Source organism: Felis catus, chromosome B3, assembly GCF_018350175.1.
Source record: "Felis catus isolate Fca126 chromosome B3, F.catus_Fca126_mat1.0, whole genome shotgun sequence".
Taxonomy (NCBI): Eukaryota; Metazoa; Chordata; class Mammalia; order Carnivora; family Felidae; genus Felis; species Felis catus.
Window position 1 is genome coordinate 98,844,896 of NC_058373.1, and position 144,179 is coordinate 98,989,074.

At 41.0% G+C, this 144,179-nt stretch overlaps 1 protein-coding gene and 1 long non-coding RNA gene across 2 annotated transcripts in view; both read left to right on the forward strand.

Annotated features, from left to right (window-relative positions):
• Positions 1-238: 238 nt before the first annotated feature.
• On the forward strand, positions 239-95,304 carry LOC123386077. The gene is made up of 4 exons (XR_006599589.1): positions 239-415; positions 841-989; positions 89,792-89,871; positions 94,352-95,304. It is a non-coding gene; the product is annotated as an uncharacterized LOC123386077 (long non-coding RNA).
• Positions 95,305-130,522: 35,218 nt separating this feature from the next.
• FRMD6 (FERM domain containing 6) overlaps positions 130,523-144,179 on the forward strand; it is a 199,242-nt gene continuing 185,585 nt past the window's right edge. The window contains exon 1 of the mRNA XM_019833010.3: positions 130,523-130,579. The gene's annotated coding sequence lies outside the window, so the exon portion shown is untranslated. The remainder of the gene's footprint in view (positions 130,580-144,179) is intronic.

Genomic DNA, 144,179 nt, shown 5'->3' on the forward strand with positions numbered 1-144,179 from the left:
GGCATGCGAAGAACACCTTAGAGTCCATCCACATGCACAGAGGACTCATGGACTCTATAATTAGAAAACCATGTTCTCATTTTATAACTACTACTCTTTATCAGTTACTTCCATGCCCAATATCCACTCTGTAGGGATTTGCCTGTTAATTCCCTCATTTTGATGTGTTCTAGTCCTATTACTTCTAGGAATGGGCCCAGCGTGGGTGCCAGATTACAGCAGAGTCAGATTTCAAGTACTTGTTTTAACCAGAGATACCTGAAGGGCACACATCTTTCTGTTGATTCATAGGTCTGCTCATAGTCAGCAAGAGACCTGGATCGTTCTGACTTCCCAGTCTTGAGAAGTGTCCTGTTATTACCAATGAGTCTGGGTCCTGGAATCTGGAAAAATGCTCTATGCCTCCTGTGAACAGGTGAGAAATGACAAATGGATGGCCCTGGGAGGTGAGAAAGTTTAATTATTTTCATGATGGCTTATATCAATATTTGGCAGCATGTCATGGCTCATTTGATAGAGCATGAAAACACGAGGGATTCCGTTTTTACGATACGACCCTGTGAATTTCCTTCGATGAAGGAGCCATGTCTTATTTCTCCCTGCGTCCACTTAGCACAGTATGTTGGCAGTGAGTAGACACAGAGGAAGCACTGATTGCTTGAATAAATGCATGCCCTTGTTCAAAGCTTCGTCAGTTACCATCTAATAAATGCAATCATTTTTGTGATTAAGGCTCTTAAGTTCTGACGTTGGCAGACAATTCATTGCCAGGATAAATTTCTGGGTATCCCTTCACAGTAGCATAAGGTCTGACCCCTCCATGCTCTTCTGCTTTCCTAGGACCCAGTGAATGGAATGTCGCCCTGGGATGTGGAAATCTCAAGTTTCCTGGACGTAGGGAAGTTTAGAAGGGAGAGTCAAATGAAGATTCACAGTCTTGAGATCGCTGCTAAAGGTGACCTAGGAAAATGCTCCTCTCGCCAATCATGGTACGTACTACAGAGATGGGAATTTGGTAGAATAGAAACAAGAGTAGAAACTTATGCTTACGTCCCCTGCCTGACTCTGAAGTTGATCTATAATTGACATCTGTGGGAAGGAAGGCAAAGAACCTCTTCTTTCCTGGACCACTTTGAGAAAACATTAAGGTGGTTTTCAGTTCCCTCTTCCCTTTTGTGTATAGTCCAGCTCTCTTATTGTATAGAGGAGGAAACCAAGGATCAGAGTGGCAAAGTGGTTTTTCAAAGTTATCTAATCAGCTACAGGGCTGGAGCTAAAATCCAGGGCTCTAGAGTCTTCAGTGCACCTCTGTTCTGTCAGCTTCCCATTCCATCTTCCACCTAGTTCCATTCTCAGAGACCTCGTCTCCTGGCCCCTGTCACCATTATCATGACTGCAGCATATGGAGAGCTCACTATGTTGAAGGCACTGTGCACTTGCCATGCATTTCATTTACTCCCAACAAATTCATAAGGTTGGTCCAATTATAATCCCCACATCCCCACAGCATGGATGAGCCAGCTGAAGTTTAGAGAAGCTAAGTATCTTACCTAGGTTTCCATAGCTGGTGCTGATTCCAAAGTTCATGCCCTTAAACACTGTGCCCCACATCCCTGTAAGGGGCTTGATTGGTTCATGGTCTGTGTTCCTTACAGAGCTTGCTTTTGTTTTTTTGTTTTGTTTTGTTTTTTGTTTTTTGTGTTTTTACTATCAATTTGAGTGTAAATAGCCTGTGTATTAGTCTTCTAGAACCACCATAACAAAGTACCACAAACTGTGAGGCTCAAATAACAGAAATTTATTTTCTCAGAGTCCCGGAGGCTAGAGGTCCAAGATCAGGGTGTCAGCAGAGTTGCTTTATTCTGAGGCCTCTCATTTTGGCTGATGGATTTTCACTTTCTTCCAGTGTCTTTACCTGGTTTTCCCTCTGTACATGTCTATGTCTTAATTTACTCTTATAGCGACACCAACCATATTGGATTAGGACCCACCCTAATGGCCTCATTTTAACTGAATTACCTCTTGAAAGACCCAGTCTCCAAGGACAGTCATACTCTGAAATATTGGGTGTTATGAATTTGGGGGAGGACACAATTCAGCTCGTAACAGACAGCCTGATGTGCTGTCACTTCCCAGGGTATTTTCATTTTGAAGGAAGTCTCTTAGATCTATAAACGCTTAAGCCCAAAGTAATAACCTATGGTGTGTGTTTCAAGCACTAGACCAATGCAGTATGCACTCTGTTTTTAAGGGGAGGTGGGAAGAACACAGGTTTTAACTTCACTTCCCATAATGTTGGCCAATCCTGCCTTACAATTAGCTTGCGTGTGTGAATTCTCAGATCATTTGAAGGGACTTGGATTATGAGAAAAACAATTAAAACTTGTAGTGCTTGTTCATCAGAACCTCACTTGACACCATACATTTCTAATGATCATCCCTTCTGGAAGAATCTGTAACCCTCACAATTTAATGTCCTTAACAGCAATTTTCAAATTCCAGAGGTGTCTCGGGTGAATTCCCAGGGTCAATGAATGACACATCCCCAGAGTCATTTACTGTTAGCTTGAGAGCTATTTGCTTGGCGTGCAAATAATCCCCTGGCTCCTGACTGAAGAGAGGCCAGTTCTTCCTTCTCAGGAAGGCCCTTGAGTTCTGTTTATAAATCCTCTTTTGTCATAAAATCCAGACCCAGAGAGCTTCCACTTGCACTCTGGCTGCGTGCTGTAATGAAGGAAAATCAAGGATGGGATGTGTGGACAGTTAACATAACTGGACCCCAAGAGCTGCCCACCTGAAACCCCCAGAATCATGAGTCAATGAGGAAATGAGAAAGAAGCATTGCAGGTTTCAAAGTGTGGGGCCTCCTGGGTTTCTCCTTCCCTGGGTGATGTGGGGCTTACACAGTGGCTCTATTGTTCAAAAAAGACTGAGGTGCCAGGCTCCTGCCCTGAGAAAGACTAGCAACGTCTCCCCTTCTCTCCTCTTCCTGTGCCCTCCCCCTTCCCCAGTGCCTTGGCATCTGAACCTGTTGTTCAGGTCAAGCCAGCTGGTGCAGGTGCCATGGTATTTTATTGGACGTGTCATACCTGTGTCAGAAGGGTGTCTGTTTATGACATAAAGTGATGACTGATGCTTCCTTTCCCCATCACAACACCCGCAACCCCCTGGCTGTATTTTTCCTCGAAGAGTAGCTGGGTTAAGGTTATTACTCCTAATTTAAACCAGTCCGTGTGATGGCAAAACATTAAAAATGAACCCTCCGTCCTGGGTATCTAATCCCAGCTCTTCTGCAACTTGGTGTGTGAGTGGAGTGAATTGCCTGACCTTTCTGGGCTTCTTCCTTCTGTAAAATCACGTTTCAGTTCCCTTAGAGCTCTGTGTCGACTAAGAAACAACCAAACAGTGCGAGGCTGTTGGCCAAGCTGTAGGATCTGTGAGGCCCAGCAGTGTTCCAGCCCTGTTTGTCAGGGACTGAAGGGGCTGATTCATTCTGCCTCTCCGGCGGGGTGAGGGGGCAGAAGTGCCAGTCTCTGTGCTGTGTGCTTGGTGTCTCCCTCCTTGGGACAAGTCTGGGCTTCACCCCAAGTGCCTGTGAAAGCGGGTCAGAGCCTGTGAGAGAGGGTGGACGCAAGGCGGGGGGGTGGGGGTGGGAGTCTCTCACATTTGTTTTTGGTCCTCAGAACATACCAGATGGACTTAGGATAACTGAGGATCTGTGAGCCAACATTCTTGTCAGGAGGCCAAAGAGGACAACGCCAGAACCGTTCTGTGCCACGTTGTGCCGAAGGGTGACACTTCACCTCAGAGGCTAGGAGCCTGAGGGCCTGCTCTCTGCTCCCGAGAGAGGCAGATGTGGTGCAGAAAGTTCCAGCATTGCCTAGTTTTGTTCATAGCTCTCAGGCACCTTGGCTAGAAAGAATCATCTAATTCTTCACATCTCTTTCTCCCACCTCTCTCCCTATCTTCCTTTCTCTTTCTCTCTTTCAAAAAAGCATTCAGCTTCTCTTTTCAAAGCGATAAAAAAAATGTTTATTGTTTTTAGTTTTATTTATTTCAAGTTTATTTATTCTGAGAGGGGTGGGAAGAGGAGAGAGAGAGAATCTCAAGTAGGCTCTGCATGAGGCTCGAACCCACGAACGGTGAGATCATGACCTGAGTCAAGATCAAGGGTAGGATGCTTACCTGACTGAACCACCCAGATGCCCCCACCATGTTTATTGTTTGTAAATAGGAGGGTGAAACCACAGTGAAGAAGTTTAGTTCCTGCTTCATGGAACATCTTTTCTCTGGAACACTGATTTGTCTAGCACTTGAATACCCACAGTAATCTTTGTTGGGTCATCAATAACTGTTTAAAAAACATTATTCAGAACACCTGGGAAGATAAAGATTTGAATGTAATATATTTTTCCACATACTTGAGAAATATGTTCCATGGCCTAGAAATTTCTTACACATTTATGCATCCACCAATGTGCTACTAGTTTGTAAATAACACGAAATGTTTGCTCATGGAGGTGGAAGGGATTTTCACATGATTCACAACCATCTGGTTATATAGCAGGAAATGAGGTGTTTGTCAAATTTCTTTTTTTTTTTCCTGAAGAAGTTAAACATGTGTTCCATGGCCCACAACTGTGAGAGGTCTTGTACTATTTATCGTTATAATCCGTGGGCTTGTGGTGCGTGCATTGCCAGAGAGTTCGGTGGCTGCTGAACACAGCTGCCCGAAGTTAATGATTCAGGAGCCACCATCTGCGCTGAGCTGTCTCCGTGGACGGCACACAGACCCATCCAGAGGCAAGGCAGTGCTCAGGCTCACAAATTAACATCCTGATCCTCAGAAAACTTTCCAGGTAGAAGGGCCAGTTTTCTGAACTTTAAAAGTCCAGGTGAGTCATGAGAATCTTGCATTTGGGGAATCTGACAGCCGATTTAGTCAACCAGCCAATGTGACAAGTCGGACACTAACATGTAGCTTGGCAAGCTACAAGGGTCTTACTAATGGGTTAGGTCCAACAACCTCCTTTTTTATATGCAAATCCAATTTTCCAATTACAGTTGTGCTCAAGTGGGTGTTAGGTGTTCATGTAGTTAAGGCTAAGTGTTAAGCCGCATCATGTGTAGAGTTCAGGGGATTCATCTCTTGCTGTGACTGTTTGTAACTCACCCTCCATGGATCCCCTTCTAGAAGGGGCTGGACGGGAGAAGAGCTGGCCCTTGGTTTGGTCAGTGAGGAGAAGAGAAGAATCTGAGAGATAATATCTTATCTGCAACGGGAGGTTGGAACATAGGCGGCCTGCCTGATGAGTTGTCAACCCAAAAGATTTGGGTGATTCTCTTTGGGCATATGACCTGAAGAAAGAAACTAAGGCAAAAATAAAGAGGTTCAAGCAAAGGATGGTGTGCACACACCTTGCAGAGAGTTCCCCCATCACAAAGCACAGCCACAAGTCCCATTTTTAAAGGGGTCTGTGGCTTCTGCCATAGGTGGAGAGGTTAAGTATTAAGATTAACAGATGCCTCCCTCTGACCCCACAGTATCATAGGCAGGTTCAGACCTAGAGTTGAGACAAGAGATGTGAAGTTTTCAGCAATTTTGAAATACGTGCAAAGTATATGTTGTATGCAATGATGATTTGTGGGGGAAGGAAAATAACTTTTACGTAGTAATCTGTTTTTTGCCTTTCTTCAAAATTAAGGACATAAGTGTGTTGTTGTACTTTGTGACTTGCTTTGCTAGCAAATTGGTTATCTTTGATGTATTTAAAAGTGTGAAGTCCTGGGAGAAAGTTTAGAAGCATTTGGGCATGGAAAGTTTTTTTCTAGGATAAAAAGAAACAAATGACCTTAGGAGAAAGTCGCTGTATATGTACCACAGACACAAAAAAGAGTTCCAAAGATAAGGATTTTCTTTCAGATTTAGAACTGATTAGGTGCTTTTCTTGAAACTAGTATTTTTATTTTATTAAAAAATTTTTGATATTTATTTATTTATTTTTTGAGAGAGAGAGAGAGAGAGAGAGAGAGAGACAGAACATGAGCAGGGAAGGGGCAGAGATGGTGACACAGAATCTGAAGCAGGCTCCAGGCTCTGAGCTGTCAGCACAGAGCCCGACGCGGGGCTTGAACTCACCAACTGTGAGATCATGACCTGAGCCGAAGTCAGACGCTTAACCAACTGAGCCACCCCAGTGCCCCTGAAACTAGTAATTTTAAATCTTTGGTCTGTTTCCTTGCTCATGACATGGAGATGTTGGTACTTGTGTTTAAGTTATCGAGGCCATCCTGAGATAAGAACAATCAATCTAACTGGGCTCCTCCACCCATGATCCCTTCTCATGTCTGCTGGCAGAAGTGGGTGTTCATTTCAGTGCACATTGCCCCGAGGTAGGAGTTACGGTCCATAGGCAAAGCAGAACTAATTTTCTTTCATTCCATTCCTGGTGGAATGCTTTTAGCACCTTACTCAAGAGTGATAGATATGCATTAATAGACAATTTCTCAAAGAACATTGTCTCATCATCTCTATATCAAAGACACATAGATGTACCAAAAAGTGTCAATTAAAATGGCCAATATTTATAAATTGAGCAAATTGTATATATTTTTTGCATGTGTAACTACTCACTAGATGTTCTTAGATTATGAAAAGGGCACTTAAAAAAATCTCTGATAACCAGTCTTTTGGAACAAAGAAATAATGGTAAATCTAGCGAATTCTTTTCTAGTTTCAAAAAGTTGCATCTGGAGGCACCTGGGTGGCTCAGTTGGTTGAGTGTCCAACTTTGGCTCACGTCATGATTCATGGTTTGTGAGTTCGAGCCCCACGTCAGGTTCTTGGCTGACAGCTGGAGTCTGGAGCCTGTTTCAGATTCTGTGTCTCCCTCTCTCTCTGCCCCTAGCCTGCTCACGCTCTCTTTCTCAAAGATAAATGTTAAAAATTTTTTTGGTAAAGTGGATAATAATTCTCTCTGAAGACAGCAAGTAAACTGAAAGATTGGGAATAAAACTCCCAATCAGGGACAATGAACCTCATAACCTTCTCTCTTGTCCCTAAGTTTTCCTCACTCTAAACCATCCTACCCACTGCCGCCTAAGAGAATGCCTCAAACCTAGGTGTGCTCACTCCTTGGCTCATAAAATGTCCACGGATCCCCAGTGCTTACTGAATAAAACCCCAGCTCCCTGAAATGGTCACTAAGTACCTCTAGGGCCTGGCCATAGCCCCATTCTCAAGTTCTGTTTCCCACACATTTGCTTGTCCTCACCCCAGACAGGCACACCTTCAACTCACTGCAAACTTCTCACTGCTCCCTGGGCAAGCCCTTTCCTATGTGTCTACCATTGCTCATGTGCTCTTGTCTGCTGATGTCGTGGCCCCAGCTCTGCTCTTAGAAACCTTACCTTTCCTTCATTCCCTGAGTCAGAATTAACCACTCCCTCTTCCACCTTCCTCAGACATCACTGCATAGCTCCCTTCTGCTTTGTATTAATATCAAACTATCTCTGCACATTTCCCACACTAGTGTGTCGGGCTGTCGCTTTGAGGGATTATTTAATCTTTCATCCCTCACAGTCACCAGAAAATAGAAAGTGTTCAATACATGCTCAATCTACTACTTTCCTTTGTAGCAGACATGAGCCCCCATCTGAATGTACTACATCTTTTAGTATAGGTATCTATGTCTAGTGAAATCTCATTAATCTAGATTAAAGTTGAGGTACTAGTCTGAGTTAGAAATATATCTGATCATTAGAATATTGTTTCCAAAATATGACTTTCTTATTTTTGAGGGCCTGCAGTTATCAGAGTTAGGGTGTAACGTGTTGTTTCTCCTTGAATTGATCCTGATGAACCATTTGAAATAATGCTCTCATGATAGCCATAACAGTGCCCACCATGTTTCAAGTTCAGTGGAGTTATCGATACCTAGGTAGATGCTCCCAAAGCATTTATCTACCTAAGAGAACTGTTTTCTTAGAATCTTTATTCCAGAATTATATTGATTGATTCTCCCAAGAGAAACTTTAGCCCAGCTCTTATCATTATTAGTGAAATTGTTGAATCAATTCAGGTAGAATTGAGAAGTTTTATTGCATGAGGCAAAATACAGAGGAAGAAGAAAGTAAAAAAAAAAAAAATTAAATCTGTTTTTTCAGGGAACATTGCTTTGTTAGCAATTATTTCTTGATTATAGACCATTAGTAATTTGAACAGATTTTACGAGGGTTTGCAATTTTATGCTAGTTTCAGGTAATAGTGAGATAGCTAGTAAGTACTTTATTTAAGTAAAATAAAAATGACATAGACTTAGGATATAAATGAATAAGCTATTTTCTTATTTATCTATTTTTCCATGTTAATTAGTAACCAGAACTTAGTCATTTGCTGAAGCCAGCTTATATAAAACACATAAAACAGATGTCTGTTATTTTATCAGTGCTGGTACATATATGACTAATAACAACTATCATTTAGTGAATGCTTACTGTGTGCCAGGCACTCTTCTAACAATCTTACATTTATTAACTCACTTAATTCTATGAGATCATTTAATTCCTGTAGAATTTAGGAGATGTGATGGAATTATCATTTCGTTTTAGAGATGAAGTAACAGGCACAGAAAGGTTGAGTAACCTGCCTGAGGTCACACAGCTGGTAGGTGGTAGAATCAGGGTACTAAGACGGTGCTGTCTACAGGTAGGGACTGAATGAAGCTCCTTAGAGATAAAGCAGAAAACTCAGGGATGCCTGGGTAGCTCAGTCAGTTAAGCCTCTGACTCTTGATTTTGGCTCAGGCATTGATCTCAGGGTCATGAGATGTAGCTCCATGCTGAGCGCAGAGCCTGTTCAAGATTCTCTCTCTCCCTCTCCCTTTGTTCTTGCCCCACTTGTGCATGTGCACACACGCACTCTCACAAACAAACAAACAAACAAACAACTCCAGAAAACTTCATCTGTGCCTCATGCTGTTATGGCCTAAAGTTCCACGGGGTGAAAGACAATAGAGGGATTCAAATAAAAGCTGATGGAGGTCAGCAGAGGAAGAAATTGCTGCTGGTGGGAAGCTGAGGAAGACTGCCTGAAGAAGGTGGCCCATTAGCCATGTTGTCTAGAAGGAAAGGACTTCATGTGGAGACGTGGTGTAGGGAAGGGGACAGAGAGAAGTGGCCTGATGTCACAAGAGTCTGGTGCAGATCCTGAGACTCCAAAGTGAAATTCTGGGTACATGGGCAAGAGTACTGTGAGATTTAAGAGGTACAAACTTCTGGTTATAAAATAAATAAGCTATGGGATGAAAAGTACAGCATAGGGAATAGAGATGATAATATTGTAATAACTTTGTATGGTGGCAAATGATAAGGAGACTTCCTTTGTGAGCACAGAGTAATGCACAGAATGGTTAAATCACTACATTGTACACCTGAAACTAATATAACATGTCAACTATATTTTAATTAAAAAAAAAAAAGTAGCATGAGGGTGTTTGGGTGGCTCAGTCACTTAAGCATCCAACTCTTGATTTCGGCTCAGGTCATGATCTCACAGTTCGTGAGATCAAGCCCCATGTCAGGCTCTGGGCTAACAGTGTGCAGCCTGCTTAGGATTCTCTGTGTCCCTCTCTCTCTGACCCTCCCCTGCACACATTCTCTCAGTCTCTCTCAAAAATAAATAAACAAAAACATAAAAGAAAGAGCAATGTGAGATTATGGTTAGAAAGGCACCTGGGTCCACACTGTGGCTTTTAATGCCCACATAAGAAATTTGTACTTTCCAGGGGAGGAAATGGGGAGCTATGGAGGAGGTTGGAGCAGGAAAGCAACGTACAAAAGCAGTTTTTCAAAAAGATAACTGGCTGCTACTTGCAGGGAAGACTGAAACACAGAAGGACCAGAAGCTGGGCTAGGTGCTGGGAAGTGTCTCAGTGGCGTGGGTGAAGGTAGGGATGGATGGTGGGGACAAATGAAGGAAGAGCAGGAGGCATGGCAGCAGAGTGGGAAACTGGGCTTTTGGGACCCGCCTGAGTTTGGTACTGGCACCCTCACTCTCTAGCTGTGTGTCCTTGGGTGACTTCTTTATCTTCCCCGGGGGAAAAATGGGGATCATAATGCCTGCCTTGTGGCGCCGCTGTGAGTAACGTATGTAAGGCCACTGTCACCGTGTGTGTGCATACAGCAGACCCTGATGATAGCCACCGAGGAGGGTGGTTGTCCCTGCTGTCATCCATCACTCTTGCTGCTGCTACGGATACTTGCTTTCGGGAGAAGAGATCCTCAAAGCTGTCTCTACAGTCTTAAATGTCTCTGAAAGGAAGATGAGGTGCCTTTCATAGAAATAAGAAACACAGAAGCTGGAGCAGACTCAAGGAAGGAAAGATGAGCTCAGTTTTGAACAAGTGACTGGAAGGTTGTCCTTTTCAGGATACACGGAGCTCTGGAGGGAGATGGGGCAGGAGCCCAGGCTCAGAGAGTCAACTAATAAGGGGCAATGTTTAACTGCTCTCAGGAGGGCAAGTGGGGGGATCCCCACCTGCAGCCCCCAGTTCTGCAGGTCCGTGCACACAGTCTGTGCACCCAGGTGGGCCACCGTTGTGATTAGCCTTAATTGGTATTTTGCAGCAGGGTCAGAGTCCTACTTCCTTCTGTGTAAACCATTGTATGTGGACAGAGGTAACTGGATGGGGTTAATGTAACAAGCCTTTCCCCTGCGTAGTTGCCTCAGGGACATGGAGATTGACCTAGACTGGGAAGTGTTACAGAGTCTTCTCTACATCCACAGGAAGGAAAATGTTCACATGTCCCACTCTGCATGTTGTTTACCCCCAGGGAACAACAGGAGTTTTAAAGTGGTACCTCTCTGATGCTGGAAGGCCCTGAGTCTCTAGGAAAAGTCTGGTGGCCCTGGAACTAGGCCTTTGGAGGTGTGACAGGAAGGGCCTTGGACAAGGAGTCAGGAAGGCAGATTTCTGGTGCTGGTGCTCTGCTCCCCACTGGAGGGCTGACCTTGGATCAGTCATTTACATCTCCAGGTATCAATTTTTTTCCCTGACAATTTTGAGATTGTGCTAGAATCATAATACCTGAAGAATAAATCACACAATCCCTCCCCAGTCCTCATCCTGATCATAATGGTGGCTCGCCTTGGAAGTGGTTTTCCAAAACCGGAGTGAAAAGCCCTAATGTCATTCTTACAACTCGTATCCTTTGGTAGAAAATTTCCAAATCTTTTCTTGTCCTAATGATTTAAGGACATATGCTGAATCAGAAGGAACCTGCCATTTTAGTGCAAAGAACTGAATGAAACTCTGAAATCCTGCATATATTAGAGTTAACAAAGTTAACTCTTTGTTAGTGTCGAAGTCTGCTATGCACTGCATACGTGTATACATGGTTTTTAGTGATCTGTCCGCAATTAAAGCCCACTATGAACCTGAAATGCCTTTAGGTATGTTTCAGATTAAAAAAAAAAAGATCACTCACAACATAGATATTGAAATATTTTACACCAGAGGGATTTTAGATGGTGTATTCTCCAACCGCATCTGGGTTATAGATGAGGACCCTGAAGTCCAGGGAGGTTCAATGTTCTGCCTAAGATCATGGTGCAAATGAAAGTCAGAACCAGGAGCAGAACTGAGTTCAACGACTTAAGAGTCATACCTGAGAGGAGATGAGGGAGCATCCATTCATGGTCACACAGTGGTTCTCAGACATGAGTGTATGCCAGGCTTCCATGAGGAGCTTGCGAAACGTAGCTTCTCAAATATATTTACCAATCCAGAAAAAAAGACCTTGGAATCATTACAATTTCTCCCTTAATATTTTGCAGTTGTCCACTATCACCTAATGCAACAGTGGAGTTTGTTGTTGTTGTTGTTGTTGTCGTCGTTGTTGTTGTTTTTTGGCAACTCAACTTTATCCAGTCTCTTCAAAACATCCAGTGTTTGGAGAAATAAGAATCTCTTTGTCATTTCATCGGTGTACATATTATTTAATTAAATTACATAATTACAATAAAAACGATTAGCATAAACATGTTTGGGAACAAACACAATGGATTCCTGGTAAGCATACGACTCACCTAGTGGGACTATAAGTGTGTGGGTTAACTAAAAAGAGCCTGCCAGCTGTGAGCACTCAGCATGCTGGGGCATTAGACATTAAGTTTATGTAAAGAATAGAGAGTTATGGTTATTCCAGGGGACTATTTAGATTTTCAAGAGCACTTCTATACAGTAATTTATTTAACCAATTTCCTATGTTGGGCATCTAAAGATTTTTTGTTGTTGTTGTTTTTGTCCACCGCCCCCCCCCACCCTCCCCCCCCACCCCCCGCCCTCACTGTTAAAAGTAATGCAGCATTAACTGTCCATGCAGCTAATTCTTTGGGGCACTTTCCCAGAATTGGAACTACTGTGTAAAATTATATACATCTTAAAGACTTTAAATCCACATTTTCACATTGTTCTTTAGAAAGGTTTCCCTGGACTTGATATTTTAAAGCAGAATTTAAAATAATAAGAGACCTTTTAACAGGGAGTCTAATTAGGCAACTAACTTTATTTTTTGGCATGTGGCAGGAATTTAAGTCTTATTTTATCTTAAAATGGTGATTTCACCTCTTCCAAAACATGGCAGGAGAACACCTTCCCTTTGTTTTCTGTGACAATAGCAACAGTTCCCACGGATGGAATTTATTTTTCATCTAGTAATTCAACCCATTTGGTTTTAGGATGTGGCCAGGCAAAATGAGCCAAAAATGCAAGATTAAGGCAACTTGATTTTTAGGCTTTGTATATAGTTGAGCTTTGGGTTTGGCCACTACAAATAGTTTCCATGGTTTGGGAGTTTTTGTTGTAGCAACAAGTTCCTTGGGCAGTAGTCTGTAAAATGCAAGGTCCCTCTGTGAGGAACATCTTGAACTCTGAGAGTCAAAGGAGCAGATCAGGTGGTGTCTTGGATGGGTTCTCTGGAATGCCCATCCTATCCCAAGCTCAGGCCAACAGTAAAACAGTCATCCATTTCTCCGAAGAGTTTTTCCACTGTTCGCAACTGCCAGTGGTAGTATTCAACTTGCTAATGTCAACAGGGCTTGAGCAGGGAGGGCTAGCAGAGGTATGTGACTCAGCCTAAGATGAAGTCACTCTGCTAGAGTGAATTTGAAGCAGCTGCTCTTCTCTCACCTCCTTCCCACAGTGTTTGGGGTGGTGATGTGGGTGCCTGATTGGGCTGGACTCCTTTCTTTCAAGGGTGTTTGTCCGTGGAGATCACTGGGCTCATAAGGTTTGAGGATGGATGTTGAAAAACAGGCTTGGGGCTTGGGTAGGGGGTAGTGCCAAGGTGAGGGTGAAAACCGTGGCCCATCCAGGTCACCCATCACATGAGCTGAGCCAATGGCAAGAGCCACGGAACTGGGCCAAAATGAGGGCCTTTGAGTAACCAGAAAATTAATTGGTTGAGGTCTTGGCAAATTCTGCTGAGAGCAAATGGCACTTTCATTTGTGTTTAGCAAATCTGCATGGGTAAACTGTGTTCATTTAAAAAGGCTGGGGTAGGGGTGTCTGGGTGGTTCCATGGGTTAAGTGTCCGACGCTTGAATTCAGCTCAAGTCATGATCTCACGGTGGTGAGATCTCTCTCTCTCTCTCTCTCTCTCTCTCTCTGTCTCCTTCCCTCTCTTTCTCCCTCTTCTCCTTTCCCCAGGTTGCTCACTCACTCTCTCTCTCAAAAAAAAAAAAAAAAAAAAAAAAAAAAGGCTCGGGTAAATGAGCCGCCATAGTCTTGAAAAGAATGCCTGCAAATGGCAGTAGGAGAATTGGAGAGTATTTTGAACCCCCAGTTTTAAAAAAGGTGGGAGAACAGGAGAGTCAGAGGCACTTGTCTCAGGCAAGGCAGTTGTTCCTCATGCCCATAGGTTAGGGGGCCAAGAAGGTTCTCTGAATCCCTTTTAAATCTTTCTCCCAATTGCTTATGAATTTTTAAATAACCTAATATAAATTCACTTTTTGAAGAGTATATCATATCTGAAAGTAGTTTTGGAATGAAAGATATAAAATAGTATATTAAACGTGTATAAGATAAAATAAGGGTATCATGCATCTGGTTTATGGAAAATAAAGTCCTTTGCATGTTCTTCCCCCTTCTGAGAAATTATAATCCTGATTTTCGTGTTGATCATCACTTTGCTTTTAAGATTTACCTTTTATATTTATTTTCCTCTAATACGTGTTACTTGGTTTTACCTACATTTGAACTTCTTATAAATGGAATAATACTATATTCTGCAACTTAAAAAAAATCCATGTTGTATCTTGGAATATTCTTGTGTGTTTCTATAGTTCATCTCATTGCTATATATAATTGGATTGAATGAATATGCCACAATTTGGACTTTATTCTACAATTGATGGACATTTGTATTATTTCTAGACTTTTGCTATCACAAAACAGTCCTGCTATAAATATCCTTGCATGGTTTTTCTGGTGCATATGTGCAAGACTTTCTCTAGATCTATTCCTAGGAGAGAAGAGGTAGGATCATAGGTGTTGTAAATGTTCAAATTTATTAGAAAATGCCAAATTATTTTCCAAAGTGGTTGCAACAATTTAAACGTCCACTGGTAGTGTATAAGTATTGTCACCATTACTTGCTATTTTCAGAAGTTTTAATTTTTGGTTTTCTGGTAGGCATGAAAGACATTACTGCAGTCTTAATTTACATTTTTTTCTTACTACCAATAAGCTGATATTTCTAGGTTGATTGCTGTATTTTCTCTATAGTAATGTCTGTTCAAGCTTTGACTGTTTTTCTTTTTTTTTGTTAGTAAAATTTTGTTATCTGTTATGAATATTAAACTTTTGTCTGTTGTATTTGTCACAAGTATCTTCTTCCAGTTGATGGCTTGAATTTTCACTCCCTTTTTGGTGTCCTTCAACGTACAGAAGTACTAATTTTAACATAGTGAATATTTGCTGAGTCTTTCCTTTATGGGTTGTGCTTTTAAGTCTTATTAAAAAAAATGTTTTTCTATCGCACGATCATAAAGATATTCTATTTTTCCGTAGATGCTAAAGTATGATCTTTCTCTCTTAACTCTCTAATTCACCTGGAATTGACTTTTACATGAGCTGTGAGCAAGAGCTCCAATTTGATTGGTCTTTCTTATGGATAACCAACTGCCATTTTTTTTTTTTGAAGTCCATCCTTTCTTTATTGTTTTGTAATTCCTCTCTGCCATACACAACATGTGCACTCTGTTCTGTTTTATCCCTGACTCATATTCCAGTATATTCCAGTGTTTTAATTGATATAGTTATATAATAATTCTTGATATAAGATTAGGTAAATTCTACTCTCAGCCAATTTTTTATCCAGATGATCTCAATACTTTTAGTTCATTGTGTTTCCACATATTCTAAAACACAGCTTGTCTAGTAATATATCACGTACGTTCATACAAAAGGGAAAACTAAATCTTTGGAGATTTTGGTGTGCATTGCATCAAATTTACAGATTTTTTGGGCAATGGCATCTTTGTGGTGTCTAGTTAACCATTTCCTATTGTGACCTTAGCTTTTACATTTATTTATTTTTTATCTTTGAAATAACATTTTGTGATTTTCTGTACTAAGGCCTTGTACATTTTTATTAGATGTGTGACTCTGCATTTTTGATGCTATTGTGTAAATCAGTGTTTTTAAGATCATGTCTTAGAGTTCGTTGTTTATATATATCTAAAATTGTGAGCCTAAACATGTAGTACGGGTGGCAGATGATGATCATTTGAACTAGGGTGGAGGAGGTGAAGATAGTAGGGGTGGTGAAATTGTGTATATATGTTAAAAATCAAGCCATCAGGATTTGTTGTTCAGTGTGATATTGACATCTTCTATATGTTTGTACGTATATGAGGGGTTCTTATATGAGCTCATATTTTGAAAACTATCTTTGCTGGTTTTTTGCACCTAGGTCAAAAATGATTTCCATCACAGAGAATGTTCTCTGCTTCTGCCAGGCTCTTGGGCAACTACTAACCCCAAAACACTTTAATTCCAGTATTTACCTTGAGCAATTTTAGATGACCTCGGTAGCATAAAGCCACATAAAATCTGGATAGCCAAAGGAGACTTTTCTCCTTCCCACCATCCCCACAGTTGGAGAGAGGTACTTTTCATTACATTACTCAGGGATGAAGACAGGTATATTTCTAGTCTACTCCTTAACTGAATAGCCCTGATGAACCCCAGCTTCAGTGGGGATCTCTTATTAGCTTCCCCATGGTCTTAGGTAGAGAGATTTGTCTCTTCTGTCCTGAACCCATGAAGACAAAAACTAATGCTTAGTTTCACCTGGGGTTGGCAAATCCCTCGGGGCAAAAGCCAACCTAAGTGCTCTGTTTACCTTTCTTGCTTCGTGCTTTAAATTTAGGTTTTTTGGCCTCAGAGAATGTTTTGCTTTCTGGACAGCTTATCAACAAATTTGAAAAGATGCTAAAAGACATTTTTATCCAGGATTTCAGTTTTTCCCACAATGCTACCAGAAATGAATATCAACTGCATTCCTCTAAGCTGAGGCTTTGGTCCTTGTTACAATGTAAATGTCTTTGCTTGAGACAGCATGTTAAGGCAGTATTTCTCACAGTGGCATCTTAAAACCACTGCCATAAAATTCATGTGGCATGCTTGTTAAAATGCTGATCATGGGTCACATCTCAAACTTTCTGATACAAATCTTGGGATGGAGGGAAGAAGAATGTATATGAAGCGGTCCAGTGGAGAATCACATTGTTAAATTGTTATCTGTCTTTTATGCTTTTGTAAAAATTACTTTCAAATTCTTTTCTGAAACAAATTTTCATAACAAAAAAGGTTAGGAATACTTGATAGCTGGAGAAAAACATGTTCCTGATAGTGACATCAGAAAAGTTACTCTTCTCTGTAAAGAATCCAGCATTCACTGATTCCATTTCCCTGACCACTACAATGGGGGTATTCTCACCTATATCTTTAGGTTACTTGATCTCAAAATAACCTTGTTTTACTGAATTTTCTTGAGACCAGCCAAGGAAATGTGAAGGCTCATTTTTCAGCCACATTTATAGAGAAACTATGGAGCCTCAAAAGGTTAAATAGCTTCGCCTTTTAGAAAGAGGGGGGAAAATTCTTTAAACATTCTTATAAAAATATGTTTGAGCATAACTCCAATTATTCTCTCAGGAGAAATTCTTTGAAATGGATTCACCAGGTCAAAAGGTATGCATATTTTAAGACTCCCCATCCCATAATAAAAACAGCCTTCTTATCCTGATTGTAAAAAATATATATATACCAGTATAAACTCAATGCTAGATATGTGCATTTCAGAAAGATTTAAGAAGAAATTAAAATTACCCCAAACCTGGTACCCAGAGAAAACCATGGTTAAACATGTTCGTATATTATATACCTTATTAGATTTTCTTCTTATGCATACACATACTTTCTTTTTCAAAGAACAGAATAATCCTGTTTTGCAATCTGATTTTTAAAAATCAACATTATATCGTGGATCTCTATGTAAATGTGAATTTTGGACAACTGCGTAGTATTTTATAGGTGTCGTACACAATGTGCTTATCGATTAGCAAAATACCTGATACTAGCAGGTTCTTCATTAGTTCATTCAACAAGTATTATATTATCCAGCTTGTCATGCCTGTAACTCCTCCTGGGCAGTCTACCCCTGTCTTTTCAGACAGGACAGTAATCAGACATCTATGTTTTATACCATGTGTTCCCTCTTCTCCTCTGTCTGCTTATTGGGTGAGGGGTACTTAGAGGCTCAAAGAATCCACAGGCTGGGACCTAAGGTGTGCTAGGTCCCACACCTTAGGTCCCACACCTAAGGTGTGCTAGGTCCCACACCTGTTGCTTATGAAACATCCTTTGTTTCATAAGCAAAGGATGTGCTAGCTACTGAGATTCCATTTCTTAAGAATTTGAACTAAAAAATATTCAGAGGAAGAGACAGCAGCAGGAGCGTTACTGAGGTCATCTTATATTGCAGGAATGGAGAGTCATAAAGGACCAAGTTTAGGGCACATTCATTAAAAAAAAAAAAAAGCAGAAGCTATGAGGTAAAGGCAAGCTATGGAGATGGAGGAAGCCAGGGGTGGAGTACAGGAAGAAGCAGCCAATGGAAGGAGGCTGAGTCAATTCATGGCAGAGCACTACAGCAATATCCCCATTTTCAGTCTGCTGGTCCTTCCCTTAGGTCACTGCCTGCTTATGCTGGGGGTGCCCCAGTTCTACCAATTCAATCCTATTGTTGGATTTCTGCTAGATTCCATTTCCCTGGTGCTCCATGTGTCCTTACAAGTCCATCCACCAATTCATCCACCCATAGACTGGGGGTTGAAGTGAGTCTCTGTACCCAGAAGCCTAAGGATATAAATAACACAATGGTTTTGATAATTTAGACCCAAGAGTTACTTAAGGGAATGGATTTTTTATTTAACTTTGTTCAATATATTCTTTAAATACTCCGTATAATTTTGGTTTTCTAATCTGTCAGTAACTAAAAAGTAGTCTGTTAAAGTCTTTATTAGTGTACTATTTCTGGCCATCTTTTTTCTTATACCTCCAATTATCACTTTATAGAGTTTGATGCAGTTCATTTCCTCAAGTGCTGTTTTAATTTAATGTTCGTTGCCGTGACACCTTTTGCCTAATGTTAGTGTGGCCACCTTGCTTTCTTTTTTTGTGTGTACTCTCTGATATGTCTTTAGTTACTCTTTTCTTTTTGAACTTTTCCATATCACATTTTTAAGTGTCTCTTATTGAAAGTATAGAGATTTTATTAATATTTTTTGTTTAGACCTATCTGAAAGTCTCCAGAGTTAATAGGACAAGTTCATGCACTGTGTAACCATCTCGAAGCTCATTTAGTTTTCTTCCTGGGTCCACAGTTTCCCTTGGTGTCAGGTGTGGGCACATGACTGAGTTCTGGCTAACAGAATATGGTGACAGTGAAATGCCTGCACTTCTCAGACATGATCCCTTTGTCTTTCCGGTCTGCATGACGATGCCACAGCAGCCTTGTAAACCACAGGTGAAATGGCAGTCTCTACTGGTTTGAGTCCCTGAATAACTGCAGGGAGCAGAGACCCTTTACTGCCAATTGGACTCTGTATGAGAGAGAAATAAACTTAGGTAAAGCCACTCAGCTGCTAATGCCATGACAGCTGGTGTGAACTAATGCAAGAAATGGTAAAGAAAGCGGGTGCTACCATAACCCCAAACTAAAACGTATAGTACTGTCTTAAGAGCTGGGGAGTGGGCAGCGAGGAAACTGATCTCAAAGACTAGGGGATGGAGACCCATGATTTGCAATGGCAAAATGTCTGGAAAAATTTTTGTCAGTGATAACTTGCAAGGTAGATAAAATGCCTACTGAGCTCTTAGTTCTAAGGGAATAAATTGACTACAAGATTGTTATACTGTATGGTAGTTGATAGTGGCTACATTTTATGACATTTTAGAAGCAAAAGCTCAAGCAATAACTGCAGAGACCTGAAACTTGGGCTTTTAAATAGGAAAAGTTGATGGCCATAGGGCTCAAAGAGCAGGAAACTAAGTTGAAAGAAGATGTCGAGGAGTTAAAGCCCATCAAGACTCAGTCCAAGGCAAAGAACTCCTTAAAGGTATGGTATTCCTTACCCAGCCTCCCCAAATAGCCACCATTAAATTGAGAGAGTGGAAAGGAGTTGAGTAAGAAAAAACTGGATTAGGATTGGGAATTATGACCATGAAAGAAATTTAGGTATGGTTTTTGACACACAGAACTTCTTGGAAGCAAATGCACTAGGTACTTACTAAGGGCTTGGAAAAATTATGTAACCAAAGATTCCTTAGAGCCTGGATATCATTAGAAACCTCCTCTCTGATCATAAACTTGGGGACTGGTGGATGGAGGTGACACATCTGTGTCATAATATAGCAGCGAAAGACTGCTATACAGTGGCCAAAGATCTGGGCCATGCTCAATCCCAAGTGAGACCCTTTCAAGTAGTTTCTGCCCTGTGTTTGGTAAAGCAACTTCACAAGAGACCAAGTTCTGAACATTGTTTGTTCTTTGGGCCAGCCTTCTTCCCTGCCTCTTACCTACACATCAGGAAGAGTCCCACAGCACTGGGGAGGAGCCCAGGCCTACAAGCTTTCTCTTTGCTCTGGCTGCATTTGGCCTTGGGCCTTCTGTGTAGTTTCTGTAGAATGCTGCTGATCTGCCACAGGAAGAAGGTTTCAAAGGAGCTGGAATCATCTATCCTGCAGCTGTCTTCCACCCTCAGCTAGACTTAGAAGCATTGCTAAGTCTTCCTGAGGCTCCCTTCCCATCCCTCCCTTCGTTCCTTCCTAAAATTTTAATGACTTTATTAAGATATAACTCATATACCATGCAATTCACTCATTTTGAAATTCATTGATTTTTAGTCGATTCATAAATACGTGCAACCATCACCACTGCCAATTTTAAAACATTTTTATCACCTCTAAAAGAAACATGTACCCTTCAGTTATTTTCCCCTATTCCGCAACCGCCCCCCCCCCCCAACCCCTAAAGCAACCACTAGTTACTTTCTGTGTCTACAGATTTCCCTTCTGGACTTTTCATATGAATGGAATCATATAGGGAGTGGCTTCTTTCACTTAGCAAAATGTTTTTAAAGTTCATCCATGCTTAGCATGTATCAGTACTTCCTTTTCTTTACAGCCAATTATTTCATTGTATGAATACACCACATTTTGTTTACCCATTTGTCTGTTAATGGACATTTGAATTGTTTCTGTCTTTTGGCTAGTATAAATAATGCTGCTATGAACATTTAGGTACAGGTTCCCTTCATTTGTTCTTACAAAATCCTGTTATTTTCAGGAAGGAAGTCTCCAAGTCACCACCTAGGGCTTTCCTTTAAGTTGCTTCTATCTGTAATCCATCAGGAATTCCTTGAAGTCCTAACATACTGATGGTGCTCTTTCCTTCTTTCTAGAGCTGATGCAGGTTTTCCGTATTTGAATATTCTTTCAATACTTTTAGTCATGATCTAGAAGGGAAAGATTTTGCTGGGTTTGAAGTACCTGTATTACCAAAGTCATTCTTGTACCCTTAACAAGAGGATATTGAGTATAAGCTAAACTTTTTATTTTTATAACTCAAGTTCATCCTCATAAACTAATTTATTTATTTAGTGAATAATTCAGGTTCCAACGACATACATAATTCTGTTTGTTTTTTCGTGAAATGGCCTTAGAAAATTATTTTCCTTTTTACTTACTATCATTATCAGCCTGGAGAGTGGTATTTAGAGAGTGATATTTATATATTTTAAATCTTCTGTAATTAGGACAAGATTTGAACCAATATTATCTATTTAAATTTTTAAAATAAAAATTTACATAGAAAATTATGAATGCATAATACATGTGTATTCATATGTTTATGAAGTGTACATAGAAAAATATGAATAGTGACAAATATTGATCAATTCTATGAAGGGAACTAATAGGATAAAAGGAGAGAGGACAAGAGGGGGGGCTAGTCAGAGTGTCCTGGGAAGAATTTCCTGAGAAGAATTTACCATTTAATAATTTATTGTAGTAAAATTGATTAGTGACCTTAAAAGATGTTTTAAATCTGAATCTTCTCATTTAATATTTGGGCAGTACTTTAATGATGAAGTGAAATTGAGCAGGCAATCAGAGTTGGCCTGGTAGAGAAAGGTTTTTCACAGTGCTGAATAGGAAGATCAATGTTCTCTGGGCAAACAGGTCTTTTCTGTGATGTAGGTGGTAGTCACTAGCACGGTTTGCCAATACTCCCCTCTAGCAACATGGTGGATTGGACTCACTGCCCTTTTGAAGTTGGGTGTGGCCACACGATTTACCTTGACCAATGAGATGTGAGCAGCAGTGATGCGCATCGCTTTCGGGAGCAACCTTTCTGAGCCAGCTCCTCGTTCCCATAGTTCCCTTCCCACTACCTGGGGGAACATGGAAGTTCATGGAGAGTCGAACCCCTTTATCAGCCTCGCTCCCTGAGTGAGTATGGCCGCAGAGCCTTTTGCCAGCCTGTTGTGGACCTGCAGTATGAGTGACCTAGAAACTTTTGCTATGAGAGGCCACTGAGATTCTGGAGTTTAGCTTATTCTGACCTGGTTCATCACACGAGTTTCAGGATCGGGGCGCTTGATAAGATCAAGATAAACCAGTCCTTTCCGGGAGTTGCCTTCTCCCCCACGTCTTTATAAGTGCACAAGCTTCATATCTCATTGTGGAGTCTCAGTGGCTATTTCCTTATCTGGGCACTCCATGGCTATTGTGGTGTTAAGGAACCATACCTTGCAGCCCTCCTGGCCAGAAAAGTCCATCTGCCAGGGAGCGGGCTACTTCTTGCTTCTGCTGCAGCTCTTCTTGTATGTGGACCTCGAGACTAGGCCCCTTTAATAGTTACCAGGACCTTAAGCCTTTGTCCTGGAGCTGGAACTGAGCTCCTATGATGGCTGACCCTCCTTTCACTTCAGAGAAACTTTCCATCTTCTCTTCCTCACACCTTAGTGGACACCCCTCCCAGATTGTTAAACTCATCTGTTCCAGAATCTTCTGGACACGAACTTACTCTGCTGCCTCCCAGGCCTTTTTTTTTTTTTGAGGCTTCTATAGTTTGTCACCACCATCGCACTGAACCGGGGGATGATTCTGGACATACTCTTTTTTCTTTTATATCAGCAATGGGAGCAGGGGAGGTGGCTGCTTCACCAATTTCCCCTATTTAATTCCTTTGTCCCCTTTTTTGTTCTTATTCCCACTTCTTAAAGGTTTACTAATAAGGTGACTTATGTCTGGAGAAGTGGCCGTTTTCTCTGTGTTAAAAATGATCTAGCACTCTCCTGGGGCTCAATATAGGAAAATTTAAAAAGTAAAATGCATAACCCTTGAGTATAAAATGCTTCCAGCCTAGTTAGAGAAAGACCTTGTTTATTTGAAATAATGCGTGAGTGAAAGAGTATTACATTCAAGCATTATGTATTGTTGAATTAATTAAACATCATGTATTGTTCAATTAGATGTGGCTCTAATGCCCGGTGGCCTACATAAGCAAACCAGAACCTCAGCCTGTAAATGCCTCAAGGTTATGGAATTAAAATCTAAGGACAGTCAGTCACAACCAATTAGGCTTCAAGATATAGCCAGTCAATAATTTCCATACTTTTCTTCTGTCTTTTCTCTACAAAAGTTCCTGCTGAGCTTCTTTGATGGAGCTCTCCTAACCCCTTTTGGTTTGGTGCTGCCCCATTGGAATCAATTTTTGCTTGCATAAACTCTTAAAATGTTTTGCTATGCCTCAGGTTATCTTTTAACAGTTTTTTATGCCAGTGAATTCTATGTCATGTTGTCTGGACAGTTAAAAAATTGGGTAGTCATTGATTAGGCGTGATGAGATAGATTAGTCATAGATGAAGCTGCACAGTGCTTGATTCTATTAATAAGGTAAATAAGCCTTGACGAAGTATTGAAGAGAAAGACTGCTGCATTCCTTCTCATCCTCTGGGATGAGAAAGAGCATTAGACTTCAGAAGAAATGTGGAAATAGAACATTTTTGCTTCATAGGGTGAATGGATCTGTACTGAGAGAAGGAAGTCACCAAGATGGTGACATAGGTAGTTCCTGACTTCACTCTCCCTCACAGAAACAACAACTAATAACTATTCATGAACAAAGTACCACCACTGAGAGCATCCTAGAACATGAAGGTGAAGCTGAAGCACCCCCATGTACCACGTAGACCAAGACCTTAGAAAGGTTAAGAGGAGCAGCTGACCACATTGCCCCTCCCCCAGGCCGCTACAGATTACCATCATAAATACTCACTGGTAAGGGAAAATATGCCAAAGTTATATTGTGTAATATGGTAATATGGTGTATAATTCACTTATATTCACGAATGTAGTGAAAATAGCCATAACTATAATAATCTGTTATAAGTTACACTGTTAAAAATATGTAGGTTGTGACAGCAATAACCTAAAATATGAGGGGGAGGAGAAGTAAAATGCAAAGTTCAGGAATTTTATTGAATTCAAATCTAAGTTGTTTTCAGCTTAAAATAGGGTGTTTTAATTTTTTTTAGAGAGAGAAAGAGAGAGTGTGTGTGTGTGTGCGCGCGCGCGTGTGGGGAAGGGGGAAAGGAAGGGGGAGAGAGAGACTTCTTAAGCAGACTCCATGCCTGGTATGTAGCCACATGCAGGGCTCGATCTCACAACCATGAGATCATGACCTGAGCCAAAATCAAGTTGGATGCTCAACATACTGAGCCACCCAGGTGCCCCGGGGTGTTGTAATTTTAAGATATTTTACATACTGAGATGAACCTCCCAAGTCCACATGTGGATATAAACGAGCTAAGCACTTCGTGAAATTGTTTTGTCTACATTTTATAAGAATTTCCAAGAGCACAGTGAAAGTAGAAAACGTGGCAATCCCATTTAAGTTCAGATCCTTGATCTGCATTGTATGGAAATCACAGGCTGTGCATCAGCCAGGATGCTTCAGTTGAAAGGCAGAGGCAACCATTTTTGTTAACCTTCTGTGGCTTCCCAAATATGTTCCAGAAAATGGCCTCTCTTTTAGGGATACATGGCTTTGGGTACACCTTCGCTGCAGGCAGTCCAGCAGGTGACATGCTGTTAAACTCCTCCTCATGGCTTTGTTGTGGTCTAAAGCACTGTTCTAAAGAGGAATTTCTGTTTCTCTTTTGTACAGATTTAAAAGTTTGCATGTGTTGTGTTGCTCTTTAGCAACAATCAGCAAAGCTTATGGGAAAGGAAAGTATCTCCAAGAACGGGAAAGAAAAGTGTGAGAAAAAGCAGCTGTCATCACACTCCTAGCCTTTCTGAGCCATTAATTTAGTTGTAGATTTCTCCAGAACAACTCCCTTCTCTATCCCTGCTCTACTCACTCCTGGGAGAACAAAAGGTCAGCATATTCTGTGAACACATCATGCATTTTGAGTTGGGCAGGACTCGCTTTCATACAAAACAGCTGAAATAGGGAATTCCAGTTCATGTTCTTCACCACCAGAGCCGTCTGTGTCTGCCTTATCCTGGGCAGCATCTGGCCCCAGCCTCTTCCTCCTTTTATTTCCTGTGGCTCCATCCTTTGCTCTTGCTGGTGCCAAGCAGTGCTGCTGGTGCTCTTGTGCAATGGATGGTTTGGATTGGACTGGATACTGCTGCTTGATCTCGTTCTCTGCCCTGGCCTCGCACCCTCTCTGATTATCTTCGCCCTTGGAATCCCCACGTGAACTTCTCTGTTATCAGCTCTCTATCCTTTGTTACCTTGATTCTGCTCCTCAATTTGCAGGCTGGACTTGTGACCCCCTGCCAAGGGCTCCCAGGACTGACCCTGCACACCCCAGGGCTCTGTGTCTGGTTTCAATATCTTATGTGCTTCTGAATCTTCCATCCCTCCCTGGGGCACTCTCCACCTCATGCACTGCTTCCCCCATTGCCTCCATGCAGGTGATCCTTTCTTCTGAGCTCAAGTCCTGTCTTTCCGGCAACTGCTGGAACATGTTTTCACCTCTGTCTACCCATTAGAATCACCTGCGGAGCCAATAAAAAATACCAGTGTGCATGCTCCGCTCCAGACCCAATTAAATCAGGACCCTAATCAAGGAATTAGTGATGTGTGACCAATTGTATTTCAGACTTATTATGGACAAGTTACTTCTCTGTGAATCCTGTTGTTCCCTTCTACACTTGTGAACTTGAATGTCTCCTGTGATTTTCTGTTTCAGTGTGATCATTTTAAGGTGGGCATATGGGACAGAAAACTTGGCTTTTTGGCTGACAGGTCTTCAGATTGAGAGAATCATACTTCATAATCATACCTTATGAAGATATCATACCCTACCGTTCCTTAGACATGATTTAGAAGACGAAATTCTGGATCTCCAATCTAAACCTTTTGCTATAATGAGATGAGGCTCTTGAAGGTCAGGGATGGAAGAGAATGGATTTTGTATGTGGGAAGAATAGAAATAATTAGTGGTTAGGGGATGGACTGTGGTAGATTAAAGATGGCCACAAAGCCTTTGATACCCCTCCCACTGAGAGATGGAATCTGTTTCCCCTCCCTTTGGGTCTGGGTTGTCTATGACTACTTTGACCAATAGAAATGACAGAAACAATATTGGGCCAGTTCTGGGCTGAGTTGTTTATAAGGCAGTGGCACTTTCTGTCAGTTCTTGAACCCTGAGCTACCATGTAAGAAGTCTGCCATATAAGAAAATTAGGTAGAGATTCCCTGTGACTGCACGGGAAGAAAGATTGGCTGAGCCTGGACTCCCGTATGTTTCCATCAGTGAATGAAAGAAGTGAGTGAGGCCATTTTTCATCCTCCAAACTGTCAGTCCAGCTGCCAGCTAAATACCACCAAGTAATCCCAGTTCATGCCACATGGAGCAGAAGAATCACCTGATTGAGCCTTACTCAAATTCCTGTCCCTCAAAATTGTGAAATCTAATAAAATGACTGTTGTATTCAGCTACTAAGTTTTGTGATAGTTTGTCACAGCACACTGGATAGCCGGAACTCCCCTCCAGGTGATTCTAATGTGCAGGCTAGCCATTTAGAAATCATTCCACCTGGGTAGCTACAAATATTTTTCCCCTAGCCCCTATTCACACATTACACAACATTTGCTTCATTTTCCGCCTAAGTAAACTACTTTTATGTGGCAAAAAGACATCTCCTGCATTTGGGGGAGATAATCCATAATATTCAATAAAGTGTCATGGACTTTTAAAGAGACCAAACCCTGGAATATGAATCAGAAAACCTTGACTTTATTCCCAGCTTTGACATGACTAGCTCTTATGACCTTGGGTGAGTCATATATCTTTTCCCAGTCTTATTTTTGATGTTTGTAAAATGAGGAAGTTAGACTACGTTGTCTCTAAGCTCCCTTTCACTTGTGGGGTTTTGTGGCAGTTGGTGTAATGGTGTGTGGAATAATAACTATCAATAGGGAGATATTATTTTCACAGAAAAACACACAGCCCATCAATCTGCTCTTGATCACCACTGACTCAGTCTAGATTTATAACCACCACCCCGGGGTTTTGAAAAGCTTTGTGCTTACATCAGTAGTAACTTCTTCAGGCACTTAGCTTCCTGAGTGTGCATGCCTGTTTTGCATGCACAAAGTTCAAGAGGAAAGAACAAAAAAGAAAATAAAGCTCAGTATCCATTCTTTCATTCCATCAAACTCTGTAGATGCTTTGTGTTCACTGTGATTATGCCAGGCCAAAGACTTTCCGTGCCATAGGCTGTCCTGGTGGAATGAAGGATACGGTAATGAAATTCATGACATGTAAGTTTGGATTTACAATTTGGCAACAAATCCCTCTGTGAGTCCTCAGAGCCTCTCCACCTCGCCTTAGTGACATGTTAAAAGCTGAAAGAAAGCATTCTTTGTGTGGAAAGCTGAAATATGCTCCATTCTAGGACTGTAAATATAGTCACTCACTTCCTCCATCTCCAGTTAAGCCTTGGTGACCTTTCCCAAAGTATTCTTTTCTGGCCTCCATTAATAGAAGAGGATCTAACCCATTGCTGCTAACTGTGCACGTGATAGTTGTGTGTCAGTTTTGAAACCTGAAAAATGGTGTCTCCATGTCAATTGGAATCATTTCCCAGTTCCTTTACTTTTAAAGTTCAGACATAACCTTGTATAGAAGCTCACATGTTCCTGGTAGTTAAAATCAAAGTCAAGCTTTTTGCATGCCACAGGGAATCATCAAAAGAACAGTTCCTCCTCATAAATCAGACCAAGAGGAGTCCCCAGTAAGAACATTTCTCTCATCTTTCCCTTGGCACAAAATGTAGCAGTACAAAACATGAACTGCATGGTGTTTACTACCCTTGGGTGGCAGCTGCTAGAAGGCAACATTGCCATCTGTATTCAAGGGACCTTTTATTCCCAGCTGCATAAGCCAAGCCACAGGACTTGCAAGAATGCTTGGGATGCTTCCTGTGAACTTAGGACACAAAGAATCTGTGGTGTGGCTCTGAAATGGGAACCGCTAAAGAGAGAAGAGCTGAAAGGGACTTTTATTACTCTAGTAAGGACATTGCTATTCATGTATACAGTATGTGTGTATGCAGAAAACAGCTCGTATGTGTGTGTTGGAGGATATGTACATGCTGGTGTGTGTGTGTGTGTGTGTGGAGAGAGAGGGAGACACACACACACACACACACAATTGAGGTCATTGTTTTCCACATCTAACCCAGAATGGTGTTGGAATGGCTTAGTGGGCATTAAGCCATCATACCTGTGAGTGGCCAAGTTCAATAAGGGAACTGCAGAATTAGAGAACAAGCCTGTGTTTTTCTTATTAATGGTTAAGCCATTGACTCAGATAAAGGGAATTTCAGTGTTTACCAATAGGAAAATGGTCACTCAAACTGGAAATCCTTCCAAAACAGACTCCCTATTTCACTCAACATTGAGCAATTTTGGTATGCCAGGGGCTCTCAGAGAAGGTTTCTATGAAACATTCAAATCGATATGCTTCCAACTCATTCTTTCTTTCCTTAAAGGGCTGTGAAACAGTTACCGGTAATACCACCTGGTACAGAAAGTGAAAAACTTGAAACTTTCTTTTACATCAAAGTCAGAGAAACCATCACACGTGCCAGGGGTCTTTAGGATGATTAAAGCCTGTATTCATAGCCTCTCCTTCTTAACCAAGGTCGTAGTGAAAAGCAAACTTGAGTTTATAGTTCATGGTCCTTAACTGAAGCATCATAGATTTACATACACAGAAATGTAGCAGTAATACAAGCAAGACTTTGAATTTCACCTGATGTCAGTGATGGACGCTGTTAGTTATTTCTCCTCTTATGTACGTTTTCCAAATTGGGGATAGAATTATGAGCAGTGTAGGGTAAATGGGACCCTGAGGATGGCTTAGTTTTTCTTAATCTCATCTAACTAACAAATAGAGATCAAATTGCAAGTAGAATGGTTTTTAGGTGTCCATGTGGAGTTCTTGGTGAGATTACTTATATGCAGAGGAAGCACCCCTTTTAAATGCACCCATTTTGTAAGGGTGCCTTTGAACTATGTGATCGGAATAAGACTTATACTTCATTACTTCCCTTCCATTCCTGGAGGGAGGCTATCACCAAGTAAGATATTTCCTTGTTTAATTTGATAATGGCGCTAAATTAAAACAACACAACTCTTTTGATTTAGACAATCAAAAGAAGACAAGATGTAGCAGAAAATATTGAAATTAAGATACAGTAATGACGCTTTTATTCAAATTGATCCAGTTTTTAATGATACAGTATTGGAAAGGCAGAGAATGGCAGAAATACTGCCTTTGGTGAAGATGTGGTCCTAGGTGGATGAAACCCAGCTCCCTTTCCGGCCTGATCATACACACACACATAATACCTCAAGTGTGGATCTCCAGGGAGTTAAAGAAGACTTGTGGTTTATAAGGTTGATTTTTTCCCTCCAAAGAGCTGTTAAATATGATTAATACAGATGAAATTTGGGAAAATTCCATTTTCCTGTTACAAACAGAAAGGTAGAGGAATTCACAGTGATCTGGAACACAAAATTGTTAGTCATGAGGTGATTCCCCTGCTTTGACCTTTGTGAATGATGAGTTCAATGACTTCCCAGTACGAAACATGAGTACTAAAGCCTGGAACTCAAACTGAAAGACCCCAGGCCTCATGTTAATTGTTAACTTCATGATTTCTACACCAAATACAGGGCTTGCTCTTAAGCATTTACAAAAACAGTTTTTATTGACATGGGAAACCTAAAAATAACCATAGCCTTGAATACTCAGATCACTGAGCCTGGTTAGGACACCAGCCAAACTACAGGATGAAGGACTCAGATAGTCGCTAGGAGGAACTGGAGTCTGCCCAGTGTGCTGGGTATGAATAGTGCTGAGAAAGGAGGCAAGTCAAAGGTCTTTATGTCTGGAGCTTAACCTCAAGGGCAGGGCCCATCCCTGAAGCCAGATATAAAAGTCTCACAGCCATTTCTGCTGTTGGCTTTTGCACTGATGAACAGATAGTTCCCACACAAAAGATAGAGAAATGGCCTTTTAAACATGTTGAAAAATGTTCATACTTACTCATAATTAATACAAGGAAAACAAAACAATACAATTTCTTGCCTGTTGGATTAGCTAAAATTAATAAATCTGACAACATATTCTGTTGGTAAAGGTTTGTGTGTGTGGGGAGAATAGGCATTCACATACATTGCTGATAGGAAATCTAACTGGTACAACCTTTCTGGAGTGAAATTTGGCAATATATTTTTATTTTTTTAAGTTTATTTATTTTGAGAGAGAGAGAGTGAGAGAGAGCAAGTGAGCATGTGGTGGGGGGGGGAGGGGCAGAGAGAGAGAGAGGGAAAGAGAGAATCCCAAGCAGACTCCCTGCTGTCAGCCCAGAGCCAGACGCCGCGGGGCTTGATCTCACAAACTATGAGATCGTGACTTGAGCCAAAAGCAAGAGTTGGGTGCTTTACCAACTGAGCTACTCAGCTGCCCCTGGCAATACCTTTTAAAATAGCATATTTACCTACCATTTGACCCAGTAGTTCTGCGTTTAGAAATCTAACCTCAAACATATCTCCAATAATATGGAAAGCATGTGTACAAGGTTGTTCACTGAAGTATCATTTGTAATTGAACAATATTAGCAATAATCTCAATGCCCATACATAGAAGAATGATTGAACAAACAATGATTTGTCTACACATGGAGTACTATGTATCTCTAAAAAGGAATAAAGAAAATCTTTATGAAATGATAAGGAATGATTGCAGGATACATTGTTAAGTGAAAAAAGCAAAGTGCAAGAATACTCTTCATGTAAGGAAACATAGGATATTAAAAGCAAATATATGCATCTGTTCAGTTCAATATAAGTAATACAAAAAGAATAAATCAGAAGGGAATGAGATTGGTGATGTACAGGAGGTGGATGAAAACAGGGTCCAAAGAATAGGGAATGAGGTCAGAGTAGTAAGGACAAAGGGTGAGCAGCACTTCTATGAGTACACCTTCCTGTACAGCTCTGGCTTTTAGAACTATGGCAATGCCTCACATATCCCTCTCCTGCAATAATTAATTAAGCCCAACCAAGATAGAGCACATCAGTAAGAAAAGAACTAACCTAAGTAACTTTGGAAAACTTTGAGTATGTACTATAACACTGAAGACAAAAATAACTGTATACAAATATTGTACACAAAGTTGGTAAATGTTTTTTATGGGGAGAAAGAGGGATTAAGAATTCCATGAAGAAATAAAGATTATTGGCATAGTCTCAAAGTTTTTACTCTTAAAGATTCCCAAGGGAAAAATAGTGTCTTTATGGTAGAAAAATCTGTCAGCTACCATCATAACCAAATCACCAAAGTTGCCACCAGTAATGACATAGGGATATTGTGTACCCCTTGATGTGGTGCACTGAGAAGGGCATAACATAACCTCTAGGATTTTCTGCAAAAAAAAGTATAATTATGAGAAATCATCAGATGAACCAAAATTGAGGATATTCCACAAAATAACTGGCCAGTACACTTCAATAGTGTCCAGATGATAGAAGACAAAAAAGGCTAAGTAAATGTCATGTGTTAGAGGAGATTTAGATGTGACAACTTAAGCAACACATATGGAATCGTGGATTAGATCCTGAGGCAGATATGATTTGAATTTTTCCAGTTTTCCCACTTGTCTGAATATTATTTAGTAGTAGTATGTGAATATTAATTTTCTGTTTGATCATTGTAGTATGATTGTGTAAGATGTGAATGTCAGGGAGACTGGCTGAAGGACATCCGGGAAATCTGAACTACTTTTGCAACTTTTCTGTAAGCCTAAACTTATTTCAAAATAAATTAAAAAGAAATAGTTGGTTAAAGAGGAACAAAAGGCGACACAAATAATCATTTTTGCCTTTTATTAAAAACCTTAAGAGGCCAAGTCTTGAATTTATACTACTAAAAAGAGTACCAACCACATACAATTATGTTTACTTGAACCCAAATCATATTAAAAATTATTCATATTAAGAGAATATGTGAAAAAAATGACCCTTACAGGGATAAGCTGGTTTCTCCTCACCTGGTGAAACACAGCTAGAAATAAGACATAAACCAGAGATATTTTATGCTCGTATCTCAAATTCTCTGCACAGAAGTCCTTATACTTTACTTCAAGAAGATGCCCTTTATCTTGATTAAGAGCCTATTCATTCTTACTTCATGCATAGCTCTATTAAGTTTTCTCTCTGGTTCAAGCTCTGTCTGGTTTTCCAGCTCATAACACGTGAGGAGAGAGTAATCGTGCATCTGATCACTACAGAGGCAGAAACATAGTAAGCAGCCCAGTGATGTGTTGGCTAGATCATAACATTTTGTAAAATTTGCAAAGATGAGATATTTAAGCCATAATTGGGTGGGACTGCCTGTGGCCACTCTGGCTTGCCCTCTAACACGCTTCACCTCCTGTCACATGGCACTGGAGTAGTGGCAGGCATTTTTGAGCTCCAGGTAACTGAGGTGAATTAGGGTTTATCAGGATATATTTGTATATTTTTCAGTCACTTATGTGTATCGTTAAATCATTGGTAGCTGATCGAGGGTAGGGGTTTCTTCCAGGAATACTCCCACTCTCCCAACTTGGAATCTAATTTTGTGTTTGTCATTTTGTATTCTTAAAGAGCTCTTTCCTCCCCCTCTGCTCAATGGTATGGTCTTCAGGCCTCTAAAAGTTTGAATCTACCCTTGACAATGACTGTAATGTTTGAGGGAAGACTGAGTTAGAGATGTTATAACAAGGAATTAAGTAGGGAAAAAACTCCTATTAATTAACATAAACAAAAGATTAAAAAAAAACATAGTGCTCTGGGGCTATTTAGTATGTAGATTAAGATTCAGCATACTTCAGTAGATCCTAAGGCCATCATTGTATTGAAGCATATATGATAATTGATATTAGTTGTAATGATCCTGAGTCATGAAGTAAAGCTTAAACTGTTGAATATACTCTGTTAAAAAATACAGAGAAATGTATAATTCATTTGAGGAAGATTTCCTTTTCAAATGTTTAAAATGAAAGTTTTGATGCCTATGCATCTAAATCTTCAATGATCCAGAAGACTTACCTAAAAACAGTTGTTTATCCAAGGATTTAGATGGCCTGGATTTTGCTCTAATTTGGTTAGGTGAAGCTTGAACGGTGGATTATGATCCTTACTCAAAAATCAGAGTGGTGTGTTAGACCATTCAGTTGGATCAGATTTCCCATGATGGAGATCTGAATCTTCCCTGCATTTTTAGCACTTTTCTCATGGAAGAGTTGTGAATGAAGTAGGCCATTCTTAGAAAGTCCTGGAGAACCAAGATTTGGCTGAAGATGCTTTGTAGAGGCAGAATGGTGTCAAAGAATGTCTATAGGTTATACAGCTAAAGAGATAGATTGTATTTGTTTAAAAAAAAAAGCCAGACAAAATAGGACAAATACTGTATAATTTCACTTATATGTAGTACCTAGAGTAGTCACATTCATAGAGACAGAAAGTAGAATGGTGGTTGTCAGGGGCTGGGTGGGGGGTGGGGGAGGAGAGAATGAGGAGTTACTGTTTAATTGGTACGGTTTCACTTTGGAAAGATAAAAAGAGTTCTGGAGGTAGTGGTGGTGATGAGTTGTGCAACAGTGTGAATTTACTTAGTGCCACTGAACTGTACATTTAAAAATGGTTACTGTGGTAAATTTTATGATGTGTATATTTTACCACAATAAAAAAAGTAAAATAAAGCAACAGTGAGTTGCCAACATAAGTCAATTTTGTAATACGTCAAGCACAATAACTCAATAAGATAGGAATTAACTAGTCCTATTCTCCAAGTGTGGAAACTAAGGCCCAGAAAGGTTAAGTAACTTAGTCTAGGTCAGAGAACAAGTGATATGACCAGGACTCAACCCCAGACAGTAGAATGCCATATTTTAGAACTTCAAAATCTGACAGACATAGGTCTGATCATCAGGTTTGTGCTTGACATATAGTAGGTATCTAATAAATGTTTTCTACTACTAATGTAGACTGTGCATGAGAATTTGGGTTTTTCTTTGTTAACTCTTACCTAAAATTTGGTGATTTTTCCTGTGTGTAATTGAAGCTCGAAAGCCATGGTAAAGAACACGGAATGTGCCTGAAGTTGAGGCACTATGGGAGAGGTTTGGTTTTTGGTGGTGACTCGAATGAAAAAACAATCCCTTCTTTTCCTGCAGTGAGCTTATGACTGGAGTCACCTGAATTGGCTCTTACAGCCTTTTAAGCTGGGCATCAGGCAGACCTCCACACATATTTGGACTGCATTTTGATGACTCAAGTTTACTGGAAAGTTCTTTGGGGCCATTTAAAAGGGACACTCTTGAACCACAGAGTTGATCTCAAGCATTCCAGAACAGAAAAACACAGCAGTAAAGGCAGCTTCAGAGTTCTGCCCTGCTCTGTTGTCTTCAGAGTTGGGGAGATGGTCCCCTCAGATTCCTGGGCTGGAGGAGGAGACTCTACCTGAGAAACTGCAGATTAAGCCAGCCTCACCAGAGCCAGGACCTCTTTAAAGGGTTGTCCTTCCTAAATACTTATGTTCTGTTTGTTTGTTTGGTTGGTTGGTTGGTTGGTTTTTTGGCCAACCCATGAGGATTGCCTCTCATTAGGCTAAACCTTAGACTAAAAGCCAGTTATTTTCTCAACTGGAGGCTAGGAAGACTTTTTAAGTATTTGATCCCAGGTCTTTTAAATTCTAAACCTCATGCTCTAAACCAATAACTTTCAACTTTTCTGCATGTAGATTTCCTTTTGATTATTGCTTAATTTTGAACGGACGCTTTCCTAACCAAGCCAGTCATTTATTGAAGATCTATTATGTTATGGTGGTAGGGAGTGAGGTGGAGTAGCAACAACTTCAGTTAAATAAGTTGTTTCAAAAGACATCCCGATTAAATGCATTGAGTCCTGAGAACATGCCCATGAAGCAAGTCTCTGCTCAGGGATCCAAATTCTCCCTTTCCAGGCAAGCAGGAGGTGCAGATGGCTCCCAGAATCCTCTAATCTGATGATTTAGCACAGGGCTTCTCAGCTCTTCTCCTATTAACATTTTGGATTGGATAATCCTTTGTTGTGAGTGAGGTCCTGTACATTTTTCATGTTTAGTGGCATCTTTTACTTCTATCCATTAGATGCTGTACCACACCCCTAACTTCCAGGTGTGACAACTAAAATGTTAAGACACTGGTAAAGTGTCCCCTGGAGGCAGAATTCTCTTTGGTTCAGAACCATGTTTACCAGCAGGCTTGGAGTCACTACTGCAACTGTGGTGTCTGGTCATGCTCCTTCTGCCACCTGCCTTCTTCCCCACTATGCCTCCTGCAGATATGTTGTGTACTCAATCCCAGTCTGGCCTTGTCTTATGCTCCACAGTCTGGAATAAGACTCAGGGGGACTTCTGGTCCTGCCCAAGTGCTTAGCTCCTGACACTTCAGTGAAGAGATCACTGGGCCACTCCAGAAGTTCATCTTTCTGGAGATCTCTGTGTCCTGTCAGGGATCTGTATGTCCATCCTTCTGTCTCTCCTGAGTCCCAGTTTCACTTTCATGGCATCTATGCCTCAGAGCCTGAGGTTTGGAGTTGTGGCTGTCTTCAATCTCCTAGTTTCATCAGAGATGGCTGAGTTTATGTTTCTATGTTCCATTCTTTTAAATTTTTATTTATTTACTTAAGGAAGGGAGTTGAACTGAAATACCCCATTCTGTGATCTTCACCTGGAGACTTTGATCCAGTTTTACTCCCTGTGTCACAATACTATGAGAGATTGAGAGAGAGAGAGGTTGGGGGGAGGGGATGAGAGCAAGCATGCTAGAGAGAGCAAGCAAGAGAATATGAATGTCTAAATGTAATCCAGTACACTTAGAGCTTTGATAGAATCTGTCCTTCTCCTATATTGGTGTTGGAATTAAGTTAAAGAAGGTATATGGAGCTCCTTGTAGAACTATTGTATTTTGGAAAAACATAAAAAATCTTAGTTGTGGGGGGCGCTTGGGTGGCTCAGTCGGTTAAGCATCTAACTTCAGCTCAGGTCATGATCTTGTGGTTCATGAGTTCAAGCACCTCATTGGGCTCTGTGCTGTCAGCGTGGAACCTGCTTTGGATCCTTAGTCTCCCTCTCTCTCTGCCCCTTCCCCTGTTGTGCTGTCTCTCTCTCTCTCTCTCAAAAATAAATAAACATTAAAAAAATCTTAGTTGTGGGAATAATATAATAATGTAAAATTGCTTTAGAAAATTGCCATAAATATGCAGCGTATTAAATGTGCCTGGTAATTATATACTGTTTAATGAGATAATGAATCTTTTCTATCTCTGTCCACTCTGATGAATATAGAAACATTCTCTGTTCTCCTTCTGAGCACCTGAAAAGTGAGGATTCTCAAGGCCCTACCCTGAGGCAGGCTTGCTGTCCCCTGTCTGTTTATGTGTTCAGAACTCCCTGTAGCACTCAGCCCATGAGGAGTCCCTCAGGTCCAGGTGCAAGAATCCTTTTAATTGAGCTTGTTCTGTAAAGCACATTAAATACTTTTTATACTTTTAGATGACTTAAAAGCATTCATGGATGGTAGTGACTATAATAATTCTGATATTGGTATAAAGTGCTTAGTGGTTTGGGGTGAGGGGGTTGAACTAATTGGTTATCCCTTCTTCCCTCATTGTCTTTCTCCCCTTGTTTACTGTCTCTTGTCCTTTCTTTCCCTCCCTAATCTTCCCTTTCTCTCCTTTTCCCTCCTTTCCTTTCTCTTCCCTCCCTCGTTCTGTCTTGTGCTCGCTCTCTCTGACATATATACACTCGCACGTGCTCCCATCCATATTTTTTCTAAGGCCTATCAGGGGTTTCCACACCTTGAGAAATACAATTTCAGTAATTGCCAAGTATAGTGCTAATTAATTAGACATCCAGAAAGAAGACTAATCTTGAAACTTACACATAAGACTAAACGGCCCCGTGAGTTTTTTCTGTGATTTCACTCAGGCAAACTCCTAGAGAGCGCCAGCCTGGCTTGCCTCAAGTTTTTCTGTCTTTAAGTTGTTAAATATTTATCCCTTCCTCCTCTCGCCCCCAAAATATTATAAGCTCCTGGGGGCAGGAGCTATGCCTTTTAAACTTATACTATTCTAGTGACAGCTTAAGAAATATTTGTTGACACATTTGACATATTGATTGTCCCAAGTCACCTAATTTCTGTGGTTTGTAACTTAGCATTGCTGGTCAATTCTCCCTCCTCTGGGGCAGCCTCCTTCAGGGTAACTCTATGCCAGGCTTCTCTAGTGTAATCATTTTGGTATAAAACATGGCAAAACGTTATGTTTCACCTCTGAAGAAGAGCAAGAAAGCCAACAAAGTAATGCATTATTTTGTCAGGAAGCCACAGAGTACAAAATAGAAGAATAAGCAGTATCTGGCCTTGTGCCTTGATGCTTTCTGAGGTAGGATTCCTGGTGCAGGAATCTCTGTGTGACTCTGGCTTCTGCATACTAATGAGGTCATGAAGGCACTAGAATGGGATTAGCTCCATAGGACTTGAAGCTGATGCCCATTGCCCATAAGCTTTTTTCCCTCTCCCCACCCCTGGCCTAGGAGACCCACATTCTACCTAGTTCTGAGAAAGAAACCATGCTTGTTCTCTCTCTTTCAACTGAACTCCCCAATCTAATGTGTCAAAGATACTCAAAAGTTTGAGCAAAGGCTCTTCTTCTGACTTTGTTTCATCACAGCCACGCCTGCTAGGGAAAATGGCACGTACAAGCAAGAAGAATTTGGACGAGTCCACGATATAGATTTTTTATTTCTTCTCCCCAGATCTTTCTATTTATATCCTCTGAGTGTCAAAATGGATGTGACTCAGCTGTGAAACACCAAAGGATTAGGCAGCATGTAACTCAACCCTCACTCTCTTAGCATATGGCAAGGTTTGTGGCTGCCAAAAACTATGCAGACTCTTGCCTCCAAATGCATACGAGCAAAAAAACCTGCGTTGCGTGAAACCTAAGGCTGCACCTTCACCAGCTTGTACTGCATATGTGGCCCTTCTGGACCTGATAAGACTGAAGCTTCAAAGGACTTATACCAGTAGTTGGTTTGCCTATATGGACTTCATGCCTCACTCTTCTCTCCAAAAAGACTGTCTCGATGTAATCTCTGTCCTCATCTTTCATGGGAAACCGTGCAAAAGCTCTCTCTGCCCAAGTTTCTTTGATGCAGTCCCCCCTTAGAAAATAAACAGGGAAGTATTTTTTTTTTCCAGCATTTTCCAGAATTCTAGAGACTGGCTTACCTCCCACTAGCAGAGAATAGCAAGGCTGATTGCTTTCATGAAGAAAACTTTGTGTGTGAATGTTTGAGGTAGAGGGGGGGAAATGTATTATTCCCTTCAAGCTGTGAGTTTTTATCTGGTCAGTGCTGGTCCCACCATCAAGGGACTTAATGATAATTTTGTGGCCATCAGACCCTCTTGAGGGTCCTCTTGAGGACTGTGTAAGACTGGGGTGGGAAAAGGCACACTCCCATGTTGACACAGCAAGAGTTGTTTGTTGTACAGGGTTGCCATGATATGAATTTGGGATTATGCCTCAGCTCAGTTTTTCCTCTCCCATTTTCCCTGGACAATCTATTACAATTCCATTGTTAGCAATATATGCGGTCAGTTATTTCGAAAGCTGCCAGCCCACATTTGTGGGGCTGATGGAGAATGGGGAGGGCAAGGGAATTTGGACTCATAGTCCATTGTTGTTAAGTACTTGAAGGCCCTTTCTCCTTCAGGTGGTGATGGACAGGGAGGATGAGAGCCAGCTCTTCTTTTGGCCCTGGCAAAGGTCACTGAGCCCTATTCTCCCTTAGAGTTTCGTTCTCCAGATTTCTAAAACGTTTTCTAAGTTGCTTTAGCAAGCCCCCTTAGAACTGCTGGGGTGTGGAGGCATCTCCATGTGTGAGTCCTCTCAGTTGTTAATGTCAGTTTCTAGGGAACTCACATCCTGGTCCATTCCCCTCCAGCCTGAGATGAAGCAGCTCCTCAGAGATGTCTCTGAAGCACTGTGCTTGAAAACTTCAGAGATAATATAGTGATCACTGAAATGCTTCGGGAGCCTGGAGATGGCCTAACTTTGATTGACTGTTTATTCTTCTCTTTAATGGACCCAGGAAGAAAGTGAGGGTCTGTGTCCATTCAGTTGACCATCAAGCCTCAGTGACTCTCTGCATAGGCTTGGTTCCTGCCAGGAGAAGCTGGACTATCATCTAAAACAGTGAGAGATTGGGCAGTTCCTTCTATAGCGCTCAGCCTGAAAGACTCTCTTTGCTCCTGATCTGATCTATGTGTATCCATAGCCAGCCTGCTTTGTATGAGGGTTGTAGCTGGGCCCTCCCACAGAGCCCTCGGGCCCACCTGCCTTATGGAGAGTCATGTCCCAGGTTCCTAGGCCTGCACAGAACTCTCCGCCTTTTGCCCTGTTGTCATCAAAGCCAATGATCGGGTCTGGGTTGAGGGGTTTGGGCGCTTCCTTTTTTGTGACCTCAAAAATGAGTCCTCTGTGGGCTTTCCTAGTCCATGAGAAGGAGAATGGGAGGAGAATCTGCTGAAACGGAAGTGAGAGCTTTTACAAACAGCCAAATCCCCCATGATTATAAAATCCTACACTGTTAGAGCTAAAAGGAGCCTTAAAGATCAACTAGCCCAATCATCTGGCTTTGAAGTGCAGGAAACAGACCCAAAAGGATTAAGGGACTTGCTTAAAAAAGATTTTTTGACACCTGCTAACTAACACCTCATTAGAGACTCCTTGCAGCATCCAATATAATAGGGAAAAGGCGAGAAAAGAATATCTTCCCAGGTGACATCATCTCAGGTGCTCTTCGTCTTTATACCCTCGACAGCTTGCACAGAGAAGGCTCTGTAAATGCTTTGTATGATATGAAAAAGCAAAGAATCGTCCACTGCTGTGATTCTGCATTTGTCCGTAATTAACTCAATACATACTTATTAAATAATGATTATTATGATAACAAGCAATTCTTACATTTACTACATACCAGGTATTTGTAATGTATTTTCCTCATTTAATCTTCACACTGATCCCGTGCAGTAGGTAGCATCACTACCTCCATTTTAGAGGAAAGGGGGGCAAGAGCATTGAGTGGTTTGTACTTACCCACTGCCATAGAGCCAGGGAATGGTGTGAAGATTCAGACTCATCATGACTGGTTGCAGAGCCCATTCTTCACTTCCATGGTGTCTCTCAGAAATCAGTTGTGTGCCTCATACTGTGCTGGGAGTTGTAGAAGATGGTTAGTTTTCCTGAGATATTTACATTTTCTGGGATAAAACAAGATCTGGGGATTCCTGGGTGGCTCAGTCAGTTAAGCATCCAACTCTTGATTTCGAATCAGGTGATGATCTCAGAGTTCATGGGGTCACAACCTGCAAAGCATGGAGCCTGCTTGAGATATTCTCCCTCCCTCTCTCTCTCTCTCCCTCTGCCCCTACCCTAAGTACACGCTGTATTTCTCTCTCTCTCAAAATAAATAAATAAACTTAAAAAAAAAACAGGATCTGCATAGCAGCAGAGATTCGAGTCAGAGCAGTGGTAGAGGAAGGGATCATAGGAATGACTGATATTTTCCCCAGTGCTCTTGCTTCTCATTTCCATCTTTGGGAAGATTTACCTTAAGAATGAAGAAAAAATAGAGACAATTTGAAGATCGATAAGAGGCTGCTGCTGCCCAAAGGAAGAATAAGGGGAAGTGAAGAATGGAAATGCTATGGCCACAGAGTAGGTCAGTGCATCTCTCTATGTACATACACATGTGGAAGTTGGGGCTACCTGTATTGGATTCTAGATCTCTTAGTTTTCTGAGTCTGTAGCATATACAAAGAAAGATGAGTTGAGTGGTTTGGAAGTCATGCAATATGGTTCTAACTTTACTTATTCTTTCAGAAATAATTTAGTGAGAGTCTACTATATATCCTCTAGTGCCTCAGACCCTTTGGATTTTGTCAGTAATCAACAAGCAATGGTCCTCACCCCCAAGTGAAGGCTCTAGTGAAGGTGATTACAGGACAGGGAGATAAGACCTCTGATTGACATGAGTGAAGGCACCATGCCAAATCCTGACAATATTAAGATGATTATGGAGCATTCCCTTAAGAAAAGGACTGAGGTTCTTTGCCTGGGAGAAGACAGACATAGGGAGGAAGTGATTGACATGTTGGAGAGAAGGGCCATCCTGGGGAAGTAAGCCATGAGCCCGTGGTTCCTGGGAGACCTTGGGCAGGCAGGGAAGACAGCACTCGTCATTGACATAGTACTGGAAATTCCACACTGCCTGTGAGGAAGAACTGAAAAAGGTAGTTGTCTCCTCCAATATTGTTTTAATGCTCTGTCCCCATATGACTAGGCAAATGTGGTCAGAGATCCAGGACTTACAAGGAGGGTACAAAGGAATTTTTGTAGCTTCTAACTCATTGCATTTCCCCTGGTTTGGAGTGGCAAAGTATAAATGAACAGAGCGCCCATAGGGGCTATAGGTAGCAACCCCAAGGCCACATCGGACTATGGGGAGAAGCAGCGGAACTTGTGTAACTGTAGTTGACCTCCTTAGGTTCGGAATTGTAATAGGTCCCTAATGTCCTTAGAAATCACAAAAATTGTTTTCTAGAATGGCCTCATCACCTTGAAACTCTGAATTAGCTTTCTAATTTTGCTATCTCTCCTACTCGCAGAGATGGGTGGTGTTCTACATAATCTAGTGCACCAGTGTGAACACCAGGAAGAAGTCATACTTACTGGATGCAGATACTAGAGACTTTCCATTATTTTCTATCACCTGAACATATCAGAACTTCCACATATGCCTCCAGGCCTTTACTCATACTGTTCTGTCTGGAGCACCTCTCCACAGGGCAGCAAGACACCTCTGTGCAGATTATGCCCTGTTAAGGGCAACAGGCTGAAGAATAAAGGGAGGGTTGGCCTTCTGCTTATAGCCTACACTCTAGGCACCTTGGGTGGAGCTGTATTGACTTACAGGTAGGGCCTTTTCCTCATATGAACAAAGGATCCTATAGGTAGCTCCCCTTCACCCCCATTCTCCAGCTGTCTAAATCCTACTCATCTGTCAGGATCCAAATCCAGTTATATGCCACTTATTCCATTCATCACCCCTCAGCACTACTATTTTGCAGAATTAGTTGTTCCTTCCTTAGCTTCCTCAGAGCACCTTCTTTATAACTATTACAATTCTTATCACAACTTAAATTGTTTTATTATTGCTCTGAGGGCTTAAAATGCTAGGTTGACAGCTATGTACTACTTGAAGATATTCTGTCTTTTCTGGCCTCCAGTATTGTTGTGGGGAGGCTAGCATCATTCTAATTGCTGTTCTTTCATAGGTAATATGTCTTTTCTCTCTAGATATTTAAGATGATCTCTTCATGTTGTTGTTCATAGATTCATTATAATGGGATTATTTGCAGATTTCCTTTCATTTATTCTACTTGGAAGTTTTTGGAATTCCTGATGTTTAGGAAATCCTTAGCTATTATCTCTTTAAATAAAAAAAAAATTTTTAATGTTTATTTATTTTTGAGAGAGACATAGACAGAATACAAGTGGGTTAGGGGCAGAGAGAGAGGGAGACACAGAATCTGAAGCAGGCTCCAGGTTCCGAGCTGTCAGCACAGAGCCCAATGCAGGGCTCGAACTCATGAGCTGTGAGATCATGACCTGAGCCAAAGTCGGATGCTCAACCGACTGAGCCACCTAGGCGCCCCAGCTATTATCTCTTTAAATATTGCTTTTTCATTATTCCTTCTGTTAGCTCCTTCTAGATTTCCAAATAGATGTATGGTAGACGTTCTTACTGTATTCTCCATCTGTGTTTAACCATTTAAAAAATATTTTCATCACTTTATGGGTTGCATTTGGAATATTTACCTCCATATTCTGGTTTACTAATCTATACTTAAGTGTGTGTATATCTAATTCCACACATTAAATCTGTGAACTCCTTGAGGTGAGGGACTACATATAGTTCATCTTAGTTTAGTGTCTGGGACATAGCCAGTGAATAATAAGTGTTTGCTGAAATTAATTGCTTGGCATGTTGGAGGGGTTATTGTTGGCCTGATCTTCCTGTTCAACTCAAGGTACAAATACATGCTAAAATACAAATTGGTTATCTGCTGGCAAAGAAAGAGGAACCATGAGGGCTCACTGTTTACAATAATGATATATGGGACTGGTTGGACTATACTGCTCTCTCTGTGGTGGAAGGGCAGGTTCAGCCAGGCAGGAGCACATGGCAGGCTTGCCTACCAACCACGGCCAAGTCAGGTTTTCTCTTTCAAACAAAACTCCCAGATATCATTCTGCTTATGCAATAAAACTGGGGCAGGAAATGAGACATACTGCCAAGTCCCAAACCTAGGGAAAAGCCACTTTTGAATTGGGTTACCTCACCCAGTTTGATGTAGGTATGATCTTAACATCCTCCCCCACTTAAAAATACATGAAAGAAGGTTACCATCAAGAAAAAGGAGTTCAGTAAGTCTCAGAAGGCTTGTTCAGACTAGTTGTGGTATCTCATCCCAGGCAGCAGGTAAATGGGACAAGGGTAGGCAAATAGCGTATGCAGCCTCCCCTTGGAAATACCTGCTGCTGTGGTTATCCAGAGCAGTCTACTTTTTAAGTCTAATTAAAAGGAAAAGTTGTCCCTGCCATCTTTGTGGAACACATGTCTGCCCCTCAGTTGTTGTACCCAGCTGCTGGTGACCACAGTCATGCACAGGCAAGGTCACAGTCCAGAAAAGATATGCATGACTTCAGAGGGAGTTTCCCAGAGTGTTTTTGGCCAGGGGGGGTAGGGATGGTGGGAAGGGTGAGTCTCTCCCTGTGGCATTCAGCGTCTGGCATTTGGCCATTCTTCAGTGGGAGGTTCTTGGAGAGAAACACAAAAATCAGTCTTCAGGGCAGTTCTACAAAAGGGCATGTGATGTCTGCTGCTGATTTTGAGATTCCACCCAATGAAAAAGGAATCTCAGAACACAATGAATCTTTCCCTCACAGCTTATGTGATTATCAGGCTAAGGTACATCTTCTACTATTTGTCGGTGCTGGCATAGAACAGTTCCAGAGCCACAAAGAAATAGCTGGTCCATGATTCCAGAGCAGGCCATTTGAAATTGAAGGATGCTCTGTAGTCCCTGATCTGAAATCCTGACTTGGGCATGCTCAGTGGTACCCACAGTGATCCCAAAATATGTCATCAAATTATCATAACTAGATTAAGTTGAATTAACTTTATTATTACTAATAGATATGTATTAAAAACATATAGTGGAGGTATCTAATAGAGGTGAACATTATAGGATGATTGTTAAAGCCTGGAATTCAGGGACATTAACTGAATGCAGTCCAGGTAAAGCATAAAACCACAGCTGGATGATTCGTCAGGCCCCAGGGGAGTCCCCAGCTCTTGGGTCAGCACAGAGGAACAGATGGCAGCCCCAGTAGGTCCAATTTTGATTTCCTCTGCCTGGAAATCTTTTGCTTTATCTCAGCCGGGGATTTCAGCTATTCCGGATGGCAGTGATTTCCATCTGGGCCTGTGGTGAAAAATAAACCTCTTCTGAACCATTAAAATTCATAAAGCTGTTAACAGATAAGATGTAGAAAGCTCTTGATATGTCTTTGTGCATGTGATTGTTGTCTGTTTTGGGTGAAAACACTTATACCTGTGGTGAAAATTCAGTACACTTATAACATTGAATCTTTCATGCCAAGACCCTGTGACTTATTGTCCCAGAGGTAAGGTAAGAATTAAATGAGATAGCAGTGGTAGTTTGGAGATGATAATGTTACTACCATCTTCTCTTACAGCTGTCTAGGGAAAAGATATGGAAGGAAATTTGAGAGAAAGTTTTTTGTTTCAGAATTTGAGCTAGGAATTAAAGTAGAAAGATTTCTATATTAATAGAAATCTGGAAAGACAGAAAACCAGAGCAGAAGTCACCACCCAGGATTGACTTCTTGCTCACTCTCAATGTTCTCAATGGTCTCTGACCATTTTTTCACTCTTTAACCCAAAGCAATCATCTACCTGCTTTGGACAGCATCTGTTAGCTCCCCCAAATGAAGCCCAACCAAAAAATTCCCCCAAACATCTCACTGAGCACAAAGTAGAATGCATGTGAGGAACCTGCTTCTGGGAGTAACAGCTCCTTCCAGGGTCCAGGAGTGATGTAGGCTGAGAGTGAATGTGAAGATGGTAAGTCCCCTTTCTGATGAGGTCAGTACCACAGAAAAATATGAACCTAATGTTTTCAGATATTTAGACTTCTTATGAGATCCAAAATTTAAGATTTTTATATGAGGTCTCCTGAGTTTTAAACATTGATATTTTTCAAAAATAGCCATCACATGGGCCAAATAAACCATGTGACTGTGGACTGGATCTGATCTGCTGGCTACCAGTTTTTACCCCAAATGGAAAAGCTCCATGAATTGTTATCTACCTTGGGCCAGCCATTGTTCTAGATACTATGGACATCAAGATGAGGGGAGTCCTATATATGATCCTGGGAAGTTCACAAACCAGAGGGGAAGAAAGACTGACTTGCAAATTGATCATATGAGCTCACTGTGGAGAGTGATCTGGATGTGCAGGTGAGGGGCAGCTAGCTCACCTGTGGACTCTGCATGTCACAGAAAGCCACCTGGAGGCAATGATGCTAGAGGAGTTGAGTCTTGAACCTGAGTTGACTCTTGAGAGTTAACCAGATGAAGCAGGTAGATGGGACATAGCAGGAAAAGATCACTGCAGGAAATGAAGATGAGCGTAGTCTGGCTGGTGAAGACACCTATACAGCTCAATAAGTGATAACAAGGTGAAGCTGGGGATGGAGAGACCAAGGAAGACTTTTCTGTATTAACTTATTTGGGCTTTATCCTAAAAGCAAGGGGGGGGGGCATGGAATGCTTTAAGCAGGGTAGAAGCATGGTGAGATTTCTGTTTTAAAACTATACCTTCAGCATGTATTTGGAACATAAATCTCAAAGGGAAGAAGACAGGCATCAGGGAAATATTTAAGAACCTAGAGTAGTAAAGAAAGCAAGAAATTGTAAGGGCATGAGCTAGGGGTGAGGAAGACAGCAGAAATTTGATAACTGTTTAGGAAGTTAGGTTGGAAGGACATGGAGATTGAAGAAGGGGATGAAGGAGAGACAGTCAAAGATTACTCCAGATTCCATACCCAATGATGGGTGGGTGATGGTTAGGGTGACTATCCCTGTTTTCCTAGGACTGTTCTATTAAGACTGAGAGTCCCACATACTGAGAAGCCCCTCAGTCCAGGGCAAATAGGAATGGTTGGTCACTCTAGTAATAGTTCTCCAACTAACATGAGAAACAGTAGAAGAAGCTATAAGTCTGGGAGGTTGGGGAGATAATGAGTTGATTTGGAGCATATTGAATTTAAGTGCGAGCGGACGTTGAGATGAAGATATTCAGTAGGCCTTAGATGAATCAATAGCTCAAAAAATGGCGGGTGGGGGTGGAGCTCAAAAACATGAGAATTTTGACTTGGAGAGAGTGGATTTAGAGGCCATCAACATAAATAGGGGTTGTTTAGGGCCAGCCAGGGAGAATCATCCAGGGAGAGACTATAGAGCAAAAAGGGAAGTGGATCTAGAATAAAACTGCAGAATGAAACATGGCAAGTCCAGTGTTTGGGGAGCATACAGAGAAAAGAGAGCCTCGGAAACAAACTAAGAAGGAACAGTCAGAGGGGTGTAAGAAGTACAGACTAAATGCTCAGTCTTGGAAGCAAAGTGAGTAGAGAGTGTCTCAAGGCATGAGCCATCATGGGGGTCAAGAGCAAGACATGTCCAGGACCATGATGAGAAAAAGTGGCCTCCTCATTGGTGATCTTCAGTTGAACTTTCTTAGTGGTTTGATGGGTAGAGGCCAGTATACTCCTGGGGAAGAGTGGATGTGAACTGAGAAAATGGAGATGGTAAGTACAGTCTCACCACCTGAGAAACTTGAGGGAAAGGGAAGAAGAGAGGTGAAGCAAAAGCCAGAAGACCATGTATGGTCAAGGAGGAGCTATTTTCTTTAAGATGGCTGAGAACTAAATAAACTTATGAAGCTTATAGACTTATAAACTGAGAGGGAGCAATTGGTAAAAAGAAAATTAAAGATACAGTGACTAAGAGAAGTAATGAATGGATCAGGGCCCATGGGGAGATGAAATGATAAAGCCATTGGCCATTGGCTTTAGGGGAAAGAGGGATGTGGCACACTCTGGGACTATGGGAGGGAGGGCAGGTTAGGATAGTGCTGAGGGAAAGGAGGAATGACAGGTTGGAAATGGGAAGGCATAAAACAAAGAGTTGTGGTTAATGTCAGCAAGGAGAGAGTAAAAAATGAAATATCAGAGGAAATTATAGACATGCTGAAGATCTACCTCAACCACTACTTTTAAGAGGAATGATTATAGTCTAAAGATTCAGGGCATTTTCAGATAACAGTGGACATACAGTTTTTGGAAATCTTCAGGAAATAATTCAGAAGTGACTGCATGTTATTTGAGAGGCTTCTCCAATCATTCCCTTTAGAATGAAAGGGTCTGAGTCAGAATCAAATAGCACACATGCACACTGCTATGGACTGAATGAATTCTCCCCCATATGCTGAAACGTCATCTACAATGTGATGGTATTGGAACGTGGGGCCTTGGGAGGTGTTTAGGTCATGAGAGGGAGCCCTGTTGAATGAGATTAGTGCCTTTATGAAAGAGACCTCGGAGGGCTCCCTTGCTCCCCCTTCCATCAGATGAGGTCACAGCAAAAAGACAGGCATCTAGGAAGTGGGCCTTCACTAGACACAAAATCTGCGGGAGCCATGATCTTGGACTTCTCGGTCTCCACAACTGTGAGAAATAGTTTTCTGTTGTTTATGTCTCCCAATCTGATATTTTTGTGTAGCAGCCCAAAAGGACAATACACACACACACACACACACACACACACACACACACACACCCCTACACCTATGCTTTGTGTATAAACAAACAATTTACAACTTGCTTGGTCTCCAAGCTGAGTTAAATCTCTAAAAGTATTGTGTTCAGGACCAGTCAGGCTGAAGAGAAGGTTTTGCTAGGTGGGAGGTCAGTGCAAAAGTACAGAAAAGCAAAGTAAAAATTACCTTTCTAATTAAGTTGTGTATTCAGTTAGGTTGAGCTTAGAAATCATTGAGGAGTCATTCAAACCAATCTTGAAATACATGCTTTAAGAGGAAATTACCATAAGCAACGAAGCAGGGCTCTGCTCCTCGCCAGTCCATGGGGGAAGCCACAGCAACATGAAGCCTATGAGAGAGCCGACGTCCCACAGGCAGCCAGCAGGGAGGTCCCCACACTGCCACAGTGAATCATCCTTGCTCACAGCCTGGTGCCTCCCCTGGCACAGGGAAATGCCATGGCATTTTACTAGTTGTGCTTATTTTGATCAACAACTAAGAGCCACGTAGTGATGCTGTCCAGGGTATGTACTTTACCTTCTCCATTTTTTTTTTTCATTTTTAAAGTAAGTTTTTTTTTTTTTTTTTTTCTGGCATAAAAACAGTCGGTGCCCTTTGTAGACATTTAGGTCAATGAAGAGAAATAGAATTAAGACCAAAACACATCTCTATGTCGAGCAATGTTAACCATTTTGGCATATTTCCTTCTAGTCTTTCCATTGTGGTTTTTAGGATGAAGAGAACTGATCTCTTCCTTTCTGAGAAAAGCTGATAATCCCAGGACAGGAAAAACTTCCTGGAAGAGGCACCAGAAGATCTGGGTTCTAATCCCAGCTTCGCCACTGTGTATCGGTGGTGTTGGCAGCTGCCAATCCCCTTGAGACTGCTTTCTGGTTATGAGATTACGGCATCGATTGGCTAACCTCTAGGGCCTATTCCAGCCCGGGCCTCTGATATTCTGACTCCCTGAAAGATGTGCTTTTGAACACAAACTCTTCTGGAGCAATTATAGCTCCCACTCTGAAATCCTGAGTCTTCTGAAGCTATGAAGAAGGCTTTTTGAAGTGATGTGACTGCTTTCCTATCCTTTTGTTAAATTCTGGAAATTAACAAATGCACTGAGTAAGGATGCATTTCAATGCACGACATATGGCAGAGACTCTCTAATGAGAGAAGGTATATGATTATCCAGTGAGCTGGGTAAAGCTAGTGCCCTGCTTTGTTCTAGCTAGCAATCGAGTTAAAAAATCAGGAGCTAAATAAACCTATTAACTAAATCTGGCTCAGAATTTCCCAAACTGTGTTCTCAGAGTGAATAGGTATACTCTAGAAAAAGAGAGCAATAGTCAGGTAAGTTTAGAAAAGGTTAGGTCAGGGGTGCCTGAGTGGCTCAGTCGGTTGAGCATCTGACCTTGGCTCAGGGCATGATCTCGTGGTTCACTGGTTTGAGCCCCTCATCAGGCTCTGTGCTGATAGCTCAGAGCGTGGACCCTGCTTCAGATTCTGTGTCTCCCTCTCTCTCTCTCTGCCCCTTCCCCACTCGTTCTCTCTCTCTCTCTCTCTCTCTCTCTCTCTCTCTCTCTCTCTCTTCCTCTCAAAAATAAATAAAACACTAAAAATTTTTTTTTAAAGAAAAGTTTATGTCAAGTAAAATTTAATGGGTTTCTTTAGGATGTCTTAGAACTTGAAATATGCTTAAACTCATAGGGAATACCAAGAGGGTGATAGGCAATATGCATCCTGAGCTAACAGGATCTTGGACTATTTTGTCAAGGAACACTGATTCACATCCCAAGGTGTTAGTCTTCCATAGAACACAGTTTGAAAAATATTGTTCTAGCTCCTTCTTTCAGTTCCCAAAGATGTGCTTTTTTAAGGCACCATTGTGGTTCTTTTAATAATTTTTCCTGACTATTCCAATCATCGTGGTGATGTCCTGAGCTGGATTTTTAAAAACCATAACCCTCTTGACCCTGTGTACTATATTTTATACGTTTTATAAATTCTTACATTGCATCTGCAGGACAATTTTTAATTTTCTCAAACGTATATTTACCAACTGAGTGGTAGTCTGTGCCTGACTTTTACCTTTATTCGTCTGTATGATCTTGATGAGTCATTTACTGTCTTTAAGTGAGGTAGGCTGGAGTTCATTTAGTCTCTTCAGGTGATGTAGGCTGGAGTTCAGGAGCAGAGAACACCAGGCAGAGAGCTGCCCAAGAACCAGCAAGCTCAGATTCACAGGGTTTGTGGGAGTGAGAGGAAAAGCAAAGTTCTGGGGATCCCGGTGTGAGAGGAGAATGTAAAGGGAAAGGCAGAGGAATCTGAGCTCTCCATTGTGATAGTAGGGCCTCTTTCTCAGGGCAGGTCAATGCAAAGATGGAAAAGGTGAAGGGTAAAGTTCAGGGTCTGCAGAAGCCTCGTCTTCAGGGGGGAAGATTGGGAACCAAAATTCAGGAGAGATCTTGGACCTGGGCCTCATCTACCTGTCATTGTCTAGAATAGCAGGAAACACACTGGTGCAGTGGGTAGACTGTGCCTGCAGACATGTGAGCTAAGGATCCAGGGAGGAAAACAGTTCCTTGATAAAAAGTTTTGGAAGCACTGGATTCAAGGGGACTCTGGGTGGGAGTTTATTTCTACCTACCTAATCTTCTAATGGAAATATTTCTTTATAGATTGCATAAAGCATTCCTAGATAAGGTCTGAGTCTAGCCTGAAGTGGAATAATACTATTACCATGACATGCTTGATAACAAGATAAATATATAACATAAATAACAACATAAATATATGTGTGTGTATACATGTACATATATACATATATATACACACATATATGTATATACATATTTTTTAAATCAGAAGTGTCTTTGTCAAGAGTCTTGGGATATAGGTGATAGAAAAAAGAAGCTTCCATGAATAATTAGCAAAAATCAAAACTTGTTCTTTCCTCTCCTTCCTCTGACTCCTCCCTCTCTTCCTGTCCTGTTGTCTCCTTCCTGCCGTTGGCCATGAACTCACTTCCCACTTTTCTAAACTTTTCTAACTCTGGGGAGAATGGTATGGTATTTTCTAGGGATGTTGACTCAGAATCATGTCACTGGTGCTGTTATCCAGACTTTTTGATTGATTTTAGCCCCTAAATAACCAGACTTCCTGGCTTGAGCTTTTGAACCCCCTCTACCCTTTTCAGTCTTCCACTAATATCTGAAGACTTGCTGTGAGCTGGGCACTGGGACACAAGATGAGCGGGGCAGACACCGTTCCTGACCTCAGATACAGACCGTCTGACTCTTGGTCCCCCTAGGCTCCTGGAGTCATGGGATGTGCCCCAGGAGGCCTCACCACCACCCCCCCACCAAACTCTGGCCTCCTTGGCTACCTTGATTCAGCCAATTTGTCTTGTCTTTGGCATATCTGACTATGCTTTGGATCATCTGCCCTAGGATACCTGTTATTTCTTTTCCTCCCTACTAGGTCTCCCCTCTCTCTTCTACCCCTCCTTCTCTCCCTCTGCCTCCTGCCTACTCTCACTGACCTCACCCTCTCCACAAGCTGACTGTATTCTGGAGCTCCAACCCATCCTGCTCTCCCTGGCCCAATTGGGCCTCTGCTGATCCCACTTGTCTTAATGCATGAGGACTTGTGGCTGGGTTTTGTTCCTGGCAGGGAGGGGGGCTGTCTGCTCAAGGGGAAGTCTCTCATGCTTTCTCTTTCACTCTAAAAAAATGGCACAGTGATCGACTGCCTGGCTTTGTCAAAGGACTTCAGTTTTCAGAGGGCCCATGAATTCAGATACAAATGTACACAAAGCTTTGCTAATTCCAACTTATGGGGGAAAAAAATGAAGCAAGGCATCAAAATGCCTCAATTACAAGATATTTGTAAAAAATCCTTATATTTAAACATAGTTCAAACTTAATAAATGAGACCATGCAAAATGCTAGAATGTAGAAATAGACAACAAACTGAACAAGAGGTCTGGAGAGCTAGCTTTTTTTTTTTTTTAATTTTTTTTTCAATGTTTTTATTTATTTTTGGGACAGAGAGAGACAGAGCATGAACGGGGGAGGGGCAGAGAGAGAGGGAGACACAGAATCGGAAACAGGCGCCAGGCTCTGAGCCATCAGCCTGGAGCCTGACGCAGGGCTTGAACTCATGGACCGCGAGATCGTGACCTGGCTGAAGTCGGACGCTCAACCGACTGCGCCACCCAGGCGCCCCTGGAGAGCTGGCTTTGTAGGTTCCTCATGCCTCTGACAAAGTGTGATCTGAGGCAAGTCACTTCACCTCTCTGGACTGCTCTTCTCCAGCTACCTCTCCCTACAATGAAAAGATCCATTCAGACACTGTATGATTTTCCTCCACTTTAAAATAGCAGTTGTGGGGCACCTGGGTGGCTCAGTCAGTTAAGCATCAGACTTCAGCTCAGGTCATGATGTCACAGTTCGTGAGTTCGAGCCCTGCGTGGGGCTCTGTGCTGACAGCTCAGAGCCTGGAGCCTGCTTCAGTTTCTGTGTCTCCCTCTCTCTCTGCCTCTCCCCTGCTTGTGCTCTCTCTCTCTCTCTCTCTCTCTCTCTCAAAAATAAATAAACATCAAAAAATTTTTAATAAAAAAATTTAAAAATTTAAAAATAATAAAATAGCAGCTGTCTGCAAAAACCACAAAAATGGACTACCTCAACCTCTCTGCAACCTTCACAAATAAAGAAGTGGTATTGCCATATTTAAGAGTTTTTACTATAATGATGTTTGAAAACCTTCAGAGACTATTAGAAAAAAAAAAAGAGACTATAAATCATCAAGTGTATGATGACTAGAAAAAAACCTGACAGAAAAGTGGGTGTTGTGGTTGACAAAGCATTTTTATAAAAAGCAGATTTGAGAAGATACAAGTCTCTGTGATTCCAGGCCTTCGCTTTGTACTGCATCTATTAAAGTATTTGGGGAGGGGTGCCTGGGTGGCTTAGTTGGTTAAGCGTCCGACTTCAGCTCAGGTCATGATGTCACAGTCTGTGAGTTCGAGCCCTGCATCAATCTCTGTGCTGACAGCTCAGAGCCTGGAACCTGCTTCGGATTCTGTGTCTCCCTCTCTCTCTGACCCTCCCCTGCTCATGCTCTGTCTCTCTCCGTCTCAAAAATAAAAAAAAAAAAATAAATTAAAAAAATTAAAGTATTTGAGGAAACTTATTATTTTCCCCTTGAAGCTAATGATGTGGCAAAGAGTCCAAGAGATGTTCCTCACTTTCTACCCTGCAGATAGGCTTCCTAAACATCTATCGGTTATTAAATATCACAACTGAATTGTGCCTTACAAGATGCCCTGGTCAAACAGTAGGTTCCAGGTGTTGGGAATTAGAAAGATTCTACCATAGCCCCTCACTGTAATCGGATGAAGGGTTTAATCAGTGAATACAGAAATATCCCTCATGGGAGCTTTCAGTAGGGCAAAATGGCTGATTTATAAAAAGCATGAATGCTTTAACACAGAACAAATGTTTACTAATGTGGAACAAATGGATGAAATCATGAATATTTAGTGAATCATGGACTCCTGTACAGAAGAGGAACTTGAGAACTCAGCCTGTGCTTGCTCTGAGATATGCTTGGGTTCTGACATGATTGTTTGTTTAGTAACCTTTCTAAGGTGCTTTGGAATGTGGGCCAGATAGAGTGGGTAAAATGCAGACTCGCATTCCATATGAATAACTTGATTCCTTTGTTTCCGAAATTCAGCTGTCCACTCTTTGACCTATTTTGTTTCCTGTGTCATAATTTTCAATAATCTTTGAAGAGGGAAGAGAGTTGTATTGTTATGATATGAGTGGTTGATACCAGCAATTAATTGTCCCTCTTTCTTGCCTGGCCCCTTAGCCATCTCCCCTCACCCCACTCTAATCTCTTATCTGTCTGGGGAAATGTTTGCCAAATGACTGATTAGACTTTCACAGTAAATTGCATTTTTTGTAGATGATCCTGATAGCTTTTTCACAGCTTCCCTAGAAGGTTCCGAGATTATATATCTTATCTTCAAGCTGTTTGGTGTCTTTACTCTAAACCACATGCTATCTTTAAGGTTTTTTTGGTGGGTTTTAAATGAGAAAATCCTTTGAAGTTTGGGAGACAGTCTTTCTGAACTCAGTCGATGCCACAGTACTATCCTTCCAGACCATTAATGATGCAATTCCAGAACCAATTGGATGATTGATTATTTATAATTAGGAAAACTAGAAGATAAACAAGGTGGAGAAAAAAGAACTGAAAGGGAACCTGGACTGTGTTCTAGTCTGAATCCTGACTTCTTTTGTTGGACTGGTGTTGGGGTTAGTAAGGGGTGAATCGCAGTGTCCAGTTTTTCCCTGAGCAACCATCCCCGTGGTGTGCCTTTTGATTCACAAGCCTTGATGTCCTCTTGGTCTTTTTCATGAGAAGTCTGCAGCTGTTTTAAGCTGCACAGAGGGCTGGCGGTGGAAATGAAGGACTGTATTACTGAAACACTCAAGCTCATTGGCTTTGGAGATCATGGCTTTGACTTTGTGGCTTGGGCTGCCAGAGAAAATGAGGGAGCATAAATTAGCAGGGATGGCAGAGTTCCGTTAACACCCCCTCCCAGCTCTTCTCCATCATCTCTGTGAGGTCACAGAGTGTCAGGGGTACACAAGGCAGTACAGGGAAGTATTGACTGGTGCTAGTAACTGGCTAAAGAGTTTTCTCTTGGGGTGCCTGGGTGGCTCAGTTGAAGTGTCAGGCTCCTCATTTCAGATCAGGGCACGATCTCATGGTTCGTGGGATTGAGCCCCACGTTGGACTCTGTGCTGACAGCATGCAGCCTGCTTGGAATTCTCTCTCCCTCTCCCTCTCTCTGCCCTTCCCCTGCTCTCTCTTTCTCTCTCTCTCTCGAAATAAATAAATTTTTAAAAAAAGTTTTCTCCTTATGTTGGCCCTTATATCTATTTACTTATAACTGAAATCCATTGATTTTCCTTTGGTCTCTAAAGCAACAAAGAGCAGATCTTACTTTCTCTGATAATCCATCATTCTCCACAGTATTCTGTTGGTTTTTGTGTGTGTGTGTGTGTGTGTGTGTGTGTGTGTGTGTGTGTGTGTGTGCTTCCTGTAATCTCTCAAAGATGACTGTCCTTTAGGCCCTGGAGTCCAGTTCATACGTGCTGGGATTGTTGAGGCCACTTGAAGTGACAAGGCCCCCTCTCACTAGCTTCTTGCCTATCTGGGACTGAAATTCCCTCTTTGCATTGTTCTACCCTCTTTAGGTTGAACACCGGGCTTCCTTGTTGAATAGAAAAGTCAAGGGGCGCCTGGGTGGCTCAGTCGGTTAAGCGTCCAACTTCGGCTCGGGTCATGATCTCGCAGTCCGTGAGTTCGAGCCCCACGTCGGGCTCTGTGCTGACAGCTCAGAGCCTGGAGCCTGTTTCAGATTCTGTGTCTCCCTCTCTCTCTGACCCTCCCCCATTCATGCTCTGTCTCTCTCTGTCTCAAAAATAAATAAATGTTAAAAAAATTTAAAAAAAGAAAAGTCAATTGGACACTTCTTTTTTCTCTCTTACCTCCCTTACCACTCCATCAAGCAAAGTCCTTTGCTTTTCTCCTTGTTTCAAACATACCTTTAAAAGCAATTTCTGACTCTAGTATTTTTTAAAAGTCTCAGAGAATGCTGCTCTTTAGCTTTCCTGACACTATTTTATTATTATTTTTTAATGTTTATTTATTTTGAGAGAGAGAGAGAGTGCATGCACAACTGGGGGAGGGGCAGTGAGAGAGGGAGAGAGAGAATCTCAAGCAGGCTCCCTGCTGACAGCACAGAGCCAGACACGGCACTCCATCTCACAAAACCACGAGATCGTGACCTGAGCCAATATCAAAAGTTGGGCTCTTAACTGACTGAGCCACCCAGGTGCCCCTTTCCAGACACTATTTTAACAAGTTCTCACTAAATGACATAAAACATACCCTTGTTTTTCTGTTAATGCAATTTAATATCCTAATTTTTTCACTTGGTATTACATCATGAGAATCTCCCAAGTCATCAGATTTATTCATACTGTGTTCATTCTCTCAATCATTGAGCAGGTACTATGTGCCAGAAACTATCTTAAGTTCAAGATGTGTTGGAGAAGACAATAGAAACAGGGTTTAATATTAGAAATCACTAAATAATTACACAGATCTTTATTTTATTTTATTTTTTCATTTATTTACTTTTTGAGAAACAGAGTGAGACAAAGCATGAACAGGGGAGGGGCAGAGAGAGAAGGAGACACAGAATCTGAAGCAGACTCCAGGCTCTGAGCAAGCGGTCAGCACAGAGCCTGATGAGGGGCTCAAACCCACAAACTGGGAGATCATGACCTGAGCCGAAGTCTGACGCTCAACCGACTGAGCCACTCAGGCGCCGCAATAATTACACAGATCTTTGAGTAATCATAGTACATGACACAAAGGAAGCACATGTGGACCATGATAGGGAATACATGGGGGAACTTGGCCTAGTGTGTCACGTAAGAGAAACTTCTCTGGGCAGCATGGAGCATAATTTGCTTCGTGATTCCCCTGTTTGGGGACTTTATGCTGTTTCCAATCTTGGCTATTTTTAATAAACCTGCAATTAACACCTCTGTGCATAAGCAATATTATTTCCTTAGGGTAGAGTCATAGACATGTAATTACTGGGTCAAGAATGTGAATATTTTATGGCTCTTGATACATTTTTATTAAAAAGTTTTCTAGAAGCAGCTGGTGCTTTTGTGGCTGGTGAGGGGTCTTGGGCCACCACATATCCAACTACTTTCATGGAAATAATGAGTTGATTTTAAGAAATCAGTAAAATTAGTAGTGAAAACAATTGGTATGTTTCTTGCACATGCTCTAAACTGATGCTGTTTAAAGCATAGACCTCTGACTGGCATAGGTCCTAGAGGTGTTGATTAGGAGTCTGTGATAAGGCTGGAAATGGACAATTAAACATTTAAAAACCTTTATGGCGCTATGATAGTGATTTCATGTTAAAAATTTGGCTGTGTATACTGTATGCTACTTGTTCATTTTGTCTTTTTCCTAGTAATTAATTATTATTATTTTTTACAATGAAAGTATTTGTTCATGATAAAGGAGGAGGAAACAAGTCCTTCCCCACACAGTTTGTGTGGAAGCTAGTGGAACCCCCTTAATCAAATTTCCTTTTACAGACCCAAAGTCCCCTGGTGCCATATAACAATTACCCTCCTTCTCATGGGAAACCACTGGGATTAGCAAATTTTGCCAACAAACATGTACATTTAAGTTAAGCCACACAAGATCTGTGAATACGTTTCCCAGAAAGATAAAGCCCACCCATTGCAATAATTGGGGCATGTGTTGTTTAATGAATTTCTGTGAGACATTTCTTGGTCCAGGAATTACAGTTGCTCATGATTTTATTTTTGGTCTCAGAATGTAACAAGGTACTTGACCACTGAACCTGCTTGTATGGAAACAGTGGAATTATGATTAGGTGTTGCCACTGCCTGTTGTTTCTCCCCAGAGGAAGTAATGAAAGGTGTCAAAAAGCTTCCCATCTCTGAAACCTTTTGCCAACTGTGGTCATGGAGGTTAGCTGTGGGTTAAAGGCTATGTTGTGTCCTTATCCCCAATAGCAGAGACCAGAACTGTTAAGATATTTGATATGATGAAGAAATCTCACCAGTCAAGGGCTGAAACTCGTGTGGATAATACCTGCGTATCATTTAGCACAGTATTGGATGGGAAATAAAAGGAACAACAAAATGGTTTTTTGCCAATTTGTCTGAAAAAATGAAAACCAGATCTAGCTCAGAGAAAGGGTTCACCCATAATATTGCTGAGGTCCCCAGTGTGTGAGAACTGTTTTCCTAAAAACTCTGCCTACCACCAATTTGCTGGTCAATATAAGAATCAAGCATTTTTTTGTTGTTTTTCATTTTGCATTAAGGGAAAACAGGTAAAAATGAGTTGGAGTGTTGACTCTGAAGTCAGAGTGCCTGGGTTTAATGCCTCGACTCTATGTTTTACTAGCTGGTGACCTAGTTGGAATTACTTTCCTCTCAGTGCCTCAGGTTTTCATCTACATCATGGAGATAATAACAGTAAAGAGAAGTTCCATGTAGGGTATCTCATATACCCAGTTCCTGAATATCAGACCATCAATAAATGTTAGCTGTTCTTACTCTTATGATAAAATTCATTAGAAGACATTCTGTTGAACAGGAAGGAAGGAAGGAAGGGTGGGAGGAAAGAAAAATCACAAAGCAATGGAACCCTTGTCACAGACTTCTTCCTGTGGAATGTTGGAGAAGAGCACAGGATTTGGGTCTAGGTGACTTGGGCTCTGGGCCAGGCTATGCTGTTCATTAGGTGTGTGATCCAAACAGTCATGAGATGACACTGAATGTCAGAGTCCTCTTCTCTTTTGTAGATGGAATGATGTTAATAATACCTGCCTCCTGGGTTGGTTGTGAGTGCAAATGAGCTAATGTATGGGTAGGAGCCTTGTAAGTGGTAAGAGTGATAGGGGTGTGGGCTATCTCTATCTACAACTCTTCCTTCGCTATGGCTTTCCTTGGTCATGTGCCCGCTTGAACTGGCTCTTGGAGGAGGAGGAGCCTTCCTGAGTTTGGGGCTTTGGGGCTGGTGTTTTCCCTTTTCTCTGGGCTTCCGTGCAGTAATTGTTCATTGAGACTGAATGGGTAGACCCCATCTACCTGGTTCCTGGTAATTGAGAGGTGAGTGTTACTGCTGGATATCCATGTGTGTTATCTGAATTGCTTCATCAGAACAATGTGCCCATAGATGAGGAAAAGCTTGGTTGTGGACCATTCTGAATTTGGTTTATCAGTGTAAACTTCTTCGGAAATGGAATTGTGAGGAACCATAAGTCAAGTCTTTTAAAAAAATTTTAAATGTGACTCATAGATGAAGAAACAAGTTAAGAACCCAGAGGCTAAGAGTTCCAATCCCATGTGGCCACAACTTGTTAGTGACATTGGGCAAGTAGCTTACTTGATCACTTGATGGCTTCATTTCTTTGTACATAAAATGTGGTATTATGGTACTAACCTACCTTGCTAGAGGGTTACAAAAAATAAAATTAATTTTGGCCACATATATATATTTCAGCTACCCACTGCTTCCAGAACTATCTGGTTTGGGGCAAGTTGGAAACATGAGAAGAGCAACTTTTCCTATTGTAGTTCAACCAGAATCTCTAGAAGTTTGCTCTTTCCTTCATGAATTTTCTCAATTCTATTCTGTTAGTTGTTTACTAAATAACACTACTCTATTGACTTAATCCACGGGAAAGGTCCTGGGAGGCTCCGGGGAAACACTAACACAAGATGTGGTGTTGACACTTCCAGAAACTCTTAATAATGGCCTTAAAACAGGGATCAGTGCAGCCTCGCCATAAGCCACACTGCTTACAGCCAGGCTTCAGGGCTGCCAACACCTAACACTCCACGGGGCACGTTGCAGGCCTTCGGCCTGAAAGACACATTAATTCATTGTCCACAATAGCCATTTGCACTTCACTATTAGAACGCAGTCATTGTTTTCTTCCTGAGGCTTTAGTGGGGAAAGAACAATTATACTCATATTTATTTCTCTTCCAACTAAAGCCTCAACTTTGCTGGCAGTAGAAGAATGAAATCTCTGTAAACCCAGCACAATGAGAGCAGAAGAAACAACAGCAGAGGAGAAGATAAATTTTTGGAAGACAGCAAATGGGTGAAGTGGTGTCTAACTTTAAACAGAGAAAGCAGAATGTGCTGAAAGCCAAGTAATTTGTGCTGGAGAACCTCAGAAAGACTGGAGAATTAAAGAGTCTGGGTTTTCTGTTGGCAGGGATGAGGGTAGAGCTGAAAGTAGGAGAACTGGGTTAGCAAAAGCTACCCCTGCCTTAGCCTGTGCCACTGGCCTTCCCAGTCAGAGCCAAAGGCAGGGATTCTGTATCAATAGGTACAGCCCAAGGGGCTCAGGACTTGGAGACTTCAGTTAGAACATGGGGTAGAAATGAGGTAGAGGGTCTGTAAACAGGAAGGAAGAATTGCATACTAAATGATAATATCTCCGATCCAACTTGGCCCCAGAATGCTGGCAACCAGGCTTTCATACCTGAAGCAGAAGGCTAGAGAATTGCTCTCCAGGGAAACAGACAAGCTCGGGAGAAATGGCCTGCAGAAACAGATTTAGGAGTCCTTTAACAAAAAAGCTGGATCTCTGCTAGGTCAGCCAAGGATGAAGTCAACCCGTGGTAATCGAACTCATTCCCTGCACATACGCAAAGCTTCCAATCAACCAAGAACCGCAGGAAATGAAAGAACTACTCAGTATCAAAAACAGAAAACAAAATAAAATGAAAAGCAAAAACCTGACGTGAAGGAGATAATATTAAGGAACATATGAAAAATAGGGAGAAAGATTTAATTAACAGTTTTAGAAAATTAACAAAGATTTTGAGTCATAAGGTGTAAAAGAAAAAAAAAATGCTATTTTAATTTTTTGAATAACCAGAATGGTTGTTTCTGGTTTTGTTTTTGTTGTTTTAAATTTATTGAACTATAACTTAGTAACAAAATACTGCAAAAGCTAAATGTACCATTTGATTATTTTGACATTTGTATGCATACATGAAACTGTCATGACGATCAAGAAAATGTATGTTTCTATTATTCCCCAAAGTTTCCTCACAGTCTTTTATAATTCCACCTCCCTCTGCCTCCATTTCCAGGCGACTATGATTCTTTTTTACTGAAACTATAAATTAACTTTCACTTTCTAGAATTCTAAATAAATGGAATCATACAAATACTCTTTTTTTTTTTTTTTTTTTTTGGTCTGGCTTCTTTTACCAGCATGATGAGTTTAGAATCATTGATGTTGCCCCATATATTGAAAGTTTGTTCCCTTTGGTTGGGTAGTATTACCTTACATGGCTATCCACAATTTGTTTACTCATTTGCACGTTGATGGACATTTGGACATTTCTAGTTTTAGGCAGTTACAAAAGTTGCAGTGAACATGTATGTCTTTCTGTAGACATGTTTTCATTTCTCCTTGGTAAATATCTAAGAGTGCAATAGCTGGTTGTAGGGTGCATATTTAACTTTCCAAGAAGTGATCCAACTGTTTTCCAGAGTGGTTGTACTATTTTATATTCCATCAGCAGTGTATGAGAGTTCCTGTGGTTCGACATCCTCGCTGGTGCTGCATATGGAAAGTCTTTTTCATTTTAGTCACTCTAATGGAGGTCTAAAGCTTTATTGTAGTTTTAGCTTTCATTTTCCTGGTGAAGATTGATGTTGAGCATCTTTCCATGTGCTTCCTGGGTATTTGCATATCATATTTGTGAGGTGTTTGAATCTTTTATCCATTTTTAAAAGTAGGTTGTCTCATGACTGATTTTTATAAGAATGCTCTATATTTTGGATATAATTCTTTTATATGACTCATGAATATTTCCTTCCATTTGCATATTTTAATGGTCTTCTGAAGAGCAAAAACCTTTAATTCTGGAAAAGTCCAGTCTATCATTTTCTTTCTTTTGAGATTTATATTTTCTGAGTCTTGAGAAGCCTTTGCCTTCTCTAAGATAACAAAACTTTTCTCCCATATATTTTTTAGAAGATGTATACTTTTAGGTTTTACTTTTAGGTCTCTGATCCAATCATTTGAATTAGCATTTATGTATGATGTGAAATGAGGACTGATACTCATTTTTTCCCCCATACAGATATCCAGTTGATTAGCACAATTTGTTGAAAAGACTTTTCTTTCCCTATAAATCATTTTGGTACTTTTGTCATAAATTAATTTATCATATATGTATAGGTTTGTTTCTGAGTTTTCTATTCTGTTTATTGATCTATGTGTCTATCTTTTTGCCTGTACAAAACTGTTATTGTTACTATAGCTTTAGAGTAATTCTTAAAATTAAGCAAGCTAAGTACCCCAACTTCACTCTTTTTTTCTAAAAATTGCCTTGATTATTCTAGGTTCTTTACAATTCCATGTAAATTTCATAAGTTTGTCAATTTCTGCAAAATATCTTGCGGGCATTTTGATAGGAAATTCATTTAATCTAAAATCAATTTGGGGATACTTGCTATTATAATCATGTTGAATCTTCTATAAATGTCAAATATCTCATATTTTAGTCTTCTTTAATTTTTGTCAGTAATGATTTATAGCTTTCAGTGCAGAAGTCTTAGAGATATTTTGGTAGATTTACTTCTGTTTTATGTGGTTTTTTTGGTGCTACTAAAATTTTAGTTTTTTGAAAATTTATTTTCAAATCATTAGCTACCAGTATATAAAAATACAATGGTGTTTATATCAACATTGTATCCTGTGACTTAGCTTAATTCACATATTGACTCTAAAAGGCATTTTGTAGATTTTCTAAAATTTTCTATGTAAACTGTTTTATCAACTGAAAATAAGGACAGTTTTACCTACTTCTTTAATAATTTTTCTTTTTTTTCTCTTTTGGTTTTGACCTCATTGCTAGAACCTTCAGTACAACGGTGAATGGGAATAGTGAAAGGATGTATTCCTTTTTTTTTTTTTTTTCTCCAAACTTAGGGCAGAACAATTCAGTCTTTTACCATGAAGTATGAAGTTAGCTGTAGGTTTGATTTTAGATGGTCTTTATTAGTGTGAGGTAATTCTCTACCTTTCAGTTTGCAGTGAGTTTTTTTCTTTCTTTAATTATGAATAGGTGTTGTGTTTTTCAAATAGTTTTTCTACGTCTTTTGAAATGATTGTATGGTTTTTCTCCTTTATTCTGCTCATGTTGTGAATTCTACTTGATTTTTAAAATGTTAAGTCAAGATTGCATTTTGGGATAAAATCTACTTGGTCTTGGTCATGATATAATATTCTTTTAAAATATTTCTGAATTGGGGCGCCTGGGTGGCTTGGTCGGTTAAGCGTCCGACTTTGGCTCATGTCATGATCTCACGATCTCGCGGTCCGTGAGTTTGATCCCCGCGTCGGGCTCTGGGCTGACGGCTCAGAGCCTGGAGCCTGCTTCCGATTCTGTGTCTCCCTCTCTCTCTGCCCCTCCCCTGTTCATGCTCTGTCTCTCTCTCTCTCAAAAATAAATAAACGTTAAAAAAAATTTTTTTTAATATTTCTGAATTTAATTTGCTAACATTTTGTGAGGTATTTTCTGGCTATACTCATGAGGAATAGTGGTCTTTAATTTGTTTTTTGTTGTTGTTTTTGTAATTTGTAATTTGTAATTTTTTTTTGTCAGATTTTGGTATTAAGGTTCTGCTGGCCTCATGAAAACAAGCTGGGCAGTGTTCCTTCCTCTTCTGTATTCTAAAAATGTTTGTATAAGATTGGTATTATTTCCTCCATGAATGCTTTATTGAATTCACCACTAAAATGCTCTGCATCTGGAGTTTTATTTTTAGAAAGATTTTTTTTATAACAAATTCCATTTTTTATATACATGAAGGGTTATCAGATGTTTGATTTCTTTTTGTATCAATTTTGGTAAGTTGTATTTTTCAAGAATTTTCAGTTAATCTAAATAGTTGGAGTTCTTAACATAATTTTTTATATTATTCTTTTTTTCCTTTAAATATTTGTAGGATCTGAGGTGATAACTCCCCTTTTAATCCTCATATTGGCAATTTCTATTCGTTCTCTCTTTCTCTCAGTCTATCTTGGGATTTGTCAAATTTGTTGATCTTTTTGAAAAGCAGCTTTTGTCTTTGATAATTTTCTGTTTTATCTGTCTGTTTTCTAGTCCACTCGTCTCTGTCCTTATCTTTATCATTCTCTGACTTTTAAAAATTTCTTCCTTGTATAATATATGCATTTAAAGATATTTTAGCTGAATTCATTTTCATTTAGCTCAAAATGTTTCCTAGTTGCCCTTGTGATTTTGTCTTTCACTCATGAATTATTTAAAAAGGTGTTTAATTTCCAGATATTTGGGGGTTTCCCTAGATACCATATTGTTATTGATTTCTTGTTTTAATTCCACTGTGACCAGAAAATACAGTCTGCATACTTCAGTCCTTTAGCATTCATTGGCCCATTTTATTATCCAGCATATGGCCTACCTTTGTGCACTTGAAGAGAATAATATATACTGCAGTTGTTGGATATTATGTTTCTTAAATGTCAGTTAGATAGTGATTGATAGTGTTGTTCACATCTTCTGTGTCTATGCAGATATTTTATCTAGGTTTTCTCTGAATTGCTTACTAATGGATGTTAAAGTCTCTTGGTATAATTGTGGAACTGTTTGTCTCCTTACTTCTGTCAGTTTTGTTTTCATGTATCTTGTTATTAAATGCATACATATTTATAATTGCTATTTCTTCCTAATGAATTATTCCTTTTATCATTATAAAATATTCATTGCTTTTTTTAAAAAGCTCTTGGAAAATTAAGATATGATAACTGAAATTTTAAAATATATTTGTTAAAAAGAAGATTCAGAAGATAAAGTTATAGAGACCCCCATCCCCCCGACCAACAGCAAAAACAAAGAAAACAACAGTGATGGAAAATGATAGATAAATAAGAACCTAGCAGAAGTACTCAGTGAGGTCCAGCATTCAAATAATAAGAGTTTAAGAGAGAGAGAGAGAGAGAGAGAGAGAGAGAGAGAGAGAGAGAGAGAGAGAAACCCAAGAAATAATATAAGAATGTTTCCTGTAAATGAAGGGCATAGTTTACCAGATTCAAAGGGCCTCCCTAAGATCCATGAGAGTGTAGGTTGAAGAGCTAGACCAAGGCACATTTATGAAATTTCAGAAGATCTGGGTGTTTTAGGGACCCTTTTCTTTTCACTCAACTGCTGAAGGGATGATGATAGCCATGAGAGAAATACCTGTCCAAGGAGAACCAACAGGATCCCTCCCTTTCAGTTCCTAAGCCTTGTCCTCAGCTTCCCTGAAATTAGACTCATATAGCTGAGGCAGTCCTGCCAAGAATTCAAAGCTGCCCTGTTCCCCTTACCCAGGTTTCTGGTTTGACTTGAGTCATGTAAATCTTTGAAATGTTCTCAGTCCTCAAGCACTCAGGCGCCAGGAATCTTTGTTGAACCACTTTAGCAAGTTAATCCCCTGGTTGTGCTGTAAGTCTGTTAACCAGATTCAATTAAGAATAATGTACTGTGTGCTGCTTTAGGAGAGTATTTGCCCCTACATGTGATAAGACCTAATGGTTACCCCATAGAACACTTATTAGTTAATACCCTTAAGCATTTTGGGAAATAATTTTCAAATTAGGTATAATGAGTTAAAGTATTTTGGAGGTCATCCAAATAAGGGTACCTAGGCCAACAGTGGAGGCGCTGGGAAGATGTGAGGGCCTGGGATTATTCCCCTGCCAGCTCTGCTCCTGCTGCTGGTCCCCAACCCTAGGAGAATTGTTTATAGCCACAGTTTTCTGGGGCCATACCATTAGCGACAATCAGGACTTGGCCTTGACTCACCCTTTCATGTGGCTCTCAGCCACTTCTCAGTTTTACTCTGGTTCAAATTCATATGAATTCATATTCATATTTAAAAGGCTTTCAGTGCAGGGCCATCTTTACTCAGCCAGTGGTAGGTTTCTGCTGCCATTTCCAATCCCCTGAGGCCACCACCACTGCTACTCCTCAGCCGCCCCAGCTGACTCAGAACCTGACACTGCTTCTCCAGTGATTGTAGCTTCTGACCACCTAGGACTCTTCACACTTCCAGAGGTAGTCTTGTTCTTCCTGTTTTACACACCCTTGGTTGAGGACATTTGAGCAGGTTGGGACTGGTACTCCTTCCATTTGAAGACACTATCTGTAGTGTCACCAAGCATCTTCCTTGCTGATTCTGGACTGATGCTGCAGGTTAGGGCCCAAGCTTCTGGCCCTATCTCAGGGAGTTTTCTGCCTTTCTAGAGCAATGCCCCCCCCCACCCAACACACACACACACTCCTTTATCCCTCTTCTGGTTTCAACCACCCACATCTGAGATGGGAGCATCTTTGTCTCCAACTTATTACTAAGGATTGATAGTCTTACTCTTGGAGCTAATTTTGATGCTTTTATACTTTTTTTTTTATCTCATTAAATCTTAAGATCTTATGCAATATAATTTCTCTTGTCTTAGAACTGTCCAAAGTTCTCAAAGGAAAGATGCAGATGAAGGCATCCCTTCGAATTCTTGTTGCTAATCATAGTTAACATTTACTCAGCACCTACCATGTGTGAGGCACTATGCTAAACATGTTACTTATATGATCTCATTTAATCTTCACCAAAACCGTATGAACTCCCCGTTTTACAGGGAAAAAACCCTGACTTAGAGAATCGAAGAAACTTGCCGTAAATTTGCAGAGAAAAATAGCCAGGCAGAGATTAGGATCCTGGTTTTCTGGAACCCAGAATCCACGCTCTTAGTATCATTTGGTCTCACACAGAAAAGACTTAGGATACTAGCCATTCCAATGCAGAGAGACATATAGTAAATAGTCTACATCCAGGTCTGTGTGGACTGATTTACATTTTACCTCAATTCAGGTAAATGCTTGGTACTTATTTGTTATCATCACTGTGATTAGCACAGTGAGGATAGAGAGGGGAGTTCAGAAATTTCTCTGCCCTTAGAAATTTGAAAGACCAAACACATACAAAGGAGTTAAATACTACATGATGAAATTCATAGCTTAGCTAACACAGAAGAGGATGGACTAGTGTCATAGTCAACAGGGATCTAGAGTTGGCAATTTAGGCCTGGCAGGGAAGAGTTAAACCTCAGAACGCTACATAGTATAGCTGAAATGAAGAAATGAGTGGCCTGGTGTAGCTGGAAAGGTTTTCATGGATATGGATGGACTTGAACTTACCCTGAAACGATGAGATTTGGGTTTATGGGGAAGAAGAAAGGAAATTCTAAATAAGGAAAGTATGATCAAAGGCGGGGAGGAGGGAATGAGTGTGGGCATTTGGGAAGGCATCAAACTGGGTCAGATCAGAAAGTAGCCCATGTTGGGGAATGGTGGAGGATACATTTGAAAAGGATCTTGAGTGTCATGTTAGAAAGTTTGGAATTAAGTTTGAAGGCAGTGAGGGATCACAGAAGGCATTTGGATACAAGAAATATAGGCCAAAAAAATTCTTATGGAATGTTTTTTTCACAGCATGGGTCATTTCACCATATCAAACAGGCTAGAGTCAAGATGTTAGCACTGAACTCCAGAAAATTAGGTTCTGTTATCCATTTAGCATTACAGCCACATTCTTCCTGCCTAGATTTTTCCCTAAACTGAGGAAAAACCTTATGTGGTGAGAGCTTGCTCACTGTCTCAGGGTAAAAGAGCTAGATGGTTTTAGTAATGTGAGTCATCAGTTATGATAATGCCCCTTCCAAAATAGGGTTGTCCCTGCCAAGAGAATGACAATGCTTGTTTCAGCTAGCCAGAACACGTTGTCTCTCTTAGGCAGTGTTGAGGCTCACTGACAAATCCCTGTTCTTTGCTTATCTTTTTCCTAGATTCTGAGCAGACTGTATATTTTTCATTATTTCCTCAGTCAGGAGACTATGCAGTTTACTTAGTTATAAATTGATTTACATCAACAACATTCACATCCTGAGGATGCAGACAGGTCAACCTGGCTCTTTGAACTCCGTGGTTTTTCTGGACTCAGTTGGATGAACAAGCTGTTCTCCTTGCTGTAGAGTTGGGGAACACTATAACCTCAGGAGTCACTATTGCGGGCAGCTGATTTCACCCATTCTAAATTGATAATGCTTTCCACTTCAGAGAATGTTCTTACTCTCAAGTTCTGGAAGGGTTGTGGCCACTTTGGATCATGAGCCATTATATGGAGCTATTAGCATAATGCATGATTTTTCTGTCCTGTGAATCTATCAATAGCATGAAAAACATCTCTTTGTTCTTCCCTTGTGTTGCTTTCAAAACTTAATATGGATAAGATACTATAGACTACCTGTATCATCCTAGCTAGTAATATTTAAAATTTTCCTTTACAAACTTCTCAGGTCATCATAGCAGGAGACAGATAATATCGGAGATACTTCCTTCCAAACTTTTCACCAAAATACCCATAAAACTATACAAAATATGTGAAAAAGGAAGGATGATATACTGTCAATTTAAGATAGGGAAAGGCTACATGTTGAGGTCCACAGGGAATGTCTGCTAATCTAATTGTCAGTGAGGTGGATTGAGAAATATATTCTTCCTTTTTTTTTTTTTTTTTTTTTTTGAGAGAGAGAGAGAGCATGTGTGAGTGCAAGCACAAGCAAAGGAGGAGCAGGGGCGAAGGGAGAGGGAGAGAGAGAATCTCAAGTAGGCTCCATGCCCAGTGCAGAGCCTGATCAACATGGGGCTCAATCTCATGACCTTGAGCCCATGACCTGAGGCAAAATCAGGAATTGGACACTTAATCAACTGAGTCACCCAGGTGCCCCAAGAAGCATATTCTTTTTTTTTTTTTTTAATTTTTTTAACGTTTATTTATTTTTGAGACAGAGAGAGACAGAGCATGAATGGGGGAGGGTCAGAGACAGGGAGACACAGAATCCAAAGCAGGCTCTAGGCCCTGAGCTGTCAGCACAGAGCCCGACGTGGGCTCGAACTCACGGGTTGTGAGATCAGGACCTGAGCCAAAGTCGGACGCCCAACCAACTGAGCCACCCAAGCACCCCCCAAGAAGCATATTCTTAAATTTACAAAATACATGCCTCATGCACTGAACCCAGCTAGTGCTAAAAGAGAATAAAACACAGAAGTACCTTGTCCCTATCATTTGCCCTCAGCTATTTCAGAATCTTAGAGCTGCACTGGCCAGGAAGGCAAATGGTCCAACTGGGAAGAAACTATCTTCTGAAATAGCCAGAGTCAAATCCAGAGTCATGCCTCCCAACCCAACCTATCAGCTTCTTTCCTTCTATATTCATGTAGAGATATGGCTCCCAGGCAGGAGGTAGATGGAAACAAGCAGAGAATGTTTTGTGTCCTGGAAGGGCTAATTGTGTGATATTATGTGCCATAATAGGGAAGAAGCAAGAAGAAGGCAGGGGACAATGCATACTGGGAAGGCATATGATCTTTTATGTACTGCCCTCTAAAACAGAACAGCAGATTGCCTCTTGGTCTCTCTCTTCTTAGTCAGATAGAATAGGAGAAGCCCCACCCAGAGACCTGGTAGACCCTGAAAACGGAGGTAGGTACTATGTGAGTCAGTTTGCCCTTCAGATCTGCTTTGCTTGTACCCCAGAGGAAAGTGAGGGAATATTAAGTCTCTTCACCAGTACTATCTGTTGGCAAGTGCCAGACTTGAACATACTGTTCTCTTTTCTGTCTATGAAAAGACAGAAAGATGCCCAAAGGGGTCCTAGGAAAAGAATACTGCAAGATAAGAGACAGGTATCTTTTCCATTAAAACTTGAAGCAAGCTTATCTATCTGGAAATAAATTTCTCCAGGAAAGAGAAAAACATGTTAGCAGAAATATTTTTGGTATACTCAGAAAGATGTGAGAAGGCATAGCCACCATGAAATAGGATTCAGGGGCCATCAGGATAAAAAGATTGAGATGAAAGATGATTTGTAAAGGTTGAAACAAATATGCCCAAAGTATAGTAGCAGAATTCAAGCCTGTACTGAAGAGAGTAAATATAGACAAGACTCTACAGAAGGCAAACTGGTAAAGTGGAAGGTAACATAAGGAACAGAATGACCAAGATGAAAATGTTGAGAGAGAAGACAGAAAACACAAATCTTATCTAAGAATTATATTTATTCCCAAAGAAGAAATGGAACAAAATACTGGAAATAATGGTCAAGCATATGTCAGAAGAAAACTTTCCAGAACTGAAGAAGATCTGAGATAACAGACCCAAAGAGAGACATATCTCTTAAAAGGTTTGTGTTTCCAGGTTAAGGAATATTTTAGGCATTTAGACAGAAATGAATAGGTTATTAATAAAATAAACACCCAGCTGGGGTCAGACCTCTCAACCCTAAAGACTAAAAGACTGTTCTAGAAGATAAGGTTGTCTCTTAAGAACATCATATTCACCCAAAGAGAGATTTATGTGCAAAGACCGTAGAAATTCATTTCTAGATTTACAAGGAAGTAGAAAATCCAGCCCACATGGTCCGTTCTATAAAAAAATGTATTTCAATTTGAAGTCCAATTGATCAACAGGTAAGTTTGTATGAGGGCACACACACAGAAAAGTACAAAATGACTTTCAGTGAGCAATTGGAAATTATTAAAAATATTTTTAGGGGTGCCTGGGTGGCCTAGTCAGTTGAGCATCTGACTCTTGATTTTGGCTCAGGTCAGGATCCTGAGTGCTGCATGTGAAACCTCCTTGAGATTCTCTCTTCCTCTCTGCCCTTCTCCCCACTCACGTGTTCCCCCCCCCTCTCTCTCAAATAAAAATTAAAAATTTAAAGTTTTGAATATGATTACAAAACTATACACAAAAACTAATACCTATTGCTGAAAAAAGATTTACGTAGGTCTGAAAACCTTAAATTAGATGAACAGAGATTGATAAAAGAGGAAGTAGGACTGTATTCCAAGTTTTCCACAGCAAGCGGGTATCTTTTCTACAATTAGGGAGAAAATATAAAATGTTATTATTTAATGTGAGTTAATGTTTTCTCTGAGTGAGTGATTTTAGTTTGAAAATTCTCCAGGAGAATGCTTTTCAAGCCAGCTTATCTCTAAAACTGAAATTATTATAGGATCAGATGGGCCATGTATCTGACTTCAGTTGGCAGTGAAGGAAATCCTAATAAGCTGAAGCTTTAAGAAACTACATCAGGAGACAAGATATATAAATGGTTTTCTTTCTTTCTGTATATATATTTTTTTCAAGTGAAGAACACTGCTTGCATCAGTGAAAGCCATATGCAGTGGTAACTACAACTAGGTTGACTTTGGTGGGCTGAATTTTCTCACTGGACATGTTGGTCAGAAAAGATTCTTTACTGCTTATAAGAGTTTGCTCAGAAACTCATGAGTTGCAGTTGAACCAATGTAAGAACTTTTAAGTAAGTTTTTCTCTGTGGTTTTTGGCTTTTGTTGAAGTTTTGATCTGAAGTGACAGGGAAGAGGAATCTTATGAATTTTTACATATCCTCTTCTTTGTAGAATGAGTATGGGAATGAGAAACTGGAAATTACGACTATGATGAATGTATGAAATAATTGTGACTTTTAAAAAATACTAAAGCTTGGTCTAAATCATTATCTTTCCCAATTTTTACTGTGCTGTTTATCTTTGCAGAATATGTCTATACTAACTATGGTTGTTGTTATTTTTTTAACGTTTATTTATTTTGAGAGAGATAGAGCATGAGTGAAGGAGGGGAAGAAAGAAAGGGAGACACAGAATCTGAAGCAGACTCCAGGCTCTGAGCTGTCAGCACATAGCCTGATGCGGGGCTTGAACCCACAAACTGTGAGATCATGACCTGAGCTCAAGTTGGACACTTAACCAACTGAGCCGCTCAGGCACCCCCTAACCATGGTTATTAAAGGGAAAAAAAGTGCTGGAAGAGATTTGGAGAAAATCCATAATATTGTGGTGTAAATATTTGGTTACTTGGGGAAATCTTGCTGCTACCTAATTTTTAATAAAAACAGAAGACCCAGTTCTTGGCCAGGATAAAATTAACAACCTTCCCTGCCCTGTAATTCTCAAAAATTTCTTTAAAAAAAAAGAATTACATTTGATTTTTTTAATATGAAACTTACTGTCAAATTGGTTTCCATACAACACCCTGTGCTCATCCCAACAGGTGCCCTCCTCAATACCCATCACCCACTCTCCCCTCCCTGCCACCCTCCAACAACCCTCAGTTTGTTCTCAGTTTTTTAAAAAATTTTTTAATGTTTATTTGTTTCTGAGACAGAGAGAGAGAGACAGAGCATGAGTGGGGGAGGGGCAGAGAGAGAGGGGGACACAGAATCTGAAGCAGTCTCCAGGCTCTGAGCTGTCAGCACAGAGCCCGATGCGGGGCTCGAACTTGCAGACGGTGAGATCATGACCTGAGCCGAAGCCGGGCGCTCAACTGACAGAGCCACCCAGGCTCCCCAGTTTGTTCTCAGTTTTTACGAGTCTTTTATGTTTTGGCTCCCTCCCTCTCGAACCTATTTTTTTTCCCTTCCCCTCCCCCATGGTCTTCAGTTAAGTTTCTCAGGATCCACATAAGAGTGAAAACATATGGTATCTGTCTTTCTCTGTATGACTTATTTCACTTAGCATAACACTCTCCAGTTCCATCCACATTGCTACAAAAGGCCATATTTCATTCTTTCTCATTGCCACGTAATATTCCATTGTGTATATAACACAATTTCTTTATCCACTCATCAGTTGATGGGCATTTAGGCTCTTTCCATAATTTGGCTATTGTTGAGAGTGCTGCTATGAACATTGGGGTACAAGTGCCCCTATGCATCAGCACTCCTGTATCCCTTGGGTAAATTCCTAGCAGTGCTACTGCTGGGTCATAGGGTAGATCTATTTGTAATTTTTTGAGGAACCTCCACATTGTTTTCCAGAGCGGCTGCACCAGTTTGCATTCGCACCACAGTGCAAGAGGGTTCCCATTTCTCCACATAGTCTCCAGCACCTATAGTCTCCTGATTTGTTCATTTTAGCCACCCTGACTGGCGTGAGGTGGTATCTGAGTGTGGTTTTGATTTGTATTTCCCTGATGAGGAGCAACATCGAGCATCTTTTCATGTGCCTGTTGGCCATCTGGATGTCTTCTTTAGAGAAGTGTCTATTCATGTTTTCTGCCCATTTCTTCACTGGATTATTTGTTTTTCGGGTGTGGAGTTTTGTGAGTTCTTTATAGATTTTGGATACTAGCCCTTTGTCCGATATGTCATTTGCAAATATCTTTTCCCATTCCGTTGGTTGCCTTTTAGTTTTGTTAATTGTTTCCTTTGCAGTGCAGAAGCTTTTTATCTTCTTGAGGTCCCAATAGTTCATTTTTGCTTTTAATTCCCTTGCCTTTGGGGATGTGTCAAGTAAGAAATTGCTATGGCTGAGGTCAGAGAGGTTTTTTTCCTGCTTTCTCCTTTAGGGTTTTGATGGTTTCCTGTCTCACATTCAGGTCCTTCATCCATTTTGAGTTTATTTTTGTGAATGGTGTAAGAAAGTGGTCGAGTTTCATTCTTCTGCATGTTGTTGTCCAGTTCTCCCAGCACCATTTGTTAAAGAGACTTTTTTTCCATTGGATATTCTTTCCTGCTTTGTCAAAGATTAGTTGGCCATACTCCAATTCTGGAGTCTCTATTCTATTCCATTGGCCTATGTGTCTGTTTTTGTGCCACATACCATGCTGTCTTGATGATTATAGCTTTGTAGTAGAGGCTAAAGTCTGGGATTGTGATGCCTTCTGCTTTGGTCTTCTTCTTCAATATCACTTTGCCTATTCGGGGTCTTTTGTGGTTCCATACAAATTTTAGGATTGCTTGTTCTAGCTTTGAGAAGAATGCTGGTGCAATTTTGATTGGGATTTCATTGAATGTGTAGATTGCTTTGGGTAGTATTGATATTTTAACAATATTTATTCATCAATCCATGAGCACGGAATGTTTTTCCATTTCTTTATATCTTCTTCAATTTCCTTCATAAGCTTTCTATAGTTTTCAACATACAGATCTTTTACATCTTTGGTTAGGTTTATTCCTCAGTATTTTATGATTCTTGGTACAATTGTGAATGGGATCAGTTTCTTTATTTGTCTTTCTGTTGCTTCATTATTAGTGTATAAGAATGCAGCTGATTTCTGTACATTAATTTTGTATCCTACGACTTTGCTGAATTTATGTATCAGTTCTAGGAGACTTTTGATGGAGTCTATCGGGTTTTCCATGGATAGTATCATGTCATCTGGAAAAAGTGAAAGCTTGACTTCATCTTTGCCGATTGTGATGCCTTTGATTTCCTTTTGTTGTCTGATTGCTGATGCTAGCACTTCCAACACTATGTTAAACAACAGCAGTGAGAGTGGACATCCCTGTCGTGTTCCTGATCTCAGGGGGAAAGCTCTCAGTTTTTCCCCATTGAGGATGATATCAGCTGCGGGCTTTTCATAAATGGCTTTAGTGATGCTTAAGTATGTTCCTTCTATCCCAACTTTCTCGAGGGGTTTTATTAAGAAAGGATGGTGAATTTTGTCAAATGCTTTTTTCTGCATCTATTGACAAGATCATATGGTTCTTATCTTTTCTTTTATTAATGTGATGGATCACATTGATTGATTTGCTAATGTTGAACCAGCCCTGCAGCCCAGGAATGAATCCCCCTTGATCATGGTGAAGAATTCTTTTTATATGCTGTTGAATTCGATTTGCTAGTATCTTATTGAGAATTTTTGCATCCATATTCATCAGGGATATTGGCCTGTAGTTCTCTTTTTTTACCGGGTCTCTGTCTGGTTTAGGAATCAAAGTAATGCTGGCTTCATAGAATGAGTCTAAAAGTTTTCCTTCCCTTTCTATTTTTTGGAACAGCTTGAGAGGGATAGGTATTATCTCTGCTTTTAATGTCTGGTAGAATTCCCTAAGGAAGGTATCTGGTCCTGGACTCTTATTTGTTGGGAGATTTTTGAAAACTGATTCAATTTCTTCGCTGGTTATGGGTCTGTTCAAATTATCTGTTTCTTCCTGTTTGAGTTTTGTAAGTGTGTGGGTGCTTAGGAATTTGTTCATTTCTTCCAGGTTGTCCAGTTTGTTGGCATATAATTTTTCATAGTATTCCCTGATAATTGCTTGTATTTCTGAGGGATTGGTTGTAATAATTCCATTTTCATTCCTGATTTTATCTATTTGGGTTAGCTCCCTTTTCTTTTTGAGAAGCCTGGCTAAAGGTTTATCCATTTTGTTTATTTTTTCAAAAAACCAACTCTTGGTTTCATTGATCTGCTCTACAGTTTTTTTAGATTCTATATTGTTTATTTCTGCTCTGATCTTTATTATTTCTCTTCTTCTGCTGGGTTTGGGGTGTCTTTGCTGCTCTGCTTCTATTTCCTTTAGGTGTGCTGTTAGATTTTGTGTTTGGTATTTTTCTTGTTTCTTGAAATAGGTCTGGACTGCAATGTATTTTCCTCTCAGGACTGCCTTCACTGCACCCAAAGCGTTTGGATTGTTGTATTTTCATTTTAATTTGTTTCCATATATTGTTTAATTATTTCTCTAATTGCCTGCTTGACCCATTCATTCTTTAGTAGGGTGTTCTTTAACCTCCATGCTTTTGGAGGTTTTCTAGACTTTTTCCTGTGGTTGATTTCAAGTTTCATAGCATTGTGGTCTGAAAGTGTGCATGGTATAATCTCAGTTCTTTTATACTTATGTAGGGCTGTTTTGTGACCCAGTATGTGATCTTTCTTGGAGAAGGTTCCATGTACACTCGAGAAGAAAGTATATTCTGTTGCTTTGGGATGCAGAGTTCTAAATATATCTGTCAAGTCTATCTGATCCAATGTATCATTCAGGGCCCTTGTTTCTTTATTGATCCTATGTCTAGATGATCTATCCATTGTTGTAAGTGGAGTATTAAAGTCCCCTGAAGTTACCACATTCTTATCAATAAGATTGCTTATGTTTGTGATTAATTGTTTTATATATTTGAGGGTTCCCGTATTTGGCGCATAGACATTTATAATTGTTAGCTCTTCCTGATGGATAGACCATCTCATTATTATATAATGCCCTTCTTCATCTCTTGTTACAGCCTTTAATTTAAAGTCTAGTTTGTCTGACATAAGTATGGCTACTCCAGCTTTCTTTTGATAGATAGTTCTCCATCCCCTCACTTTCAATCTGAAGGTGTCCTCAGGTCTAAAATGAGTCTCTTGTAGACAGCAAATAGATAGGTCTTGTTTTTTTATCCATTCTGATACCCTATGTCTTTTGGTTGGAGCATTTAGTCCATTTACATTCAGTGTTATTATTGAAAGATATGGGTTTAGAGTCATTGTGATGTCTGTAGGTTTCATGCTTATAGTGATGTATCTGGTACTTTGTGGTCCTTGCAACATTTCACTCACAGAATCCCCCTTAGGTTCTCTTGTAGGGCTGGTTATGAATTCCTTCAGTTTTTGTTTGTTTGGGAAGACCTTTATCTCTCCTTCTATTCTGAATGACAGACTTGCTGGATAAAGGATTCTTGGCTGCATATTTTTTCTGTTCATCACATTGAAGATTTCCTGCCATTCCTTTCTGGCCTGCCAAGTTTCAGTAGATAGGTCTGCCACTAGTCTTATAGGTCTCCCTTTATAAGTTAGAGCCTGTTTATCCTTAGCTGCTTTCAGATTTTTCTCTTTATCCTTGTATTTTGCCAGTTTCACTATGATATATTGTGCAGAAGATCAATTCATGTTAAGTCTGAAGGGAGTTCTCTGTGCCTCTTGGATTTCAATGACTTTTTTCCTTCCCTAGATCAGGGAAGTTCTCAGCTATGATTTGTTCAAGTACACCTTCAGCCCCTTTCTCTCTCTCTCTTCCTCTTCTGGAATTCTTATGATATGGATATTTTTCTGCTTGATTGCATCCCTTAGTTCTCTAATTCTCCCCTCATACTCCTGGAATTTTTTATCTCTAATTTTCTTAGCTTCCTCTTTTTCCATAATTTTATCTTCTAATTCACCTCTTCTCTCCTCTGCCTCTTCAATCCGAGCTGTGATCATCTCCATTTTATTTTGCACCTCACTTATAGCATTTTTTTTAGCTCCTCATGACTATTTCTTAGTCCTTTGATCTCTGTAGCAATAGATTCTCTGCTGTCCTCTATACTTTTTCAAGCCCAGCGATTAATTTTATGACTATTATTCTAAATTCTTGTTCCATTATATTGCTTAAATCGGTTTTGATCAATTCATAGCTGTCGCTACTTCCTGGAATTTCTTTTGAGGGGAGTTCTTCCATTTCATCACCTTGGGTAGTCCCTGGGGTGGCGCCAAACTGCAGGGCACTTCCCCTGTGCTGTCGGGAGTAACTTGTGTTGGTGTGTGGGGCTGCAGTCAGACCCTATGTCTGTCCCCAGCCCACCGCTGGGGCCACAGTCAGACTGGTGTATACCTTATCTTCCCCTCTCCCAGGGGCAGGACTCACTGTGGAGTGGTGTAGCCTCTGTCTGGGCTACTTGCACACTGCCAGGCTTGTGGTGCTGCTTTGATGGGATCTGGCATATTAGCCAGGGTGGATCTGCAAAGTGCACAGGGGCAGGAGGGGCAGACTTAGCTCACTTTGCCTGTGGTGGTCCCCTGTGGGAGGGACCCTGCAGCACCACAAAGGAGGCAGCCCCATTGGAGGGATGAATCCACAGAAGCCCAGGGTTGGGAGTTTCTGCAGTGCAAGCAAGTTCAGTGATGGGAACTGGTTCCCTTTGGAATTTTGGCTGGGGGATGGGAGAGGGAGATATTGCTTTCCACACCTTTGTTCCGTGCTGAGCTGAGCTCTGTCTTCTGGAGCTCAACAACTCTCTCTCCCGGCATCCTCTCGCCCTCCTCACTCTCCGAGAGCAGAGCTGTTGACTATTAACATTCCAGATGTTAAGTCCCTCTGGCTGTCAGAACTCACTCACTCTGGCCCCTCTGCTTTTGCAAGCCAGATTTCGGGAGCTCTGCCTCGCTGCATGGGCTCCCCCTCCACTGCCCTGAGTCCCTCCTACCAGTCCTTGTAGCATGCACCACCTCTCCGCCCTTCCTACCCTTTTCTGTGGGCCTCTTGTCTACGCTTGGTTCTGGAGAGTCCCTTCTGCTAGTCTTCTGGCAGTTTTCTGGGATATTTAGGCAGATGTGGGTGGAATCTAAGTGATCAGCAGGATAAGGTGAGTCCAACATCCTCCTACGTCACCCTCTCCCCCCCTCGTTCCTCCAAAATTTCTAATTAATTTTGTCACTGATTGCTGACAGCTTCCCTGTGGCTTCTCAACTGTAAATGTTTCAAGCACGTAGAGGATGGATGTAGTAAGGTTAACAGAAAATCACCTAGGGACATTTGTAGACTATGAATTGTCCCAAACCATTCATCATTGTGCTCAAAAGGGTTTGTTTAGCATGTATTTGTGCACTGTACAAACATGGTGCAAGTCTTGCAGGGTAGGGATTTTGAAAGATGTGTAATATCAATGTCTACAAGCGCCAACCAACAGTTGTGATAACTTACAGTGCACACAGACTCCACTAGTTGTGCAGAAGACACAGAATAAATATGAATCTCAGTCTCTGCTCTCAAAGGAATGGAAAGCTTGTTGGGGAGACCATCATAACACAAATGAAATGATTAGCCAACAGTCAAGTGTAAAGATGAGTTATATTGTCTTCCCGTATCTGTGTTTGTTTATTCCTCTGTAAATGAGGAATAATAAAACTACTTCTCCCAGGAGGGCCTGGTACACATGAAGTACTCAGTAGAAGTTAGCCCATCGTGACTGTTATTTATATTATTACTAATTTGTAAATGTGATAGAAGGTCAGAGAAAGAAGTGATCAGTGTGTGCTGAAACAGCGAAGAAAATTTACTTAAATAATTGCAATTTGAGCTGGGCCTTTGAATGATGGGTAAAATCTAGTGAGATGGTGACCTGAGCAATGCAGATGTCACCTGAGGCGGGAAAATGGTAGCTGTGGGGGCATGTGGGTTGCTGCCTCTCTAGTTAAGATAACAGCCTGACTGGTTCAGTGGGTGTGTGTTGGTCTTTTGGGATTTGTGGGAAAGAAAATTGACTAGATAGGGTGGGGAAAGATTATGGAGGCTTTACAAGTCAGGCAAAGGAGTTTGGGTTGTGAGATGATCAGCAATGAATTGTTTAAATTTGAGTGAAAGTGGGGGTCAGGACAGTTGGAAAGAGTGGATTGCTGAAGTCAGGGAGGTAAGAGAAGGCTGTTAAAACAGCCCAGTTGAGCAGTAATCAGGGCTGGGTTAGCAGAATGGGGAGTCAGATACAGCCAAGGAACTATGGAAGAAGTAGTGACAAGCTGGGGGAAAACAGCAGAGCAATGGAAGACAAGACTATGTTTTGAGATCTGGTGCCACATTTTCTGAGCCCAGCATCAGGATGCAAGGTTGACACATACATGTGTGTTTATAGAACGATTGAGGTGGAATAATTGAAAATGTCACTGAAAATGCAACTTATGAGAACCCTAAGTTTATGGCCAGGCAGAGAACAAAGACCAATAATAAATTGGGAAAGAATATGAAGAGAAGGGTGTCTGTCCTCTTCGATGTTCTTTTTGCTTCTATCTATTATGTGTCTGTATTCCTGCTGTATAGAAAATTAAGACCTAGGAAGCAACTGTTGGTTTAAAAACCCAGAACTGTAATAATCTATTTTGCATATGTGTATCCTCCATTAGTGCATGTGGTGCCTGAGGGTAAGAAAGCATTGTGTTCACATATATCAGTTGGGATGTCTGGTGTCCTACCAGGACCTAGGTGCAGATCCTGACACTAACGCCCCTGAGTGAGTTACTCAACCTCTCTGTGCTTTAGCGCTTTCATGGTTAAAATGGAATAATAGGGGCACCTGGGTGGCTCAGTCGGTTGAGCGGCCGACTTCAGCTCAGGTCATGATCTCGCGGTCCGTGAGTTCCAGCCCCGAGTCGGGCTCTGGGCTGACAGCTCGGAGCCTGGAGCCTGCTTCAGATTCTGTGTCTCCCTCTCTCTCTGACCCTCCGCCTTTCATGCTCTGTCTCTCTCTGTCTCAAAAATAAATAAAAAAATGTTTTTTAAAAATGGAATAATAATAGTATCTACCTCACAGTGATATTGTGAGGCATATGAGAGATAATACATGCTAAATGCTTAGAACAGTGCCTGGTGAGTGTGAGATGTTATCTGGGAGGAGATGTGGTAGTGGTGTGTTGTGGTATACTGGTGAAGGTGACAGTTCACTTCAACCCAGTAGTGGTCAGGAGACAATCTCCAACCAGTATGTTGAAAGTGTGACTGTCGAAGATGATCTTGTGAAACCACGTGCATGATGCTGTGCAAGTAAAGAGCAAATATCGGGGGGCCCTGGGGTCACCTCCTAGGGCCAGTGTCTTAAGTTTCAGAGTGTTACCTTGATTCATCATTCATACAATGAGCACTTAATTAAAACAATGCTATGTGGATTGCATTCTTATACACACAGCACTTGAAAGGCAAGAATGAAAATACTAGGTACCTACTATTTGTAAAAGTATAAGCTATAAAAGACACAAACACTTCATAAGTTAATATCACTTGAATTTCAGGTTGAGCTCCCTTAGATCACGTTTTCCCTGGTCAAACAAGTTGGCTTTTATTGTAGCTCTTGCACTGTAGACAAGCTATATCTTAGGTCCTGAAAAGTGGCGAGATTACAATAAACATGTAGGGTCAAAGGAGAACTCCCAGTCACTTGACTGAAAACTGGAAAGAATTAGAGTGTTTTCTGGCATGGGGGCTCCTCCAAGTGCTTTCTGGAGTGGACCATTCAGCCAGTAAATCAGTAACAGAGATTAGAGCATATGCAGAACTGGCCCTTTAGTTGTTCCGGGAACTGGCCCTAATTTGTATTAGGTTTTATTTTGTTTGTCCAGATCATACTTTATAACTGCATTTTCCCTTGGGTGTACCTGAGAGCAAGCAGTATGATGCTGGGAACCACAGCTCATGCCATTTTTCAAAGGAGTTGGATGTTTTAGGGATTGGAGAATGGGGATCATTTTAGTATAGAAAAGAAAAACATGTCTAGCAAAAGATGACAATCTGAACTTGATTAGTGCTTTTCATGACATAAAAGAGATGCTGCCTCCAATAGAATTATCTGGCTTTACCTACTTTGGGCTCAAATCCAGATGTTCCCTAGAGCTATTTGCTGACCGCCTGAAATGTTGACTGGGGCTTATGTCATGGCACATGGGCAGGATGCAGCCCCTTTTTCTGGAGCCAGCCCTGGCACATGGTGTCATGGAGACTGCAGAAGCCCACACCCACCTTTGGCTGCAGGCCAGTACTCTCTCCAGGGCCAGTGGAGAGGATCCTCATTTCATGTTTCTAGAACAAACTTGAAGGGCAGCAGAGCAGGCTGAAAGAAAGGCTCTGTAGGTATTTCTATGCCCTGTTTTTACCAGGGAGTCAGAATTGTGTTTTTCTCCATCTCTGCTCACTGTGAATCACTGGGAACAGTAAACTTTAGGAATGCCACATTCTTTTGAAATGGGAGAATCTGTCTGGAACACAGAAATAGGCATAGTACAACTATACCTGGTGAACAGGGAAATCCAACTGAGGGAGGAACTGTGCCTGTCTAGTTGGTTTTTAATGAATCTAGTGATGTTTCCTCCTGTTCTGGTTTAAAAAATTTTTTGAAAGCTAAATATGTTTAGTCACACACTGGAATACTATTATTATCAATAACAGTTTGGTTTTATAAATGTTCTTTCTTTAAACCATTATCTTCGGGGATTTTTACTGCAAGATTAATTGATTCGTCCAGTAAATACTGATTGCATGTTTTTTAATTCATTAGACACTGTTCTGAACACAGGAGATGTAGTACTGAGGAAGACAGTGGGGCTGTCTGCTCACAAGGCACTTAACATTCTAACTGAGGGCGACGGACAGTACACAAAGGGCAAAGCCAAAAGTCAACAATTTAGAGCTTGTGCTATTTCCATTATACCATGTTGTTTTAACATTTGGGTACCTTAGCACAGTCCCTCAAACATAGAAGACATTCAATAAATCTTTGTTAAAATATGGGAAGAGTGAACATTTCCATTAAAAATTCTTCCTTTATTTTTAACACCAAATCCCAAAATGATGGCCTAGGGTAAGAGGTAAATAAAAACAATAACATTGGCCCTGCTTTATTGAGGAGCTGAACACTGTTTGGAACTATCGAGAAAAACTCAGGACTTGTGTTTGAATTAGAACCCATGCAGGTTTCAATCATGGGAAACATAATCCATTTAGCTTTCTTCAGCAGAATAAAATGTAATACAAGGAATTGAACACATTCAACATTGTCAGAGAGTGAAACCTGACCTCCTAAGGATTGTGAATAAAGTATGAGGAGTCACGGTGCCTGAGGTATCTGATAAATGTGCGAAGAATGATATCAACAAGATGGTGAACTGTGTGGTTCCTGATTTCAGTTCCCCTCATGGGAAGAACAACTAGAAACTCTCCACAGGCAAGACCCTTTTGTGAAGGTCTCAACGTTGTTGGAGAGACTGGAAGAGGGGTTGCTAGGCTGGAACTGCAGGATGATTCCCAGAAGGAATTACTAATCTGACCTGTCAGGAGGAGCCCCTCTGCCTCCTTCTGCTGCAGTCAGGAGCAGGGTATGAATCAGAAGTTCGTTGACTGAACGGTTGACTTCAAGAACACATCCCCTTAGCTGCAATGAAACATTCAGGAAAACTCCACTGCCACCACCAGAACAGCCCCTCATCTGTTACACATCTGGAGACTAGACCCTGGAACACTGCTGCAGAAAAGCTGCCGCCCACACAAACCCGTTTCCAAAAGCAACAGTAGAGGCAGCAGAGGGAAAAGTCCCTCTCTCACATTCGTTTTCCAAATCTGCTACACTTGCATCTAATTGGAGGATTGATTTGCAAACCAAATTCTGGCTGCAAGGAGCCTGGAGAAAGTAATTCTTAGCTTTCCAACCTCTATAGTAGAAAAAAAGTAGAGTGGATGATGGGTGCCAGTTTCTCATATCCACATAGTCTTCCCCCTTTTAACCCAGATGCAATGTTCATCACTTGGCAAAGCAATTTGGAAACTTAAAAATGCAGCCAATGAGGTAAGTTTTTGGTTGACATTAGTCAGATGTAGTTCTCCTCTGAGCAATGAGGAGCTCACCTTCTTGTATGAGAAGCTTCTTGGACCTGTGTTTGTATCATGATGCTTCTGTCCTCAAAGAGAAAAGAATTGAGGATTAGATTATGCCCTGGGAGGTCCTCAGAAGAACCCAGCAGAACCAAGCTTGTGAGCATCAGTGAATGGTAGGCTTTTGAGAAGCCTGAGATCATGGGTCTTAGGAGGCCAACCACTAGCTCCAAGAAGGTGAAAGATGCCTCCAGGCCCTTCCCTTTGCATTGCAGCTCACTCACATGGAAAGTTCATTTGCAGAGTGGGGGCGCCTGGGTGGCTCACTTGGTTAAGCATCTCACTCCTGATCTCAACTCAGGTGAGCCCACTTAAGTTGACTTGACACAAGATTTAGATTAGCTAATACAGACATGAACGTTATACCTCATCCTTCAGAAGTTTGAGCTGAGAAACTTGGCAGCATTTCATGCCAGTTAAGGACACAACCCTTTTTCTTGAGTTCTCAAAGAAAAATTCTGGCTTGACTCTTGGATTTAAATGTGGATGTTTATTAACTTGATTCTCAATCAACAGGTATCTATTTGATATAGGAGCTTATCACCAACCTAGTGTACTCGTGTTTCTTGGATGAGTGCTAGAAGGTCCCCAAGCCACAGATTCCTTCTCTGCATAACATGGGCATTAAAAATAGTCATATCACAGGGAGGTTGGAAGGTTGCATGAGAACACATAAGAAAGCACTTCACATATTTCCTGGCATATATTTAGCACTTGGTCAATGAAAGCTTTGATCCCTTACCTGCATGATTCTCCTCTTGATGGATAGTGTGGTGACCAGATCTGTGTGGGCCACCAAATACACTGCCTCAATCTGTGCCTCCAGATTTCTGCCCATTTCTTTTGAAAAACTGAGGCACTTTAACAAAGGTTATTAGCAGTGATTAATGGTCATTCCAGTGGGAGGAGATTAAGTCCTTTTAGTATGATTTGTTTTACAAGGCAGGGAAGAGTTCCATGTAAAATGGTAAAAATAAAGAAACTGGCATTTACAGGAATACTTTTAGTTGTATAGGAAATTTATTTGTGTAGAAGAACCCCTTTGTGACAATAACTGATAATGATATTTTTTCTTTCTTATTTTAGTCTAAGGTGGTTCCCTAGAGACAGCATGATAGAGGTTACATGGTCCCATGGAAAATCCTGAGAGTAGGACTAAGAAAATCTGTTTTTTATATCTGCCTCCAGCATTTATTAACTGTGTAACCTTCACACAATCACTTAAAGGCTGTCAACTTGAGTTTCTTCATCTGTAAGATGGAAGTAATAATAACCATTTGCCTATTTCCTAGAATCCTGTTGAATGTCAGTGGCATCTGATGCCCCTCCTCTCTAGAATTACCCTGCTGTGAGATCCTATCTTGGCCTATATTATCCCAAGAACATCCCCCCCACCTTCTTCAGACCCACCTTAACCCATGTTCCAATCCCACAGGGCCTTGAAGTAGAGTGAATCATAAAATGTGTGTGAACCTGGCTTGATAAAGCATCCTTCCCAGTTAAACAGATCAACCTCCCCCCCAACTGCCACCTAGAAAACTGAGTAATGGTGCAATTTCAGGAAAATTTGAGCCAAAGGAATTTGGGGAGCTTTATTAGTTGTCTAGGGCTGCCCTAACCAAATACCACAAACTTGAGTGGCTTAAAACAACAGAAATCAAGTCTCTGACAGCTCTAGAGGCTTAGAAGTCTGAAATCAAGGTGTTGGCAAGACCATGGTCTTTCTGAAGGCTCTAGGAAGGAATCTTTCCTTGCCCCTTCCTAGCTTTTGGTGGCTCCTAGGAATTTTGGCATTTCTTTGCTGGTAGCCACATGACTCCAGTCTGTGCAAGTGTTTTCACATGGGTTTCTTCTCTGTGTCTCTGTGTGGCCTCTCTTCTTTCTTATATGGACACCAGTCCTTGGATTTAGGGTTTAATCCAGTATGACCTCATCTTAACTGTATCTGTAAGACCCTATTTCCAAATAAGGTCACATTCTGAGGTCCTGCGTGGACATGAATTTTGGGAAGACACTATTCACCCCACCACAAGGCACCTTTAAATTGTGCCCTAATGGGGTGTATGCTTTCTCAGCAAGGATATCCTTAGATCCAGTATACACGTGTTTGAGGAGCAATGCCACCTTATCATCCTCCATCCCAATCGCACCCCCAACTCAATTCTGTACAAAATTCTTTGCCTGTTGGCTCTCTACCCTAACCACAAACCTGGGTGTCCCCTTGAACTCATCCCTTGCCCTCATTGTTCCCTTCCCCTTATTCCGCCCAGTCACCAAGGCCCATGCATTCTTGGTCTCTCCCCTGTCTTGGTCTTCCAAAGCCAGCCCCAGCTCCTCCAGGCCTGCCTGGGACAAGTATGAGCCTCAAAGCTGCACCCCCTGGCTCTGGTCCCATTCTCCAGTTCCCATTTCCACATTGCCCCCAGAGCCTTTAGAAATGCAAATTTAGGTCATCTCCCATCCCTGCTGACTGGTGACTGCATCTAATCTCTCAGCTGACTTCCAACTCATTCCCTCTCTTACCTGCTCCCAGGCTACTTCACTCCAGTCACACTAAACACCTTGCACTTTCCCAAGCTCACCTGTGCTCTGTGACACAACATGCTGTTCCAGGCTTACCTGACTTCCATCTGGTTACCTTGCAGACTCCCTTTCAGCTCCATCTTCACTTTTTTTGAAGCCATCTCTGATGATTCTCAAGCAGGGTTCCATATACCCTTCTGTGCACATTTGACCCTCCTCATCTGTATGCACAGTTGGCTTACTCCAAGGATTTTCTTCTCTCTCACACTAGGTTCCTTCATGGTGTGTACCTCTCTTCTCCATATTCCAGATATCTGTATCCCAGACACCAAACACAATACGAGGCACATAGTAAGTGGGTCTACGAAATGCTTGTCAAGTGAGTAAAATGAGGTCTTCCAACAGAGTTTAGAACTAGTAAGTGGCCAAATCAGGGCCACTACGTGGCTTATTCATATGTAGTGTGTGGCTCTTTGAGATTTCTAATTTTCACATTAGAGTATTCAACATGTGATTCTCCAGGGTCTACTGAGGTCATGCCGTCTTTTCGTTTAGTGGTGATTGTGTATGTCGCTACAGAAGCATGGGCATTTCCCAGCTGAAGAATGTTGAGATATATATATATATATATATATATATATATATAGATATATATATATATGTTCATATTTTATTTATATGGCTATCTTTTCCTACCTAAGGGGAAAGTCTTCCACAGGTTAACTTCTCTGAGGAGCCCAGAGGGTTTTAACAATGGGAGACATCTGGAAAGCACCTGTAGCCAAGCAGAGGGGTTGCTGAGAAGTGTATCAGTGTGCATCTCAGGAACTGCCTCAAAATTCCTCATCTGATTTTTGCTGCACTGCCTCCTTGAAGTTCCAGGCGTATCTTCAAGCTGGATTGCTTTCTCTCTGGGAGTCTGAATGGACTCAGGAGGGTACCCGGCCACGAACATTAGTGTATGCAGTATGGTACAGCTCGGTAGCAAGGATTCCCGTGTGGAATTGTTCTGTGCACGTGATGCTCTGGACATTTCATTCACTGACTCCATAACATTTATGAAGTTCTCACTGTTTACCTGTTCCTGCATCTGGCACTATGGATATATGGGAAAAAAAAGAAGATGATGATGATGACTAGAATAGCGTGCAAAGGAACCAGATTGTCTTCTTGTACCTTCAGTGGCCCTGGCACCATGCTAATTTTGCTTTCCTGGTCAGTCCAGAGCTTTGCTTATCTGTAGATGTAAACACAGTCTGAAAGTGGTGATCTGGGGGTAGGGATGCTTGTCCTTATGTTGAAGATGCCAGTGATCCCCTTTTTTGTCATTTAACATATATCGTCACATAAGCCCCAAATCTCTGGACTTGCAGCCTTTAAAAAGAATGATGTAATGCTATGTGGATGGCATGGAAGGATGTCCCAGATACAGTATTAAGTGAAGAAAGCAAGTTTCAGAACAGTGTATGTTGTGTGTGTATGAAATATGAAACCATTTTTAGTTTTGCAGTATTGGTTGAAATGCCGTCCGGGGACCGGCGGGATCAGCATTACCCAGGAACCTGTCAGGAATGTGCATTCTTAGGCCTCACCCCTGACCTACTGGATCAGAAACTCTGGGTGTGCAGCTGGCAGCATGACCTCTAGGTGGTTCTGATGCTCGTGCAAGTTGTGGAACCACTGCTCTGCGTGTCCGTTTCTGGAAGAGTTTGCTACTGTGTACAGAGTCCCTCAGGACACTAAGGATGGGTCTGTAATGCCTTTGTAATTCACACAGGGTCCCAGGAAATGAATCACTTATGTTTTATAAGGGATTTTGACTGTATTGTTTCTGAGTCATTGTATTCATGTATGCCTCTTCTTTATGTGTTTATTTTTCATTTTGGGGAGAGCACAAATGGGGGTGGGACAGAGAGGGGAACAGGGGATCTGAAGTGGGCTGTACACTGACAGGCTGACAGCAGTGAGCCTGGTGCAGGGCTCACACTCACAAACTGCGAGATCATGACCTAAGCCGAAGTCGGGCGCTCAACTGACCGAGCTACCCAGGCACCCCTCAGGTGTGCCTCTTCTTTACAAAATCAGTGAAACAAAAAGCCAACGAATTATATGTGCAAAAAAATATTGGCAACCTTATGAAAAAAAAAAAAAAAAAAGAATCCCTGGAGGACTATACCTTCAGCTGGTGCTTCTCAAACTTTAATGTGCATACAGATTACTTAATGGCCTCGATAAAGTACAAGACTGGGTTGAGGCCTGGGGTTCTGCTTATCTAACCCGTTCTAGGCCAAGGTGCTGTTCTGTGGGCCATATTTTGAATAGCAGGCCACTAAGACGTTATCCCCGGTTATCTCTGGAAGGTAGAACTGTGAGGGTCTTCACTTTACATTTCACCTTTGTGCATTATTTGCATTTGTTTTTTAGACAAAGAACTGTATTCTGAGAGAAGAGTAAAGAATTTAAAAATCTTTCACCAGAATTTGCCTTACTTCTACATCCCTGTGTTCTGCAGATTTAACCTTAAAAAAAATTTGTAAGAGTGCGTCAAAAGGAAACTGATTTCTTGTCCCCCTGCATCCCCATGCCACCCAGATCTTTATAGATGTGAATGTTTAAAAGCAATAGAGTTAGGTGTAGGGGGCAGTTGGAAGGCATTCCTATTAGCTAAAATGTTTCAGTGGCAGGCATCAGAAATGTAACTAAAATGGGCTTAAGAAGTTAAAGGAAATTTTTAAGACAGCCAAGGAAAATGCTTCTCTCCCTCATAGCTGAATCCAAGCCTTCAAATGACATTTTCAGGAACCGGTCCCTTGCCATCTCTAAGCTCTGTTTTCCTCTGCAGTGGCTTTATCTTCAGGCCCTCCCTCTTTCTCTAGAATGGCCACCAGAAGCACTAGGCTCTGTTCTACCAGGTTAGCAGCCACAGCCAGGTGAGAAGTCCCCTTCCCTGCTCACGTTCCAGGGATGACGCTCGTTGTGTACGGACCCATCTCTGAATCTATCAGTGACTCCGATTGGCTTGACGTGGCCACATGCCCACTTCTGAAGAAGCCTGGGGGTGGTGTAACCTCATCCGAACCAGCTGAGAGGAAGGGGTGGTTCCCTGAAGGAGAACCAAAACATTGATACTAGGACGAGGTGAAATAGATGTGGAAGTGGAGAGGTAGTGTTCTGTTATTGTGCAGATCTCCAGCCCCGTCTTCTCTTTTGACTTCTTTGGAAGCCAGGTTAAGTGATTTATCCATAGACAGGATAATAAACACTGGAGCCAAGACTTTCCAATTTCTGTCCTTCTGCTCTGTCCCCTCCATGGTGTTACCTCCACCTTCTGGAAAACCAGGAATGAATCAAACACGAAGCTTCTATGACACTTGATTGCCATTGAAATGCCTTTTTAAACACTGCATTTCATGATATTAAACTTAAAGGAATTGTAATTGCACGTCTATCATCTTTGAGGCTCCTCCATTAACTGCCCAGAGTAAGAAAACCACATTCCTTCTGTGATAGTAATCCTTGCTACTCCTTCCCTCGTTGGGGAAACAAGTCAAAGCTTGACAGAGTGTAGCTGCTGATCTACTTGGGAGAAGTTCGAGCCCTAACCAGGTGATCCCATGAGTGAGGTGGGTGCCCTGTGGAAGAGGGGCTCACACCAGCCTCTGATCTTAGTTTGTGGCATATATTATCCCAAGAGCTTGATTAATAGTCTAGACTGGGTCCTCCCTTTGGGCGGGCTGTTGCCCTCCCAATTTTCCCAGGCACAGTGATATCCCTGTGGACAGGTACAGGCATGCATCACAAATCTGGAGGCTCGCCCAAAAAGTATGTCTGCTGTTTGTGAAGGGGCAATGTAGCAATTACCTGTGAGTAATGTAGTGGCAGATCTTCTATGAGAAATTAAAGCTGAAAAAAGAGGGCTTTCCTCTCCTTGAAGGATGTATATTGGCTGAACCAACTCTTGCTTTGAGGACTCTTCCTTCTCCTTTCTCTCAATTCGATCCCTTTCTCCCCAGACATCCTTTCTTAGGCACCCCGCTTTCACAGTCGGCAAGCCATGGGAATAAGAAAGAATTGGCTGGAAGTAAATTGTCTGCTTGCTCATAGCAATTGAAAGTTTTCTTTCGATGCTTCTGGTTCCAGGGGAGGGAGCTGAAGATTAAATCCTGGAGTCTGCCCCATTAGAAGAGCAGCAGCCTGGTTTCTGGTGACTACAGCAGCAGGTAAGAAACGAATGGTTGTTCTTACCTTTTGTTTTACATAAAATATAATTTTAAGGCAGATTTGATGTGACATGTCCGTGTATTAGGCATAGTAGAATCACCAAAAGATTTAAATAATATGGTTTCCATGTGTAAGCCACCCTCGACTAGTGGGAGGATTGGTTCTGCTGGCTGGAGAACCTGTCTCGGGATTTCTTTTGGAGGCAAGCGGTGCCGTGGGTTGTTCCCTAGAGTAGCCATCGTGGTCAGTGCCAGGAAGAAACTCACGTCTTGATGAATTAGACAGCACCTGTGTTCTCTAGATTTTCACTTGCAGTGTGCATATTTACAGGTGTATGTATCCTGTACTCCAGACACACAATCACCTTTGGTAAGAACACTCACGAAAGCACAGATGATGATCTGACCGGAAGATAGGCCCCCTTGGATGCATTCCTATTCTAAGTTTACCAAGAGCCCATCGGTTGACTTCTTAGAAGACAACACCATGCATTTTTTTAGGAGGAAGTTATTAGGAGTGTGAGAAATATTGAATAGGTGTCAGTTGCATTAGTACAGTTACTTGCTCACCCTCTGGATCACAGCAAAAGGCTTTCATGTATTTGGGGGTCATGCACTTCTTTATAAGGAATATAACTTAGTAAAAGTAGACAAGAAACCATAAAGTGAACATGATGAGCTGTTACAGAGTTTGTCATAACCAGTTCCCAAGTGTTGTAAAAGTAAAATATGATGTGTGTGTGATAGGAGGAAGTAATAAAGGGAATATGGAAAGGAACAAAATGGAGTTTTATGAGAATTTTTAGGTCTACTTTTTATTTTTTTATTTAAAAAAAATTTTTTTAAATGTTTATTTAGTTTTGAGACAGAGAGAGACAGAGCATGAATGGGGGAGGGTCAGAGAGAGGGAGACACAGAATCTGAAACAGGCTCCAGGCTCTGAGCTGTCAGCACAGAGCCCGACGCGGGGCTCGAACTCACGGACCACGAGATCATGACCTCAGCCGAAGTCGGCCGCTTAACCGACTGAGCCGCCCAGGCGCCCCAGGTCTACTTTTTAAAAACACACTGAGTTTGTGAGTCAGTAACCAAAGAATCAATTCTCTGAGAAAACGCTTGTGAATGACCAAGTGTCTCTTGTTTGATGGGTGGGGGGGGAGGGGAGAGGGGGAGAGATGGAAAAAGGGAGGAGATACTTTCCTCACCTACTGGGTTGGAGACTGGCTTATTTTAAATGCACCTCAGGGGGTGCCTGGGTGGCTCGGTCAGTTAAGCGGCCGACTTCAGCTCAGGTCATGATCTCACGGTCTGTGAGTTCGAGCCCCGCGTCGGGCTCTGTGCTGACAGCTCAGAGCCTGGAGCCTGTTTCAGATTCTGTGTCTCCCTCTCTCTCTGCCCCTCCCCTGTTCATGCTCTGTCTCTCTCTGTCTCAAAAATAAAAATAAAACGTTAAAAAAAAAATTTAAATGCACCTCAGTAACCACTTATTCTGCAAACAGCACCTTTTGTGTTCTGGGCACTGTGCTGGGCTCAGGACTATATGTGTCATGCTCAGTTTCCTCTTCAGTAACTTTTGCCCACCTCTTGTTAGTGTCACCAACAAACAGACAACCACAGAGTTTAGTGCAATTACTTATCACTGGACTGTTCAGGTGGCCTGGTTACCTGAACCGCTTATGTATCGGTCTGCTAGAAAAATATATATTGTCTTCCAGTTGAAATGACACCCTGTCAAAAAGAAACTTCCTCCTGAGCTTCCTAAAAGCCAGTTCTCTGAGGCCAAGGAATAGTAGAGCACTACTATGAGATTTGTGCTCTGTTTGTGACTCCTGTTTTCTGGGTAAGTGAGGTGCTGATCCTTGACTGGAAGCTTGGCCTGGAGCCATGCAGGCTCTAAGACAGGGGCAATGCCTTGCCTGCTAGTCTCTCACCCAGAAACTCTGTGGAAGTGAGGGGTGGGGTATGGGTGGGGACCCTTCCCCTTTGGGTGTATCTCAGGGGACCTGCTTCATCAGCTGGCAACAGGCCCTGGACCCTCAGCGAATATGATCGAACCTCCTTACATGCCAGGCCTGGGCCCTCTTCTGCTTTGGGAAGCTGGCTTCTGAGCTGATTTGAGGCAGACCCAGAGGCACGGTGGATAGATATAAATATTACCTCATTACCCGCACATGCTCTCCCTTTCCACTTCTTTCCTATGGCTGCATCTTCTCTTGGTTGCTATAAACAGCACCATTCCCCCACTCTGGAAAAGGTCTGAGTTTGTCACTGGTGGTCCCTCGGCTCTGCCCGTCTCCCAGTTCTGGTGAGAAATGCTGCCATGAGTGAAATAACAAAGCAGAGGATAAAATGTACAACACAAAAATAATAATAGCACCTAACCTTTGTGAGACCTGCCTGTGTGCCAGGCGCTGTGCTAAAGGCTTTGTATACCTGATCTCATTTGTTCTTTACAACTACCTATGAGGTGGGGACCCCTGGTATCCCGATTTTACAGACAAAGAAACTGAGGCTTAACCATTTACTTACTGCTTGCAATTCAGACCTAAGTGCCTGACTCCACAGGATGTAATGACAGCCTGTGATAAGAGTGACAATCAAATTTAGCTTGAATGCTGGCCAAGGGAAGATAGTACACACCAGTGAGCAGGGTGCTGAGGCAGATGCCCTCTGGCCCTCTTGGCTTTCCTGCTCTGCAGTGATGCCTGTGGAAAGGTCTACTGGAGACCACCAGGGAGACCAAAGGGATTGCTCGGCTGCCTGTGGCTTCTCTACAAGTGGCTTGTCATGCCTCCCTTTGAGGTCTGGCAACCAACATTTATCTTGGTCTTTGTTTACAAACAAAGGCCATGCATCCTGTTCTTTCCTTGCTATTTGGGGCTGACTCTAATTTTAAAGGAGCATATGTTCTAGTTCCACTTTGCTGGTGTTTTGGGACAGACGTTAGCCCTTAAGAGGCATCAGGGAATGTTTGTAATAAGTTCTTTCCCTTCCTTGATTTCAGCTAATATATTGCCTAGAGCCTACCTAGAACCAAAAAGAGTTCTCCTTTAGAGATGGTCTCTACTTGGTTAATTACCACTCCTAGTACCTTTTTGAAACTACTCTGAGGAAGAATTTGGAAAGTCTCCAGGCTGTTTACCCATGGGCTCCACAATTCATAAGTCACATCACAGGCTCATTTCTGAGGGGTCCTCTCACATTTTGAACCCCTTCCTGTTTTCAGCATTTAGGCAAACTCTTCTACAATATGGATCTTGTCCAATGAGACCAAAGAAGGGTTCAGATCAGCCCCTGCACCAAGCCTATTGGACGGCCCTTTGGTTAACTCGAGCAATGCATCAAAACCCCATCCCCTTAGACTCCTTGCAGACTATTTTTATTGTGTGACTTGGCAATGAGCTAGTGAAGTATCACCTTCTTTGAAATTTGGCCTTAACTTGCTTATTTCCAGTTTCCAACTGTTTCCCCTATTGTATGTATTTGAAGAGAATGAAAGCATTGGAGGTCTGGGGCGGCAAAAAGGAAGAGGACTAATATTAATTGAACACCTACTATGTGCTACATATTCCACTGGTCTCTATACACATGATATGATATTTAATCCTGATGGAACCTAGGAAGGTAGGAAGGCCCATTTACAGTTGAAGAAGCTCAAGGTTCAAAAAAGTTAAGCTACTGTAGATGGAAGTGTAATACAAAGGTGGGGCAGAATTCACAGATTCCCTTATTCCATACTGCCTTCACCATGTCACCTGGGTTCTACAGCCTTTCCCAGTGGACAGAGTACACTCAGATCTTCATGATCCTGGGATTTAGGTATGTGATACCTATTTGGTAGATGAGGAAGCTAGATTCAGAGGGTACTGCTTGGGTTAATGGAAATCAGCTGCTATTAAGCCTTTGATCATCTCCTATTCATCTCAGACAGCTGAGAAATGGTGTTCAGGTGAAAAATTTTAACCCCCAAGATCCTAATGAAGAGTAATCTATTTGTACCACTTTTGATTTTCCAAACCTTGATCTTAGTAATGTGTTTACTTACATATGCCCTACTCTGTGTTTCTCACATAATTTTATTTCAGAAATGCAGGTCAATGTTAATGAAATTAAATACTTACCACTTACACTGAGACAGTTTTCTGTTCTGTTACTCAAGCTGATTCCTTGTTATTGAGCAGTTGAGATGGTCCAAAGAATACAAGTTCATTTCTTCCTTTTGCTTTTCCTTTTGGAGTGTGTGGTCTCCCATAAGGAAATTGCTGAGTCAAATAGTATAACAAATTTTATAGCTCTTATGAAAAATTGCCAGACTGCTTTCGTCAGAAACCTCACATTGTCACCAGCAACAAACACAAGGACTCATTTTCCTCCAATTCCAGGCTGGCCTGCTCTTTATTGAGCTGAATTTATTTATAGTTCTCCTCTCCAAAAGTTTTGGGAATACTAATCTTCGAGTGTCTTTCTTCTCATCCCTGAGCCTTCTACCTGAAGACTGACACTGAGCCCGCTAACCACACAAGCCTCCAGTCGGAGTAATAAAGACGTGAAATGCCATGTTCCATGGCCTAACAAAGTTGGAGAGGGGAATAACAGGTATGGAATGAAATGAGAAGTAAAGAGAAATATTAAAGAACCCACGGTGAATAAATAGGTCAGAGAATAATAGAGGATATGGGAAAATTAGCCTCTTGCGAATTCTTCAAGCGTGTGAAATACACATATTCATTTATTGGTTTATGTGGTAGCCAGCCTTCAAGATGGCTCCTAATGATCCCTGCCTCCTGATATTAGCGCCCGGTGTGGTCCCCTCCCACAGCCTATCAGAGTTGGTCTGTGTGCCCAGTAGAACACTGGATAAGTGATGGGATGTTGACTCTGATATTAGGTTATAAAAGATGTCATGGCTTTCATTTTGGTCACTTTCTCCATTTCTTGGATCACTCACTCTGGGAGATACCAGCTACCATGCTGTGAGCAGCACTCTGGAGAAGCCCATGTAATGAAGAACATGGTGGTGACAGCATTCTACTTGTGGTGGAGTCCCAAGTCACACCTCTGCCTGGAAACCTGAACCATCTGCTCAACTCTTTGCTCCCTGTTAGACTGTAAATAGACATCAGTTATCTATTGCTGCAGAACAAACCACCCCCCAAATAAGAGTGATACCCTCATGTTTGGGGCCACAAATAGGAATTGATGGAACAGCTGGGGTTGCTAGAACTCTCCATATGGCCTTTCATTGTGGGCTTTATCACAGTATGGAATTCTCCCAGTACCAGTCAGACAAAAATAGAAGCTGTAAAGCCTCTTGAGGCCTGGGCTCGAAAGTTACACAACATCACTTCTTCCACATTCTGTTGGACAAAGCAAATAAAAAGGCCAGCCCAAATTCAAAGGGTGGGAGAAATAAACTGCTTCTTAACAAGACGATTTGTAAATAGTGTGTGGTTATATTTAATCCATCAAGCCCAGCTTCTGGCCATAATTATTTCAATTTCTCCCATAATATGTAAAATACACTCCTCTCTCCCAGGACCCCTGTAGTCTCATCCAATGACCACATCAAGCTCAAAGTCTGTGATCTTGGGGCACCTGGGTAGCTCAGTCGGTTGAGTATCCAATTCTTGATTTCAGCTCAGGTCATGATTTCACGGTTTGTGGGGTTGAGCCCCACATAGGGGCTCCCTGTTTATAGCACAGTGTCAGCCTCTGTGGGAGGCTGGGATTCTATCTCACCCTCTCTCTCTGCCCCTTCCCCCTTGCGTGCTTACTTTCTCTCTCTCAAAATAAATAAATAAACTTAAAAAAAGAACTATGGGTTGTCTATGTATCTCATTATTGTTCATTCCATTATCCACAATTCTTTTGGGGACTGGCCTCTACAGTAATGCTGATTAAAATACAGTACAAACCACAAATGTGAATGAACTACATATGTGGGGTTTTGTCTAATTCTAAGAGAAGACCCACAATTTAAATAACAGTAAAAACAAAACAAGTGAAATTAATTTTAGTGATAAATTTTTTAACTCACTATAATCAAAATATTGTTGCAACGTTATGTTATTAATAAGATATTTTACATTTTTTAATGCTAGGTTTTTGAAATCCAGTATATATTTTATGCTTGTAGCACAGCTTAATTCAGACTAGCCACATTTCAAGTGCCCAATAGCTACATGTGGCTATATTGGGCAGCCCAGCTTGATTACTCAGAGCTATTTTGGGATTAGGCTCCTATGAATCTTAGAAGCCCTTTGTCTAGTTGAGAGGGCCCTCTCAGCACTTCCTAAAGTGTTTTCGAGGTCTTAATTAAGGGTCTTACACCCTATCTTTGATCAGTCTTTACTCTGAGACCATCTCTTCCTTTGAGAATCCTTTGCCAGCTGGAGAGAGTAGAAAGAGGAACTTTCTAACATAGCAAATCCTGAACCTCCCTTCTTTCTTCTCAGTTTTCTGTTTGCAAACATGGGTTCTGGCTTTACCTCTCTTTCCTTGTACCTTATTGTGCAAGGCTAAAATATCCACTGGTGCTTTAAGCATTCTGCCCAGAAGTCTCTTTAGCCAGACCAATAAATTGATTAAATCTATTTTCTAACCTTACAAATTACTACAGATGACAGTTTTGCTGATTGTTTCAGCAAGAAGGGCTGCCCGTTTCCCAGCCTCCAAAACCAATTTCCTCACTGCCCTTCCAGCCTCTCCCCGCCATCTGGTCCCAAAGGCAATACCACATGTTATAAGTCTTTGTTCGGCAGCGTCCTCCTCACCAGGTTCTGTTTTAGTCACAGTAGAGTAACAAACAACCCTAAAACGTAGCGAATGAAAACAACAGATTATTGTTTCTCCATGCTTCTGTGAGTTGACAGGCTAGTTTAATCGCTGGTATTACCTGGGCTTATTCATGCAGTTACCTTCAGTTTGAAGAGCTTGAAGATTGGGGGCTGGGCTCAGCTGGGCCAGCTGGGCCTCGCTGGCTCCATGTGCTCTTTCATCCTTTAGGAGGCTAGGCTTTGTCACACGGTAGCGGCCGTGTTCTGAGGGTCCAAGCTTTAACGTGCAAGCACTTAGGTAACCTCTAAGAATCTCAGTTTTGCTGATTGCACTGGCTCAGAGTAAGCCCACGACCAAGTCCAGAGTCAACGTGGGAGGAAACTACATAAGCGCACGGTCTTGGAAGGCACGATTGGTTGAGGAATAACTTGTATAAGGCCTGCCATGCTATCTCTTCCAGGTATCTTATGGATTACATGAGGTAATTTGTACATAAACACTTAAAGTCTCACGGGCAGATACCGGAACTGGGTTCCAAAGTTGCTTGTACCTTATGTTTGGAAAGATCCATCCGTGCTTGCTGCATTGGTGGTCTAATCGGGAGCAAAGAGTTGAGCAGACAGGTTATATGTCAGACGGTGTGCAAAAAGCTTCAACTATGTTAGCTCATTTCATCCTCCAAGTAGTCCATTTTACAGATGAGGAAATGAGTAACAGAGAAACTAGTTAACAGCCAAGGTCATGCAGCAAATTAGAGGCGGAACCGGGGCCTGAGTCCAGGCAGCCTGGCTCTCGGGGCCATGTTCATAATCGCTGTCCCACAGCTGTCTCCGTTCAGAGAAGGCAGAAGAGACAGTGCAAGGGTGGAAAATGAGGCCTGGAGTGCAGAAGAGGGCAGGGCGACACGTCAGAGTCTGTGTACGATCTTTTCAGGCGTTTAGTCCTTTGGGTTTTCTGCATAAACTGTTCTTCTAGAACTCTTTTCTCTGGTGACCAACTTTCCCAATCAGGGCAGATGTGTAGGGAGGTATTTTTTTTTTTTTTTTCTAGTTGATCTCACTGGATTCTCCTCTCTGAGCTGAGCTTGTTAGATTGAAAATATTCTGATGTGTTGTGAAATATTGGCTGGAACACTGGCCAGAGAGCATGCTTCTCAGAATACCTTGGCACGGCTCCTCTCATGCTGGTGGCGAACACACAGGTCCCAACAGAGTGGAGTCGCTCTGGGTCTGCGGCTGCCACTGCAAAATTTACGATATGTGAAGGTGCCAAGTTTGTAGGGTGAGAAAAAGAAGCAGCTCACATTTACAATCATGTTTTTAAAAATCTGCCCACATGTTACTGGAGTTGTACTTTAAAGGCTTTTGCCAGATAACACATTTTGGGAAATGATGGGGGAAATCTTAAAGATATAAACTAAGGTAGGAACAGTATGATGTAGTGTGTGTGTAAAGGAAACAGATTTGAATGAAGCAAGATCCATGCTCCTCGACTGTTTTTAGATTAGTTTTTGTTTGTGTGAACGTAGAAAGGCCTGGGTGATTAAGATGTCCTCAGGTAGCAGAGGAAGAAGATTTATGAGGTTGAAAAAACATGGAGGCCGTAGACGATGCCTCGTATACATAGAGGGGTGTGAGTCACACACCCCTTAAACGCCACACACCCTGAGCACCCTGAGTTGGAAGCCCATGCAGTGAGCAGTGAAGTGAGCTGTTTCTGGGTTAATTTCTATCGAAAGTGTCAGCAGTTTCAGAAATGTTGGCCTAAATTAGGAAGCTGTTTTGATCTCTGATGTCGCAGGGATTTTTGCCATGAATACTTATAGGAAATGTGCCAACTTATCAGGGCGGCTTGTCATTAAGGAAGCTGATGCTTCAGAGAGCTTTTCTTTTCCTCCTTCGTAGTATAAATCATTTCCTCTGCCCCAAAACTCTTAACAGTTTGGGCTGAAAGCCATGCTATTGCTGAATAAGAGATCGGAAATGGAAATTCAGAATCTCTCCATGCCCTGTTCCCTTCTGCCTTGCTTTCTCATTTGGGGTGTTTACGTCATTTTAAATGAATGGCCTTTTAGGCATTTCTAACAGGAAATAATCTAGAGCATTAGCTATGATTTATCTCGTGGAATTTCAGCCCTTGATAGGAGCCATTTATTCCCATGTTCTGCATTATTGGTTCCCTGACCGAGCATATGGAAATCAGGTATGTTGTCTGTGCTGTCTTTCTATACCTCAGATTCCTGGTGTGTTTAAGAAACCTGGATTTTTTTTTTTTTTTTTTTTGACTCGTAGCTAATTATATCCATGTTTGGAAAGAGGAAAGTCAGGCAACCCGCAACAGTGATACTTCCTTATGGAGCAAATATTGCTTAAATTACGTTATCTCCTTTCTAGTTAAGTCCTTTTTATTGAAGTAATAGAGGTTTTATTTGTTCATTTGCTGGTTTTGGTAAGTGAGGTGCCTCTGTTGCAGACTCCTTCCTGATACAGCACAAGATGGAATGTGACTGTTTTGAAGCAGTGTGCGGAGTGGATAGTTCCTGGTTCTGTGGGCCCAGCCAGAACTGCGTTACCAGATAGCAGGAGCCACTTTTGATTTGACATACCCAGAAGAGAGGGTTTGAAGGGAGCCAGTGAGAAAAGGAGACAGGATTAAAACAAAACAAAACAAAACAAAAAGGCATTTCTGGTCAGGTCAGAGTAAGGTTGTCCTGGTCTGGCGATGAGCTGCCGAAAAATGGTTGCTGGAGCTGACGCTCACGTTTCTACCTCAGCATGACTCTCAAAAGCACTTTTTGTCTTTCCACGTAAAGATTTATTAAGATGCTGAAGGGAGCCGAGCAGGCTCACATTACCCAGATTTGTTGTGTTATGTTTTTATTGAAATTGACACGGCAGCTGCCAGTCCGTTTAATTGAGCTGTTCAAATCCTAGCTGAGAAGCCAAGCAGCCAAAGGCATGGCACCACACCTCTTGTTCCTCTTTAGGTCCTGGTGTTTAAACCTGGCTCCTACGAGCGGGTCTCAGGTTGCAGAGCTCTGTCTTCAGGCAAACTCCAGTGGTTATGAATGGTTCTTCCAGCAGCTGACAGTGTTTTATTTGGTTTGGCTTTTTTTTATTTTTATTTTTTGCATTTGGGATCTCCAGCAAGGAAACAGAGCCCCCGACCCAGAGGCAGGGGTGGGTGGAACTTCATGGGTATGACTCGAGAGAGCTCAGAAAGGCTTTTTGTCCCTCAAACATCTCCCACCCATTTGCCACACTAATAGGGGGTGATTTCTTTGTGTTAGACAAATACCCCCTTTAAAAAAGCATATCAATGGCACCATAAGATAGACTTCTTAATCTTCAAAATTTTATGTGAACTGGCTACCTTAGATCCATTCTTTCTCGTGGCAAACTGGGCACCTCTGAGTGCAGGCAATGGGGCTCACGGGTCAGACATAAGGATAAAGACCAGAATACAGGGTGGCAGGCCTGGTTGCAAGGTAGGGAAAGGGCTCCTGCCAACTGATGTGTGGATTCGGAGTGCTAATGGTTCCCGAATCTACGTCCATCCACAGCCACGGCCCTTCTCCAGAGTCCCAAATCCATATTGGCAATAACAATTTCCCTTGGATAAGTCCAGTAGACCTTAAATGGAACGTGTTCAAAATTGAATCCGTCTCTTCGTTTTTGCGCCAACTCACACCTTCTCTGCTCCAAGTTTTCCTGAATTTCTCCTCAACTCCCCCCACCCCAGTCACCAGTCCTGAAAATTTTATCTCACCCGCTTCTCCGCTCCACCCGTGACTTCTTTCTAGCTCTGAGCTTCTTCATACCGACGATTGCAACAGCCATTTAATTGGTCTTTCGTCCTCTACCTCTTTTTTGTTTCCTCCTTCACACCACTGCCAGAATTAGCTTTCTATATATAAATCTTATCACTATTTGCCCCTCAAAACCCGTCCTTTAATTATCTGCTGTTGCCACAGAATAAAATCTGAACTCCATAGTGTAGTACGCGGAGGCTGTCTCAGTCAGGCACCCCACCCATCCTATCCCCCGGCCTCACTGGAACACAGGTCTTTGATTGTGCTTATGCTCTGTCTTCTGCATTAAATGACATTTTCCACCATTCCCTTAAACCTGGCATCAATAGCACCTCCTCTGTGAAGCTCTCTCCTGCTCCCCCAGCCACCCCCTCCTTCCCCAGAGCACCCTAGACCTTGCCACTTCTGTAGCATGGATGTCGAGTAGGTGCCTACACACAGGAAGTGCTCTATTAACATCTGTTGTTGAGTGAAAGAGATGCTGGTGGGAAAAGAGCTCCATGCCATGACGGAGGTGCCAGAGGGAGAAGAGAAAACACTGAACATCAGATTAACACCGCAAATGAGACAATCATTTACAACCCTCAGACTAGAAAAGATGAACCACGCTCCTTATGCCCTGCCTCCAGGGTGGACGAGGAGAATAGACAGCTCCCTTTGCTGTTGGAAGGATGGAATACTGGTCAAGGATTCCTGTAGGAGAATTTTGACAGGATGCATCAAAGCTTTTAAAGATGATGGAATTTGACCCAGCAGCTCCATTTTGAAGAATCCATCTTAAGCGAGTGATCTGACAAGGATTGGGTAATGTTTATGTAAAGATCCTTATTTCTATCAGCAATAACATAGTGACATCTGAAATGTCTAACTATAAGCAATTGATTAAAGAAACTACAGCACATTTTTATCCTGGATTATTAAGCAGCCATTAAAATGATAACATGAACCTGTACTTATTAACATGGAAGGATCATATGTGTGACCTGCCGTGGAGTGAAAAAAGTTGTTTATAAAAATATACGCATACTGTAATCTCACTTCAAAATACTGCATTCGAAAAAAATCATGAGGATACACGTACTGTCACGTCAACTGTGATTATTTTGAGTTGGTGGTATTCACATGTTTCTATATTTCCTGAATTTTGAAAACTGGTTGAAGTACGTGTGCACACACATACACATGCACACTGCCCCCCCCCCCTTAAGTTATTCCATTAGTAGAAAGAACAGAGAAAGCAGAAGCCGGCAGGCCAGCTGACTGCCAGTTCCCAGCTCCTTGGTAGTCTCAGGGCAGCCTGGCCGGTGGACATTTAAGGCAACGGAGAGGCAAATATGTCCCTACCTTTTCTGTTAATATCCTAGCTAGTCAAGAATCCTTTTGAGGATATTTGGAAGGTGTGGGGGGGGGGGCGAAGAAGGGGGCAAATCAGTTAGTGACCCTGAATAATTCATGGCAGTAAACCTTTCTAAAGTTCTACTGTAAGGGAGGGGCACCTGGGTGGTTCAGTCAGTTAAGCATCCCATGCTTGATTTAGGCTCAGGTCACCGCTCAAGGTTCAAGAGATTGAGCCCTACTTTGGACTCCCCGCATGACAGAGCAGGGCCTGCTTGGGATTCTCTCTCTGTGTCTCTCTCTCTGTCTCTCTCAAAATAAATAGAATAAACATTTTAAAAATAAATAAAGTAAAATCCTACTACAGAGGAAAATAATTTTTAAAAATCTCATCAGAAATCAGATCTGGCTGAGCTAAAACCTAGCAGGGAAGCAGGCAATAGCTTTGGAAGCCAATGACCTTCCTCTCCTTTCTCCACCAACACATTTCAGATCACAGACCGCCTACTAATTTCCAATTCAATTAGAAGTACTTCAGAGCAAGTGTTTGTTGAAAATACCACCCAGAGGGAGCTGAAAGGGGTGGGCTGGGCATTGCCGTGGTGACAATGGTGGATACAGGATCCGGAGCGTGGCAGCTACATTTGACACGAGATCATTCCCCAGACCCACTGGCTGCTTGGTCAGACCCCTGTGCCAGGCAGGAAGTCAGGAGACACTATTTTCTAGGTGCCGGGGAATAGGGTTACTCTGCCTTCCAAGCTGGTCTGTGCACCTTGATCAGGCCTGAGCCCTTGGGGCACACAGGCGGGAGCCAGCTCCTCCTTTGCTACTCCTTCCCCTACATTGTGAGCACTGACCCCTCAGGCTCCATCTTGGACCCTGGAGCCAGCTTCTCCCCTCTGCAGCCCCCCAGCCCTTCCTGTTGCTGTTTCAGTGCCAGAAGGCCTGGGCAGTGAGTGGACGAGACAGCACAGCGCCTGCTCTGTGCTCACAGCTCTGTCTCCCGCTGGGTGACCCAGGCTGGCCCTGCCTGGTGTTGCCTCTTCCCTGCTCCCTCCCTGTGGCCACCCCAACTCATCAATCCCGAGGGCCCCAGAGGCGGCACTGGCAGCAGTTTAGGCAGTGTCTGTCCCAGAGCAAATTGTCTGGGAGCTCTGCCAGCTTCTGAAGAAAATCTGCTTTGTGAATAGGGGAAGAAGCCTCTTTTATACTTTCTGTTAATCACGTTATTCACATAAGAGAGTTCTTCGTGCTTCCTTCCTTTCCCACAAGCCCCTGCTTGTCCAGGAGCCTCGAGGAGACAAGAGCAAAGAAGTGAACAGGTGGTAAGCGATCATCGAGAATATAAACGAAAAAGTACAGTAAATGGCCTAAGAAATGGTTCCATTTTTCAAAAGCCTAAAGTATTTTAATAACACATTTTCTCAAAACAGAATTAAAAAAATGATTTAGCCTTAGGGCAGGTGGCTCAGTTGGTTAAGCATCTGACTCTTGGTTTTGACTCAGTTTGATTCGTAGGTTCAAACCCCATGTTGGGTTCTGCGCTGACAGTGTGGAACCTGCTTGGGATTCTCTCTCTCTCTCTCTCTCCTTCTCTCTCTGCCTCTCTCTCTCTCTCTCTCTCTCTCTCTTGCTCTCAAGATAAGTAAACAAGTTTAAAAAAAATGATTTAGCCTTAATTGGAAAGTTTATTGCAGCCCATTATACGCACTCTCCCTGCTTCACAAAACAAAGAGTAGCATGAGTTATGTCTTAAAAAGCAAAGTGTAATTAACATCTCTTGCCTACAAGGTTGATTCCTCTGTGATGTTTCTAAGCTTATTTGATTTTCCCTGCCTCAACTTGTCCTTTACCTCTTGGCCTTTCTCTCTCCTCCCACCCCCTTTCTTCTATCCTGGGTCTTTTCCTTTCTTTCTTCCCAGCGTTCCCTACCTGGAAAAGTGAGTAGAGGCCAACAGCTCATGTATAACAATAAAAGAATGAGATCTGTATGTTAGATCGTATTTAAAAAGTCAAAATTAGGTGAAGGACAGCCTTCAAGTAATGAGTTCAGGAAGTTATGCACTTAACATCACTGTGCACCATTTTTCACCATGTTTATACAAGTCCTCATTTGGGATTGCCTTTAGGGGTAATTTACAAGGTGCACACATGCATACACACACACATGCATACAATCAATCTGTACACTTTAATTTTGTTCCCTCTTGATTATGTTCCTTCTTCATTAGATTTGGCTCTAAGTGACAAATTCTAAATGAAAAAAAAAATCACTCCAGAAGGACCAAGATTTGCCACCAATAACAATACACATATGTGTGTATATTTTAAACAAGCACTAAGGATGTTCCTAACAGAGTCAGGCCAAAATTATTTTGTGAAAACAGAGTAACGTTGGAGTCAGACATAGCGCCCAAAGTGGCCATTTGGGAAGATAGTGTTTCATTTGGATATACTGGCTTAGAAAAGTTGGATTTTTTTAATGATTTTATTATTTATTAAAGTTTATTTATTTTAAGAGAGAGAGAGAGAGAGAGAGAGAGAGAGACAGGGAGTATGTAAACATGAGCCAGGGAGGGGCAGAGAGAAGGGGAGAGAGAGAGAATCCCAAACAGGCTCTGCACTGTGAGCCTGGAGCCCAACATGGGGCTTGAAACTATGAATCACAAGATCATGACCTGAGCTGAAATCAAGAGTCAGATGCTTAACAGACTAAGCCATCCAGGCGCCCCTGTATGTTGTTTGTTTTTAATCAGCTTTGTGGCTGGGTAGGGAGACGGTTGTGACATGTGATATGCACTAACATATATTGAGTGCATTCTCTGTGATGTGCCAGGATCTGTGCTGAGCTTTTTATGTGCAGTATCTCATTTAATTCTCCCAACAACCCCGAGGGAAGGCTGAGGCCTTAGAGGCGGGTGACTGACCAAGGTCACACAGCTAGGGAGTAGCAGAAGGAGGATTTGGACCCATTTTTCTGACTCCAGGGCTCATTCCCCAAGTTACCAACCTGAGGCAGGTTACTTGTTTTCTTTGTGCTCCTAACACATCTGGTTGTTCAGAGCATCAAACAAGACATTGCATGGAAATACATCGTAGGCTGTCGAGTGTGAAACAAATACTGTTCGTGCCTGTTTTTGTGCAGCTGTTTGTCCTTAGCTCATTATTCCCATTATATATATATATATATATAATTTTTTAAATATATATAAATATATAAATATATAAAATTTTAAATATATATAAATATATAAAATATATATATATATATTTTTTTTTTTCAGGAACTGGTTTCTCTATGTTTTCCTAAGATATTATTAATGATTTCCAAAAGATCTAAGAATATTTTATGACTACAGATTTTTGCTCTAGCCAGTTGGCTTCCTTTGTAGATGTTTCTCACTTGCCTCATAAAAGAAAACTCTGTAGAAAGATTTCTCATTGACATACCGCAAGCAGCATGCATTATTTCCTTGTGATTTTAGAATCACTGACAGTATTTGGTCTTTATAGTTTTTTTTTTGGTTTGGTTTCTGGGTTTTCTTTTGTTTTTGTTTTACTTTTAATCTTGGTGGTGGTTTTAGTACCAGCTTTCCAAAAAAAAAAAAAAAAAAAGATTGTGACTGACTCAAATAAGACAGTATCATAGTATCATACAGGCCAGTGGCCGTGAACTAATATGAAGAACAAGGTAATTCTGAAAATGTGAGTAACAGCTTTGAATTGATCATGAATATTCTTTGGGGTTGGGTGATGGATCAGGGTAATGCATTTCAAATTGTGAAGGTGTGCCGTCAATTGGATTGGCTTGGCTTATGAATTAATTGTATTGCCATTAATTGGCACAGAGCGTGCCATTAATTGGAAATGTGAATACTTTTTGTAGGTTGTAGAACACATCTCTTGATAAGCCATCAACGCTTATGATAGAGTGATAGGATAATACGAGCGATAAGAAAACCCCATCGTATCACTGTTTCATAGGTGGAAAAAATTGAAACAGAAAGAAAAGAAAGAATCTTTTCCCTTAGGAGGGAAAAGATTGGTTAAAAGCTAGGACTAATAGAGTAGTTCTTCTAATTAAATGATAAATTCAGCATACATATTTTATTCTTCTCTTCTAGTAATAGTACTTCACAGTATATATGCATAGGAATCATATGGTCCTTTGAATCACTTTAGTTCTCTTTAATGTAGTTCTAGAATTGAAGAACCTTGAATTTTGGGTTTTGCCTCTGTGATAAGCTCAGATGCTAAATGGCTTAGACACTAGCCATGCTATTCTTCAAGGGCCTCATCTTTAAGGGGCTGGTATGGAGCTGGGGGTGGTAGACGGATAATAATTGTGCATACTAAGGCATTGTTGCAATTTAATTAATATTTATAAAGCACTTGGAAATCCTCAGATGAAAGGTGCTCCTCCAAAGAACAATTATCTTACAATCTCTCCCATGTTCCTGCTCCAGGTTTTTTGGCCAAAACTAAAGGGGTTTAACCTAGAGTCTGGGAATTCTGCTCCCAGAATTGTGATGAAGAGTGTAGACATTAAGCTTGTCACCCCTTGTGCAGAGTGATGGTTTATTTTGGGTTGCTGAAATGCTGCCGCAAATCACCGTGTCCCCAGGAGACAATGTCATATCATCTTTTGAGCCGGCCACTGGGGAATTTTCTGTCTCAGCAACTCCTTGTCCTTAAAGCAGGCTCATGCAAGAAAGTCACAACCACCTCCTGATAGTTGGTGTAATGTTTCATTTTTGTCAAGAAGGATAAAAAGAATGGCAGTCTTCAGGCTGCAACACAAATGAGTGGATTCCAGTAGCCATGGGGGAGAGAAATTGGGAGGAAGAACAACCTGTATGTCCCCTCTTTGGTCCCTTATTTCTGGAACTCACCCACTTCCCGTCATGTGACCAGAATGAAAGCAAAGCAAAGATTGGGGCTCAGTGATGAGGTGTCTGTGGCATTGGGAGGGCTCCTGTCTTTGCTGCCACAGTGTCTCCTGGGATTGACCACAGCATTGCTGACCTCTGAGCACCTTGAGGGCTTCATCTTCCTCCCCAACACTGAGCACTGATGTATATTGGAAAAGAAGCCATTCACAGGCAGATGGGGAGGCTCTCTACCTGTGCTCTCAAAATGAGCAGTGTCCAGTTCAGTTCAGTTCTCACAAACACAGTGCATGGTGGTGTGAAGGGAACCTCTGCTACACTTTTTCAAAGTGGACCTCCAGGACCATCTGCATCAGAACCACCTGAAGAATGTCCTGAATCTGTGGGCCTGGGTCTCTGCATTTTAACAAGCTCTCCAGGTTTCTCTGAACTAGAACAATACCCTGACCCACTCCTTGTTGAGACCAGTCTTGCCTAAAAGTTTGGTCCCAATGACCCAAACAGGCTGGATGAAAAGAGCCAAAGAGCCCAGAGAAGAAAGCCAAACAGGCTCTTTTCAGGCTGCCTGAAAAGAGAGTAGCCATTCTTGTCAGCTGGCATATTAGGTGGCTGCTACCTTTTTTGAGAAAATATCATGTAAATTACACATCACAGAATACTAAGCAGCTGATTCCTTTGGCTGTTCTTCTCAGCCCAAATCCACAGTTCTGTCACATGTTAAATACCTGTGCAAGACCTTTCTTTGTAATGGCTGCTCTGGCTTTACAGTGTAATCTGGGTGGCAAAGACTCGGGCAAAAGTTCTTGTGTTCCTAGAAACATGGTATTCATTTAATCGATGTTCTCGGCTACTTCCTGAATCTACTATCTATTTTTTCTGAATCTATATTTTTAAACTAAGGAGCATATATCTATCATTAGGAGTTTTTCTAATGATCCAGAGTCAGGTCTGGGTACCAGTCAGTTAAAATAGTTTAGTTTTTGACTTGGGCCAGGAGCATCTGATATTCTCTGTTATTACCCTTCTGTTCATGCCCTGCCTTCCTCATTTATTCACATCTGGGCCCTCTTATTTCTGCAGCTGATGCCCTTCTCTCCTCCGTAATCCTGATTGGAAGCAAACAATTTAAGCTTTCCCAGTCCCCCTAATGGAAAGAGCTTAGGCTGATGGGGCACTAACCAACTGTGGGATATCAGTGAAGTTACACAACCTCCCTGAGCCTCAGTGGCTTTATTTGTGTGTGTGAGAAGAATAATTCTTACCTTGACAGGATTAAATTAGATTATGTATGTTAAGTGTCCTGCCTTGTACTGGTCACACAGAGCGTGCTCGATTACATGATATAATGTGACGCTCATCTTCTCTGGGCTCTTAGACTGCTTCCCACACAGGTCTCTGCCTGCTCGTCTAACCCCGGATGCAGCCAGTCCTGACAACCAACCCCCAAGCACGATTTAGCTGGACAGAGACAGAGGAATCAGTCTCAAAGCACTTCTTCACGCTAGCACATTCTTCAAAAGTGATCCCTCTCAACAGTTTCTAAGATAAAATGTTTATTTAATACAAACAGTTATTAAGACTATGATGACAAGAAGAGAAAGGAAACAGTATAAGATGCAAAAATGTGGGGAGGATCATTGTGGGTGCTATTTTTATTTGAAGTATATTTATCTATTTTGAGAGAGAGAGACTGTGTGTGTGAGCATACAAGAGGGGGAGGGGCAGGGAGAGAGGGAAGAGAAAGAATTCCAAGCAGACTCTGTGCTGTCAGCACTGAGCCCCAAGTGGGGCTGCATCACACATCCATGAGATCATGACCTGAGCCGAAGTCAAGAGTTGGGTGCTTAACTGACTGAGCCACCTGGGTGCCCCAATACTTTTTTTTTTTCTAAGCTTTTTTTCTCTCATTAACTGATAGAGTTTGCATGCATACCCCGGAGTTCCTGACCCTTTGATTCAACCATGGTGGTGTCCCTACCCCACATCCTAGAACTTAGTTATGCCTCTTTTCTTAGATTATGCTACAAGATAGAAATGGATCCATACCTCACACTTTCCCTCATTTAGTCCCTTCCTTCAGTGCTCCAGTTCTCATAATGGAGCTCTGACCTTGGTCCCATATTCCAGGGCAGTCCTCCCCACCCCTGTTCCCATAATCCAAATCTTAGCTCTGCCTTTGTCCCGTTTCTGACTGCTGGTTCTGGGACATACCTTAGTCTCCTTCTACCCCTCAGGCCTGCCTATCTCTAACTAGGCCCTTTGCCCAGTAGCAGGGCCTCTGTTCTCCATCTTTTGATGCACCACTGCCTAACTGTTTGAACTTCAATATACGTGCTGCCCAAATTCCCCATGGCTGGGCTCTGCCTACCTGTTGGGCCCCCACTTCTAGAACAATTGGTGCCCCCATCTGTTGGAACCCTGTATGGAGCTATCCATGTTCTCTGGACACAGTGGCTTGGTTTGGCAGAATCTCCACTATCACCTGGACCTACCTTCCACCACCTGTCTTGACCTTAATAACACATTTGCTCCTCCTTACTGCATGGTCTTCAGTGTCCAGTTCCAGTCAGGACACCGGCCACGTGAAATAGGCAGCCAATGATGCAGAGAGATTGTTGTCAGGAGACAGAATAGCTGAGTTGCTACTGATGTTTCCAAGGAGACCCATCCCCTGGCTACTCCAGTAGCTGTGTTGAGGAAACCCATCAGGGAAGCTGAATTTTACCATTAAATAGTATAAAATCTCTTTACTGGGAGCCTAGGCAGTGAAGTTTGAATCCAGGAAAAGCCAGTTGCTAATACAAATAGAATGTGAGAAGCTTTAGACCAGCAGTTTCAAACGTCAGCAGGCTGAGATGCTGCAAATAGTTACTGTAGTAATGCAAAGGGCTCTTTCTAACCTTCTGGGAGGTCACAGTTCTAACCGCCACTCTAAACAGCATCTTAACTTCATCTAGCCCTGAGCCAGGCTGTACCTGGGAGAGGGGGAGGTGCTCACATCTGGGAGAAGATGGGAGTTTCTCCTCCTGCCAAAGATTTGACCACTGGTCAACCTTGTGCTGTGAATTCCCTCCTCTAAGGACTAACCTTGGCTATTATGCATCAAGATACCCTCTTAAAAAGCAAAATGTGTTCCACTTGAGTTGAATAATAGATTCTCTATTTGCAAGGACTGGGTTTTAGGCTAGCCCTTTGCCATCCAGGCAACTAGACATAGGACAGGTCCACTTACACTGGGGACCAGCAGAAGGAAAGAGTGCAGGCATGCATTGATTCAAGTGTCCACTCAGGAATACAGTTCAGGAATAGAAGACATCAGAGAAGGGAAGGGAGTAGGGCAGTTGGAAGCCAACACAGAAACAAACTGGAGCCTCCAGATGCCTTCAGAAAGAAGCAGAGTAAGGATGAGGGAGTGTGTGTGTGTGTGTGTGTGTGTGTGTGTGTGTGTGTGTGTCTTTGAGAATGAGGTGAAATACTTTCATTTGTCTATATTCATAACTCTTTAGATCCTTGTCATCTTGGGTATGTTAAAAAATGAGAAAGTACTTGTGCTTCCCTAAATACAGACAAAATGGACATATTCTTAGTCTCAGATAAATATGAAAAGCTGTGGGTTTAGAACTTCATGTGTTTATTTTTTCATGGCACTTAGAATAAAATGTTCCAAATTTAACATTTAAAAGGGAACAAACAAAGTAACCCATTATGCAAATGGTATTATGGGATGGAGAGTCCCTGGGCAAAGGAAGATAGATGTATTTATAATTGCATTTTAATCTTCTCCACTGGAAACAATCCCTTGTCTGTTTTAACCTAATGCCAATCTTTGAATCAAGAGATGGTGACTTAAATTTAGAACTGGGTCAAGGTGGCTATCAATTGCCTTAACTATAAAGGATCTTGTTATTTTGCCTCTGAATCATAATGTCATTTAATGACAATTCCCATTGTCATTACGGATGTTGTGGTATGAAAGACTGAATGATGAGCTTTGTTGGATACTTTAGTTATTATTTTTGTCATGAAAAATGCCTAAAATTTGAAACTGGGAAATAACAGGCACAATTAAGGAAACAATCTGTAACTGATGTACTCCTCTCTCTAAATTACATTTTCCAATGGTTTATTTATAAAAGTTGACCAATCCAGTTTGACTGTTTCCATACATATAAGGCCATATCTCTCCCCTGAGGAGCTTGCTGTCAGCCATGCTAACAGCATTAATGAGTTTTCTAATCCAGACCAGCTGGAATTAAGTCTCTAAAGTACTTTATTCTGAGCAAAGAATATACCACTTGTCACATAGACATAAAAATTCTTAATGAAGCATTAATAAAGAGAACTGCTTATCCTTCATGTAGCTTTTATAGAGGCCAATGAGAATGTAGAAATATAGCTGTTGAAGAAAGAGAGATTAAATTGTGGTTTTTTTTGGTCATAGCTCTCAACTATTTGTGGGGATGATAGAATCTCAAATTTTGTCCAATGACCCAGCCCTGATCCTGAACAAAGTTGAGTTTTCCTTCCTTCAGCCCATTACAAAGCCTACAATTACACCATTGTCATTGAAGGAGGCAGAGACAAAAACACTTGACTTTCTGCAAAGCAATGGTCTAAAAATGTAATCCTGCTACAATATTAATGTCAAGCCACGGCCATACTTGCCATTGAAGATCATTCTCCAAATGCAAGCTGGGTTTCCAATATGACTTGATGTGGTAGCTCACAGTACTGCCTTGCTTTGTTCCTTGGAGGATTGAACAGAGGTGATGAGTAGCTCTGTGGTCCTTCCTCCCAAGTTCCTGTCTACAAGTATCAAGCCCCATTGTTCCTCCAAGCATATCAAGGCAATGAGATTTCTGAATAGATGTGCCTCAGCTATGGAGTTTCTCTTGGACAAGTAGCACATAAAAACAATTATGGAGGTTTCATCTGTGTAAAAGAAAAAAAATCATGTCTTCATGCTCTAGCTAACTACTTATAGGGTTTGTATAGAAAAAGAAATTTGAGGGTTCACAGAGTCATGACTTCCAAGGGGCTCATTCCTATGGAATTATATGCAGCTTTGTTTCAAGAAAACTCCATTTTGAAAACAAAGTTTTGATGCAGCTTCATTTTCAAAATTGAGTTTTCTTTTGATATAGCTTTGTTTTCAAAATGGAGTTTTGTTTAATACTGTGCAGAGTGTACCATAAAGATACACTATAGTAAGGATAATTTATCTCATCTCATGACACACAAAAGGGATATTATTTAAAATTCAAGAGGAGAAGAGAAATGTACACTTAGATGTAAACTACCACCCATGGCACCCAGCCAAGTAAGGACGTCGTCCTCCAAGGGTAGCAAAGAAGAATTTTAGAATCCAGCTAGTCCACTTTGCTGTTAAGTAGCTTTATAAAATGTTGGGCAAGACACTTTCATTCTCTGAACCTCATTTCCAACTCTGTATGATGAGGATGTACTAATACTCATACCCCTTGTGGCTACTTCCCAGGAGTATTGTAAGAATCCAGTAAGAAAATGTATATGAAACTGTTTTATAAACTGTACTAAATATTATGTGTTATAGTGGTAGTCAGTTTTCTTCTTATTAATCTTATCTCTGATCTAATCTAGGAAGAAACTAATTTCCTTGTGACCCTGCTCATTTCTGAGATCCCATGTATTTTCCCCCACTTTGGGAAATTTTAACCATTAGGAATCAAAATGATAGAAGTCTTACTCTGAATCATAATTGACTTCCTAGCTAGGATGTTACTGGGAGATCTGGATTATTTTATTGCTACCATAGCATCGTTTTCCCCTGAGTGGCTGTGGCTATTTAGTTATATAGCTTTCCCATGATAGAAAACATAGGAAACTAAGGCAAGGCAACTCTCTCTGATGCTTCATTTGTTCATGCATATATACAATCATTCATATATTAACTACATTAATAAATACCTATGTGCTAAGCACTGAGCACAGGAGAATGAATAAGATTCCTGTCCTCAAGATGGCTCGTTGATCCACTAAGTCTAAACTAAAAGAGTTGATACATGGTACTCTAGATATTTCTTGCCTTTCTGACACAATGCTTGGGATACGGTACATTTTATTTTTTTTTATTTAAAAAAAAAATTTTTTTTTCAACGTTTATTTATTTTTGGGACAGAGAGAGACAGAGCATGAACGGGGGAGGGGCAGAGAGAGAGGGAGACACAGAATCGGAAACAGGCTCCAGGCTCTGAGCCATCAGCCCAGAGCCGGACGCGGGGCTCGAACTCACGGACCGCGAGATCGTGACCTGGCTGAAGTCGGACGCTTAACCGACTGCGCCACCCAGGCGCCCCAGGGATACGGTACATTTTAACAAATATTTTCTAAAATACGTGAACAAAACACAGGCCACTAGTTTTTTTAAAAGAAAGGACAAACTCATTGAGTTCTGATTTTGAGAGGCAAGGAGAGGTTTGAGCTTTCTGGGTCAATATATCAGAGATTTCTATTCCTAAAATCTAGAACAGACTCAACTTTTAAATTACTTTTACAATGCAACAAGGAGGTCATGATGACCCTTACACTGCAATGAAATAGCGTTTGTACTCATTGCTGACTCATCTTGTGAAATAAAGAAGACTTTCTGTGGAGAAGTATTAGAAGGAAAGGAAAGGAATGAAGGTGGTCCTGAGGCAGAAACTCCTGATAGCACAAAATTTGGGGAGATATATCATTGGTGAATCTTATGCTTGATAATCCCCGGGACTCTTTGCCACAGAAGCATTATCAATCACTGTGGAATAGACAACATGATTTACCTTGGCATTACATTTTAAGAGATATTTACTACACTCACTGGCAAAGCTTATTTGTAAACAGATATGCCTACCATGTTCCAAGGAATGGTGCTGTCAAAAACTTCACTTCGAAAGACAGCATTGAGAAAATGCAAAGGCAAATCACAAAATGGGAAAAAAAAATTCACAATTCATATGTCTGTCAAAGAATGTCTTCAGATATATGCAGACGTTTTATCACTAAATAATAAAAAGACAAACAACCTAATTTAAAAATGGGCAAGAGATTTGACCAGATTGACTTCATCAAAGAAATATACGAATGGCCAATAAACACATTTAAAACACATTAACTTCACTGGTCATCAGAGAAATACAAATTATATACCACAGTGAGATACCAACATATACCCACTGGAATGGCTAAATTTGGATAAGATGTGGAGCAAATGTTCTCATACCCTGCTGATGGGAATGTAAAATGGTGCATCTACTTTGGAAAAGAGACAGTTTCTTATATGGTTAATCAAATGTACCCCATGACCCAATAATTCCACTCTTAGATATCTTATTCAGTACAAATGAAAATATATGTCTACACAAATATTCATATATGAATGTTCACAGCAGCTTTATTCTTATTAGCCCAAAACTAGAAACAACGCAAATGCCCATCAAAAAGTAAATGGATATACAAAGTGTTATATATCCATACAGTGGAATTAAATCTAGCATTTAGAAGGGAATGGACTATGGGTTCATGCAACAACATGGATAAATCTCAAAAATATGCTGATCAAAATAAAAATACAGACACAAAAAATGCCCACTTTATGATGCTAAAAAAAGTTAATCTATAGTTACAGAAAGCAAGTCGATGGTTGTCTGGGCTGGGGGTAAGGAGGATGTTATTACAAATAAATTTGAGGGAACTTTTTGAGGTAATGCAAATGTTCTGTGTCTTGACTGTGAAGGTAGTTACACAGATGCACACTTTTGATGAAACTGTATAGTAACACAGGTGCATTTTACTCTATGTAAAATGTAAACATTTTTTTTTAATGTTTATTTATTTTTGAGAGAGAGAGAGAGAGCATGAGCAGGGGAGGGGCAGAGAGAGAGAGGCAGACACAGAACCGAAGCAGGCTCCAGGCTCTGAGCTGTCAGCACAGAGCCCGATGCGGGGCTGGAACCCACAAACTGTGACATCATGACCTAAGCTGAAGTCGGACACTAACTGACCGAGCCACCCAGACACCCCCATAAGCTTGATTTTTAAAAACTGACATCATGAAAGGGCGTACATAAATGTGCTCAAGTAGAACTAAGGCAAAGTATTTATATTATATACAATTCATAGTAAAGTGAATACCTTTACTGTAGTAGAACGGAAGAGCTAAAGTAAGATTGGAGTGCATAACTTGAAGGAAGTGTTACTTGTATGTTCTTTTAACGCTCATACTGATATGTATCAGAGATGAAATACAATGCACCTGAATCTTCAGGAAACACTTACATATTTATGTATTTTATCTTCCAGTATAAATTATATAGCCTTAAAAGCAAGGACTGCTGTCATTTTTATTTAAACTTAGAAAAGAATGTGGAATAGAAGTAGTGATTTGTTGATAGAGTTGGGCAGGTTAAGAAACTTAAATGCAAACACCCCAGCCAAGAGGTAGGTCTTAACATCAGTCAAAAAGAGAAGAAGGAGGAGGAGGAGGGAAAAGACCCTTTGCAGGGACCAACTGTTTTGAAATTATAAATTTTCACTAAAGAGATGCTGTGCTCTGATAGATTAGTCTCCCAGGGATGCCAAGTTCAATGAATTGCTCTGTGTGCTTTGTAGACACAAATCCCAGGCTTGGCCCCATATACTCCCTTTCTTTCCCCTAGAACATAACTTGGGTCCAAGTCTCATATCTATTTTACAGCAAACACTGAGACTCCTTTGCTCAGGCACAGGCTAGTCCAAGACAGAGATCATGACTTACCCACCTTCCTTCATGAGCCTCTGGCTTTGCAACTGGCATGTGGGAAGCTTAATATCTATTGTGAAATGAAACATTCAGTTCTAAAATTCTGTTTCTCTACCTTTCTTAAACTCACCAAGACAAGTTTGTGAAGAACAGAAGTGATACATATTTACCATAAATGCTTATCTCTGGACACATCATATTTTTGGTCCCATCCGGTTTAGGCCCATTTATGTATTTAGACTTCTCTCTGAGCTGTGCAGAGAGTACTCGCTTAACATGCAATGGAAATTGTGGAGTGTGGAATGAGTGCTTTTAAATGTAGTAGTCATTTTAAATGTACTAGGATTAAAGGTCATTTAAATGACTCATCTGTGGAAACATAAAGTGAAAAGATGGCATTCTTAATTTAGCTGTTCCTTAGATTTGTTCTTGAGCAGAATTTTTAAAGTGGCTTAAACACACACCTCAGACCGATTTATCCGGGACCACTCACCAAATCAAAAATGGATTCTTATATAAAATGTCTTACTTCTAAGTGACAGGAAATAATCTTGTCTTAACCTCAAAATTTTAGGTTATGAATAACACGCAAACAATAGCATTTTCCATTGCAAATTTTACATGTGGCTATTTTTATGTGAAGACATAAATCCAGAGAGCAGGGATGGGGTAAAATAACAAAACGATGGGCAATTTACACTTAGCCCTTGCAGATGGGCTTTACATTTTTCAATTAGCTCTGTCATTTAGGTTTCTGTCCATCATATCGCTGATATAAAATCCTGTAGCACCGTGTTTGGGGAGTAGTCGCACAATAATAAGAGTGCCTGTTTTCCCTTCTACGGTTTTAGAAAGCGCTCTAGGAAATGGAGCGTGAATTTAAAATCCAGTCATATGTATCTGCACCTTAGCATCATCATAAAATCATAGATTTGCACAGGTGTGCCCCTTTGGGGATTTGGAAAGACAATGCTGCCCTTCCCCCTGGGTCAAAAATGCTTGCTACGCCAGAAATTTCTCCAGCAACTAGAGAAAATTAGACTTGGCCTGAAGGACTCAGACCAAAGAGACACATTGCTGTGGGCAAAGTTAAAAAATAACAGAAACTGAAAATGCAACACGTAATATAAAATTTTTTGTACTCCATGTGTACTCCAGTTGGAACAGTACGGGAGGTTAGCGTGGTACCTGTGCAAAGATGTCATGCAAATTCTTGTGTGATTCTCGTTTTACCAAAATGTAAGTTATAGATGTGATCTGCGAAGGACAAAAATTACACAGAAATACAACCCCAATGTAGACAGTAATTACCTTGGGGAATTAGGACTCTGATTTTGAAACCTCTATTTTAAAATTTTTTTCCGCAGTAGGGGTGTGAAAATTCATAATTAGAAAAAAATAAAATAAGCATTTAAACACAAAATGAGGGGCGCATGGGTGGCGCAGTCGGTTAAGCGTCCGACTTCAGCCAGGTTCACGATCTCGCGGTCCGTGAGTTCGAGCCCCGCGTCCGGCTCTAGGCTGATGGCTCAGAGCCTGGAGCCTGTTTCCGGTTCTGTGTCTCCCTCTCTCTCTGCCCCTCCCCCATTCATGCTCTGTCTCTCTCTGTCCCAAAAATAAAATAAAACGTTGAAAAAAAAAATTAAAAAAAAAAACACAAAATGATATGTTCACTCAAACTTGACTGCCTACATTTGAAAGCAGAGTTGACAAAAAGCGAATTAATTTTTTTTTTTACTTTAAGTACCTTAGGGAAATGACTTTCTAGCTATTCTTCTTTGAGTTTCACTCCAGTACAGTTAAACATACAGTGTTATATTAGTCTCAGGTGTGTAATATAGTGATTCAACAATTGTATACATTACTCAGTGCTCATCAAGATAAGTGTACTCAATCCCCTTCACTTATTTCACCCATCCCTCCACCCACATTCCCTGTGACAACCATCAATTTGTTCTCTATAGTTAAGTGAAATCATAAGGAATTTTCTTTTTCTGTCTGGCTTATATCACCTAGCATAATACCCTCTAGTCCATGCGTGTTGTTCCAAATGGCAAGATCTCACTCATTTTTATGGCTGAATAATATATATATCTATATCTCTATATCCCTATATCTGTATCTCTCTCTATATATATAGATATATATAGATATAGATATCATATCTTCTTTATCCATTCATCTATGAATGAACACTTGAGTTGCTTCCATATCTTGGCTATTGTAAAATAATGCACCAATAATAAACATAGGGGTGCATATATCTTTTTGAAGCAGTGTCTTCATATCTTTTGGGTAAATACCCTAGAGCAGAATTAATGGATCATATGGTAATTCTGTTTTATAAGTTTTTACACCAAAATGAAAAGCTTTGGCACAGGGAAGGAAATCATCAGCAAGACAAACAGGCAACTTACTGAATGGAAGAAGATATTTATTTGCAAATGATGTATCAGAAAAGGGGTTAATATCTGAAATACATAAAGAGTTTATACCACTCAACATCAAAAAAATATAAATAATCAGATTAAACATGGATAGAGGACTTGAGTAGTCATTTTTCCAAAGAAGACGTGCAAATGGCCAACAGACACATGAAAAGATGCTCAGCGTCACTCATCATCAAGGAAATGCAAATCAAAACCACAATGAGATAACACTTCACACCTGTCAGAATGGCTGGACTCAAAAGCACAAGAAACAACAAATGTTGATGAGGATGTGGAGAAAAAGGAACCCTCGTGCACTGTTGGTGGGAATGCAAACTGCAACAGCCACTGTGGAAAACAGCATGGAGGTTCCTCTCGGCCTTGTTTTTAAAGAATCTTCTTTCCTCATATGATGTTACACTCCTCCTGCTTGATTTTAACCCCTAGAATCTATCATGCTGGTGGATCTCCCTTCCTTCTGCCCCCTCCTTTTGTGCTCACTGCATCACAATCACCGACCTCCTTACTTTCAGCTCATCTTACACTTCTAGAGTGTGGCACACATTCGCACACCCTCCCATACACTTGCTTTAAAGGGAAAGTCATAAAATAGAAAAGATGTAATATTTTTATCTTTTAAGAGATCACACGCATCACTTGAGAGGTTCTCTGATAGGTACAAATTCTGCCTTCAGGAAGTTGACTCTTTCAAAGATGGATGAGTAAATACAAAAGTGGATGTTATTGGGGCGCCTGGGTGGCGCAGTCGGTTAAGCGTCCGACTTCGGCCAGGTCACGATCTCATGGTCCGTGAGTTCGAGCCCCGCATCAGGCTCTGGGCTGATGGCTCGGAGCCTGGAGCCTGCTTCCCATTCTGTGTCTCCCTCTCTCTCTGCCCCTCCCCCGTTCATCCTCTGTCTCTCTCTGTCCCCAAAAAAATAAATAAAAAACGTTGAAAAAAAAATTAAAAAAAAAAGTGGATGTTATAAGTGCCACGAGAGGGGTGAGCTCAGAGTCCCACAGAGGACACAGGAGGGGGTCGAGAAGGCTAAGGCTAAGGAGGGGACATCTATTCTGAAACCCACAGGACAGGAGGAGTGAGCTGTGTCTTTTGTGCAAGTATGAGTAGTAAGCCATAAGTTGATCTTCCCCCAGGACTGTCCCTGCTCTTAATAGGGACTGTCCTCTATAGACTGAAATCTATAGTTAAATAGCTGTCTATAAACCAGAAAGTCAAAAAGATGCACTAGAGAATAAGTACTTTGCATTCAAGCAGTGACTTTCTTCAAAAGGTGGAGTAGTCACTGTGCCTTGCTTACCCCCTCACCCTTATCCCTAAGTGCACAGAACTTCCAACTGCCGCCACTTCTTTATTTGAAGACTTCCTCTAGTCTGGAGCCTTCTCTGTCCCACACTCCATCCGCAGGTAGGGTCAGGGAATTAATGCCCCAGAAGCAGGCCCCCATCAACAGCCAATAGGAGTTGGGACAGAAATACCCCGGTCCCGTTGCTCCTTATAGGGATGCCTCTGAGATGTGTTTCCCCAGAAATAAGCTCCAGTTGCCCACAAGGATAACTGCTTTCTTTCCTTGCCTCATTTTCTTGTCACCTTGTGGTGACATCTTCCAAATAAGCCTCTTTATAACCCTCAAATCCTAGGGGTGCCTGGGTGGCTCAGTCGGTTGGGCAACTGACTTCGGCCCAGGTCATGATCTCACAGTTCGTGGGTTCGAGGGCTACATTGGGCTCTGTGCTGACAGCTCGGAGCCTGGAGCCTGCTTTGAATTCTGTGTCTCCCTCTCTCTCTCTGCCCCTTCCCTACTCACGCTCTGTCTCTCAAAAATAAGTAAAACATTGAAAAAAATTAAAAAAAACCCTCAAATCCTTGCCCTCACAATTGTGTCTGAGGGAACCCAAATTAAGATTCATGAACAAAGCAGATTTGGAAACAAACAAACAAACAAACAAACAAAGCCTCACTTCTTATATTGTGTCTACACTCCCTACTTCACTCTTCATCCGGATACTCTCCCTGTGAATGCAAGGCTCTATCACAGTGCCCGGCTCACCACTCGCTCACTGCTCTGCCTCTCCCTTTGAATTGTAAGTGTTTTGAGAATATTATGTCTCTGTATCTCCAGGACCCCAATAAATGCTTGTTAAGTGGATTTCCTGTGAGCTTTGCAGTCCTTGGCCAGCAAAAATGCCTCAGCTGAGGATATTTTACAAAATGCCTGGCAAGACGGACAAGGTGAATGAATTTCGAGAATGTTCTGGAAGAGAAACAACCCTGAAAAGTTCTCCACAGTAAGACTTAACCCCTGCCCATAAGTAAAGCACATGCATTACTATGTTTCAAACCTCCCTGTCTCTAAAGCGAGGATTAAGTAACACTTGCCATGATTTAGTGTCGGAAAAGTGCTTTGAAACTTCAGTGAGGCTCTACACGATTAAAATAGTAGCCACCGTTCCATCATTTAAATAATCTCATTGGCAGAGACCATGCATTAATCATCACAGAAAAGTATTTTTATATTCACCCAACATCTTTCATCTGAGAACATCACCATCATTTATAAACATTAACTCAGTGTATTCCTCATGATAACATGCAGACTGGTCCTTTACATGAATTGATAAACCAGGTCCTGAAATAGCGAAACAGCTTGTTCCAAAACATCCAGATTCGGGGCAAGAAACAGGTCACTACTAGGAGAGTTAGTAATCAAGAGATAGCCCTATGTAAATATTTGGGTAAATGAGGCAAATAGATCAGATAAGCAGACCCTTAAGGAAAGTAGCTCCCTCTCCTTTCTCTGCAGCTCGTAGAAGCAATCTGGGGTTCCTGATGGGATATCTAGAAAAGCCTCCACTGAATTAATGGTTTCATGAATTATGAAAACCCTACAAAATATTTAGCAGTTGCTTTGTGCTGAGCAGATACTCTGCGTGCATTCCAAAGATGCCCATTCAAGTGTCCCTACGTATTTTATGCTCCTGACAGTGAAGATAACTACCTTCTAGCCAGATAAAGGGGGAAGGCTTCTGTGTCTTTAGAAAAGACAGATGGGTGAGGCATACATTAAAACGGCTTCCATTTCAGTAAAATATGATCCCTCTGTTTCAGCATCTGTTCTGCAAATGTAGCGGGAACCTTTCATCAAGACTGACTGGCAAGTCTGCTGGTCAGCAGTTGCCAGTTCCTCTTGCTTATGCCCTGGTATTGGCAGGTGAATTCCCACTTTGACCAGTGGATCACCAGCCAAGAGGTATGAGTGACTTTGTGGCTCACCGACCCCTGTGTTGTCTCTCCTCAGCTGGCCCCCAGAAAGCACCGAAGTCAATAACGTGATACCAAAGGGGCACTTGGGTGGCTCAGTTGGTTGAGCGTCTGACTTGGGCTCAGGTCATGATCTCACAGTTCATGAGTTCGAGCCCCACATCGGGCTCTGTGCTGACAGCTTGGGGCCTGGAGCCTGCTTCAGATTCTGTATCTCCCCTCTCTCTGACCCTCCCCCACTCGTGCTCTCTCTCTCTATCTCTCAGTAATAAATCAATGTGTAAAAAATTAAAAAAAAAATAATATGATACCATGATGTGACACACGAAGCATTGGAGCACTAGCCACTGGCACATTCTCAGCTGTGTGGCTTTGGGACAATCATGTTCTCTTTTGTTACTCAAGCCCTCAGATCTGTAATTTTCCACCTGTACCACAGAACACCTGCATTTCAGGAGATTTCTCAGAAGCCTCTAAAGAGATCCCAGAAGGCAGAACACTAAGGTCCCCGACCTAGCTATGACCAACTGCCTCACTTTTTTCCCCCTCTTTTATATATTGAGTGCCCAAGCAAGATTGCATTTGGAAACAAAGGGAAAAAAGAAGGCCTCTTCTTGCGAAAAAAAAAAAAAAAGTGTTTGAAAAATCACTGGTCCAGATATCTGCTTTTTTCTAACTGTGAAAACATAAAAGAAATCATTGAGATTGTTCTGATAGTCTACGATTCTTTTCTACCAGAGCAGAATGGGATTGAATCCTGTCAATGCAGGGAGACCTTCCAGCAATGCCAGTCAGCGGAGGAGCAGCCAAGAAGTTTTGTAGCGTCAACGCTCTCACCGCCGCTGGTGCCCCCTCGGCAGTAAGGGCTTGGCATAGCTTTCCCAGCAAAGGCTGCTGCTTTCTCCTCTTTCAACTTCGTCATAAGGGCTCTCCTACTCCACAAGCCCCCACACCTCCTCTCATGTTCAGACACTTCCTATAACAATCACAAGTCATTTTTTCTGAAACATACAGAAGTAATAAATAGTCTGTCTCGTGGGGCATGCATGGTGGAACAGCCCACAGATGTAGAAACATGGTGTCTTGTGTTTCTTTTCCTGCCTTTCATCTAAATGGGCAAGAAAACGAACACTTCATAGTGCCTGAGAGCACGTTAATTCTGGTGCTTAAATTCCTTGGGCTTAAATCCTAGATTCTATACTTATTAGTCTTCTGGCCTTGGACAAGTTGCTCAACTTCCCTATGTTAGTTTACATGCACATCGGTAAAGAAAAAGTAGCAATGACAATGACAATAATAAAAACACCTATCTGCCTTTCAGGATTATGACAATTAGTTAATACATGTTAGTGCTGTAAAGTACCTTGCATTTTTTTTTAAATTTTTTTTAACGTTTATTTATTTTTGAGACAGAGAGAGACAGAGCATGAACAGGGGAGGGGCAGAGAGAGAGGGAGACACAGAATCTGAAACAGGCTCCAGGCTCTGAGCTGTCAGCACAGAGCCCGACGCGGGGCTCGAACTCACGGACCGTGAGATCATGACCTGAGCTGAAGTCGGCCGCTTAACCGACCGAGCCACCCAGGTGCCCCTAAAGTACCTTGCATTTTAAGAAGTGCTACAGAAGAGTAAAAATACAAATGCATGCACATATACATATATACATGTACATGTGTGTCATTAAATATACAATATATAGAGAAAAATACATTAAAATATATTTTGTATATAAATCAATATAATTCTGATATTTTAACATAAATTTTCTCTATAAAATATACATATTATATATATTAGATATATCTACACACACACATACACACACACATGCACAAAGAGCATAGGTATTGGACCAGGCATTTTATCAATGTTGTTATTGTGTATGTATCTGTGTATTTATTACATACTCATTAGCAATCATTTCACCCTTATGGATGAAGAAAAAGAACTGAGCTTTCTCTTCGAGCGAGCAGTAGGTGTCAAACTGAGAGTCTGGTCTCCTAGTCCCAGTGTCTCGGCATGGATCACTCTACGTGGAAAGATGCACATCCAAAAACTCTTGCCTGGCAAAGGCACCTGGCACCTGTATCTTGTAACGAAGAACCCAGTCAATGTTACTCTTTCCTCTAGTTCAAGTGCACATTTCCTATGAATGGAACAAATGCCAGACCACAGGATCTAAGAGAGATTTAACTGCTTATTCCCAGCTTTGTGACAAGATGCCTTGGGTGGGCCACCTGGCTGTAGACAGCCGTGCCCACAGCCATGTGCTGGAGTCAGCGCCTACCAGCTCATGAGAGCCAACTGTTAGATTTTCAGGAATTTTGTGAGGCAGTTGTAAAACACAGTCACTCTTAAAACTTAACTTATGTAAATTTGCAATTACATAAATTATATTCTGGGGCACCTGGGTGGCTCAGGCAGTTAAGCATATGACTTCAACTCAGGTCATGATCTCACAGTTCGTGGTTTGAGCCCTGCATCGGGCTCTGTGCTGACAGCTCAGAGCCTGGAGCCTACTTCAGATTCTGTGTCTCCCTCTCTCTCTGCACCACCCCTCCCCCCGCTGGCACTCTGTCTCTCTCTTTCCCTGTCTCTCTCTCTCTCTCAAAAATAAAGAAATAAACATTACAAAAAAATTCAAACTATATTCTACACAAAGGTAATGAATACTCAACTCATCAAGTTCTAATTATTTTACTATGAATTACCGTCCTGTGTACTCCTGGGGTTCCATGCATCTATTGTATGTGGATGGCAGGCTGGGGTGCTATTCTGTATCTCTTGCCAACTGGGTCTCTAGTGGAGTCACCTTGGAAGCTTCATGTTGCTGTGGTGGGAATGTTTACAGGACAGAAATGAGCAAATGCTACAAACCAGGGTTCCGCTTATTGTTTTGTTGATTATGTAGACTTAGTTACATGAAAGTGTTGATAATGCAGTTTAAACTTAAAAGTGTGTTGCATCTACCTCAAGATATGTGTTGAGTTTTCTTATTTTACAGTGTAGAAGCCTGGCAGATTCCACCTTAACAATGTGACCGACGTTAATATCACCAATAGTAAGATATGTAAACATAACCCCTGATGCTCTTAGTCTGGCTTCAAGCTACTTTTCTGGGCATGGGAGCCGCCATTTGCATTTCCACCGTCTTTGCCCCGGTTAGTCTGCTAGACTCACAGCTGCCTCAGTCCACTTTTTCTCTGCTTGCCTTTTATGCCTGGTCATCCCTCTACTACTGCCTAGAGTAACTTCTCTCTACCTCTCTGTTCAAGTGAACCTTGCCCCTTTACCATGCGCATTGCTGATTTTTTCCTCACTCCTACATGAAGCTCTCTATGAAGATGCCTGCAGTCTTCATTCTTATATTCCTGTATTATTTTCTATATTACTACTTCTTACAGTACTATTCAGGGATTACATGATATATTGGACAGCTGGGTTGCGTGTGCATGTTTATGTGTTATCCTCCAATATGCCTTCAAGCCCCTAACAACAGAGACTAACAGCTTCCTATGCTTCTATAAATCATTCCAGAACCTTAGTGTGTATTCAATAAATATTTGTTGACTGCTTTTAAAAACAAATGGACACTATAAGTGATGTCCACATTTTCATAGAATATTTTCATATTTCAGTCCATATTTTCACATTTCAGTCCATATTTTCATAGACCCTATTATCCACTGGTTTTAGTACTAAAAACACAATTAACCTTCTAACAGTGACAGCAGTGAGAGGACAGCACTCAGCCCTAGGTTATCCCAAGGTTCACTCAACCTCATTTTGTAAATCTTCATCAACCCAGTGCCTAGCACATTGCCTGGCTCTTCGTGGGCTCTCAGTAAATGTTATAAATGTTATTAATCCCTTTGAGGGCTGCAACACGGCTATTAGGTCACGCTGAAGAATGTTCCCCTGGAACAGTTTGGAAATTGTTTTTTATGAAGAGTAACTGTGTCTACATCTTCCGTGTCTGCCCAACGCTTGGGCTACATACCTTGTGCCGCCCTCTTGGTTTGACCCCAGTACAACACAGTGGCAAAGAGAGTACAATTCAGAGGAGTCACAATGTCGCGTGAACAAAGCCAAGACCTGCTTAGGTTTTTGTTGTGCTTCAAAAAGAACCTGAAGTTCTTTCTGGGAAAGGGCAAGTTGATGGTAGGGAACTGCACTACTCGAGGGCTTTGGCAATTAGCAGCATTGATAGGATTTATTTCTTAGGGTGGTTTGCTTTACAAAAATGTTGCCTTAAAAAAAAAAAAGCTGGATAAAAACAGGTTCCACATTACATTTGCATGAGTTGTCCTGAATGGCATAAATGATTTTTCTTAAGGCTATTAGCTCAAGATCTGAGTAGGACACTGGTATTTTATGGGAGCAGGATGGAGGCGATCAGGGCTGCCTCTGTTTTGCATAATGTCTGACCTACTGCTGAGTCTCACCGAACGTTGGGGATCTTTGACCCATTCAAAATGAGAAACTGTGAAATAATTGTCTCCAGATATTTCTGTCCAGTTTGTCAAACCTAGTAATTCCAACTTATAGGAAACGAACATCCTCTTGAACTCTTATCAATAAAATGTCATGCTCCCAGCGTGGCATTACCAGGTCCTTAGGGCCAGGTTTCCTGCTCTTTCCCAGGATTCCATCCATCTCCTCTGCTCTGCATTCAGAGAGAGCTTCTGGGTTCTGCCTCAAATCCTACCTTGTGAGTCCTCGTCACCACCCACTGCCATAACTCCCCTGTTTTCAGTTTTCACTGCAGTCTCCTTTCCACAGTGTGGATCCCTTTATCTGCCAGTTGCAGTGAGACCAATAGGAGGAAAGTGTTGAGAAGAGCAACAGCAATGCCCCTCCCTGGTGGGTGGGGAGAGAACCCAGTTTGCAGACATGCATTGCCTGGTGGTGTTGCACTTGTGTGAGGCAACTCTGCCAGCTCCTTGCACAACCAAGGAGGTGAGTCAGTGGAGGGTGGAGGCACACAGAGGGCACACCCCATTCCTGTCGGCCTGCAGGGACTTGTTCACACCATTCAGATGGCTGGAGATCAGTTCATTCCAAAGGCTACTAATTGGTTATTTTTTCTTTAAAAAAAATTTTTTTTATGCTTATTCATTTTTGAAAGACAGAGAGAGACAGAGCACAAGGAAGTCTGGGGCGGAGAGAGAAGGGGACACAGAATCTGAAGCAGGCTCCAGGCTCTGAGCTGTCAGCACAGAGCCCAACGTGGGGCTCAAACTCACTAACCATGAGATCATGACCTGAGCCGAAGTCGGACACTTAACCGACTGAGCCACCCAGCTGCCCCTCGTTGTTTTTTCTTGAACCACATGCTTAAACCAACGTCCCCTACATAAACAGCCATCACCCATTCCATATCACTGCTTTAAAAATGGAGGGATTTTGTCACTGTCCCCCTGGCAATATATGATTCAGTCATCAGCACTCAGAACTCAGTCCCAACAGTGCTGGAGGGTTGAAGAATGAGGAAGGCTGTGATGGTTAGATATTTTCTGGCAAAGTACCAAGGGCCTGGCTTCTTCCCTGGGGGACAATCTGAGTTGCTTGCCTTTTAAAACCTTTCTACCTTTCCTGTTTTGAATACCTGTCAGGTCTATATAAATATCACCATGTCTCTCCTTTGCCCAGCCAGCAGTCATTTTATTTAGCTTTTCCTTCTATAACATCTTGCTTACAGGTGTGGTCAGTGTCATAATCCTTCCCCTAAAACTGGAGATTAAAATTCTCAGCCTTCCAGAACTGGTGAATACGTGCTCCATCACAAGAAAAATCAATACGTGCCACCCCAGGAAGTGAGGCAGGGAGCATTTGGACAAAGGCCTCCACTTGAGCTTAGTAGCAAGGTCATTTGTGTGACCCAAAAGTTATGCTTTCTTTGCTAGTTTTACAAAAAAACTGATGAGCGGGGTAGAGGAACAAGAACCCAGATACAATGAGAAGCACGTGCCAGGTACTCCCCAGTGGGAAACATGGACATTTGTCTAGCTATCACATCCCCGCCACCCCAGGTCTAAGCAACCACGGATCTACCCTGGGTCTCTCTGAATAGGCCTGTTCTGGACATTTCATAAAAATGGAATCACATAAAATGTGATTATATGATTGTGACTGTCTTTTGTGGCTGGCTTCTGTCACTTAGCCTAATGTCTTCCAGGATCATCGATGTTATAGTGTGTGTCAGTGCTTCATTCCTTTTCAGAGCCAAAGAACATTCCATTGTGTGGCTGTGCCACATTTTGTTTATCCATTCATCAGATGATGAACTTTTGGTTTTTGTCTATTATGAATAATGTTGCTGTTAACATTAGTGTACATATATTTATGTGGACATAAGTTTCTGTCCTTTCCTTTTTTTTTTTTTTTTTGGAGTGCCTTTGCTAGGTTATATGGTAACAGTATGTTTCACTTTTTGAGGAAGTACCAAACTGTTTTCCAAAGGGATGAAACCATTTAAAAATTGCACCAGCAAGATAGGAGGGTTCTAATTTCTCTACATCCTTGCCAACACTTAGTATTATCTGTCTTTTAAATTTTAGCCATCCTGGTGGATATGAAGTGGTATCCTACAGTTTTGCCTTGCTTTCCTTTGTGAGTAATGATCTTGAACATGTTACCATGTGTCTATTGCCCATTTGTGTAACTTCTTTGAAGAAATACTCTTCCAAATCTTTGCCTATATTTAAAAAGGGTTTTGGAAAATATTTTAACTTCCATTTTTGATCATTCATAAACCAGTCTAGCAATATTAGGGAGAATGATTTGCATGGTGGACTGAGATAAATAATGGAATTTCTTATTTATTTGGGTGGGTTTTTAAAAAATATCGACTTTTTAGAGTAGTTTTAAGTTCAAAGAGAGTTCCTCTATACTTTTCCCACCCCACCTATGCACAGCCCCCTTACTAACAACATTCCACACCAGAGTGGTACATTATTACAGTTGATGAACCTACATTGACACATTATCATCACCCAAAGGTTCACTGTTAGTGTTGTACATTCTATTGATTTGGATAAGTGTATAAGGACATGTATCCATCATAGTATCGTACAGAATAGTTTCACTGCCCTAAAAATTCTCCATGTTCCACTTATTAATCTCCCCTCCCCCAACCCCTGGTAATGACTGATCTTTTTCCTGGCTTTATAGTTTTTGCCTTTTCTAGAATGTCATGTAGTTGAAATCATATAGTATGTAGATCTTTCAGATTGGTTTATTTCACTTAGCTATATATATTTAGGCTTCCTCCATGTCCTTGAATGGCTTGATAGCTCATTTCATGCTGAATGATATTCTATTGTCTGGATGTGCCTAAGTTTATTTATCTATCCACTTACTGAAGGACATCTTGGTTGCTTCTAAGTTTGGACAATTATAAATAAAGCTGCTATAAACATTCATGTGCAGGATTTTGTATAGACATAAGTTTTCAACTCATTTGGGTACATACGAAGGAATGTAATTACTAGATCATATGGTAAGTGTATGCTTAGTTTTGTCAGGAAGTGCCAAACTGTCTTCCACAGTGGCTGCATCATTTTGCATTCCCACCAGCAGTGAATGAGAATTTTTGTTGCTGCACATCCTTGCAGCATTTGCTGTTGTCAGTGTTTTGGATTTTGGTCACTCTAATAGGTGTATCCCATTGTTGTTTTACTTTGCAATCCCTAGATGCAATGTTGAGCATCTTTTCCTACACTTTCATCTGTAACTCTTTTTGGTGATGTGTCTGTTCAGGTCTTTTGCCCAGTTTTTAATTGAGCTGTTCATTTTTTTTAATTAGTGAATTTAAAGGGTTCTTTGTATATTTTAGATGACAGTCCTTTATTAGGTATATCTTTTGCAAATATTTTCTCCCAATCTGTGGCTTATTTTATCATTTACTTGACAGTGCCCTTCATAGAGCAGAACTTTTTAATTTTAATGAAGTTCATCTTATTAATTATTTCTTTCATGGATCGTGCCTTTAGTGTTGTGTCTAAAAAGTCATTGCCACCACCGAGGTTGTCTCTATTATTATCTTTCAGGAGTTTTATACTTCTACATTTTAAATTTAGGTCTATGATGCATTTTGAGTTAATTTTTGTGAAGGGTTTAAAGTCTGTGTCTAGATTCCTCCCTTCCCTCATTCTCCTTCCTTCCTTCCTTCCTTCCTTCCTTCCTTCCTTCCTTCCTTCCTTCCTTCCTTCCTTCCTTCCTTTTTCATTCCTTTCTCCCTCCCTCCCTCCTCTCTCTTCCTCTTTCCTGACTCTCTTCCCTTCTTTCCTTCTTCCCTTCCTCCTTCCTTCCTTGACTCTGCCCATTTTAAAATTGAATGGTCTTTTTTACTCTCGTAAGAGTCATAAGAATACTTTATATATTCTAGATATAAGTCCCTCATCTGATATACGATTTGAGAATATTTTCTCTCATTCTGTGAGTTGGTTTTTCACTTCCTTGATGGTAAAATTTGAAGCATAAAAGTTTTAATTTCATGAAGTCCAATCTATTTTTTCTTTTATCACTTGTGAATTTGATGTCATATCTAAGACTGTATTGCCTAGTCCAAGGTTAAGAATACTTGCTTCCATGTTTTCTTCTAATAATTTTACAGGTTTAGTTCTTTCATTCAAGTTGATGACATATTTTGAATTAATTTTTGTACATGGTGTGAGGTAGGGGTCCAGCTCCTTTTTTCTTTTTCTTTTTCTTTTTCTTTTTCTTTTTCTTTTTCTTTTTCTTTTTCTTTTTCTTTTTCTTTTTCTTTTTCTTTTCTTTTTTTTTTTTTTTTTTTTTTTTTTTTTTTTGGCATGTGGATAACCACTTATCCTGGCACAATTTGAAAAGACTATTTTCCCCAGTAGTTTCTTGGTTTCCTTGTCAAAAATCAACTAACTGTAAAGGAGAATTTATTTCTGGACACTCCGTTCTACTCCATTGATCTATATGTTTGCCTTCATATTTGTACCATGCTGTCTTGATGAATATACCTTGTAATAAGTTTTGAAATTAGGAAGAATATGTGTTTCAACTTTTTTTGTTTTGGCTATTCTGCGTTCCTTGAATTTCCATATGAATTTTTAGGATCAGCTTGTCAATTTCTGCAAAGATATCATCTGGGGCATTAATAGGGGTTAATAAGTTTGGTGAGTATTGCCATCTTAACAATATTCAATCTTCTAGTTTATGAACAGAGGATGCCTTTCCATTTATTTCTTCTTCCTTAAATGTTTCAACAATATTGTATAGTTTTCAATGTAGAAGTACTACACTTTTGAAATTAAATTTATTCCTAAGTATTTTATTCTTTTTGATGATATTGTAAATGAAAATGTTTTCTTAATTTCATTTTCAGATTGCTCACTGCTATTGTGTAGAAATACAACTGACTTTTATACATTGATCTTGTGTCCTGAAACCTGAGTGAGTTCACTTACAACTTCTATTTTTTTGTTTGTTTTATGTTTGTTTGTTTGTTTGTTTGGTGGCTCTATCTCCACTTTGTACTACTCTCTTCCCTTTTCTCTGAATTCTACCCTTTCTGATCTTCTTTCAGTTTCTCTAATATGCCAAGCTCCTTCTTATCATAGGGCCCTAGCACATGCTGTTCCCTCTCCCTAGATCTCACCATTCTCCTGCATTTTTCACCTGGTTTACTTATCCTTCAGCTCTATCTATTTGAACTGCCCTCCCACCCCACTCCATGTCTGATTCTTTTCTGGAAGCCATCACAAATACTGTGTTCTTCCTTAACGCATACCTCAGCTTGTGCTCTCATTTGTGTTACACCTTGACTGATGTCCTTCTTCCCCAACAGATTCTAAGCCCCTCTCCCATTTTTCTCACTATTATAATTTTCATCACTATGCCTGGCACATAGTGGATACTCAACAGCTTGAATGATACTCAACTTGTTGAGTGAAATAAAGAATGAATGGTTAGCACTGGAGAAATATAGCTATAATTAAGAACTTTGGGTGGGGTGGGGGGGGGGTCGAAGAGCAAATTGAAGGTGGGGCACATACCATCTGTATAACCGATCTGGCCTCCTTCTGGAGAATTAAGTTCTGGAATGGAATGTGGTTATCTTAGGAAGGCCGAGGCATTGAGTGTGTAGCCAGTAACATTGGATTTTCCCCCATTAAATCTCCTTACTTGGTGGTAAGAAACACAGAGAAAAAAGACCCAGCTATGTGAGTCATTTGTAGATAATAGCCACAGTCTGACTTCTTATTCACTTCTTACCTTTCCTGGGGTACAGCTGACTTGTTGTGGGAGAGGAGGGGAGGAGGCAGTAGGGTAAAAGGGGAGGAGAAGGGGAATTGAAAAGATTCATTTATTTTTCTTGCCAAATCAATTCACTCTAAAAAAAAAAAAATAGGGAAATCCCCAACCAGCTGTTCCAGTGACTAGCAAGAAAAATATTTCCTTGGAACACTGCAACAGAAAACACACTTTATGTGCTGGCCCTCCCGAAAGACTGCTCTGGAGCCTTGCAATTATTGTCCTTTTTGAGTGCTTCATTGATATCAGTGACAATAGTTAGAACAGGGTGTTTTTTTCTTAATTAGAATTCTCTTAAAAGTCTGGTGCTTCAACCCTGGTGCTTCAGTTGGAAATATTAAGATTAAGGGTGATAAGAGAACAGAGGGAAGGGTAGCGATGGGGTCTGGAAAATGAAGCAAAGATGAAATGGGCCTGCAACTTTGTTGGCCCGTAACGTATTTCCTGTCCTATTCTCAGAATCCATGTTCCAGTTGTCAGGCCAGATAGAAGGAAAATGTGTGTGTGTGGTGAAAGAAATTTGGGAAATAGAGATTTGTTTTTTCATTTGGAGCTATAATTTAGAGGATTCTTACACATCTGAGATGAGGTTTTGTTCTAGGGGGTTTGAGATCTTTTAGATATAGTGAAACATTACATTATGAAACTAGGATGCCATCATGGTAGGGGACACTGGTTTGTCTTTGTGTCTCTGTCATCTAGCACAATGCCTGGCTCAGAGTAGAGGCTCAATGAGAATTCAACAGAACAGCTTAAAGAAGAGGATACAGGCCAAACTAAATTTGCAAATTAGATATTACAGCCCAGTGACGTAAGCCCGTTTTCTTTGTTTTTTATTTCATCTGATTCCCATTGTCCCATTTTGTCTCCTAGACAACAGAGTGCACATATTTTGAGTATTTAATTTGTAGTTGTTTAGGGTAGGCAATTAATGATAAATTCTATAAGTAAATGAACCAAATCATTGTTTTACTGCCAATAAAATAAAATTCAAAGGAGAATGATTCAAAAGTAAACATTATATCTTACTACCTATGGTTTTTAAATGTCTTGCCAAAGGAAATTTTAAAATACTAAGCATTTACATTGAAACAAGAATGAAAGAGGAAGTTTATGAAAGCACAACACTCAAAGATATTCATTTCTTAGACTGATATGTTAAGCTAAATACTATGCAGAACTACCATTTCTTATCTTCTCTCCTATTTTAGAATACCTCTCTAGTAGAAGAACAAAATCACAATTTGGAGTCCTTCCTTCTGAACTCTTGGAATCTCTGTCAGTAATGTAGATGTGAGGTGTCTTAGGCCAGAGGTTTTCCCAAGTGATCACAGCCAAGTTTCCAGTTCCTGCCTAACAAAATTCCCGGGGACAAAATTGTGGCAGACCTCCAAATCAGGATGACTTTACTTGACTTTATTAATTTGCAAACTGTTATATCTCTATATGGGTCAAGATTATTGAACTTGGATTTTCTTTCTTAGATTTCCTCTGCTCTCAAAGCTTTGTCTATCATTTACATGCTCTATAAATTTTCACTGTGCGTTGACTGAGGTACACTTCTGGATTCAGGGAAAAAGAACATACCCACTATTTTTTTATTCAAGGCACAAAGTTCCTTTTCTCATGGAAATTATGCCCTTGCAGAGCTTGGGATCTAGAGATGGAATTTGAGTTTTTAATAATTTGTTGCATGATTCTGAACAAGTCTCCTAACCACTCACTCTAAGACTCACTTTCTTCATAGTAGAATGGAATAAAAATACTACATACCTCCCAAGGTTGTTCTGGGGACTAAATCAGGATGCAGGTGGGAGATGGAAGGCAGAGAGAAGTTGAGAAAAAAAAAACACCAGCAGATTTTCAAGTCTCTTGACTACGGATGGATTTGAGCAGAAGTCAAAGGAGATCCTTTGGTAGGATGTAGAAACATGTGCATCCTTCAAGGGCATAGGAGAGATGAGCCTTGATCAGTTAACAGGACTGTGACTCCAGGTGTCATGGGGAAAAGTTTTGAGTGGGAGACTGTACACATGCTTATGTAACCAGGCTCTAGAGAAGTATCATTTGAAAGTGGTTAACAATTTTTCATCTTAGGAAGTAGGAACTTTAGAAAGGTAATGTGTAATGCCTCTGAGACATTTTCCTTGCTAAATTATGTGGTATAAGGCTTTTATTGTGGAAGTAATTTAAATGCCTGTAGGAGCAGAATATCAATGTTTCTCAAAGTATTTTCCCAAAACCACCTGCATCAAATCACTGGAGTGCTTGTTAAAACTACATACCAGGTCCCCCACAATAGAATCTCTGGTAGTTGGACTTGGAAAACATAATTTTTATTTTGGTAAAATACACATAACATAAAATTCACCATGTTAATCATTTTAAAGTGTTAATCCAGTAACATTCAGTACATTCACAATGTTGTGCGTCACTGCTGTCTAGTTTCAAAACATTTTCATCACCCCAAAAGATAAGCCCATTAAGCAGACACTCCACATGCTTCCCTGCCCTCCAGCCCCTGACAACTACTAATCTACTTTATGTTTCTATGAATTTGCTTATTCTGGATAAATCCTATAAATGGAATCATATAATATGCGACCTTCTGTATCTGGCTTCTTTCACTTAGCGTGTTTTGAAGGTTCATCTCTGTTGTAGCATGAACTTCATTCCTTTTTATGGTTCGATAATGTTCCACTGTATGGTATACCAGTTTGTTTATCCAGTCATTAGTTGATAGATATTTGGATGTTTTTCTTCCTTTGGCTATTGTAAATTAGTGTCTCTGTAAACATTTGTGTCCAGGTTTCTGTTTGAGCACTCGTTTATAATTCTTTTGGGTATATGCCTTCAAATGGAATTACTGAGTCCATGGTGATTCTATGTTAACTGCCAAACTGTTGTGCACAGTGGTTGCACCATTTTACGTTCCTACTAGCAACATATGCATATTCTAATTTTTCTACATCCTCATCAATACTTGTTATGTTCTGGGTTTTTTATTATAGCAAGCTTAGTGGGTGTGAAGTGGTATTTCATTGTGATTTTGACTTGCACTGCCCTAATGACTAATGACCTTAAGTATCTTTTCATGTACTTGCTGGCCATTCATATATTTTCTTTGGAGAAAAGTGCATTCAGGTCCGGCGCTCATTTTTTAATTGAGCTGTTTGCCTTTTAGTTGTTGAATTATAGAAGTTCTTTTATAGTCTGTAGTGTACTAGACCCTTGTCAGGAATAGGATTTACACATAGTTTCTCCCATTCTGTGAGTTGTCTTTTCACTCGCTTGATAGTGTCCTTTAATGAATAAAAGTTTTAAATTTTGATGAAGTCCAATCTATTTCTTTCTTTTGTTGCTTGTGGGAAAGCACCAGAGTTGATTATGATTTTTGTGATCGTGCTTATACACTAAAGCAGTACAATCTTGTACTGATGATATTACCAGGATACTATTTGTTGAGGATAGTATATTCCTAACGGTTGTATTTTCTTTAGGTGTGCATCCCTAAAAATAGCAAAGAAATAACATGCATTCACCTTTGCGTCTTTTCAATTAAAAGATACTTAAGTATCATGTGTAAGTATTCTTTCACCTTAAATTTTGATTATAAGTAATTCTCATGCATTATTTAGAAGGGTTACGGCAAAACACAAGTACCAATTGTCTAGTCATCTTTACAACTTCCTTTTCTAGTTCCATTGTTCTAAACATTTACTTTTATACAGTATGTATCTCACATTCATTCCATTCACCAAAATCTTATTGAGCACCTACCATATGCCAATGTGCCATGCATTAAAAATAGAAGAAAAAAAGACACGCTCCCTGTCCTTGTGGATCTCAGTCTTGCCGGAGATAAAAACATAGGAACTGATAAAAGATCATACCATACAAGAGGTTCCTATAAGAGAATAAGACCAAAGTGCTCTGGGGTAAAACAAGAAAGAATCACTGACTGTATCCTTTAGGTGATGGGGGTCTTCCAAAGAGGTCTTTTGAGCAGGGAAACTCCATGAACTAATTTAATTTTTAGAAATATAATTCTGGCAGCAATGGGAGAGGGGACTGGAACAGAACAGACAAGAGCCAGTCAGTAAAATCAATAAGAATGGATATTTTGGCAATTAATTTTTTCCTCATATCATTTTATTCAGCCCTAGAAATGTTCTACAGTGCTTCAAATATTGATATGAGATGAGTTTTCTTAAATTTTTTATTACGGAAAGCTGTAAACATATAAAAACTCTTTGACTAGTAAACAAACTCCACATACCCATCAGGACAGATCCAACTGTTATCAGTACATGGACCAAATATTTTTTCTGTGTCCTCTGCCCCTTCTCCCTTCCAGATATTTTGAAGCAAATCTCAGAGACCATATTATTTCATCCATAAATATTTTATTATGTAACTTCAACAGATGAGAACCATTTTTAAAATATAATCTCAATAGGATTATCCTACCTAAATAAACTTAATAATAATTTCTTAATAGTAGGAGGTTTTTTAAACTCAAGAATTTACAAAAATATTTACACAAAGAATTCCATCTTATTCCCTATAGAAATTTTTTTCCTTAATATTTTTGGTAGGGACTGGAGAGGTGATCAAGTTTCTTAAAAACTAAAATAATACTGCTTGAAATACACAGAAAATATGTAGTTCCTAGGACTATGTTAGTGATTAGCTTTTCTATTACATGTATTTAGGTAGGGAAGTCTCTACTTTGTTACAAATTTATAGTTTAAAAATAATGTGTATAAATTGGGCTGTTGAGAAATTTTACCTTTGGAATTGTTACTCAGTAATAACTCTTCACATTTGTATAGAGTCTTGAATTTTCCAAAGTGCCTTCATGCCTGTTATCTAGTGAACTCTGATATCTCTGCTGTGCAAAGATGTCTATTATCTAATGTTTACAATTGTTATCAATTTTACTTTGTTGTAGCTTTCACACTTAGATTAAAATAATAAACAGTATATGCAAAATCCTTTACTTGTGAGCCAAGAAAGACTTTGTAGTCAGGCCTGCATGGGTATGAAAGGAAATTACTGTGAATAATGTCTTATCAATTATAATTTACTTAATTTTTTATAGTTTGGAAATATTTGGTATTTATGCTCACACACAACGATTTTAAATTCATGGTTATAAGCCAGTATCTTTCATGGACTCAAAACCCACACATAAATTTCCTGGAAACTTCTGGAAAGGCTTGTTTCTTGATTAAGAAACAGTAACACTTGAATTAGGACAGGGTTTAGAGCTGAAAAATGTTGATAGGTCACCCTTAATTGGCGCTCCATTCTTTTTAAATCACTTCTTCATTTTTCATAAGCATTCCCAGACATACTAGACATAGATTATCTTCAAAACAGTCTGTGGTAGAAGAACGTGGTTAACTATTCATCAAAGAGGTTGATACAAATGTCATTTTTAATATAAATTCTTGCTCTTTACCCATAAAATATAGAAAACGTGAGTACTCTTTAAATAGTCTCACTAAATATAATTTATCTGAATCCAAAGGAGATTAGAAATACCTTTGCATTCTTGTATGCTTTTCTCAAAGAAAGGGTGAAAACCTTCCCCATGGGTAGAGAGGAGGGCAGAGACTGAGAGCATGGGCTGTGGAGGAGGGCAGATCTGGGTCTGAAAACCGCTGAATCTGAGTAAGCTGCATAGCCTCTCCGTGATTCAGGTTCCTCCCGGGATGTGCTGGAGTCTGTTAGACTGGCTCCCAAGGGCTGATTGTTACATGTGCAAGAATTTTTCCAGCCAGTGTGTAAACCATTGGCTGCTTAAAATCAGGCATGGTGGGAATATTTACATCCCAGGAACCAGGGAACCCTATAAATTAGGGTTCCCTCCCCATTCCTCAGAGCTGGTTTACCAGCACACTACTGCCTACCAGATAGGTTTAAGGACAAAACGAGTTGGTTTCTGTCAAGCATTTGCATGTTTTCCCCCCTACCAGAAAGCATTCAGTAAGTGCCAACTAGTAGTAGCAGCAGCAGTATTTTACCATTAAAAACTAATGCAACCAACTCTCAATTGTTTCCTTATCAAACTGATGCATGATCTACGATTTATCACCTGGAAACATGCTCAGACACAGAAAATAAAGCAACCAAAACCTAATCAAATCATTGTGGGCCTTCTTACATCATCTTCATCCTGGCAAAACGTTTGATGGGAGAAAGAAAAGGAAGAAAGTTGTGACAAAATGAAAACAGAGGATTATATTTAAATTCAAAACGGTCACTCGACTTTTGTCTTCCTTGAGACAGCTCGTTGGAATTTCATTATAAATGGCAAATGACAAAATGATGAACAACATCAAATGCTTGGTAGAAAAATCTGACAATTCTGGATTTCGGCAACAAATGGCAGAATTCCCGACCCAGATTATGTTAAGCCCCAAAAAAGTGAATTATTTGTTCCAAAAGTAAGAATTCAGAGATAGGTCTGTTTTTGAACACAGTTTGCAGTAGGGCTCTTGCTAGCTCTTGAAAGTTCATTTTGTTTTCTGCCTTCGACTTTGTTAGCTCCATCCCCAGACTCCATATGGCAGCCCCAGCAGTTTCAAATTCTATCTTTAAAGTGGAATGTTCTTGGGGCAATAGGGTGGCTCAGTCACTTCAGGCCCAACTCTTGATTTTGGCTCAGGTCACAATCTCAGGATCATGGGATCAAGCCCTGTGTCAGGCTCCTTGGTGAGTGTGGAGCCTAGTTAAGATTCTCTCTCTCTCTCTCTCTCTCTCTCTCTTTCTCTCTCTCTCTCTCTTTGCTCCTCTCCCCTGCTCATGTTCTGTCTCTGTCTCTCAAAAATAGATAGATAGATAGATAGATAGATAGATAGATAGATAGATAGATAGATAGATAGATGATAGAGAGATAGATAAAATAAATGAAAAGAAAAAATAATGTGGAAAGTTCTTCCCAGAATCATATGCACCAGAAAAGAGAAAAACACTTTTCTTAGAGTTCTTGCACAACGCCTGAAGTTCACTCTGATTAAATTGTCACATGGCTAACTCTAGTGTGAGAGCCTTAACAGACTGTGTCTAATAGAGACGAGAAAATGTACTCTTGAAAAAAACTGAGGTGCTAATTACACTAAGGAGATGAGGTGAGTGTTGGGCAACCAGAAAAAAAAAAAACAATTTTCTACTATATTTTTTAAATAATTTTTAAAAATAATCCCTACCTCCAATGTGGGGCTCAAACTTAACAACTCTGAGACCAAGAGTCATATGTTCTACCAACTGAGCAAGCCAGGCACCCCAAATATCGTCTACCATAAATCGTCTTCACTGTAATTGAATAAAAATGACAACAACTCGTGTACACATGTAGAGTATAAGCATACTGCTTGCCAGTAACCTTCTCAGGCTGGGTTTCAGCTCTGAGCACTTCTGATGCCGTTAGAGACCTTAGTCATAGAGAGGCACGAATAGAGAGAGTATCTTTACAAGGAACTGATTTTGAGAAACCCAGTAAAAGATTGTTCAAAAGCCAGTGCTGGCAAACAAGTTTTATAATACCACCTTACAGACAGATTTCAAACTGACAGTTCAGATACCAGGTGAGTGTTCCCGACATGCCATTGGTGCCTTGTTGACCAAGAACCCGAGCCCGTGGTACAACGACAGAGGTTTGGGAAGAAGCATCGCTGTGAAAATTGAGAGACGTAAAAACTTTTGAGTGTTCTGTAATGGAAACAAACCTGGTGGCATGTAGAAATTCCAGAGTCTTTGGCTATCAATTTGTTTTAGAATCTCATTCCAGGAAAGTAAGTTGTGACTCTAATGTTATGGAGAAGTTTAAATATTTACGCCAGAAAAACTAAAAAGGCACAAACCCCTCTATCCCCCGAGTACCCACCACTGACAGGTTACATAATTCTACACTCTGTGCATCATGGTCTCTGCTGGAAAGCTGAAGCTTCTGTTTCTCTTGGCTGCAAGTTTGTTCTGCCTGTGCCTGATGCCATCCTGATTCTGAGCCTTCTCTTGAAGCCACAGGCTGTCATACATGAGTCACAGTGGTTAAAATACAGCCTTTTCTGGTTTATATCATATGCACATTCTGTAACAGTCTTGGAGTGGCATTCCGTGATTCACATCCTAGCCTGGTGTGCCCTAACCAAATACATCTTCTGGAGATATATATTGAGAGCCCCATAGTGCGTATTAGTATGGAGCAATTTAATTTTTCTATCCCCTGGGAACTTTCTGTCTTATGGTATCCTACCCAAATGTGATTTGTTTTTAATTATTGTGACACTCACCTTTATCTTCATCATTGTATATAACATACCAAATAATCCTGTGATGATGCCAAGGAAATGCCAAGTATTATTAGAAGAGTATTTTACTATAGTCACATCTGTAAGCATTTTGGAGGGTAGGCATATTTCCCAAAGATTTTGAGATTGGGTAGATGTTGGCACTCTGTGTGGCCCTGAAAAAAATATCTTAGGTCTTTTGTAATTGAACTAGAAACTGCAGACCAACCAAGAATCTGTAAATAGCATCACAGAGCATTCATTTTAAAATACACAGAAAGGGGACACCTGGATGGCTCAGTCAGTTAAGCGACTGACTCTTGGTCTAGGCTCAGGTCACGATCTCAAGGTTTCGTGAGTTCAAGCCTCACATTGGGCTCTGTGCTGACAGTGCAGAGCCTGCTTGGGATTCTTTGTCTCCCTCTCTCTCTGCCTATCCACTACTTGTGCTTTCTCTCTCAATCTCTAAAACAAAACAAAACAAAACAGCCTTAAGAAATTTAAAACAAAGGAATACACAGAAATGTTAATGAGGTGCTGCCATGAAATCATCTTTTACTAAAAAACGAAATGTGCCCAACATCAGACTGTGGAGATAATTACCAATTTCTTTTCTTCTATGAAGAAATGACACCCGGAGATTTCTGGATCTTAGAAAGAAAGGAATTCCCATTATTTGCAAAAGTATCATTAAGACTGTGTTTAAGTGTGGCACCAAAGGACAAGTGCCACTTAAAAACAGAAAAATTAAAAAGAGGCATTGCCAGAAAATAAGTGAGAATGCTCATGATGGCTGAGCTCTGTAAGTAATGTAAACATATCTGGCATCTGTCCCCATTTTTTTCTTGGGACCTTTTAAATGAAAGGTTACTAATTCATTCTTAATCACCCACAAGCTGTTAGGTACCCCGTGGCTTGTAGCCATCAGAATTAATTGCAGGTGCCTCTGTGAATCTGCAACATAGCCTAGTAGGCTTAGGGTAATTAACTCTGGATCCCCTCTTCTTGTTCTGAAGTGCTTCTAATTCTCAGTGGATTCCTGAAGCCACAGTTTGCCGTTGAGAGAACTGAAGAAGCTCTGTGGAAATAGAAAGCTAACTGGACTAAATAAACTCCTGATTTTTGGAAGGGGAAGTGTGGGGAGATCTCAGTTAAAGCCTAAAGCACTTCTGTAAAGATGTTTCCCTGAAGAAGGAAAGATGTGGATTTGGTAGTGGTATATTTATCCTCTAACTTATGAAGAGGGACCCTGGTGTTCCAAAGTCCAGACTTCAAGGTCATCTTCACGTACTATAACATCTTTCCTATCAAACTGTAGTCCGAGGACTGGCAGCATTACCTGGGAGTTAATCAGACATGTGGAATCTGGCCACGCCAGACCTACATCAGAATCTGCATTTTAACAGGGCCCCCACGTGACTTGTATTCATACTGACATTTGAGAACCAGACATAATGCATGTCTGTGATACTTAATCCATTTAAGGAGCTTATCATTCTGTCTAGGTGGCATTCATATTCCATATATGACTGCCAAGCAGATCCAGAAAGAAGTGGGTGCAGTGTTGTTCCTTGGCAGAGCATGCTCTGAAGGCAGGGATACTGCCTTCCAGGCCTTTGGATTCGCATCACTTAGCTTGGTGCATGACATATTGGAGGTGGACAGATGGATGGATGGATGGGTGGGTGGGTGAGTGGCTGGCTGGCTGGGTGGATGTATGGATGGATGAAGAGCATGGTACCTTTACCATTTTTTCTCCAAAAAATTCGAAAGAAAAATATAAATATATATAAAAAAAATCAAGTCCAAGCAGAATTTAATTTTTGTTATTACTTCATCAGGAAATGCTTGCTTAGTGTCATGATCACAATATAGTATAACATTGACAGGCCAAAAAAGGCTTATTTTAGGAATTGATTGGGCAGTTATAGGCCTCCATCAGCCCATGGAGCCAGGTTTGGGGTGTGGAAGGGTGTTTTCCAGCAATGAAGACAATATTCCCTCCGCTAAACTCATCTAACACTCTGCATCTGGGCCCTTTGTTGCTATGTTCCATTTTCCTGGCTGTTCCCTATTTCCACAACTAGAGTATAAACCTTTTAGAGACAGGGACCATGCCTTAAACATCCACTCCCCTGCCACCAGACCATGTCCACTGACCTGACCACCACAATGGTGCTCATGCCATGTCTGCTAATAATCAGAGTCCTATGTTAACACAGAGGTGTTCACTCAGAGAGAAACAACCTGTGCCTCCTTTTCTCATCTTAAATACACCTGTTCACTGATACCATTTCTTTTGGAAAGAGGCATGATATCCTTCTATTGTTGGTTCATTTTTTCATTCAATAAGTTGTTGGAAATTAAAGCCAGCCAATATCGTGTAACAGGGGGTGGTTTCTGCTTCTCTGACACGTGATGAAAACATTTGTGCCTGTGTGTCAGTGCTACCCTCAGGAAAGAGCTCTGAGTGGCTTTGCCAATACCAGCCTCATCAAAGAGCAGCTTAGGAGGAGACACTCCATGACTCCCAGCATGAGTGGATTCCTGAGATGAAGCTTCAGGATATGGAGGTAGAAGTGGGGTGGTAAAGGGAGTATTAGGAGCACTGGCCATGAAATCAGAAAACTTGGGTTCGAATTCCAGCTCTCCCAGTAACTACTTGTGTGACCTTGGGCAGTTTTCATCATGTCTGTGATTGTACAATACCTGGTAGTGTTCACCAAATACTAGTTTCTTTTGCCTCTCTGAGCCTCAGTTTCCTCATTGTGCTGCAGAAAAATATTGCATCCTTTAGTATGTGACACATTGACGTGCATAATGAATGCTTTGAATTCCCTCCCAGTTTGCTGGTCCCTGGTGCCACTCATTATGTGGCACACCCTGTTTCCCTGTGCAAGATCTCCTTGGATTCAAGTGTTCTATTGGAATAACTTCCATTTGTCCCTCACTGAAATGGTCTGAAATGATGGTTTATCTGCAAAGTACACTTCCTTTCAACACCTGTGGTATTCTCTGCCCATCCCTGATCACTAGTACAATCCTGGTTTACCCCGGCCCTTATATCTAGATCTCTGCCCTGTCTAATCCAAGTAAAAACCTTGCCCCATTTGCCACAGGTAACTGACATGTAGACAAATATCAGAACCAGAAAGTAGTATTCTTAGGATACTTCTTTGAACTTCAATAATTTTGGCATTCTTGAAGAAAGTATAATCTTTATAAGTAATCTTTAAAAGTGACCTGAAGGCATATAAGTTCATTGTAGAAGAAAAAAATTGTTTAAATACAGATGATCAATGCGCTTTGAAATCTCTATATAAATGAACACATAATATACAAATAAATTCATTTTATATAAATAAATTCACAAATAAATTCATATAATGTAAAGCATATTAACATATATCATGTAAATATATGCTAAGATATTTTGACTATATGTATATGTGTATTTGCTCCATCACTAACTTAATAGAAACCATCAGAAACCACACATGTACATACACAATCTTAATATGTTATATATACAATATATAATGAATTTATGACCTGTTTTTTCTCATTTGATTATCCCTCATGTTATTGAATATAAGTCATAGTTTAAAGAGATTAGTGCCTAGAATATTGCTTAGCCCATAGCAGTTCACAGTGTGTGTATATGTGTGTGTGTGTGTGTGTGTATAAAGTAAACGAGTGTACATATGCTAATGTATTTTCTGTGTAAATTTTGAATTTTCTGTGATAGGTTTCCTTTAATGGGAGCAAATTTGTTGATGAACTATCATGAAAAGTATACGCGAAATAAAAAGCCTGATTCTTTACTAAGGTGACCACCAGATAGGTGGACCCCTATCTGCCATAACTTGACATCCCAGAACCACACACAGATTTAGAATCGGTGTCCTGTTTGGGTAGATTCAGCACTATAAGTGTAGACACCATTTTGCCTTTGAACTTTGGGGGCTTTAAGTGTAATATTTTTAGGGATTGGGCAAACAGTTACAGGTGACAAGTGTCCCTTGGATCCCCTGCCAACAGGCGCAAACTCTGATGCCTCTAGGGGCCAGGTAGTGATTTTACAGGAGAAGCAGACTGAACAGAATGCTGATCTAAACCTAGTATAGACAGTCTGCAAACTGGAGTACCCAGTCCTTTCCAACAGGTAGCCGCTACTGAGGCCCATTCGTGTGCCAGTGTGAGGCCCAGTGGTGCCAGCTCTTCTGATTTTTCAAAAGACACCAAAACTTGAATATTTATGGGAAATTCCTAATTCTGAAATAATGGCAACTCATTTAATTTACAGTTATTTTTTAAACCACCTTATAGAGGTATGGTCAACATAGAAAAAAGCTGTACATACTTAATAATATATGAAACAATGAGTTTGGGGATAAGGAGACACCTGTGAAGCCATCACCACAATCTATACCATAAACATA